The sequence below is a fragment of the Maylandia zebra genome, linkage group LG12 (assembly GCF_041146795.1).
Source record: "Maylandia zebra isolate NMK-2024a linkage group LG12, Mzebra_GT3a, whole genome shotgun sequence".
Taxonomy (NCBI): domain Eukaryota; kingdom Metazoa; phylum Chordata; class Actinopteri; order Cichliformes; family Cichlidae; genus Maylandia; species Maylandia zebra.
In genome coordinates, this window is record NC_135178.1 from 12523623 (window position 1) to 12667801 (window position 144179).

The 144179-nt window shown below is 41.6% G+C and overlaps 3 protein-coding genes and 1 long non-coding RNA gene across 11 annotated transcripts in view; 2 read left to right on the forward strand and 2 right to left on the reverse strand.

Moving 5' to 3' along the window:
• The first annotated feature begins 2684 nt into the window (after positions 1–2684).
• rflna (refilin A) lies at positions 2685–10928 on the forward strand. The gene is made up of 4 exons (XM_004544123.6): positions 2685–2990; positions 3101–3445; positions 7569–7678; positions 7782–10928. The coding sequence occupies exons 2-4, from the start codon at positions 3227–3229 to the stop codon at positions 8113–8115; spliced, it is 663 nt and encodes a 220-aa protein (XP_004544180.1). The 5' UTR covers positions 2685–2990; positions 3101–3226; the 3' UTR covers positions 8116–10928.
• A 2934-nt stretch (positions 10929–13862) lies between these two features.
• ncor2 (nuclear receptor corepressor 2) lies at positions 13863–104737 on the reverse strand. 4 transcript variants are annotated; one of them, XM_012917302.4, is made up of 46 exons: positions 104480–104737; positions 86951–87146; positions 86129–86244; positions 78579–78756; positions 74780–74962; positions 67639–67752; positions 61645–61701; positions 59823–59875; positions 55936–56002; positions 54730–54902; positions 54437–54530; positions 51185–51363; positions 50461–50515; positions 50271–50369; positions 48492–48631; positions 45925–46085; positions 44622–44684; positions 39386–39528; positions 39115–39253; positions 38100–38526; positions 35309–35429; positions 34475–34736; positions 33257–33421; positions 32659–32786; positions 32431–32530; positions 32140–32247; positions 31592–31695; positions 28891–29041; positions 28605–28754; positions 28414–28506; positions 27673–27878; positions 27243–27579; positions 26872–27063; positions 26479–26724; positions 25686–25820; positions 25304–25588; positions 25032–25212; positions 24525–24907; positions 22544–22662; positions 22163–22332; positions 21895–22029; positions 20867–21012; positions 20711–20764; positions 17888–18076; positions 16974–17153; positions 13863–16883 (listed from the first exon to the last, which is right to left on the reverse strand). In XM_012917302.4, the coding sequence occupies exons 2-46, from the start codon at positions 87053–87055 to the stop codon at positions 16681–16683; spliced, it is 7089 nt and encodes a 2362-aa protein (XP_012772756.2). In that variant the 5' UTR covers positions 87056–87146; positions 104480–104737; the 3' UTR covers positions 13863–16680. The 4 variants fall into 4 exon arrangements, with proteins under 4 accessions (XP_012772756.2, XP_023009014.2, XP_023009013.2 ...); XM_023153246.3 differs by having other exon boundaries at positions 26479–26727; XM_023153245.3 differs by having other exon boundaries at positions 32140–32250.
• A 27580-nt stretch (positions 104738–132317) lies between these two features.
• On the forward strand, positions 132318–136685 carry LOC143421459 (uncharacterized). The gene is made up of 2 exons (XR_013101116.1): positions 132318–132372; positions 136161–136685. It is a non-coding gene; the product is annotated as an uncharacterized LOC143421459 (long non-coding RNA).
• The window catches only part of ep400 (E1A binding protein p400), a 27825-nt gene continuing 19092 nt past the window's right edge, over positions 135447–144179 (reverse strand). For 4 of the 5 annotated variants that reach the window (XM_012917296.4, XM_012917297.4, XM_012917295.4 and 1 more), the window contains 24 exons: positions 143513–143709; positions 143259–143370; positions 142831–143130; positions 142636–142710; positions 142406–142540; positions 142264–142308; positions 141949–142102; positions 141581–141816; positions 141304–141477; positions 141153–141200; positions 140925–141061; positions 140750–140806; positions 140579–140657; positions 139997–140161; positions 139860–139905; positions 139649–139755; positions 139334–139523; positions 139143–139234; positions 138697–138870; positions 138301–138478; positions 137996–138129; positions 137707–137868; positions 137533–137610; positions 135447–136559 (listed from right to left, as the gene is read on the reverse strand). In XM_012917296.4, coding sequence (XP_012772750.3) covers positions 136239–136559; positions 137533–137610; positions 137707–137868; positions 137996–138129; positions 138301–138478; positions 138697–138870; positions 139143–139234; positions 139334–139523; positions 139649–139755; positions 139860–139905; positions 139997–140161; positions 140579–140657; positions 140750–140806; positions 140925–141061; positions 141153–141200; positions 141304–141477; positions 141581–141816; positions 141949–142102; positions 142264–142308; positions 142406–142540; positions 142636–142710; positions 142831–143130; positions 143259–143370; positions 143513–143709 — 3396 coding nt within the window. In that variant the 3' untranslated portion in view covers positions 135447–136238. The remainder of the gene's footprint in view (positions 136560–137532; positions 137611–137706; positions 137869–137995; positions 138130–138300; positions 138479–138696; positions 138871–139142; positions 139235–139333; positions 139524–139648; positions 139756–139859; positions 139906–139996; positions 140162–140578; positions 140658–140749; positions 140807–140924; positions 141062–141152; positions 141201–141303; positions 141478–141580; positions 141817–141948; positions 142103–142263; positions 142309–142405; positions 142541–142635; positions 142711–142830; positions 143131–143258; positions 143371–143512; positions 143710–144179) is intronic. The other variant, XM_012917293.4, reaches the window with a different exon arrangement.

A 144179-nucleotide genomic window follows, 5' to 3' on the forward strand; every position in this document is an offset into this window, starting at 1 on the left:
TTTTCTAAAGCTATAAAGGATACTAAACATTATATGCAAGTCTCAAAGGCTAAAAGTCGGCGTTGTGGTTGGTTTAAAAAGTTTATAAAGCTTTAGCATGAAAGTATTTAGAAAGTTTCACAGTGAAAAACAAGATTATGGGGGAAAATATTGTAACAATACCGGCATTGTGTGTTTGAAAAGGGTTGGAGTGGGAAAAAAAGACTTTTGAAGTTATCTAAAATACACTTGGAAAAAATATCTTTTCATGTTGGTGAAATTGCAAGAAAATGTCAGCAATACAAGTTTCAACCTGATGAATCACAGCAGTAACACAAAAAATGGATAACACCCAGTATACTAACATTGCTAACAGCAAACTAAACTACAGTGCTGACTGCTCAGTGCACAGACAGGACTTACACCAGTTACTCTTTATGTATGAATGGCTACTGGGCCCTGCAGAGGCCTGTGACAAAATAAGCTGGTAATGGTGCAGATGATGAAGGAGAATTTCTAAACGCATTTTTATTTAACTTCAGTCATAAATCAATGAGTGATTTATTGATTTGCAAAATATGAGTAGCATGTATTAATTGTAAATGACCAATTCACAAGTACATATTATCCAAATAGGGGAGACCGGGGATAGTTGTAACATTTTTGACATTTCTGTCTGTAAATTGAAGCTCTTTTAAGGTAGTGGATTCAAAATGTAATGCAAAGTATTTACATGTCTCTGCTATTAAATAGTGTAGCTATTTTCTCTGCAGCACAATTACCCATTGCATGGTATGGTCTCAAACACGAAGAGTGAAATGTTACAATTAACCCCATAGTCTGGGTTAGTTGTAACATATCCTGGGGTAAAATGTAACACAATGAAATAAGGGTACTGACAAAATATTAACATGTAATCTTTGTTTATTCAACACATGAATGCACTTAGAGCCATTTATGTAACTATGTGTGTGTGTGACAGAATGCAGAAATCTAGCTTTTGAACATATACCAACCCCCCAAAAAAGACAAATTATGGAATTTTCTGCAACTGAATATTTCATTAATTTTGGTTGGTCTTCCTTGAGTTTGGCCTCATTGGCTCAGTGGGCATTGTAACCTACAACTCTTGCACCAATTTTGAACATAACAATGAAGCTGAAAAAATGTAGTTGTTCACCAGCATCGCAATTCCATTACTTTTTATCATGGCTTACCTTGGTGTGGTTTGCAAAGTGCTTCAGAAAGATGAGGAAATCTGTTTCTTGCACCCATCCTGATTTATTTCCACTACCAGTACTTCCTACTGGTCCATCTCTGACACAGTGGTCTGCATAATGTATGTGTAGGAACACAAACAGTGGAGGAATTGTGTTGCCAATGGCATTAACGGCATATACAAATGCGACCAGTGAACCTCTCTCTGCTGATGTCGTTGCCCCAACTTGTTTAATATAAACAATATAAAGTAAAAGTGTGGTAAGTTGTAACATCTGCATTATTGTTACAACTAACCCAGACTGTTGCTGTTACAACTGACCCAGACTCCTATAGCCATGAACTAGCTAACATTACAGCCAACGGCTAAAACATTAGCGCTAAAGACCTACATAGAATATATCCCCACAGACATACAAATAACATAATTTAAGTTTGATGAGTTTAACTGCAAAGCAGATAATGCTATTAGAAATTGAAATAAAGTAGAAAAACTTACCTTTTGGCATACAAATTACTTTTTTTCATGTTAAATTGTCTGTGTTTGACAAAATGTGCTGATTTTTCACATGTGATAGCAGAACTGAATTGGGCATGCACACATCATTTGAAACTTAGCCCTGATTGGAGAAATTGGAAGTGTTACAACTGACCCACGTTACAACTATCCCCGGTCTCCCCTACAACTTAATCTCCAAAAAATGATCTAAAATAGTGTTGAAATTTTATATATTTATTCGTTTCTAATGACACTTTTGAACTTTTTTCATGACATGAATGCCCAGAGACAGGAAGCGAGGCCTCGTGGGGAAATGAATGGGAAAGAATTTACTGTCAGAAATTCTTCCATTTTATTCTTATGCTTACATTTTTTTTCACTCTCTCTTTGGTTAGGGTGAGGCAACAAAACTATTTGGGTGAGGTCTCCAAAAAATACAAACATGCTTCCAACCGAAACAGTCCTGCTGAATATCCATGCATCCTCATAGACGCACAAAATCGCATTTTGTGACTACTACATGAATTGCCACGAAACGGTGCTAATAATTAATAAAAGGGTTGCTTTGCTGAAGTCGTATATCATTAACTTACAATTAATTATTAGTTATAACCAAGTGCAAACGCTGAACAAGTGCCAGAACAATTTGCTTATTATACTTATTTGTTTTTAATTTTTTCTTCTTCGCCAACATTATAAAACGACTCCATCACAGCATCTGTTCTCGTTACTAGCGGATGATTAATTACTTGTCCCTACCTACTAATTATAATATATCTAAGCAGATCGGCGACTGCAGCAGTCAGGAAATTAGATAATTTGCTTAAATGCGCGTCAGCAGGTTCGCAAAACACACCAGCCAAAGTGTACGGGAGGAGCAGGGAGGATGTGCTCGCCCCTGTCGGTTGTACATGGAAGTGATCCAGATCATGAGGGCTGGACTAGATCCAGGTACGAAGGGGGGGCCGAAAAAAGCCTGGCAGGATCATTAAGAGGGAGCTCTCCAGTGAAGAGCGCGCACACACAGGGCGCACACATACTGGAACACACAGTCAGAGCAGAGGAGCTCTCATGCAGCTCGGTGCCAGACGCGCTGTCGACTCTTTGTTTTTTTGCGCGAGTTTTACTACATAGTTTTTTTTTGTTTGTTTATTTGGTTGGTTTTTTTTAATTATAAATCACATAATATTTCACGTTGGAGCTGAGTCCGTGGCTACCGTGTGTTTGTTTCGGACTTCTTCGCGCATATTTGGAATATCTTTCCGGATTAAAGTGGATACTTGACACCGAGCAGGTACAGTAAAGTTTGAAGCTGAGCTGATATCAATCTGAGGGTTTTGTCCAAAGCCTGTGGCCAGTGGTTAAATGTCATTCCCTGATTTTTTTTCTTTTCCTCACTTGCAGAAGTCTTCTTGAGAGAGTTCGCACAGGATTGTTTCTGCTCGACTCAGGAGCGCTTCAAGGAAAGAAAAAAGTATTGTGAGTGCGACTGGGCTTCCTTTTTTTTTAAATAACTGAGCCGTCCCAGAAATGGTGGGGCACCTACATTTACAAGCGATGGATGACAGCCTCAAAGGAAAGAACCGGGAAGGTCTGCTCGACAGTCCAGATTCGGGTTTGCCCCCCAGTCCAAGTCCGCCCTTCTGCTCGCTTTCTCCGGCTCTGATCGAGTCGCGCTCGGGCAGCTGCACGACGCCCGTCGAAAGCCATCATGGATATTATAAGAAGGAAAGCAGAGAAGGGAAACTGGTAAGAAACAAACTGTTGCACTTTATTGTTTTAATACCGCCGTGTGAGCGGAGAGCGGACACTTATTCCTGCTCTTTGTGCCCAATTTTGCACTCAGATGCTTCAGTGACACAATGAATTAAAGGACAAAGGAGTTCATCTTCAGTAATGACGCTGAAGGAAGAGAAACTGAAAACCTGAAAGTCATTTTAGCTTTTGGCCAGGAACAGATTTCACATCAGTCCCCCTCACACAACATCTGGAAGCTCTCTCTTGCTTTCTCTATGAGTGCGTGTGTGTGTTTCTGGAATTCAGTTGCAAACTTATGAATTTGCACTCTTGCTACTGGGCCCTCCACAATACAGTAAAACGTTTTTATTTTTTCAGCCTCGTGCATCAGCTGGGCCCTGAGTCTAACCCTGTTAGGAAATTAGGGCCCAGGGACTCCCAGGGGTCCTTTCCAGAATTCACTCAGAACGATGACACTTATTAACACTGTTACTTCATCAGCATGAATGAAGGTGGCAGGCTGAGCAAATCAGTAAATAGTCAAATGTGATCAAAATAATAATGGTATTTGAGGATTTGCATATGAAAAACCTTGGATCAGGCTTTTACTCAGAGTCTGCTGTTGCTACAGGATCGCGACTGTGAACTTGTAGACAGAAAACCAGACTTTTAATCCTGTAAATTAACCGTCAGCAGCAGGTCAGTGCCCTCTTTTTGAAACCTGCTGGTTCAAATTAGTTGATTTTTAGGGCGGTACTTCAACCTGTTTTGCTTGTTATCCTAAAGCTATGTGCAGTATTAGCCTTCACAGTCTGTCATGTTGCATTCTCATGGGGGGTGGGGGATTTAGAAAAGTCAGTAGCACAAATATGTACAGACAGTCCCCTACAGGTGCAAAACTGTCCATTTCAAACACTCATTTATTTGGCTATTTTACTCTGACTTTGATCTCTTGCTTAATATTAATATTTTTGTCCATATCTTGCTAGTCCTGCTCAATCTCTGAACACTCACAAGCCCAGCTCCTTAAAAAGAATAGAATTAGAAGCATCAAAATGAAGTTGCAGGGTATCCAAGAACCTCAAAAATCACCAAAAAGATCACTGAAGTCTAAAAAAAAACATCTGGACATCTGGAAGCCAGCATCTTTCTGCATTAAATGCTGTTCACAATGAGTTTAAATGTGGAAGTAATAAAAACTCTGTCTTTATATAGCCTTTTTGATCTTTGCTGTTTCTTGTCTTATCTGAAAATCCTAAATAGCTTCCTGCCTATATGATAAACAAATGTGCAAAATGAGTCAGACATTGCAGTTTAAGGCAATACTTTGTTTTTTGTTTTATTTTTTTGCTGGGTAAGCAACATAACATGAGACATTGTCTCTTCTTTCAAGGCAAACGCTTTTCATTGGCACGTCCTGCAGTGAATCACATGACGAGGCTGATTTGATTGAAAATCATTTCCAGGTCACTCCCAGTTCCAAAAGTCTTAAGAACATGTCTGCACAGGCTGAGGTGGCTTTTAAAGTGTTTCAAAAGAGGCCTCAGAAATGCAGCGCTGCATCCTGGGAGGTGCACGAAACTGGTGTGTGCTGGGACGTGAAGCAAAAAAAAACGATCATCTAATCCTCTGGAGGTTTGGATTAGAGTGACTCCTCCGCTTTGTGGTTTTTCCCTCTTCTTTTTCTTTTTTTTTAAAAAAAGGAGCTGCTCCCGCTTCTGTCTGTGGGCCTGTTTGAATTAAAAGAGTCAAATATTTCTATCTAAAAAACAGTTTCCCCAAGTTTACTGAGTATAAATCTGCTGGCAGGATGAAAGGAGGTGTAACTATGCGCCGAATTTTGTTTGTTTGTTGTCTTTTTACTCCTTCCAAATCTATTTCTGTGTTGTTTTTGTATGCTACCTAAGAATAATCCTCTGGTTCTATTTCGAAGGTGCAGGGGGGGCTCGCTAAAGCGACCTCAGGCCATTGCACAAGTGTTTGATGACCTCTCACTTCTCAAATTAAACACAGATAAATGCTCAGCCAGCTTCGTCCGTTTTCAAACGTGGTTCAAATTCATGCAGATGCAGGATAATTATTCCTATATCTGCATCTTTTTATGTGTGAAGAGATTTACAGGAGCGACAGGATGCATGAAAAGCACATGCGTGGTCGTGTAATCGCGTGTATTTCAGAGGCTGTGGACGTGTCCAGCTCAAGGAGGTGGCTCCAGCTGCTGGTGGATTAGACAGGAAGGACAGGAAGGAGACAGATGACTTTTTCTTACATTTGGCTTGCTGTGGGACACTGATGAGCCTGGCTCTGCCTCTAATGCCTCTACTGCTGTGCAATTCAGCAAATTTTGGTATCGATCAGATAGCAAGTGAATACAGGGTCAGTGTCGATACTAATACCAATACTTCAAATCTATAAAGGTAGCTTATGTAAAGGAGAGCAGCGTGTCATGATTTTAGGACAATGCAGTTATTTACGTTTCATAATAATTAGTTTAGACAACATGCATTTTGAAACTGGATGTTTTTGGAGACTACTCGGCTGTCAGCTCTCCAGCTGTCCGTGTCTGTGTCTGCAGCCAAGTAGAATCTGGGCTTCAGAAAGTAGAAACAAAGTATCGATCCTACCGGGCTAGTATCAGTCCGATACCAATACCAGCACTGGTATCAATACTATTGATATTTGGATAACATCCACACAAACACAGACTTTGCTGCAACAAACAGCCTACAGTTGGAAGTCTGTGTTTGGGTTGGCGTTTCTCTCCATAGCTCGGCATTGTGTGGGTTACTCAGTTGCACACTATTTCTTCTTACGTGGATATGTGCTTCCAGTGGGGTGGTGGTGGTGGGGGGTGCTGTGCTGTGTGTACATGCTCGGGGATACGGCGCCTGGAGGAGGCCTCCCCTCCATTCACAACTGTTTGCTTTGCAGACCTTGCCAGAGCGCACCGTCTGCGGCGAAATACCTGGAATGCTCTCCACGCTGGAGCAGCGGTGGAAAGACAATCAGACCCTCGCGCGCTGTTTCCAAGTCACAGAGCAGAAAAACGAACCAGGCTGAGGTTCGGCTTTTTGTTCGCTGCTGCGTGGCAGCTGTTGAAGCGCGGCGCCGTCGTACAGACAGCCCCGCGCGGCAATGATGGTAGGCTGTAGGTAAGACGAGCTTCTCGCTGTGATCTGCAGCGCCCTTGGCCTTCTCTTGCTCGTCCCCTGTAGCGGCATGTGCAGTCCAAACCGCAGCATGTGACAGCTTCTCCTGTGTAATGTGAGAGGGAGCAGAGCTGCGGTTGTGGAGTGGTTTGATTCAGACGGGGTTAGAGTTTTAATCGCACGTGTACAGAAAAGGGTTCGTTGCATTGTTGCTGTACCAGCTTTTGTGTCCACTGAAGGCTCCAGAGGGGGCCAGTCTTGTAGGTCAGAGGTCAAGTCACAATCAGAGCTTCAACAGACAAATTATACAACAAAACCAAACAATGGGGGTGTGCTTAAAACAATACTTCAAATTTGTATTGCGTGATATTTGGAAGAGAAGTGTTGTAATCCACATGTCATAACAACGTGAACAACCCTGTGTAGTAACATATAGCCAATAAACTGTACAGGTATTGATTGGAGCGTTTTTGACTTCAGTAAGAAGTCAGCTTTAGCTTCAGGAGGATATGGGGACAAATTTGTTAATGGATTAAAAGAAAATGTCTTCAATCAACATAATTAATGCATGTGAGGTAGTGCAGCTAACCTTTTGTAATCTAAACTCATTTTTTAAAAAGCACATTGAGTAACACGCTGCATCTCTACCAGCAGTGGTGTGGGTGTGTTAACCTCCTTAGAGCTGGGATGTTGGAACATAAGGGCAGGAAAAGGAGGGCTACGTTTTTGAACTTTTAAATGTATTTTAACACGTTTTATAGCTTTTCCTGTTGATAAAGACAGGCTGGAGAGTGAAAGTGTTGTTGTCGTCTTTCTGGTCTAATTGTTGTAGTACTGGCCTGTACCTTTTAAAAGGAGAGTTGTTGCGAGGTTGAGAAGAAACAGGGTGGGGACTCCAGTGATTTGAACTGGCTCTTTTGGGATTTCTTATCTGGGATGATTGTTTGCTTATATGTGAGATTGTAACCTGTGTTTTCTCTGCACAGCTGCCCTACCTGCTGCTGAACTCCACGGGAACCGACCCCAAGACTCGCATGCACCCCGTGTTCTTTGGAGAAAGCATCGAGGTCAACCCCAAACCAGAGAAGGAAATCAAGTAAGGGCGCATGTAAAGATGTGGCACTGTTTTTGCATCCTCTTTCATCTCTTTATTGATCCACTTCACGTGAGTTTCTTAACAGCCACTTTGTCGTTTTCAGGTGTAACTCTGAGGTCAAGTACGACTCCGACAAGCACTACCGCGACCGGGTGTTTTGCACCCCCGTTCCCACGGCTACGTCCTTCAGCGAGACGGTGGTGGCGGTGCGGAACTGCACCTGGAGGAGCTACAAAACCCAGGTGTACCTGGAGCCCCGGCAGAGGCCCGTCAGCTACCAGAGCACCACCATAATCTACCCAAAACATGCCAAGAACACTTACCGCACCACGCTCAACTACAACGCCACAGGCTCCCGCCGTTGGTATGTCTCCACAGTGAAACTGGAGTCAAGTGAGGATACTAGTCCCTGCATCATCTACACAGAGGACCTGTAGGGTCTGGACTGCATCAGCCTGCACAGGAACAAAAGCTATTTGGTGATTGTCCTGGTTCTTTTCTCTTTTTTTCTTCTTTTTTTATTTCAAGGACAAAAAAACTCACAAAGGCCCACACTGAGAGGGAAATACTTCAAGCAATATCTGGACTCCATGAAAACCCTGCTCTGTTCACCTTTACTGGCCATGGAAGAAACTGCAGTGGCATTTAATAACCTGATTATATTTAGATTTTCTACTGTTGCAGTCTCTAAAAGGAAGGGCGCTGGGTTTCTGGCAGCTCAAAGCTGCGCTTCGGTGGTTAATGTCTTATTTAATTACAACGCTGACAAGTGGCCTTCGCACTACTTCGGGTTCCTTTGCAACCTCAGTGATGGCAATGATCAGAATGTAGATATCTGTGTATATAGAGAAAAATCAAGAATGACTCGTGTTTTGGATTTCAGCCGAGCCTTTGAAAAATCAGTCACACACAATGTAAAGCTTTCTAAATAATGGCTTTATTGCACTTGTTTTCTATATATCACAGTTCTCTCCAAGGGCTTTTGGCACAGCACGGGGGAATTTCAGGACTGCGTATGAAAATTTGGACCAAAGAGCATTTTGAGTGAGACTGCACACTGAGGCAGCGCACTCGCTTATCATTGGACACTTTCAATTCAAGCTTGTGCAGTTTGATCGAGAGAGCTAAGGCTTTTATCAAAACAACACAGTTAGAGAGGATATATGAGGAGACATGGGATCTCCGTAAAAACTCTCTGTAGCCTTATATTTAACTGTGTCGGACCACGACAGCTGTTCATATAAAACAAACGCGCTGGTGAGTGCAGTCAACGATGCAGTTTTGGTGACTGGTCCTTGTTTGCTCTCTAGGAGGTGCTGAAGGGCTGCAAAACAAAAATGAATAAATAAATTAGCAATAAATTAAGAGTTTAATGCTTAAAAAGTGAATTAAAGTGTGGGTAAAGGACCACATCATCTGTAGTTCCAGTATAACTGAGATCAGGACCTTCAACAGTAATTCCCTTTTTTCCCCTGTCTTTTTCAAACAGTTCACTTTTAACAATCAGATTGAAGTATGTAACACTCCCTCGTCATAATTCTCAGTACAGAACAAACTGTACAGTGGCGCTCACTCATCTGCTTCTGTTAGGCCTACAAAACAAGAAGCTTTTCCAAATTCACTCTGTGCAGTGATCTTACATCTGTTTTAACTGTTCCTCGTGTTATTGCCAACACTGCTCCACATTCAGTGGCAGCGGACACTATGAAAGACAACTCGTTAAGTGATTTCATTTAAAGATTGAGGAATACCTTAGCGAGTAAAACCGTCCATACTTTTAAGTGATAATAAGAATAATAATCGATTTAATCTCTGATGTCGAATCACAACTTGTAGCATACCTTCCAAAAAGCCAGTCTTACACAACAAGCTAAACTAGAGTCCTGCCAATACTGTCAGCTGATATTAGCAGACTTATCTGTGATAAACACATTTGAAAAGCAAGGAAGAAACGGGAGAAACGCTCTTAAGTTGAACTCATGTTGTGGTTGTTGTTGCACAGTTTGTCCACCAGAGGGCAAACTATGTCTGCAGCTTTCCTCCAGGCAGGGCACTGGATCAAACTCCACAACCAGCTGATGTGAGCAGTCAGCAGACAAGTAAATAAATAACTACACAGGAAAAATGTGAAAATTTGGGGGGGGGGGGGGGAAGGAAATCTGCGAATTTTGAGAAAGTTCTGTGTCTGAGAAGAAAAAAAATATTGGCCGATAAATCGGGATATCTGATATTTAAATCACCCGATACTGGTATCAGTCTAAAAAATCCGGTATCAGTCGGGCTCTAAGCTAAAGTAACATTTAATTAAGAAAACAGAGCACTGTTTCTGTTTATCAGATATTTAGTAAAAACTAGCCTGTGAAATCAAACCTCTGTCACCGATGTGCAGACTTTATTTAATAAAATCTAATTAACTAGGCGAGTCTAGAATAAACTGAGCATTTCCTTTTTTAGATCCATGGTAGCACAAAAACTCACAAAAGTGAAGCAGTGAACCCACGCCACATTTCTCCATTGAGGGTTTCATTTATTTCTTTATGTGTGTCTAATATAAATATATGTACATGTTTTAATTATTGAACATGGCAAATATTGAAACTTCAGACTTTACCTCAAATTTTCTTAGGTATCAATTTTAAGTCATTGCCAGTGTGTGTTGTTGATTGTCAGTTTAGGTTTTCTTGTATTTTCACAGTTTGAAATAGCCTCCGGGTTAAGTGTCAAACGGAAAAGTAAGGCGTGCACGAAGCCGAGGCAGTGCATCAGTACTGTAAGATGGGGGTATTTTTAGAGAGGAAGAAACAAATATAAAGGGCGAGAAGAGACGAGACAAGCAGATCTGCTCTTTTCAAAGTAAAAAAATAGAGAGCGGCTGAGGAAATTGTTCAGGAGACGGTTTTTTTTCTACAAAACAAAGCTCCTCGGGAAGATGTTACGAGTTTTGCAACGTGCAGATGGTGCGAGAAATGTCAGAGACAGCCTGTGAAATGTCAGAGGATAATGAGAGACAGTCGACCAGTGTCGAGTGTAATACTTTGGTGGCTTTATGTGAGATCCTTTGTGTGTTTTCTAACACTTGATTTTTGTTACTGTAAAATATTTTCCTGTTGTATATGTGGTATCGAGGCACTTCGCAATTCTCTTTCTATTTTTGTACGCCAATCATTGTTGTTATTCTGATCGAAGAAAGTAATTTAAAACAAAAGATGATTATCCTGATGGAATAAAAGACAAGCAGTTCCCAAACCTACCTTCTGTTGTTTTTGTTGCTCATCTGTGATCACGGGAAACAGAAACAGGTGTTTCTATTTGACAGACTGTACCCCATTAAAATAGAGTCGAGGCCTGTCCATCAGGCAGAGTGTAATGTTAATGTTTTTAAAGCGTTGTCCAAGAGCAGAGGCTGTAAATCAAGGTGGCGATCGTTCCGCATGTTCATCCTCGGCTGGTTTTAAATATCAGACTGCAGCAAAAATAACATAAGCTGCTGCTGCCAGTGTTGGTGCGGGTTTTTGGATGGGAGTCTGCTGCAGCCCACATCATCATTCGGCGCCTCATCCGTCTCTCCCGTGGCGAGGCAGCAAACGGGGCCTGACCGCACTTTCACATTTAGGACCTCATCTATAAAAAGCTTTTTCTTTTAGTGTGTTAATCCAAACTGTACATTTATTATTTTTAAACAAACCACCAAAAGGGAAGGCTCACCCCAAAATTAATGTTAGAATACAGTTTTTCCTCTATTTGTTTCTAGCAGGGTTTTAATAGTTTTGCAATTTTCATTAGTTTTTATTTTTATTTAGTTTTGACTTCAGATTTTCAATTTTATATCAGTTTTAATTAGTTTTTACCAATTGTTTGCTAGTTTAGTTTTTATTTTTTTGAAAATCCTTAGTTTCAGTTTAGTTTTGATTAGTTTCAGTTATAGTTTTAGTTGTGTTTGCAATAATTAAGTGCAACAAAATCCCAGTTTCGTCATATCAGTCATGCTCTTCTGCTTATCCTTGGGTATGTTGCTATTCCAGCTACCATACCCTGCACCCTGGACAGGTCGCCTGTCTGTCGCAGGGCTAACACGCAGAGACAGACAACTCACATTCCCACCTATGGGTTCTTTAAATAAATAAATAAATAAATAAATAAATAAATAAATAAAGGCAGATGAACAACCATTGATACCAGGCAACTATAAAATGTATATCTTGGCCCCAATGAGACTATTAACTCTTGCAGCACCGGGTGTTCGTAATTTTGGTTCAAGTGAATTGATAAACTTTTTGAAGGCAATTGACTCACACGGTTATGTAGATATCCCAGTCCTGTTGTCTCGGGATGCATCACGCTGCCTTGCCTGGGGTTAGCTTCTGTTTTCTGGGGATGAGGGTTGAGTGTGCTCCCTTACCTTCTCAAGGTAAGCTAGGTTAGCCTTCTTGTGTGAGCTTTTCAAGAGCACTTTAAGGTTTGTGGGATTTTTTTCCCCTTTAGAAATGTCCCTCATAATTTGTCTCTTTCCACTACAAGACACTTGCTTTATCCAAAACACAGTCATATTCAAAGTAATCCCAAATTGGACTCTGGCGCTTTCTCTCGACTTTTCCTGACATGATTCTGCGCGTGGACGGAGCAGCAACACAGACGACTCGACTAACGTACTGCCACCTGCTGGCATAATGAGACACAGCAAGAAATAAATCTGGAAACTAAACTTCATTTTCTCCCTTGACTATTGTATGACACGCACACATCAATGAAAACTAGACACATTTTTGCTATAAATTCAGTTAATTTTAGTTTTGTGAACACTCATTACAGTTTTCCTTTTTTATTTTTATTTCCGTTAACGAAAATGTTTTTTCACTTCTAGTTTTCGTTATTTCGTTAGTTTTCGTTAACGATAATAACCTTGGTTTCTAGTGTGTGTTCTACTTTTGTAGACATCAATAGTTGTGGAAATGTCTGCTTCCTCTTGAATACAATGTAATTATTATCAGCTGGCTTCATGGTGCTTACAACCTTTTAGTGTCAGCTTCCTGTAGGAACTACTTTATAGCTGCATCTCAGTAAAAGAAAAACTATCATTGTGACTAGAGGCTTGTTGTAGTGAGAGCATGCCCCACCATATCTGAGCCATTTTGGACGGCTGACAAAATAGGAAAACCACAAGCAGGTAAATATACTCTCACTTTATTGTGAAACTTCAAACTTCACCTCAAATTTGATTTGTTATCAATTTTAAGTCCCCCAATGAGGTGCTGGAAACATTCCTCAGAGATTTAGTTCATTTTGACGTGACGGCATCACACAGTTGGAGATTTGTCGGCTGCACATCCACGATGAGAATCCCCTGCCCCACCCACATCCCAAAGGTGGGTTGAAATCTAATTGGAGAGGCCATTTCAGTAAAGTGAGCTTGTTCTCACATTCAAGAAACCAGTTTGAGATGATGCGAGCTTTGACAAAAGAAGATGTGCACACTGTGGTCATAAAGGGATGGGAACGGCCAGCAATGCTCAGGATGGCTGTGCTGTGTGGTGTAAAAGAAGTGATTTATCGCATCTTAACACCACCAGCAGCAGCACCAGCCTGAGCTGCAGATGCAAGGCAGAACGGATCCAGCCTTCAGAGATGCTCTTCTGCATACATTCTGGGTCTAACAGTGGTTATCGGAGTTACCGGTGCCTTCCTATCAGCTCAAAGCAGTCTGCCAGTTCTAACCTCAGACACCAACGATGCATTTGTGACCACAGTCTCTTCTGTCAGTCCTAATAATTATATAGCAGATTGAACTGGAACTGTGCTGCTGATGCTTACCGACTCTCAAATCTTATATATCATATGATTACAAAGTGAAATTGCATTCTACTGGTCGGTTGATTTTAGGTTTTATCAGGGGTTTGTTGAATTCGGCAAAATCTCCGCAGAGCACATGAAGCAGCTTTACTTTGTAGCTGCAAACTTAAATTTAAAATGCAGCTCGACCCATTTTCTTCAATTCTTCTGTTTAAGAAAGAAGAAAAAAAAACAAACCTCACAACAAGACATTCAACATGCAACTGAAATATTTGCTTGTACCGCCCCCTGCTGTAAATCAACCGCCATTACTTTAGGCTCCAGTAATAAGTACAAATGGAAAATGGCAGCCCCTCAATCAAAGCCCCTGCCAATAAATAACAAGACTGAGACCATGAATGGCAATAAGCTTTTTATTTAAACATTAAGGCAGTGTCTCTTTTGTTTTTCATTTTTACACTGCTATCCACAAAGCTTGCTGGTGGGCATGTAGAATTTAACCATGTGAATATGTCTTCTTTCTTTTCTTGTAATACCAACCTTGAAGCAAGCCACATAAATATTTACATCTCTTCAGTTGTATATACAATCCTTGCTATTATACAGTGGGTTATAATAAAAAAAAAAATGCACAAAATGGTTGAACAATGTGTTGTTTGTCAATCCCCCACCCCTCCCTATCCCACCCCCCCCCACTGGACAGTCCAGGGAACACCATCAGCAATCACCTTTGTCCTTTTAGGTTTGAATGATTAATCTGGTTTCCAAATGAAACAGGCGTGCACTGAACAAACAGTGAGAACAAAAAACAAACTGGATACATGTTAAAATTCATTTTTAGTATACTTAAAAAAAACAAAAAAACATATTAGTCAGGGAACAGCTGGATATGGCTTAGTCTGTTTAGCGTCACATTCTTAAATTTCATCAGTGGATAAGTGATATACACGCAGAAACTGTTTCTGCCGTGCCTGATCAAATAAACCATCCATCAGTCTTGACAGAAAAAAAAACTTTAAAATAAAAACTAAAAGAAAGAAAAGAAAGAGACCTCAAACACAGCTGAGATGAGCTTTTTGCAGGTAAGGCCAGCTAGATGCTTCACCGTCAACAAGGTAGGATGAAGGAGGGAGAGGAGGTAGTCCTATAACAGTCATGTTTGTGTTGCGAGTATCACGAGCTTACTGCCGCTGCTTCCCAGTCCCAGGCAGGGAAGGAAAAACAGAAGCTTTTCACATCAATTTACAGAGTTAGGGTGACCTTTAAAACGCTGCACGAAAATGTGCTAAAATTGTGAGAAATCGTCGTGTAAAAACTACCAGGATGCTTCTGAACGCCTCGCCCCTCCACCTCCTCTGACTCGTACAAACTCAGGAGCTGCAATGAAGTACACTTGAATTAATTTGTCATAGGTCTGTTGTTTAAGAAAGCGTCTGATGCAGGCCCAGGTAAGCAGTCGTTTGACACAGTTTTGTCTTGTTTAGTGTACAAATCGAATGAGTGAAACATTTAAAAGCTAAGGCAGTGATGGATTGGGAAGGGAGGAAAAAAAGATGTTTCATTTGTTTATTTTTTTGTTTGTTTCTTGTTTTACATTTCCCTGTGTGGACAGTATAAATCCCGGCATGTGGGGGCTAAAAAGAAAAATTGTGCGTCACTTGAGTACTGTATATTGTAAAATAAATGGCACTTAACACTAAGAATATCTCATAACTGTACAAAATCTGCCTGGATGAGGAGTCGAGTCTCAGTGCCTCTTCTGGGCAGCAAAAGGTCAGAGGTCAGATCGGGATTCTAGCAGGCCAGAGGAACCCGACACTGCCATGGACAAAGAGTCATAGAAGGATGGCTTCTTTTTTAATTCTTTAAAGTCACCTTTTTTAATGCAAGGAAACTCGAGTGATGCTGTGGAATTCGCCTTTAAGCAGCTTTAAGTTTGGTCTGCAAACTGGCTCGAAGCGGCTTAAGTCATCGATCACCGAAATGTGATTGTCGCTTTGAGTGCGGGGGAGCTACACAATAGAGGTGGCAAGACCAAAGAACAAAATGAGCAGATGTTGAAGGAGACCTCCACAGTGGGATTTTCTACGCAGTTCTTGTGTCCATTATTTTTTCCCACCTGACACAGGAAACAATTTCTTAAATGCCATTGTGAACAGATTGACAACTAAGTGCTTAATATCCAAAAAACCGTTTCAACAAACACAGACATGGTTAATATATATAAAAAAAATAAAATAAAAAAAAAACAGTGAGAGTGTCACTTGTCTCAGTGCCATCCATCTGGCAAATCATCTCTCCGCACATGGATTCCTGAAGTCAAACTAGGGCTTTGCCTTTTCTCCAGGGCCCTCCCCACTATGTGACGACATCAGCAACGAACAGCATGTTTACCCTGTAAACCAATGATATGACCCACCCACATAACAATCTCTGCCTGCGCCCCCCCCCCCGCAAAAAAGATACATCCTTACAACAAAATGACACCATCAAAAGTTCACCATCAAAATGTACTAAAGGTCTCAGCTCACCAAACACAGGACTGGACTGACAGAATTTAAAGTAAAAAAAAAAAAACAAAACCAACAAAAAAGAAAAAAACCCAAGGAAAAAACAAACACGTCGATTCCCCTCCTGTCCACCCTCGCATGTGTTCTTGTAGTGGTAGCAGTGCTCAAGCCACGTACACCTGGAGTTCACCATGAAGAAATACGAGAGGGTCATCCGTGTGCATGCCGCTGCTCTCAGGTCAAATCATCTGTCACTAGAGCAGCAGTCATCGGCCTCCTGACCGGACCAACGACACAATCTCAGTCCCCTCCACACAAGTGTAAAAACATTAGACCAGGATACCCGCAAAGGGTGGAGGTCCATGTGTGTATATCGATAAGGCCAGTGAGGAAAAGTAGTAAATTAAGAAGAAAAAAGAAAAAAAAAGAAAAAGTGATTTGTCCTTTGGAGCAGTCCTGGAGTGAATGCATAACATGTAAGCGCAAACATACATACACGTGCGTGCACACATGCATGCACGGGGGGTGCAGCAGTGCTCCACTTCGTCGCTGTTTGGCATATCAGGTGCATGAGAGGAGGACGCGATCCATTCTCGATGACTGATGGAGGAAATACGTGTTGGAATGGTGTGGGAAGGTCTGCGGATGCCGTGTTTGTGGAGGTGAGTGACCGTACGCAGGTCCTGTTTAATCTGCCGTTTCCAGTCACTCGCTGTCGGACAGGGTCTCGTATTGAGACACAAGCAGAGGTTTGTGCTCCTCCTCCCCCCAGGAGGGGCGACCCTGTCCGGGTCCGGACCCTGGTCCCTGGCTCCCTTGTTGGCCAGAGGAGGGTGAATGAGCAGGCATCGGTCCGCTGGGGTAACGCATGATCAGCGGGTTGCATGGAAACGGAGTTGGTGTTGAACCTGCAGAGAGCAAAACCAAAGAGTTGTTAGCAAGTGTTCACACTGCACCTACAGGATCTCATATGAAATCAGTGTCACAAAGGTTTATACCTGCAGACAAAGGCCGGTCCTCCCAGACACGGTTGGTGAGCGGGGTTCGCCTGTTGCAGTCTCCCTCTGAGTGGACCGAGGACACTGAGGAAGGTCTCTCACCTCCTGAAAGCCCTGGTCCTGGAGACTTTGCCTTGCGCCCATTAGAGCGTCCACTACCCTTCGAGGACTTTGTGCCTCCTGCAAACAAAGGAGATCAAGCGCCGATCTGAGTCTACAGTATACTCCGTTTAAAGATGCTTATTCTGAGCCACCTTTGGCCACATAAACTATAGCTTCCAACATTAATGTTTACGTGTATGGTTCTGTTTGTCACAGCAACACATCAGTAACGCCTAACGTACTCAGGAGCAGGTTTAATCAATGTAAACAAGATTACAGACAGAGCTAAACCGTGTCATTTCAGGAAAATTACCAAGCACCGCTGCTCTATTCTTGGGTTGCAATCAGTGTATTGATAATGACAAGAGCATCGACATGTGTGATGTGTATGCTGAATCAGCCAGTTGATTTCGTAACTTTTAGGCAACAAACAGAGAACTCCATAGTGCTTCCTTTATGACTTAAAACTTGCTTTAACCCAAAAATACACTTCGGTACGGTTGCACAACAGATCATATAATTCAGCTAACTGATAATATTTATTACTATAGATGAGAAGCATGTTAGACCAATTGTTAAAATGGAGACATCTGTTTAAGTAGAAACACCACTCCATAAATAGAAATGCTGGCCACAGAGATTTCCATATATATGCCAAACATTAGGTAACATGATACAAGGACAGTGCAAGGTGCCATTGATCAGATGGCACGGATGCAAATTCTATAAAAATATAGTGTAGGTGTAAAATTTGAACCTTTGGATTCAAATCCAAACCAGATAACGTATGAAGGTTTCTTAAGTGTTGGCACCTTGTGACAAAGAGTCTTCAACTCGCCCCTCTGCAGACAAACCGGAGCTCAGCGGGGTAGCAGCGTTGGATGGAGAGCGCTCCTCAGATTGATCATAATTGCCCATCAAAGCCTTTCTTATAATGGCCTCCAGGCCTATTGAGTTTCCAGGCGTTTCTGGGGCTGGGTTTTGGCGGATGTTTACAGGTACTGTGAAAGAAGAGATCATTATAAAGGTTAATAGTTGGCCGAAAATCACAACAGTGAGATGCAAAATGGTCAGAAAAGTAAAAAAATATGTAAAAACGCTGTTAGGGAGGACGAAGAGCATCAGCAGTGAATAGAGTAAGATATCAAAAAATACAGGATTTCTACTTGTTGGTATACACCAGCCTGAGTGTTTCACACTTGTACTTAAATTCAGTTACAGATGAAGCGTTGAGTGAATAAATAAAAATTAAAAAAAATGGTTGAGCTGCAGCCTCTTCTCCGCGCACACACACACACGCACGCACGCATGCACACGCACACACACACACACACAAAGAGACAGCACATCAGCAGAGGCAGTGAAACCAGGTTAAGTTAAAAATAAATGTTCTGGCAACAAGAACCTTCGTTACTGAAAGAGCAATCAAAGCCTTGGTGTAGGCCACTATGCAAAACACCTGTTAAATTTAAAACCACTGAGCAGCTTCAGTTCACACTTGTTAGCACCTGTATTAGAGCGCAGAGGACTGTGGAGAAACCAGAAAACTCCACTCAGCGTTTACTAAAGCCAATTTCCAACTCTGTCCTGGTTTTAGATTTCTAATGGACTTACTAAAACTTGTTCTTTATCTTCAAGATTAAAAGACAAAAAAAAACCCTTAAAAATGTATTTAGGAAATGGCAGGAGATGCACTGTTTGGAACCAAACTGACTCAGAGAACAAAATTAGTGCAAAAAATTACTCCAGAATCAAAGCATCCTTTTAAATTCGTGATAGATTTGCAAAATCTAGAAGACTGGCTGAGAGAGCAAGGAATGCACACAGAGTATAAGCGCAGATTTCAAGCATGTGTTCCTCTTCAGTAACAGCACGGCAATTTAGATCAGAGATCGACAGCCGAAGAAATATTTGCCCTGATATAAAAGCGTGCTCTTCTGTCACAACCTGACAGGTAATGTTTGGAGTTCAGCAAAATCTGAATATCCTATGACTGATTACTAGAGAGGAGTATATATACATGAAGGTGTGCTGACTAAAGGTTTTCTTTATGCACTGAATTCTGTAGAAATATGACAAAACCTGAACTCTGTTACTGCTAAAAGTACCTTTGCTGCCTGTAATACATCTCTGTCATGTATACTTCTTGTATCAGGTAATGTTTTCCTCCTAACAGCTCACTTCAAGCTTGGCTCAGTTACATTAAGATACCAGCCTTTTTACACAGCAGAAATGTGTGAGGATCAGGTCTAAACGTTCTGCAGGACCGAGCCAAAGCAAAGGCAACACACTCTTGAACAATCCACCTGTGCCTACAATACTGCCAACATCTCCCACTTGCATTCCAAATAAATTAGCACTCCTAGTGTCATATATCACAGCTATGTCAGGCACAAACTAAGACATGCTTTCCTCCCCTGGCATTAAAGATTGATGCAGTAAAGTGTTTTCTGTGGTTAGTTTAAATCATCTCCTTCCTAAATATTGTGCTCTGAAAGGGAAACTACGGCAAATACATATTCATTCAGTCCACTACTGTTTCAGTTGCAAACTGCAGCTATGGCAAAAACAAGCAAACAAAAAAAAACCTCAGGATTTTTTTTGTTTGTTTTGTTAAACACTTTCAGAAACAGTAAACAGAGTCATAATTGTCAGCCCAGTTATATGAAAACTATGTGTTTAAATTCAAGTTAAGCAACAGAGGAATTCACAGGCTAGCATAAAACTGCAGAAGATGATCGTCTCACAGAGATATGGAGCCCACCACCACCCACAATGCTCTCAGACATGTGCCCATTCCAACCACACCCATCTTTGACTGATTCTAGCGGTGCATTAAACTGCACGTCTTCAAACTTTCGTGGCTGCCTCTTGCACGGTTGTGATGTGCCAAAGTACACAAAACTGACTTTGCGTAACAGTACAAGTCTCCAAGAGCACAGTTTGCTGATACAGTCTTAAGTACTGTGGTTGGTAATTAGCCAAAGCTAGCATTCAAATCAGAGCTTTGTGTCTCTCACCGATGGTGAGACTGTAGGAGGAATTTAAACTGTAAAGGTAACATGTATAGATGCTCTCATACATTTTCTCATATCTAACAAGTAGGAGACCAAGTCAAGCCTACACTGCACCTGCAGCACACTTGAGCAGAACTTGAAAACATGCAGCTAGCACTGTTCCCCAGTGAGCAGCTGATAGCTGTGATCCATGACAGATTAAAGTCTGCCAAGGTGGTGGACATCAATCTTCTTAAACCTAAATCAAATGTGGTGTAGTTGTGTAAGTACAAAGACCGGTTTTTCAAACAAAACAGAGCTAAAATGAAATTTCTGCACTTGGTCAACAATATCAACATGACTGATTTCTTTCTACATTTATTTTACTTCACACTCATGTAGCATCTGCCTCTTGCAGACCCTGTATTAACCACACAAAGGAAGATCAAGCGCAAGTTGCATTTTGAATGTTTGACTTTATGAAAATGCAAAGTTATTTTTGTTTGTTGATGATGCCAGTTATGCAATTCTTAGGTAAAGCTGCCGATCCATTATTATCAAGAAGGCACGGGTATCTCGGCCTAAACGTTCGCTCATTGTTCTGCTGTTTATTAATAGCAATGTGGCTTAAATGATTACCTGCAGTTGTAGATGCTGGCATATTGAAGATTTCTGTTCCAGGCTGACCAGCATCTGAAAGTGTAAACAGGGTTTCTTATTTACGCTCCATTTAAATTAGAATAACATTGTTTACTACTGAGCACTCGGTAAGACCAGTCCTGATGTCAGACTTACTGAAATCAGTTTCACTTCCCACTACTGAAATCATCTTCTTGATGATTTCCTGTTTTTTTGATTTCACAATAGCCGAGTTGCTCTCAGTCAGTTTGCTGAAGAAGGCAGGAGGCTGGGAGGCATTTGGAGGAGAGTGGGAACCCATCCTGTAGAAGAGAAAGTACTATGATGTCAACATGCACACAGACACAAACTAACCCGACTCCTGTGACAAGACAATTTAATAAGCACACATGTAAATATAAGGGCTTCATCATTTTAAAATTGCAAAAAACTTCCAAAACAACAACAACAACAACAACAACAACAAAAAAACACTCATTTATCCAACCATCTACTGGTGTGCACTGCTGTGACGACAAGCCCACATTTTTTGTACTCAGCTGTGGTACCTGCCTTCTATACTGAGAATTTCCTAAACAGTTAAGGTGCTACATTCAAGGCATCAGGTCATGCCACCTTATCAAGGAGCAGATGCTCTTTATTGACGTTAAAGCTCCTCCTTTCTCCTACCTCAGAGATGAAACACAGCACAATCAGTTGTTAATAAATGCTGAAACCTGGCAATCACAATTTATGGCCCAGAGGATTACGTGACAATCATGCCACCCACTTCGGTTGTAAAAACTTTTTCAGTGCAACAAGGCTGCCAAACAGATACGCAATCATTAAAGTTTCCTATTTCTCTGACTGAAGAAAATAAAAAGTAGGTTTATTAACCCAGAAGCAACTCTGTTATCTGGAGCAGAAACTCCGGAAACCACAATCCAATGTCAGAGTCTGTCACTGTCCTTTAAACATGACTAAACTACACATACACATGTGACAGGTACAGTATATATGCAAGCACAAAACAGTGGGTTACTATTTCATGACCAGGACCTAAATTTTGACATTGTGTTACAGAATTTGCTCAGTGAAATAATCTAATTAGTGGTGCTAAATGTAAATAAACTGTGCTCATAATGGACTTTTTGGAGCGGACTCTTGATTTTCATGCTGCTGCTCCAACCCAAATCCAAACTTACCCTTGCTCTCCCTGCTCGCTGGGGTAGGAGGCTCCTCTCTGGACTTCAGGTTCAGAGTTGGCTCCAGCAGGAGACACCGGTTCGATGCCGTCAATAGAAACACTGACAGGTGATGTTTTAGGCTGAGGTGGAGATCTGGAAAACAGCATGAATATCATAACTTTGATTATCCATTACATATATTCTATGACATAAAAATCTTTTTATCACTTATTTAAGATAAGACAAAAGGTTAGATGCACTAATTGCACCCAACAAAGATTCCTACCGGTCTCTGTTGCGTTCTCCACCAGGTCCCTCGGCATAGCGGGTCCCCTGAGCAGACTCCTGTGAAGTGGGAGGGGGCTGGGAGGCACTGGGTGGACGGGTCAAGTCCAGGACAGGAGAACCGTGGTAGCTTTGCTGCTGGCTCTGCCTGTAGTCTTTAGTTATCACCTCCTGTTTGGGTGAAGATTATCAACATCAGACATTACACAACACTGTCTGAGATAAACTCTATCAGGAGACCCGTGTGTAAGGATTTTATTTTACTCTAAAGAAAACTAAACACATTCGACATGCATGCATTTGCTTTAATACAAACGCCAACTTCTTTTATAAATCACTTCTAATTATTAGATTATTTTATGCAGTAGTTGAGAGGGCTTACGCTGATGTGCTGTGCCAGAGTGACCACCCTTTGGCTGCCTTTGACACAAGGGGACTGGGGCTGCTGGCCTGGAGACAGTCTCTCTTCAGATGGAGAACGGTAAAGACCGTGTGTCATAGCTAAGAGTCGAATCCAGAAAACACACACACACTTTAAAAATTAGTTTGGATTTTCAGGTTAAGGTGACATAATTCCAAACCTTTGGAATGTCCTAAAGAAAACAAGCATTTTTTTTCCTGAGATGTCTCTACACTCATCCAGACTTTTGTAGGCTCAAGGTGCAAGCTTTGGAAAAAATAAAAGAAGAAGAAGAAAAAGAAAATATATCTAAATATGAGTAAGTGTGAAGAGGTCTCAAGATATTTTCAGTGCACACTTTGCATACAGCCTTGGCAAACTCATCTTTGACCAGAAATGGTGCTAAAATTGACAGGTTTTGCATCAGTAACTGAAATGAAGAAGTTCAAAAAGACACTTTTACATCCTCCTTTATATCACTTGAGGGACTTAAAAAGTGTGTACTGCATGTTATGAACAGAAATAGGCTATTACTATCATACTAGAGTACAAAACCTAACTCCAGAAACGCCATTCAGTCGAGGGTCTAAAACATTCTCCCTGTAAGCTCTCGAGAGCACTACAGCACATGGATTTCAAGACTTTGTGTCCTTTGTGTGTCATATCTCGCTACGTGTTTTTCTTACACAACTCTTACACTACATTATTCATTTCAGAGGATGATGTAAGTTGAAAGAGGGGACCAGGATTGACTCTGTGAATCCCAGAGAGGGAATGAGTGATCCTGTGGGGACAGCAAGCTCTGCCTTTTGTTGTTAGCTAGAAAACACATGAGAGACTGGGTTCATTTCAGCAGCAGCTTTATAAGCACCTGTATTTCTCTCTGTGGATCCATCTACTGTTTTGTGAACAACATCATCCTGGTGTTGTCATCTAGCTCAACCATCTCATCAGCTTTGACAAGCATGCTTCTCGAGTACATTAGCTCGCAACATCCAAAAAAAAGAAAACCTAAATAAATCAGCATAGATTACAGTGAGCAGTAAAACAGGAACATGCACAGATTTGGAAGGCCAGAAGCTGTAGTACCCCCTCCCCCTGATTCGCTGAAAGTGTCTCCAGTCTTTGCCGTGTTACTTCCCCTTCCCACCTGCCTTCTCTGCAACACTGGTGCACTCTGGGACCCCAGGGAGTGAGTTTGGTGGATGGTAATGCTTTTCCTGTTTAATGAAACTATCAGACCAATTTTCTATTTCAATGTTCTTTTTCATCTGAGTTACATATGTTTGAATTACAGCAGTCTTACTGAACAGAGGGTATAAAAATACTACTCTGATGATCTAACTGTCTGTGGTGAAATATTTTCTTAATGTAAGCAGCCGAATGACAGGGAGGAGGGTGCCACATGTTAAATTCAAGTCACATCCTCTTAGGAAATAAAATGAACATAAGCAGCAAAGGATGCTCAACCTAAATGTCCCACCAGCTTTAGCTACCTTAAAGGACACCTAGGATCTTCTTGGAAAAATCAAGTTTTCACAAAAACACTATCAAAACTCATTCAAGCTCGCCAAATTCTTTTAAAAATTTAATCTAATCAAGTATTGTCCAATTTGGGAAAGCTAGAAGTAAGGCTTTCCAGAGGGCACCCTTGGTGGACTTTAAGTCTATAAAAGGGAGAAACTGGGAAAAAAGGCAAAAAAAAAAAAACTACAGCATTGAAACAAAAATGTAAATGAATTCTGCTGATCTGATAATGCCAACCACCACAGCGTGCAATAGGCCACACACTGACGGGGGAGTGGGTCTGGGTGATGAGGGGGGACCCCTGGGATCCAGAGCGTCTTACCATTAGTGGCGCTGCTGGCAACAAGCGAGCCCATCTCTGGCATCCCCGTTTCACAAGAAATTTGACGCATAATAATTGCGTTTATGAAGTTGGCCGCAGTCATGGTGGTCTTACCGAGTGATCGGAGCTCTTGTTCCTGAATGGACATCTGTTTGTTTTGAGTCTTTTCCCTACTAGGTGTACCGCTTTCTCCACGGCCAGGAGGGTTGTCTGACTGCAGAGGCAGTAGGTGCTGGGGACGGCCTGAAGCAGAGGTATAAGATCCGGGGTATAGTCCACCTGGGCTGGGGCTGGACAGCTTGGGGTCAGATTTACTGGATGGGCCATGCTGGTCCTGAAAATGTTTGGGTAGACCTCCCCTGTTTTTGCCTGCATCGCGACTCTGCTCTTTGGGTGCATTTAAATCCATGGCAGTTGGGTAGGCCTCAGAAAGCACACCTGTCCTTTGGAGATGGCTAGGGTAAGCTTGGTAGTGGGATGACCCTGAGGGCATGGACCTAACAAAGCAAACACATTTAAAAAAGCGAATTGTATTTATAAAAACAAACAAACAAACAAACAAAAAGCGCGTACAACTTTTTATCTGTTTATTCAAATTTTCTGTGTTAAAGTTCAGTTTACCGTAACACAGATGAGCCGGAGTGTTCGTTGACAGAAAGACTTTTCCCCCCAGTGTGCAGGACACTTGGCCTCTGCTGGACGTTTTCCTGGGTACGAGGCGACACTGGGGAGTGCTGGTGGCTGTGCGGCTGGGACGCAGGTCTTACGCTGCTGCTGCTGCTTGACAAGCTGTGCTCTGTACCTAAGTAGCAGAAACAGACTCGTATAACTTTGCAAATTCCAAACTAGATTCGTAACTTAAATAAAAATGAAGAACACCATATTCTCCACACCTGGTCGCCAGATGGGGGCATGCTCCACATTTCCAATAGAGCCGCCCTTGTCTCTCTCACGCTCTCGATCCCTCTCTCTCTCCCGGTCCCTTTGCCTTTCGCGGTCCCTCTCGCGCTCCCTTTCCTTTTCCCGATCTCTCTGACGGTCCCGTTCGCGCTCCCTCTCCTTTTCCCGTTCCCGCTCCCTCTCACTTTCACGCTCCCGCTCCCTGTCACGTTCACGGTCTCTTTCACGCTCTAAAGATGAGGCCGTGCCTTGCATTTTGCTCATGTGTGAGGAGCCAACTGCACATGCAAAAAAAGGGAGAGAAAGAGAACTTTAGAAATAAAAAGAGTGCAACATATTTATTGTGTGAGTCTGCTTGAGTGAAATTAACTGTACCGGGTGAGATGGGAGAGGTGGTGTAAGGTCTGCCAGGGAAGCCGGTGCTCGTCCCAGGGATGTAAGGGATGCGATCCACTGTCCCTGGAGAGGGAGGGACCAGTATGTGTGATACCTGAGAAAGATCGATGATCCCTAGAGGACAGAGAAGGGTCAGCTGATTACAGGGCATAAAAATAATGAGAGGCTGTCAACAGTCATGCAAATGTTTTATGAGGGAATGTGATATTTATATTTATTAAATCTGAAATGATGGACTGACTATGTGAAATTCTATATTTCTGACAGATAAATGGGAAAGCAGAAGCAAATTACTAAAACATAAACCCTTAATAGATTCTGCTCTAGTGTTGTAAGACAAAGTAATAAATGAGTCAAGATGTGTTCCTTCAATGCGTTATATTGGAAAATAGTCTGACTGGCAGCTCCCTCAATCATCCTACATGACAAATTTTCAGCAACCACTAATGCAGTTCAGTTTTTTTCTATTATATTTATTTGTTTTTGTAGGAAAATCGTGGAAAATGCCATAATAAAGGACAATAAGACTCTCCCACAGAGTGTGATGACAAAATCAAATGCTGCTTTATTACTGTACATCAGCTGACTATAAATAAACTGTCCACCAAATTGATTTAAATAACTCCGAGCATGAACAGCACTAACATTAAATTTTGGCTTGCAGGTGCTTCTATTAATAACAACCACCCTGCTGTTGTTTCATACTCCTATTTGTATTCGTAGTGCAGGTGCAGCACACTTGACTGCACTTTCAGTTAGTGACTGCCCTTACCCCGAGGAGGGTAGGGCAGGGGGACAGCCTGGTCACGTGATGGAATGCCCCTCATGATGTCAGATGAGCGCTGTGCAGCCATGGCAGCAGCTGCGGGCCACTGATGCATCTGCTGAGAAGTGATATAGTCGTTGAGCAGCGTCTGCCGGTTCTCCAGGGCGGCGGTGTCAGGAAAGCCACGGATGATGTAGGGGTAGTGGGGAGAGTATGGAGCGCCGGAAGCAAGGGGCCTATGCAAGTAGTATGCTGCTGTGTATAAACAAGAAGATGATCTATCAGGAAGTCACTCAACTTGGAGTAAAACTCTCATCACATTATCACACAAATGCCTTGCAGATGATTAAACTGTTCTCTAATGAGGATGGGGGCAACACACTATAATGGACACAGTACCTGAGTCGATTGGGATACTACGACCCATTGCAGCAGGATCAAAAGCTAAGGAAATGTGACGGTACATTTCATGTCCCAGACTCGGAAACAGGGTCTGCTGATCTGGAAGAGTGGAAAGTGGTGATTTGGTGGTAGTCATCTCTCTGGGGGTTGGTGTGGCTTTACGCTCCTGAGTCAGATTCTTACTGGAAACTGGTGGGGGAAATAAAAAACAAAAAAAATTAATAGGAAACAGAATAATTTTTAGTACAGAACAACTCTTTTACATGCCTGTCACACATATACACGATTTATGCATTTTCATATACTTCTTGATTCTTTTTTCGTTTAAATTACAAACTCTCAATCATTTTAGCATGTGATATACTTACCCTCATGCTGCCTTTGACCTGCCTCCCTGGACAGTGGGGAGCTACGATGTGAGGATCCAGGGTAAGGTGTCCTTAAGGCTCCTTTATCATCGTAGCCCACTGGGCTGTGATGGGCTTTGCCACCCTGCTCTGACCCCAGCGTCAGTGGAGAAGAGCGCGATATGGGACTAGCTGTACTGACCACTGCACTGGGGCGCCCTTTAGGTGCGTCTTCATATCGGCTTCTCTCAGTACGCATCTCCAGGTGTGACTGTGTACCGTGGTAGGGACTGCCCATGATGGAGCGGACATCATGACGTTTCCCTGAACTAGCCACCTCCTGCTTCATGGACGATCCCTTCAGAGACCACAATGGGAATTAACTCAGTTAGCAAGCATGAAGTGTTTGATTGTCTCTACACGTGTCATTAGCATTATCTTTAGTGTGTACCTGTACAATGATGCCCTCCTTTCCAGGCTGTCGGAGCTCTTCCCTGGGAATGAGGTGGATAGAGCGCCCAGCCTCCTTCACTATGGTCTCTCGGCCTTTCATAGAATCAGACAAAGAGCCAGGCCCACGAGGTGGGGGGCTCTCTCTTTTCATCTGTTTAGGTTCCCTCCTCATGTAGGTATCCTGATCTAGATGACGAGGTATACCTGAAATTTTAATATATGACTATTATTGATCTTCAAACAAGAGCAGGAAGCCTAGTGTTCTCATTTCTTTTCATAATTTAGCCATACGTGAGCCAAAGGATAAAGAAACATGAGCGACAGACACAAAGGTTTTATAAGCTTAGCTGAATAATCTGGGGTTCGAGATCTGCTTAATTTGCTGCTCTTTAGGCAAATAACTTCAGGTCAGCTAGCACTATCCATTTCTTTGTAAAGGAAGAAACAACAGAAAAATGTAGCTTTCAGTTCACTGGAGGGAGCTCTGGGAGTGGAGTCAGATGAAATGAGAACACGGACTACATCAATCAATAACCTGTTACGCCTTTAACCATGCACCATCACAAAACCAATGGTGACTGGTAAAGCAGCATCAGTCTTTTCTGGGGTCGCCAAAAACACAGGCTACATTAACATTCTCCTTTAATGTATGTTCTGCTTGAGGACATTTTTTAAGTACTTCACCAGGATGAAATGAGAATTCAAAATAAAATCTCGTTGGAAGTAAACCGCTTGCTACCTTGTGAGATGGAACCACGGATGTGATGAGAGTCCTTGTAAGAGGCATGGTGGGGACTGTCACTATCATGAGGCATGGCTCGTCCAATCAGTCCTGAGGTGGAGGGACCAAGGAGGGAATGGTAAGGTGTAAGACTATGGTGAGTTATTTCATAAACAATCAAAGTCAAACCTCTATATGTCATCTGTTACCTTCACAGTTGGCAGCAGACAACGATTCCCTCATAGGCAGTCCCCTCGAGATGCCTCCTTCCATTACATCATAAGGACGCTTGAGGCCCAGGATTTCCCCAGACTGCCCTCCACCTCGGCCCTCATCTTTAGGAGTCTGGGATGCTGAGCCTATAAATGACAAAGATCTCAGTAAATATACTGACAGTATTTCTTAAGGTATGTGCAATTTGAATCAATATTATTTCTAAGATTAACTAAAAGCAACACAGCAAAAAGTAGGACAATACGGCCAAGTGCTACTTACGATCATATGTAAGAATGTGCCCACTAATGCCCTCATAGAGCACATGTCCTTTAGACAGGGCCTCATCGCGCTCCCTCTCAACTCGGCTGGCACTGTCCTCAGTCATTAGTCGCGCTATGGTTCCCTTATAAAGCGAATCAGCCGGCGTCCCCTGTGGAAAACAAAAAGAAGAAATGAGACCTGTACTTTGTACCATCAGTGTGTTGTAACAGAGAATCAAAAAAAAAAAAAGAAGTCTGATTAGGATTTTGATATACAAATGACAGTGAAGCCTGACAGCAGACAACCTTGACTACAAGCAGACTTGGTTAACAATCCTCATTTCGGTAAAACTAAACAGTGCCAACGTCATAACAAAAAATGTTACGGAAATGACAAACTTTATATCACGAGTGTTAAACTGTTATTTACAATTACTCCACTAATTAAAAACAACAAGAAAAACAAGTGAACAAACATCTATGGAAATTTAAGCTGACTGTTCTTGAGTCTAATCAGACTCAACTATGTCAAAGAAGGAAAACACTAAGTTAAAAATAAGTACAGCTTGAGGTTAAACATTTCAGAGGAATCATCAAGTGAACCCACTCACACAACTTGAGTCACGTCACTAAAGTGGACATGAAAAGTAGTAGCTTAGGGAACATTGTTACTGTGTTGCTTGCAGCTTTTCCAAGAAGACACTGAGGAAGGACGAGGCCAGACTAGCATGGTTTCTTATTATAGGATCAGATGGCGCTGACTTAAGTTACCCGCACCTACCCTTTAAGAAGAGGCATCAATGCTATATGGATTCGTGCACTGAACAGTAGCCTGCACACTAAAAAGGTATCCCTCTAACAATGGAGATGTTACACTTTCAGCCATCTCTCCTTTTACTAATCCACAACAGCAGATAGAAGCCAGTATGGCAGCTGGATATGATATTACAGTGGGCATATCAATGACTGGTTTTGCCCGCGCCTAGAGTAAATAGATAAAGTAAAGAGGGAACAGATGCGGTACATTGTGTACCTGTTGCTAAGGTGACGGGGCCACCCAGAGCTGCAGTTATGTCACAGCACCACGGAAATCCACCAGCCTTATGACCTCTAACCAGCTCTGCTGCTCTCGTTTCCATCAAAAGGACAAAGCTCAGACGCATGAAGGCTGCTAAAATTGACTGTGGCAGGTATAAAGACATAAAGCCTTCAACTTTATGAGCAGAAACCAGTGATGGCATCAAAATGAACCAATGAAGTACTGCTAACAATGCGTGGCCCGTCAGTGTATGAGCTGTACATGCTGCTGTCACTATGAACCTTGACTTAATTTAACAGTGTTAGTTTCAGTTCAGTATTACAAGGGGAAATGGTGAGCTAGGGCTGGGCAATAAAACAATAAAGATAATTATTGCAAAAAAATTCTCCCCTACAGAAATATGAGACATGGTCAATATTAACCTCCTAAGACCCGAACTCTTCCACTACATGCTTTTTTAATTTTTCATTGATATTTGGACATATTGGGGCCCGATGAATGTAAAAACAAAGAATGTTTTTAAGAAAAATGAGAGCCACATATGAGCATATTCGTTTAAAATCTTGATAGAACAGTAGCAGTATAATGTCCTCATAAGTGGATAATCAGGCCCTTGTAGAGCAAAATTCAGTATTTTGGTCTAAATAACCCAAAATGTGATGGCCACATATGTGGACACCAGATCCTAGGAGGTTAAAGTCAATAAAAGCCAATTCATGTTTTGAGATATAACACGAAAGGGTCAATGACATCAATCATGTGGTTGGAATTGAGTTGGAGCCAGCATGCACCTTGCTAGGTGGAGGCAGTGTCAAAAATGTGTGACATAACAAGACCGTGGGCTGTTGTTGGCCCATCAGTCAGAAGGAAGAGCAAAGTTTTAACATACAAAGACTCCTGCAGAAGCCGTCTTTGCTTTTCATGTTGTATTTTTTTCCCCCTATCTTTGATTTTCTCGAGATCTCTGCTGTCACTCCTTTCCCTTTCCCAGCCTGTTTATTAACAAATCGGCATTCAACCAATGCACAGTGTCATCTATGTCGAGCAATGTGCAATTGAGATTTTGGAGGACTGCACAGGAGTAGCGCCGCTTGAAAAGCACTCTCCTTATATCTTCACTTAGGAACAAAAATGAACTTTTAAGCTTGACTTAAGAAACTGATTTGATTTAGATCCTAGCCGTACGTGCTAGTTATGATGTCAAACAAAAGCAGGTCACTTCTAAACCTGCATACTGGGGAATTATTTATAAGCGTGTTCAGTGAATTTGAAAGGTTGCTCGGAGGTTCCTCGAAAAGGGGAAGAGAACAGTTTTCCAGTTGTGTTGTAATGCACAACTCAAACTAGAACAGAGTCAGCAGAATATTATTAACAAACACGAGGATTGCCCCACCCAACAAACTGTACATATGGGAGACTGTTGCAACGAGAGTTGTAACAGTGGTCAGGGATTATCTGTAGGTTACATCATCAAACCAACAGCCTATGAGTATTTTCAGTGGAAACAACAAGAACCTTTACATGAGTAAAATTCTTTGGAAAATACAAATAAGCCTGTTGTTATTTTCTGAATAGAGTTTGTCTCTCCACTTTTGTACCAATTTTGAACTTTATACTGGAGCATTTTTAACTCCAGTATAGCAGCTATATTACAAGGACTACTTCAGCGGTCAGCACTCACCTGAGTAATGGAGCCGCCTCGATAGGGAATTGGGGAATCAGGATGCAGTCTGGTCCCTGGGATGCCTTTAGTGATACTACCCCCCTGAACAGCTGAAATAGACGCTTTAAGGACAGTAAGAGAGAGACAGCTGTCACTATAATCCAACATGTAAAGTCACATTAAGAGTAAAAAAGAGGAATGCATTTAACTGGAAATAAATATTTGAAACTGTTTTGCAAGACCACCCGAAAAGAAAAAGTTGAAGCATCACCGAGTACAATCACTTCTGCACATACAGATTTGGGCAGTTTCTCTCAATCTTCACATTTTCCCAACATCAGTGAACTCAACTACCCACTGACTTTATAATAAACAGATAGATGAATGACCAGACAGAGAGAGATTGAAAGTCTAGCCTAGGTTACATTCAGTACATTTAGAAAAGTCACTCCAATTTGGTGTGTTGGAATAAAAAGCAAGTCATGATTTGACTTTGTTCAGAATCTGTGGCTTATTGCTTGTAATCAGTATGGCAGTAAAACAGTGGGAAAAGACAGAGCACCCACCACGTCCAGCAGCACTATCATGAGATGGCCCTTGGGCTGACAGGTTATCAGCTTGGGAGGACGAGCTGTGAGGGGACAGCTGTTCCTGCTTTACTATTGGAAAACCACCTGCTATATATTAGATTACAGAGAGAAAAGAGAACAAAATGAATAGGGACAATTTTATTATCCTTTATTTATCCAGGTAAAAGTCTCATTGAAAGTAAAATCTCATTTTGAAGACAGACCTTGCTGAGAGGGGCAGGGCACAATAATGAGAGAGTATCAATCCCCTCAGCCAGATTTACTCACCCCCTTTCCTCTGATCCATCCAAGGCACCCCCATCGGTGCGGAGGGCATCTTCCCATGGTCCAACCCATGAGCTGGGCTGTGCAGCTGTACTGGTGTGCCCTGTTTATTTAATTAAAAAAAAAATGTACATGGTCATAAGAACAATATGTAGGATCACTGATCAAAACAATTACATGATTTCTACTCTCAAACTATGTCTACTTAATGTTATTGGTGTGGTGCTGTACCTGTGTGATAGAGCCTCCTGGCTTGGAGGAGGAAATGAGAGGTGGAGGCTCTGGCATTGTGAGCGGTCTCACTGCTGCTAGCCTTCCGCTGTCCTGCGGCAGTGAGGGGTGGCCTGATGGCTGGAACGCTGGCAGATGGATGAGATTGTGAGAATGAGATTTGAGCAAGTGATCTTTAGACAAAGGCTTAAAAAAGCAAGTTAAGTAGACATGGATTTGCTAAATGTTCTCACAGTACAGATAAAAGATTATGTAAAGCAGCGGTCCCCAACCTTTTTTGCGCCACGGACCGGTTTATGCCCGACAATATTTTCACGGACCGGCCTTTAAGGTGTCGCGGATAAATACAACAAAAAAAAACTTAGTACCGGTACCGAAAAAAAGAAGATTTATTCATAACACACGTGAAAAGACCCAGGAAAACTGAGTTAACGATAAAAACAATAACAAAATAATGCTGAAAACCGATAAAAACCCTGAAAACCATACATTTCAGACCTGAGCCTCAACTCTCGCGGCCCGGTACCAAACGATTCACGAACCGGTACCGGTCCGAGGCCCGGGGATTGGCGACCGCTGATGTAAAGAGAATGCTCACAGTTGAAGTGGATCAGGTGCTGGTCATGAGTGCTCTTGGACATGTCTCGTGGGGACACAGGGTAAGGGGATAGAACTGAGCGCCCCAAGTTAGAGGTCCTCGGGTCATCAGGGCCGAGCGCCTGCTTCTTAGCTTCACTGTGTGGAGAGAATGCTGGGGGCTTTTCTGCAACAGTGACACACAAGGAGAGTCAGGACCAGGTAACAACACACAAATGGTTATCCACTAATCCAAGAAGTTGTCCTTTGGCCATTACCAACACACTACTGTCCACACCTTCATCAATGTCATCATAAGAATTACAAAGAATATCTCATGCTACCTCCCAGACAGAGTGACACGCCACTGAATTAGTACCCTTACTTAATACAATCACACCATCCCAGTGCTAATATTTAAAGTGAAATCCAGCTGAGGAGAAGTTAAAAGGCAATGGATGAACCTACTTAATCCCTGCAGGAGGAGCAGCAACTGCTTCTCATTGCTCTGAATGGACATAAGCACACCACAGATCATTAAATCCTCACAGCATTTTTACAATCATCAAATCCTCAATTTTTTAAATCCCCACAAGCGCTTACTTGTAACTATTACTTCCCCCACACGGTGATTAAATGCTGAAAAATATCAACAGATATCAGCTGGAATACATGTTTATATCTGTCCTTATGTTAGCATAAATGAATGAAAAAGGACTTTGGAGTTCACAGCTGCCGTGCACATGCTGGTTATAAAAGACCTCTCTTTGTGTGGACCTTTAAAAGTCCATTCAACAAGCTTACAGTAACTGCACTGAACCAGACTGTATTCCCTTTTGGGTCAATAGCAATACCAGATCATTTATCAGTTCCCTCTCCCTGAGTGTCCCAGAAACACTTCAATGCCCTAAACACTAGAGTACACAGACTCAAGGTTACAGGATGTAGCAAGGACCAACAAAGTAAAACTAGATCAAATGCAACTAGAACAGCATGTTGTACTGCATTTTCATTAACCTCATTTTAAAAAAATAATTTCATTAATCCTCTAATCTTGTTTTCATAAAACACCAAGCTGTACACCCTGCAGTGGAGTGACACTAAGGTCATACAGAACAGTGATAAAAAGGATCCAAGCTGAAAACCTAAAACTGTGAAGAACTTGTGTTTGCAACTTCAGCAGGTAAATATAGTTTCTAGGCAATAAGAGAAGTTTCTGTTGTGATGGAGGTGTGCATACCATCCTTTTCGCCGGCAGAGGGGCTGCGCGGGCGAACACGTGGGCTGTTGCTGTGCAGAGCCTCCCTGTCTCTGTCTGCCTGTGGGGTATAAGGCTGCTGTTTGCCTGGCTGGCCTGGAAACTGCTGCTGCTGTTGCAGCTTGACCTCCTGGGAGGACTCCCCATGAGCCATGGTGATCTGTTGCTGGTACAGTGCCAAAGCGTGGGGAGGCAGTAATGCCTTCCCACTCTGCTGACCCCCGTGCACCGAGGCTTCTTGCATCTGCACACAGGGCGACAAGAAAATAACAGAGTTACATATGTGCCACACATATAACACAAGCCCACTCGTATCCAGGAGCTGACATATGGTTAGCCACATAAAATATCTGATAAGCATGTCAGCTAAGACGCATCTCTTATTTCTTGACAAGCTAAAGTTTCCCTAATGGTCATTATCTCATTTCTCGTTATCCTCCATCTGGTTGGCTTATCTTATACAGTTATGACTTAACAATTTCACCTACTATGGTGTTAGCCTTGTAAGCAGAGAGACTTTGATAGGATTCACAACTGCAATGAAAGATTGTGAGTGCGTGAGTTCATCAGTTTTATGTGGCGAAGACACTTTCAAAGGCTGGGAAAGCCACGATGCTCTTCACTTAAAAAGGGACATAAAGGTTTATAGGGACACAATAACAATGCTCATTATCAAGTCCATATGTGTATTCTTGGATTCTAGCAAAGTAGTTCTGCATGAGTCATATTAAATAAAAAATAAATAAATACATAAAAAAGATCTGTAACTGTTTGAAACAAGAACTAAAGCTAGCAACTTTAAAATTAGCAACTTACAATAGGTGGTATAGCAGCTGCTCTCTGTTTCAGCTGTTTCAGATCCATGGGCTTCTGTAGTGGGGATGATATGACCCCATCATGAGTGTAGTTCAGTAGGCTTGGCCGTGGAGACATCATTCTACACAGACGGACAGAAATAAGTTAGTGGGAGTAAAGAAGAGGTTGAAAAGAAGAGCATACAAAATCACTTGTTTAGTTTTTCCACCCACTAATGTAGTAGGATGTGTGCTGACATAGCCTGAGACCATGGGAAAAAAGTAAAGATTCATATTGATGTATTACACATCTGTCAAAAAACACAACAGACTCTGAATTACAGTTAAACACACAAATCGATGCACAGAACCACGCATGCACGCCCCCCCCCCAACCCTCCCCCTTTTGTTTGCCTTGGCAGAGGGCAGCATTTCCCTGAGCTCTGCCAGTACATGCAGTCTGCTGTCATGGAAAAAACTGAACAAGTACCGTGCAAACACGACTAATCAGTTCTCCTACGCACTCTGACACCAATTTCTAGCGGCCTCATTCACAGACACATACGACATGTTTTATTAATATTATTATTTAAAAAAAAAAAATATATATATATATATATATATATATATATATATATATATATATATATATATATATATATACATACATACATACATACACACACACACACACTTTCATACTGATGTGCAAATAAAATCCTTGGCTAATAGAAAAGTGCAACCTGTGGTACATGAACACACAAACACAGCTTGCCAAATATGGCTTCAATGCTGTACAGTGTAGCTAGGCAACTACTACCACTTCAAAGCCCTCACTGCTTTGTGTTCTTATGTCTGCTGTGTCAGAACAGAGATGTAAGATACCCAAGAAAACTCAAAAACCAGAAGATTTTTTACAACAAAGCTCTCAAACTGGTATAACGATGTAAACAGGGGAAATAAAGCAGGGAAGGGATACACTGATCAGCACTCAATCTGCCTAATACTGTGTAGGTCCCTATTATGCCAGAACAGCTCTGAGGCCTTTGGAGCTTGAACATGGCATCATTGTGGGTATCTTATGACTGCATGGCATTGGTGATATTGGAGCGTTTGGGTGCTGCTGTGGTATTAGGCCACTGTGCCTCATACTTTTATATGCAACAGATGTTTGATAGCATCATTGTCTGTAGAGTTTGGAAACAGGCTCACTGTCCAGAGGTATTTCTTATATTCTCGAGATGGTTTTCTGATATGTTTTTTGCTTTCTGTTGGAGGACATTAAGGTACAGCCATTTTTGTTGATCTGCAACAGTGTTAGGTGGGTGGTAAATAGCAGTAAAAGTAATAACCACATAAATACCAGGGAAAAGATGTCCCTGTAAAATTCAGGGTTATGGCTATAAGCCTGGTCCTCTGATTAGTGCTGATGGTTCTCACTATGGGCCTCCTGCATGACCTCATCAGAACCTCAAATGTCCCTATTCTTGAGAACAGCTGCAGCCTGAGGGGCTGGTACTTTGGGAATCCTGAAAATGCAATGCTGGGGGAGACGCTGCCTGTGCTGCAACCAAGAGGCCTTGGCAGATGACAGAGGTGTCAAGGAAATCCTTTTTCCTTTGTCATTAGGGTGGGGAGCCCAAGCCAGCATGCCCGCCCCACAAGAACCATTAGCCCCATGGCTTTCCCAGTAGCCTATATTCCCACTTTCTGGAACTGGAGGACATTGTCGGATGTAACAAATATTTCTTCCCACATAGTGGTATCTGGTTTAGCTATCTTACCCTCTTCTGAAGGGATGTTGATCTTAGCAGCTGTGTGCTTGCACATGTCCTGTATGTTGCGCTATAAGGTAGACAGCGATGGAGGTTTAGTTGGTAGTGAGGGAGTTGGAAATTATAGTTAGAAGACAGGAGTTCTGAATCAGCTGACTCATCTCCATCATTGTTAGCGTCGCTTCCCAGGATAGCTCTAATAGAGAAAAGCCCTCACATCGTCAGTCTGCCACCAGTGATGGGAAAGAATTAGCTACTGGCTCAGAGTGTGCTTCTGCATAAAAGTCCTTAGGTATTAGCACTTTTCCCTGTGGCAAAGCTGCCTCACACACCAAAGGGACACTGCCCTGCAGGTTAGCCTGGTGAGCGAGCCTGCAGTGGCACAATTTGTGTCATAAAGGAATACAATGGATACAGATTTGGGGGGAGGTCAAGGCAGCCTCAGCAGTCTACACATGCCACACAAACTGGGTGTGTATCTCTTGTTGCTGCAGAGAGACAGATTTCCAACTTCACTCAGGTTGTCAGCCATAGACATGCTGGTGGGCCTGACAATCGGCTAAACAGCCACCAAACTAATGTGCAGGGAAGAATACTGCTGTTCTTTGGGTAGCGCAGACTAAAAAGTAGTGCTACTTATTTTATACAGTATTGCTACCTAATAGGGTACGGCTAGAGCCGTTAGCTTAGTACCCAAAGAACAGCTGCCAACAGGCTTCCGTGAGAAGAGAGAAGAGGTTTTTGAATGACATCTCACGCTATGTCACACCCCATTATGTGGGTGTCACTGAGAAAGCCTATAGCAGGTGGCGTAATAGTATTTCAGCTTCTGATGAGGTCAGGGAGGAAGCATTACCCCATAGTCATGAAACAAATGCGATGAAAGAGAATACTGCATTGTAGAGAGAGCATCCATCATATTCACTTCACGGGTCACAGTTTTAATGTTGTGCCTGTATAAAATTGTTGCTTTAATTTAAACAAATGGGAAATTACCATTTACCATTATCCACTATATCCATTGCTACGAACCCTCACCTGTTCTTATCTGTGTTGTCCGTCTCCTCCACCTCATCAGCACTGCAAGTGGCACTAGAGTCACTGTCTCCATGGGAGCAAGTTTTGGCCGCATGGTCCTTCTTGGAGTTCTTGTTGGAGCTCTTGACTTCCTCCGTGCCTGCAGTGGGAGGTTTTGTATCTGTGGCATCACTGGGCGGTGTTGGCTGCAGCTGGTCTCTGTTGGGCTCCCCTGTTTCAGTCTTAATCTCCTGTTTAATGGAATCTGCATCTTCCTTGACTGGAGGTTTCTCATCCCCTGCCTGACTTGTGTCTGCGAGGTCCTCCTTCTTGTCGCCAGTGTTTGAGCTGCCCTTTGCCTTGCTTGAGGCTTCCTCCTTAGCCTTGCTGTCCTCAGACGAGTGCGGCGAGGGCAGGCTCTCCGTGTCAGAGCTGTTATTGGCTCCACCTGGCAGGGACACAGGGTTCGAAAGGAAACAAATTAGAGGTTTGTACTACAAATGTTTTATCTCCTTCACCTTTTTTCTTCCATTTTTCCTCTTATCTCTTTCTGCTAAAGAAGATTTTTCGCAGTGCCAGTCTTCTGCCTAATCAGGTTTCACTGTACAATAAGGGGAAAACAAAACCAATTGGAATGATGGATGAAAGCCCCCAGGACTTCAGTGCTCTATTGAGGAAGTACAGTCTACGCAGTACACTTCTGTCAACAAACTACAGCAACGTTTCATGATCATTTTCCCATTTGTAAACCATGATTCTTTAAGCCAACGTGAGCTGCTCAAACACTTTTTTCTGTCATATGAAACGATGCCACTTTATAAAGTTTGTGTAGAATAAAATGCAATTTAAAAAAAACAACTCTGGCATAAATTCTACATTTACAACCATTAATAACTAAACTGTAAGAGAGTTATTAAGTCTATGTATGCAATCTAGTTTGTAGTTCGGCTGTAGTTGTCCTGAACATTCAATGCAATACAAACAACTTTGTAGACAAAATAGAAGGCTTAAAATCAAGGCATAAGGATTGATATACCTTCTCCATCCTCGGGGGCTTCTTCTTCATTGCAGCTGGCTCCTGAACCCTCCATCTCCTCCTCCTCTGCTGGATATGGGGCATTAGTTTCCTCATTCTGTGAGGCTTTGCCTCTACGACGGGCCTTTCGTTCCTTCTCCTGGGTGAAAATAAGCCAAAAAAAAAAAAAAAAAAAAAAAACTCAACAGAAGCAATCTTACAGTATAACATTACACAAAGTATAAAATTCATTTTATTTTTTTTAAAGGCTTGCGGATGTCATTTTGATTACCGATTTCATTTTATGCTGCTGCAGAATTTCATCCAGTTTCTGCCTCTTCTTGTAGTTGAAGTAGAAGTTCTTGCACTGTGACACGGTCTTTGATCCCACCATCTTGGCGATGGCGGACCAATTCCTACCATACTGGAGAAGGCCTAGAATTAACAGATGGACAGGCAGAGGGATTAGGATAGACATACAGAGACAGACGTGTGGATGTGACCCTTGATGATCTGCTATTCTCTCTGCAGCTGTAAAAGATGTAAGCTGTGCAAAGTGCACTGCTTGTGACGATTGTAAATTTAATGGTTATTTTGGCTTATATACTATCAACGCCATCTCTAATCTCTTCAAGTGTACAGCGTTGCCATTGTAAATCAATAGCCAGGAACATCCGTCTCTATACAGCTGTCTAAACTGCGGCACAGCCTGGGAGTTTTACCCACAGTGTAACATAGACACTGTTCCACTCTGCCAGGAGCACCATGGCTTATTAACATAGATTTCCAAAGTACAGACAGAGAGTGAAAGAAAGAGAGAGACTGATAAAGCAAAAAGGAGAGGGACGTGCTAGTGGTAGGTAAACCGCCAGTCAAACCAATGACATCACTAACTCACTCCACTGGGGTCACTGTGTGTCATATTCTAACTGACTTTGATGTGACCCACTTCCAAGAAACCCAAGTCCTTTACTCAGTCAAGCACATGATTGGGCCTTACACAAGAGTCTACAGGCACCCGCTGGGCCAGGGCTATGATAGATCAACCTGTCATGAAACACACAAGAATGTAGGGACGCACACATAAAGTGTGTATATGTGCTATAGTAAGATATGCAGAGAGCATTCAGTGCATAAAGACAAGTAAATGAGAAATACAGATAGCATAGAATCTGCTCCAGCGCCCCCCTCCCAGAGTCTGCTGTTAGCTAAAAGGCAGCTCATTAACAGTGTGTTGTAAGAGGCTTAGCTTACACCACCCACTTGTTTCCTGTGCCAGCCTGACAGGTCCTGGCAACAGGACAGCTCTCAAAAGGTTGCTGGGGGCTGGTGGGTGGGAGGGGTGTTATTAACAGGCACAGAGCCAACACGTCTTGGGATAACCTTGGCCATGGGTTCAGAGGTCTCTGCATCTCATCGCTTAATGGAGGTAGTAGGACGACACGCAGAGCTGCGAGCCAAAGGAGAGGAAAGGACAGCTGTTTACAGCCCCATCAGTTCAGCTCTCATAATAATCTGAAAGCCTGAATCTGATACCAACACTGGATTGAGTAGTTAGTGATAAGACTATTACTAAGTAATATCTGCAATAAAAACTGATCTATTAGTTGTTTACAAGTCTCATTTCCTGGAAATGTTTCATAAGACTTTGTGTACAGAGATACTTATAACACTGATATTACGACACATAAAATGCCACCTAAATATGAAAAAGTTTTTTTTAAAACTGCACAGTCGTGTTTCACTCGCACAATAGTTGCAATTGTATTAACATTAGCACCTACATAAGTGCTGTGTCACACATACAGTGTGTAAATGTAATTTTAAAAAAAAAATCTCTAGCTAAAAGGGCTAGCAAAGCTATGAATCATGCAGAAAAAGTGGAAAGACCTATAATATTCACTGTTCGGCTGAGAATTTATTAATACTATTATAAAAAGAGCTGCCATAACAAGCTTGGGTGATCTTCATGTCTGAGCTTCTGGAGTCTAAAAGTGGCAGCGCACCTTGAAACTGTTAAAGTGGAAGAGGTTTTTCAGCTGAAATATTCATTGCTGCCACCAAAGGTATTGCTAGAAAAGCTTCTCCCAGGAAGAAAAGACTGGTTGGCCTGACTCGCTCCATGAGGACTGAGACACGTGACTGCTGATACCTAATAACCTTTTAAAGTCTGTGGGTGGGAGGGGGTGGACTGCCCTACAAGTCATACACCCTCGAAACTGATAAGAGTACACACAAAAATATATGCCTTCACACCAACCATGAAACAACGGTGGCATAAGAATAAGCACATTTATAGAAGTTAGATTAACTCTTCGCAGCATGCAGTGAAGCTGAAGTGCTAAAGAGTTCAATTTATTTACTGAAGGTCAAAGGTCACTTTGTGATGACCTCTAGCTATATCCAGTTTGATCCGCCACACGCAAGCACACAAACCACACAAAGCACAATCCCAATAAGTTATAGTTGGCTCAGGGCCTCAGTTGCTCAGAGCAACACACATGTAGCATACATCCAATCAGCTGTAAGAATACTGAAACAGGTGGTAGCCTCACACCCAATCAGGACATCGTATTTTCTTTAGCTCCTCCCAGATAAAGTCCAATCAACACCTGGTGCGGCCAGAAAGTGGTTATTCCTGTCTGTCACATGCCTGTCGCTCTGGTCGTCGTCTCGTGCCCCTGCTCTGGATAACGCTATCAGACGGTCTGATCTCTCGAGGGCCAGCAGGGAAGCTGTTCAGGGCTGGGCCTTCCGGATCCAGAGCAGAGGAGATGAAAACAGCTCAGTCTCAGTGTTCTTCTTGCCAGCTGGCTCGATACATGAGCCGGTGTCAGGTTGACATACTCTAAACCAGCACATGCTCCTGGCCTCTCCCCTCCTTTTCCCTCTCCCTCTGTCCTCCCTGTGCTTCGGTGAGTGCTGCTCTGTTCTTCTCAGTCGCTCCTCTCCCCAATGGCGGTCGCCTGGGAAGACTTCCACAGGAAAGTGGGACTGTGGGGCGGTTCTATGTGCTCAGCCTCTCTCTCCTCATCTGATCTCTCCTCTATCTCTCTTTTTTTCCCTCCCTCCCTCTTTCCGTCAGTCTGTCCCTCCCCCTACCTCACTCTGCCAGCAGGCACCGCGGCATGCACATACACACACATGCACACACAACCGCATGAGTGAGTACAAACTCTCTCTCTCTCTCGTTAATACTCTAGCACACAGACACAAACATACACTCGGGCAGTCCAAGAGTAAACAGAGAGAGAGGGGGGGGGGGGGGGGGGGGGGTGGAGAGAGAGAGAGAGAGAGAGAGACAGAGAGAGAGAGAGAGAGAGAGAAGCCTGGTGAAAGCGAGGAAACACAGAAAGCAGAGCCACTGAGCCAGAGAGACAATGGAGAAAGGGAAAGGATATAGAAGTGGAGAGTAAGCACAGAGAGAAGAGTGGGGGCAGCAGGGGTGAGAGAGGGAGTTGATGTTGATACCATGAGAAAGCATAAAGGCTTTCACATTTTTCCTGACTGACCTGCTTTTCATCTTGAATGTGACCTCTCTAGTTTATAACAACACACAGTGAGAGGAGAGAGAAAGTGAGTGGGGGAAAGAGGCGCTTGCCAAATCTTCCACAGCTCTTGCCAATCTGGGCTGTTGCCATCTTCCCAACCGAGAGACAGAACGAGAGAGAGTTGGAGCAACGGCGGAGGAGAAAGGGAGAAAAGATAATATGGCATTCTCTACCTGCTGCTCCTTTAAATGGGTTCTTCCAGCATGCAGAGCTGGGCCTATTATCCAGCTGCCTGGCTGCCCGCACCCAAGCGAAGCCTGGCAGATTAGCACACTTACATAAATGCTGGCCAAGACTGGTACGCACTCCAGCACACACAGGCATAGCCTTTGCTACACATTACTTGCATGTGCCCACATTCACGTAGGCGTAGGGTGGTGGGTTTAAGACAGAGTTACAAAGCCTGCTCATCTCTTGTTTGAGGTGCCAATCTTTGACTGGGGAAGACAAGGGCGATCCATCTCCAAGTGTGGCCATGCCATCCTCGAAGGCACTGCTGGCTGGCACTGCCACGCAGGAATGGTGAGGCCCAGCCAGACACTATAAATGCCATTATTCAGATCTGGTTAGCTCAAAGGGATAAACACATTAGCATCAGGACACCTAAACCTCTTTAAAACATATACATGTCAAGCACCTGCTGCGGAAAAGCACCTTGACAAGCTTATTCAAAACTAAAGCGCAACTGAGGAAATGGGAGGACGGAGGTTGTGATCTTGGAATGTCTGAATTCTTGGAAAGGGAATCCCTTTTGACAGGTGTGGGGGTTGTTGCTAGAACTGATGATAAAACGACCTCCTCCTCCTCAGCCCTTGGTACTGTAGCTGGGGTTCTGTGGTTACATAAGCCCTTCACAGAAGCACCGCTCCCACAGAGCTGCCAGGCTAATCCTCTTGGATGGAGTGCCCCACTAATCCTACAGCAGGAGAATGGAACTGAAGACATTAACCAGGATTACTACACAGGACCGTGTTCGAGCCAGGCTAGTGCCAGTTATCACAAAATAACCTCTTAACACACAAACCTGCACAAACACCCAAGTAGCAATTTGCAGGAGACGGGACACAAAGCACAAAGCAGGTGCAGACTAAATGGGATTTTAATATCACACTGGAGCTTCTGATAGTTGTTTGCAAGGCACCTCATCTGCTGTTCAAAACATTCAAAAACAGGCCTGCCAGTCGCACAAAGCACAATGACACATCACCTATAAATTACCACAAAGCAGCCGCCTTGTGAAACCCAGTGAATCATGTGCAGAAGACCTAGCACTACAAAGAGGTAGTTGATCAACTTTGCCCACTATTTTAGAAGTTATCGAAAAAGGATACATTTATTGTGAAGAGTAAAGAAAGATCTTTATATGCAATGTCACTGCCAACACACACACACTCACCTTTTCTTGCAATATGTAAACGTGTCTTTAAAGCATAGTAAACATTACTGCAGGTAAAGGGCTCATTGAATCAGCAAATGAGGGTAATGTACTGCATATTAAAAAAACGAAACCAAAAAAAAAAAAAAACCAACAACTTTAAAAGCATACTCAGAGAGTGCAGGTGCAAGGAAAACTGACAGAATGTCAGTGACCTTTATGAATCAGCCAGTAATCTTCAGTGAGAGACAATAAACAGCCGCATTCGTTAATGACTGCCGTATTCGCAGGGGTTGGTTGATAAGGGGCAGACTTTACAGCCTCCTTGATAAAATACAGGCTTGCCTTGACCCAGAGACACAGGGAAACGGCTCCAAAAAGCAGCAGACTCCGTTCAGGCAGACTGACATACACATGCATAGACATAACCTAGCAGCACGTGGTGGTTGCTACCACACCAACAGGAAGTCACAGCCACATCACTTGTCTATGCTTTCGAACAGTGCTTGAAGCTGATAAGTATTCTTTGCGTTGACGAGTTTATTATAATACATAAAACATGCAATAAAGCTACTTCACATGAGAAAAGAAAGGTGTCTTACCTTTTTTGGCAGTTTCCATCTCTTCTTCAGTCCAGCGAGAGCTCTCATTCATTTCAAGATTGGCTGTTAAAATTTTTTTTTTAAAAAGACAAAAAAAAAAAAAAAGACAAAAAAGGAGAACCACCAAGTTAGAGAAGGCGGGAGGAGGTGGAGGGGGGAGTGGGGAGTTGTCACTATGTCTGTTAGGGAGTGACTGACGAGAAGAAAGACAGAGAGAAATTAAAGAAGAAAAAAAGAATAAGAGGGGGAGGGAGGCTTGAGTTGCTTGCTAGTGAAGCACTGCAGCATGGGTCGCTAGGGACTGTTTGTTTTAGATGGTGGAAGCAGGAAATCCAAGGAGAGAAGTCAGTTAATGATTATAGACATAACAACTGGCTTCTTTCGCTGCACAGGCCATAAGCCAGGCTGTCCCTGGCCTTCCATGACAGGACAGCGCAGCAGGAGTCTGTGCTCACGTGTCCTCTATATGGACCTGTGAAGGGCACATTGGGCCAGCTAGCACTTCTGCTAGCAAGGGAGCAAACAGTGGCAGGGGTGTGGCCGCTGACTGAGAGCCCCTACAGTCCGAGTCACCAGGGGATTCTTTGTGACTACACCTGCAGCATGTATGCACAAATGCTGAAACATCAAAAATGCCATCCTAGCCTGAAGCTAGTTTGTCTGTGTGTGCACAGCTTACACACCATCTGTTAGAACATGAAACAGAGCTAAGCAGGGGGACAGTGCTGACACACAGTCCTTTATTAATAGTTCATCTTTTGCCAATAGGATTTTGTGTGCGTACCTAATGCTGCCACATTTTACACCCATTACGATTTATTTTTTTTATGGTGTTTGAGTGACAGTCAGGCAAAAGTAATGAGTTTAAGACTGAATAAGACAACACGAATAACAGACAAAGGATCAACAGTGCACTCTTGTGGTACGGGACCAAAGACCACAACTAGATCAAAGGTGACCAAACTCAGTGCTGAGTGATGATGGCAAATATTTATCTGTAAAGATTCTCTCTTGTTCAATTGCTGTTAACAAATACACACAATTTATTCCTGCATGCCATCTTAATCTTTTACATCCAGTTAAAAATTATAGGGTTAATTTAGAATGATTTTGTAATAAAGTATGTCTTTACATCTGTATATAAGTCCAATAGCAATTTTATCATGCTGTTTACCTACATTGTTTTCTAAGGCTACAGAGTTCAGCGTGGCTTAAGTCATATGATAATTTGTTTTTTTTTTAACACTGAAAGAAGAGAGAGGAGAAATCTGCACCAATTTGCTGCAATGCAAGAGATACTGACCGAGCTCATTGTTGAGTGGCGGTGCTGAGGTCTCCTCTGCTTCGCTGGTCATAGAGCGGGTTATACGGCCCTTGCGGCGTCCCTGGCTATTGGCTGTTCGTCGACCCTTGATAGCCACGGGAGGCTCTTTGTCCTCTGCATCTTCTCCAGAGGTGTCGTCCCTGTATTTGGAAAATGTCAACAGAGTCAGCAAGAGAATGCACCGGGTTGCTGAATGGTCGGGTCTATTAAACGGGACATTAATTTCTGGGCAGCACTGTGAGGCACTGATAATAGTCTTTTAAAGAAAAAAACAAAACAAAGGTAGGGTGGGGGGTATGATTCAACAGCATAATGGCTTCAGTCTGAAACTGAAATCAAGTGTTTTATTGCAGAAGAACAGACTACAAGCATGATCTGTGGTGAGTTTTGTGCAGGCAAAGTTCATCACAAAATGATGACTCAAGATTAAAAAAAAAATGGTTCCAAATATTCATCAGGGATATAAATTGTATTTAATATTTATTGGGACTATAATAATTTCTGAAAAAAAAAAAAAAATGCAAATGATAGGATGCAAATATTGAACAAACAGGAGCTGTGACACATTTCAATACTACAACGCTAAAAAACAGCAGGACCAAGAAAAAGCATCTCACTGAAGTAACACTGGGAAATTGTGGTACATTATTCAATATGTGGACAGAGAAGCAGGTAAATGAAACTAATGGACTGTTTTCTGATATGCAAAAATAATGACCTTATATGCCTGATGCAATTACTTGCGTGGGTATACTGTCCCAATCCTGGACACGGACATGTTTGTCCAAATGAGGATGGGCTAGGGCTGTTCGATATAACGATACATATCGGATGACGATATAAAAACGTCTATCGTTTCATTTTACGCTATCGTTTGTTTCGTGGGTCGCAAAATAAACTGTTTACAACAATATTTTTTCATCGTTTTGATGGTCACTGCAGTGGCTATATTCATTTCTTAAAGTTCTCTCTTTCTCTTATATTTTATATAACCACACTACGGACGGACAAGCGCCTGTTTTTATGCGTTGTCGTTAGCAACAACGACGGTAACACCATCGCGTGTCCGCTTGTTTATGTTCCACATAAACCTTTCACAATAAAGCCAAAGATCCTGTTGAGAATCACGTGAAAGAGCAGATTATTTCCGGATGAGAAATAAAAAAAAGAGTCGCCAGGTGCTAAAAAAATAAACCTTAGACTCAAACGTTAGAACAGGCTTTGCCCCGCACCACGCTGTGTAATAAATACTCAAAGTAAATAACAAAGAAAATGGCGGCCATTACAACTTATGTCTAAAAATGTATAGTTTCACGCATCTGTTAGAACACTTGACTACAGTTACATGACGCGCAGCTGGAAACACTTCCCGCAAGTCGAGCTGCCCGAGATTCACAGAATTTACAGAAAATATTACATTTTTGTGATTTATGTCGTTATCGGACGATAGATGTCTTATATCGGGATATGAGATTTTGGTCATATCACACAGCCCTAGGATGGGCAAAAATACCTCAGAATGAAACAAACTTCAAATCAAAAATTTGAACGTGTATGCAGACGCTGCTTTTTCCATTCTTTTTATTTCCAGGATAATTTATTGAGTGTCTGCACAATGGCATGCCAGGAGACAGCCACTGAATTTGAACCTTCTGCTCCTCCATTCATCTTCCCCCAGCTCCATTAATCTTGCTGAGGGGAGCTGGTGGCACACTAAATATAGGCAAGCCAGCTGTGCCAGGGGTGACAGGCAGGCAGCGGGGTGTGCTGGGAGTCACGGAGTCCCCTGGCCTCGCCTCAGAGCAGGCGGGCACCCGGCAACGCTTCATCATCATCATCCTCCTGCAGTCTGACACATCTGCAAATATGACCTACCATTGCTTGAAACTGCTAGAGTGTACACTCTCAGCTGACAACATAATATAGTGCCTAAATACACACGCAGAGGGATGGATTTATCTAATAATTTTCAGGCAACAGAATGCAATGAAATTCCTACCGTTTCTGCCTCATTCAGTGGCACCGTGCCTAAAAACACCCCCTCCTTCAACACTGCACCCAGCTAGGTTAATTACACGGCTTATTTTCCTCACCAAAAACAACTCAGACTAACAAAATAAGCACAGAGTTTTAAAAATGAGACTTTGTGCTATTTGCAAAGGGATGAACGTAAACAGGAAAACAGCTGCTCTACTAGGGAGAGCAAATGGAAGCTCAAAATTGCTGTAGGTGGAAAGTCTGGCTGGAGGTGAGGGAGAAAGAGCTCAAGGGTTACAGAATGATTGCATTTCCAGATCAACTCCCAATAGCCAAAAATTACCCCAACTCCATTTCCTGCATCCTGACATGGAACAATTCGAAAAATTGCGACTTGGAGAAAAAGATCAAGTAAGAAAAATTACTCCAGCTGTATGGGTTCACCCACTCAACTCCATCTTTTCTTTGAGCTGTCAGTGTGCTCTCAAATTTAAAGCTCCCAGTGCTAAAAGCTTGCTTGGATAGTTTTGACTTCTTTTTTTTTTTTTTTTTAATTAATGGCAACTCACTTCATTCCATCTTCCTTGTCTTCAGTGTCATTTTTCTCTTCATCCCGCTCTGCCTCCTTCTCTTTCTCCTCCTTCTCCTTGTCTTCCTGGCTGTTCCGGTTCACTTGTTGTTGCTGCTGCTGCTGCTGCTGCTGACCGTGCTGTGAGGAAAAAACACAACAATGAGGTGCCGTATTACAAAGATAATCCCAAGTAGTTTGGCAAAAACAAACAACCCAAAAATCTCCTGCAATTTGCACATCTTTGACGCACACGCTTCAGTGTGCAAACGCAGAGGCATTCAGATTTTGTCAAAATCCTGTGCATCCTGCCCATCAGATTAATATAAAAAGAAGCAGTCGGTGGTTAACAGCTTTACTTGAGTAGGTTACTCCAGTATCTTTCTAGCATTACTAACCACAATTTATCTTCTCCGATTTCATGCATGTTCTGCTTGCTTCCAAACAGCGAATGACTTAGCAATTTTGGTGGCAGAACCCAAGTCTGAGACTTCCTAGCCGACGGTGTCAGGCTGGCCTTTGTGGTGGTGTTTTTTTCTTGTTTTTTTAAACATAGAATATGAAACCAAAAAAAAAAAAAAAGAAATTCCACTCTTCCTCATTTCTAAAACCTTGCTTTCTTTTATTGTTTTTTAAATGCATCTCACTTTACCTAAATGAAGATTTACGCAGCTTCAATTTTAGCATAGGCAAAACCAAAGAGGATGCGAAAGTTCCGAAATTACAGTAGCACATTTCTTGCTCCTGAAGCACCCAGAACCACTTCCTCAGCAGTTTCCTGCCTGTCTGGGCTTTTATGGTTAGAGTTCACAGCACTGACACGCAGCTCGACCTAAAACCATAAATACTGCTTAACAATGATCAGTCGGCTCTTCATCAAGAATTAAGATCTCATATTCTCTTTTTGAGGTATTTGCAGTATCATTCTGAGCAAATGCTCACCCAAACCATGTAAACAATGTGTATCTCTGTAATAGACATATTTTCAGTAGCTCCTGACAACCAAACAACAATTGGCAAAATCTTACTTAGCATTTGTTGTTAGGGAGGGAGAAGAGTAAATTTAAAAATGCACCTTTCACACAGAGAAGCTAATTCTTTTTTCTCCATTTGCACAGCATCCCTAATGTCCTCTCCCGCTCTGTGAAATTAATAATGATCTCAACACAACACTACAATACTTAGAAAAAGATTGGACTCTGTGAAGCTGGAAAGACATTAACATTTATATTAAGTCATTTCCTATTATATTTTCTCCTCTCCCCAAAAATAATCTGTTACCATTTGGAGCAATCCTGATGTATAGCAATGCACTTTCTGTTCCTCCTCTGCAGATACCTCCCTCTGTGACAGTGAGCTGTAAATGCTAGCTGCTAATCAAGAGATATGGTCGCAAAGTGCCTGGTAATGAGCAGTTTCTTCAGGAAAGATGACATAGTTTGCTCATAAACATACGAAAAGGTCGCCCTACATGTGCCATTTCATTAGTGCCACCATGAAGTTAGCACCTGCGGTTAGATACATTATAACAGAGTTCATTTGGAGCAGGAATAACGTCACCCTACTACAGAAAAATGGTTTAACATGGTGAGATGATGATTGTGTTTACAACAGACATTATCAGCCTCATTCTGAGTTGATTTTAAAGGGACTTAAGTCTTTCAGTGTGCCATATTTACACATAAAGTACCCCATGTGCTCTACACAAAAACAATCTTATCTCAACTCAATCACAATGCAGAGAATCTATCAGAAGTGTAAGCCTCAAAGATGAAAATACCTGGCTTCTTCCTCTGCGTCGGTAGTTCCTTCGCACAATGTTCTTGTAGTTCTCATTCTTTTTGGTCAGGTAGTAAAAGAGCACACACTCTGCCACCGTCTGAAACATGAAACAAATGTCATTTCTTATGCCTTGAAAAAAGGGAATGACACAAAAACAAAGGAGTGAAGAGGGAGAAAAAAAAGTATACCTTTCTCTCTAGAAAAGACGCAATCAGACTGAAGTTTTTGGGGTGCTGGATGAACCTGTGGAAGCACAACAAAGGCAACAGAATGAATCCAAAATAATGGTAATTTCTGGAAAGTCACAAAATACCACGAAGAGAGTGCCTGGGGGTGGGATGACATCAGCGATCACACAGAAAGAAAATGAGAATTTATGACTCAGCTTACCTAAAAAAAATAAAACAAAAAGAACAGAAAAAAGGAGAAAAACAAAAACCCTGCTTTAAATCTAAAATCTATTACATAAATAAATATTTCAATAAATAAATAAAACCGGTTACTTAGTATTTCTTTTAGATCAGAATTGTTAGAAGAAGAAGCTGAAGTTTATGTGGGGCCAAACTTTAAAGTTGACGATTTTACAGCACGGGTTTGATTTGGCTGCCTGAACCGCCTCTTCTCAATTCTCACGAAAGAGGAAGAGTCACTTCCTTACTAACAACTCCCTGACCCTTTCTCAGTCACACATGTTTCAAAGGGAGTAAAAGACGCAGTTCGCCATGTTATATAAAAAGCAAATCTCAGGAAATTTTATGAACGTAAGAGCTGAACTGAAAGTTAATACAGCATCTGAAAACAGAATAAACCTGTAAAGATGAAGGAAAACCAACAGTCTGGTCATATGCTGTGCTGTGGGTGTCCAACAGCTTCTGTTTCTAGCAGTGTCATTATCAAAGGAAAGGAGCTTACTTCTCTCTGAACGTGTCCTTCTCTTGATCGCTCCACATATTCATAACCTGCCGGTCCTTGTACACCTTCATGGGGTCACCCATCAACCCATTCATGTTGATGAACTTGATGCGTTGCTGCTCAGCGTCAAACAGCATAGGAGGGATGACTGCCAGCTGTCGCATTTGCTTCTCTGTGTTCTAGTGTCCACGCGTGCCACAAACCCACACAAGACAGAGAAATCAACATCCTGGAGTGAGGGGGCTGGTCTCCAGAGAGACATACAGCCTAGTGCTAATACAGACATGCACTCTCTTAAAAAGTTGTGTGGTAGCACATGATGTTTGAAGCATTTGGAAAACAAGCACAGAATTTCAGTGTGATTTGGTGACTCAACAGGCTCTGTTATGCTAGGTCTAATAGCAGCTCTCCTTCACAGACTTATTTCCCATCACTCAATTATTTGCAACGTAACAAAGAACCAAAACCTCAGGACTGGTTTGTAAATGAAAAGCACTGTCTTGTTGTCAGCTTTCCAAAGACTGAAGGTTTGCAGTCTAATCGACTGACAATAAGTAATCATGACACTGTCAGGAATAAGTACGAGCTTTTGTGCATATTTTTGTGTGTTAGAGTCCAGACTTCAGTTTAGTAGATGAAGCTTGTGATGAGGAGGAGGATGACGTTTTATCTATATGCCAGTCACGTTGTGTCTTTCCTTTGTGTTTTCACTTCTTTGGTGAGGGGGACCCTGTCTCAGATGATAAAACATAGGTGTGATCCTTCATATCGTGAGTCTGAAGGTGCAGACATTAATTAAAATTTGCATTCTTGGCACTTTTCTCCTCTACCTTTGGTGTACTTTGCATGTGACTGGTCTGTGATATTTTCAGTGACTATATTTTCAATTTGAAAACACACTTTGAGAACTGAATTTCATTTCAACTGGAGTAATTATTAGCTTTTGTACTTTAAATGCCCCACAACACTTGAATGTCAAAATATTTTTAATACTAAAACTCTTCCCAAAACCTGTAAATCTCCAGGCAGTTACTTAGCTGTGATTTTGAAGTCCATGCTAAAGTTCCCCATTCTCTGCCTGAAGGTTTAGATTCATCGCAGAACAATTACACAGAGTGTAACGGGCAAGAACTATGATTACTGGAGCTAAGGCTATGGGTCAACCGTACAGATTACACAGCACATAAAGCAAAGAGAAAGGAGGTAAGACTACCAGTGAGAGAGCCAGTAGCAACTGCCAGAAACTCCTAAAGCCTTTGAGAGCATTCCAGCTGAAAGCAGCTGTGCTAGCTTCTGGGTTGTGGTGGCCTCAAAAGTATAGTTGGTCATTTTTTTAACCACTTAAGCCCCACGCCCCCGGTGCCGGGGCAAAAAGGAGGAGATCACATTTAATTGGTTATAACACAGGTGAGAAATGTAAGTCCAGACATGTGTGGTATCCACAGAAAGCTCTGAATCTCAGCAAAAATGTCATATAAACCATTTCTATAACCGCCAAACACACCGAAAACAAGCCATGATTAAACGAGCAGTTACGTAAATGCGCAGAAGTCTGCTAAACAAACAAAACCAAACAAGAATTTCTTCAGACTTCATGTATCAGGCTAAAGAAAGGCTGGTTATCTTCTAGATTGGTTGAAGTGATGTCAACGTGACATTGTTACTGTGATCCTGTTGGCTCAAACGGTTAAAAAGAGGGGCCAATCATGCAAATTGACCAAAGGAAACCAAAGTTACAGCCCCAGAGGCCAATCAAACGCTCTATGCGCACTGCTGAAAAGGGCCATTACCATGTAAATGTGTGGTTAATTCTTCAAAAATATTTTTTAAAAAAAGCATTTTTAGGCCTGTTAATAAAATTAATTAATTTCTGCTCTTTAATACATAAAAAAAAATTCCAATGGTATGGTGTCCAATTGTGTGCCGAAAGTGGACATTTTTGTACAGCGTCTGGATATTCATGTATTGACAGTGCTGTAATTTTTCCACTGTTTCACTTTAGAAACATAAATTTTTGCACAGAGGATGTTTAAATGTTGGTTACTGAATTACTGGAATGAAATGTGAACTGAGGCATATTTTTGAAAGGGTTATATGCTAAGAAATGTAAAAAAATTAAAAAAAAATAAAAATAAAAATAGGCGAGGATTAAATCTACATTGTCATTCTGCTTAACTGCATTTATCCATGTGGCTAGAGACTGGTCACATACAAAGTACACCAAAGGTAGAGGAGAAAAGTGCCATGAAGGCAAATTTTTATTCATGCCTGCCAAAAAAGTGAAAATACAAAGAAAGACAGCGCGCCTGGCATCTGGATAAAGCGTCATCCTCTTCCTCACTACAAGCTTCATCTCCTGAACCGAAGTCAGGACTCTAAAGATGTATTTATTCCTGACAATGTTGCGATTATTTATTGTCAGTCGATTAGACATGCAACCCTCCAGTCACTGGAAAGCTGATGACAAGACTATCATAGCCGAAGCAAACCAAACATTTCCCACTGTAGTATTTTCACATTTAAATTCACCTAACAAAACACAAGTTGACTTATATTGAAGTCAGAGCAAATGCATTGTTTATGTCAGCAGCTCTGGCACTGCTCTGTCAGTGAATCGGTTTGAATTATGACAGAGAGTAAGGAAACAAGGAGGAACTGCTAGTGATCTGTTCAGATGAAGTGCTGCAGGCAACAGCACACCTCTGACTTCTTAGCAAGGTAACCAGCTTTCACTTTTACAGCAAGTTTTTGTTCAAAGACTCACGTTGTGTCTTTCAAAAAACAAACAAAACCAAAAAAAAGATGATTGTTCAGCATGATGATGGGAAAGGCCAATTACTGACAGATTTTCTGGTCCTTTTTTCTCTTTGTACACCTATAACTGTGTGAGGTGCAGCATTAAACTGGTATCAATACTGCCACCAGTAACTGCAGGCGTCACCAAAAAAAAAAAAAAAAAAAAAAAAAAAGAGCAATAAAAAACATCCAAAGTGCAGTGAAGCTAAAATGCTACACATCAATATTTGGCCTGAGCTGCACTTACCTTTAAACCAGCAGCAATTAACATATAGACAATTTTTAAGCTCACAAACTTCACATATTTAATACGAAATAGGTGAACGCTCACATATACAGATTTACATATTAAGGCATAATCACATTTCTCCCAACTTGACTGGGAAGAACTTACAAATACAAGATGCACATGAAGACCAAGTCTAGGGGCTAAGCCACTTTAAGAGAAGAGCTTACCTCATGCTCTGATATTCCATCAATGATTTCAGAGACTTCATGTTCACTGCGAGCTGCAGATGAGGTCAGCCCACCCCCTCGCTGCCCAACACGGCTACAAAAAGAAAAAAAGAAGACCCGTTCATTCAAATCTACCCACACACTGCTGGCAGTGAGCTACCTACATCACATGATGAAACAAATCCACGTTAACGCTTTACAAGAGCAGCAGTAATAAGGCAACAAATCAAACTGATTGAGTCTGTTACATTAACAGTGTCTGTTGTGCCGGTAGGGAAAACAAATCATCCCACCTCTGCATTCGCTCCTGCAGCTCTCTTTGCTTGCGGATCTCTGGGAACTGTTTCTCGTAGTACTCCCGCACCTTGCTTTCCTTGGCTCTGCGCCGTGGGTTGTTTTCAATGCGCTCCACCTTCTTCTCCCAAGCCTCCATTAGCTGGTCATAGCGCTGGCAAAACTTCTGTTCCTGAAGGATCACAGAAACAAAACGAGCTCAGTCTAATGTGGATCTATTTAAATATGATCCTTACGCCATATTGGATTTGAACTAGGAGGAGTATTACGTTTGAGAAGATGCATTTCCTGAAGATTTGACAGGAAACCTTAAAACACACGGCAACCCTCAAAGAACAAAATGATTTTTCATATTACGTCTCCTGGGTGTATCCTACCATGCACCCCTGTGTGTTCAGAGGGGGCAAAGTGACGTGTTGGTATTCTACGAGGAGTCTAGCCTCGAGTCAAATCTCCGGCAGACGGCAGCCAACTGTTTTCCCAGCATCCTCACAGGCAGGCTGTAAAGCAGGCCATTAACCCTGGTGGAGACACGACCCTCGACGGGCTCATAAATTACAATGTAACGTCCCCCTTCACTTTGCCCACAAGGAGCTCCTCACTTTGAGAAGAGTGGACACCGTGACACTGATGAGGTGCTGCATTTGAACCATTTTTTTTTTTCTTTCTTACATCAACTTACAATACAGAATATGCTGTGACAGAGTTCCTCTGGCACCAACTGAGAGATTAGATGCTACTTTCTCATCATAGATTTTTTACTTTTGGATACACGCAAATGTCAGTAAAAAATAATGATTTCCTGTCAAGTCAGTTGATTTTACAATGGCTGCCTGGCTCTAGCATCAGAACTCACCCCATTGATCTCAGCTTTATTTATAGTCGTGCTCTTTAGCTCAGTCTTACTCAGGCCCTGGCAGGCTGGAGCATTGGGTAACCCTGTACACTGCTCATTACAGTGTACAGTGAATTCAAAATTATACTTTCAGATGACAACATGGGTTATTTTTTTGGTTGGTTTTGAGAGCAATTGTTTCCCAGGAGCACAGTGCAAGTACCAACAGCAGATCATACCCACAACCTTTTTTTTTTTGTATGCCTAAAATGGCCACGCACTTCAAGGAGCAGCTGGCCCACTTTCATACTAGTCATCTGTCACGGGCTAAGGCCAGCAGAGAGTCAAAAATGTGAAGTTCTATACTTACCCACTGCTTACGAGCATGATTTCTCCTTTTGAAGTATAAGATGAGCTTCTTCCTCATCGCCTGGTTTCTAAGAGGAGAAAACAGAGGGCAGAAGGATGGGAATAAAAGAATAAGGTGAGAACATGTGAGGGGGATCCAATCATTGTCAGACACTGCTCTGGCTTTCATCATATTTCTCTCACATAATGGAGCCAAGCCTATGATGTCCTCAAGATCCTCAGGTACATTTTCTATTATTTCAGGAGCTTCTGTGCGGCACTTCTTTTCTCAATACAAAAATAACCACATAAACACACACTCTCTCTCAGACTCTCACACACTCACATAAACACAAACAATGCCTGTCCTTGTATGCCACCGCTCGATAAACTCAAACTTGCTTCTGGGTGGAAAGGACAGCGAGGGGAGCCAAACTTATAAAACTTGTCTGTGCTGGGAACAGCCAGCCACAGAGCTTCAAATAAAGGTCAGGGCCAGTAATCTCCTTAGGCAGCCACTCAGTTTGTCTCTTTCTTTGCTGCAAGACAGAGTTTTATTCCTGACACTTAATCTGTCACTTGTAAGGTCACGTTCCCCACTGATTAATGTAATCTTATTCTACATTAGTCACTTCAGCTGAGCCGCAGGGTCCTTCAGGTCATGGACAAGGACGGAAAACTAGGAAGTGGGCTAACAGGGGTGTATGACTCTTGTGAAAATTTAAAGATAGCACGATAGCATTCAGTAAGCAGAGATATACATGCTGACGATGGCCCTGCTCGCATTCCCAACTTTTTATCTGTAGTACCAAAACCAAGTCAGATCTACAGAGCCTCAACCCCCAACCTACAAAAACACTCCCACGCACACACACATACAAACACAGACACATGTTGAGCTGTGGCATTGCAGCAGGGTTGAGGAAAGATAAAAGCTGCCAAATCCAGCTAGATAGTGTAGATGTCCACACAGTGTGGCCTATAATGGATGAGAACTAACTCACTATGGCAAAAACAGGACTGATAGATTAAGCTCTTTAAGGACAGAGATGGCTTTGTCCTCTAGACACCAGATGGCAAAGGGAAAGATTAGCAGCCCTGAACACTTACAAAAGGTTTCCTTTGTCCTGCTGTAAGCCGATGCCATTTCTGAGATATTGGAGAACACTGTAATTTGGCATTATACCTCTAAAACATGACGGCTGAAAGACGCATTATATGCAAAATTGTGACAGATGTTCTACAGTGGTGCCACCACACTAAGAAAAAAAAAACAAAAAACTTTTCAAACCTCATAATTAGAATTTGCCGTTACAGTAAACTGCATACAAAAAGGATATCTGTAAATGTCCTTTGTGACACTACTACTACTGTGTGATGATACACTGAGATGATGAACTAGGATGGAGACAGAGCTCCACAGAGATACTACTAGTCGCCTATCCCAACATGAATACCAAGGTTATCAAACCAGTTAACAAAACAAAGGAGTCAATTGTGCAGGCTCAAAGCGACACACTGGTATTTAATAACATAAACACGAAGAGAGTGAAGACAGTTTTCAGTTAATTGCTTTGAGGCAATAATACTGATCAAACGATGAAGGGATCAAAAGGGGTGAAGACAGCAGTGTGCGGGTAAGAGGTCAGACACATCTTGTGGTGCGCCACTGCCCAAACTACAGTGCCAACGGTGCAGGCGAGCCACTACACCCTCCCAGAGTCGTTTGATGTGTCTCACTGTGAATTACAGTCCTTAAAAGATTACAGATAGACATAAGCTATATTGACAGACATGGCAGTGCCACACAGGATTGTATACTTTCTGCTCCTCTCTTATTCCAGTAGGCATTTTTTTGTGTTTGCTTGTCTTTTTAACCCCTTAGCCTCCCTATTGTTACACACATTAATTCCATCAAGTCTCACTACTTAGCTTATCTCACATCCCCCTCTGAAATGTCATTGTTTGTAGTCTGCCAGTGGGTAAAGGATAGTTGAAATATGGGATGTGGTGGAAAGCAGCTAGTTTCTCACACTGAGGCAATATAAAACCAATGCAGGGATTAATGGCTGCTAAGGTTACCAAGTTTCAATCGTTGGAATTATAATAAAAACAAAAACAAAGGCTAAGTTAACAGAATATAACAGGAATTGCCTTGTGTGGACCTCATTTACATTATGTAGGTGTTGTTGCTCTTAACGTTTTACTATCATGGTTTCAAATTCCTTGTATACACTGATTACACATCAATCAGTCGCAACATTAAAACTAGCTCCTGAGTCTTCTGCACCTCTTCCTTGTGCTGCTGAAGCAGTTCTGACCTGCCAAGGAGGATGACTCCCCAGGACTTTAGCAGCAGATCCTTAATATCCGATAAGTTGCAAAGGAGACCCTTTGCAGTGAGATCAGCAGGGTGAAATATTAACCAGTTAGCAGCTGGTAAGGCAACAACTACAACAACAAGACAGAGAACACTATGATTTAAGTTGTGTGTTATGTTTCATAATAATATATCTGGAAAGGAGAAGTATGAATTGACACTACATCCATGGTTTAAAGCACTCAATTTGAACATAATTTGAACAAAAAAAACTAACTATTTTCTTTATATGTTACCAAGTATAAAGGGAGTCATTAACCCTTAACAGATGTCTCTACCAGCAAACTGCAGGTCCTGGTGCCACTGATGATGGTTTCCAAAAGCTTGAATAACAAATCCTTTGTGCCTACATTACCAGTATATGCCAGTCGACACCAAAAGACAGGAACCAGTCAACCATAGCAACTTATATTCCTCCGCTTTGGTCTCTGTGGCCTTTTGACTTTCTTGTAATCCGGATTCAGCTTCATAATATTTCTCATTGTGTCGCTGTGTGTGGTTATGACAGGCTGCAAGCTGACAGGAAATGCAAGCAAATGTTTTTACATCTCTCTTGACAAGTGAATTTGCACTGCATTTCCTCCCTACCATAAAACTGACTTTTGTTCTTTGTTTTTTTTTTTTTTTAAACACAGGTTTCTGCCAGAGGGCTGTGTATGGTTAGTTTTGATTCAAGAAGATCAACTTCTTGAATCAAAACCAACCATACACTTAGGTAGGTCAAAGGTTTGTGCTGTGCTAGAAGCAAGACTATCGGTCCCTGTTTCTTAAAGTGCAGACACACAGAGACACAAAAAAGGGATATTAGGTAATTAGAACAATGTATATATTTTTCTGGTCTGAAAGCATCTAATGTTTTGGTAGGTTAAAGCAAAATCCAGTTTTCCCAGATGAACACTGTTTTCACCAGATCTTCTTCAAATCTCTTCGCTAATTTGGGAAAAAGTGGCCCTAAACATCCACATGATGTAAAAGAAATCATTATTTAGAAGAGAACACCCTGCACTGTTGAAGGATCCAGTTCTGACACCGATGTTCACCATTTAGGACAGAGGTCAACAGCAGCAGTTCTTCAATCCCATGTGCATCAACACACACTGACTACCAATGACCTTATCGCTAATTCACCAGTTTTTGAACCACTTTCAGTGGTCGGTCTTTGCCAAAATCACTTGGATCTTTAAAGCTGCCTTTTTCTCCTCCATCTTCGTGTTCACTCGCAGCTTAATTTATTCTATTGCTTGACAGGTGCGATTGTAAAAAAAGACACAAAAACCACAACACTGACACAAAAAACTTAATCTGTCAGTGGGTTTAGCGCTTTGGCTAAATCGGTGTACATCTTTAAATACATCCGTTTGTAATTAATTTATATAAAAACATGTCCATCAAGAGCTCTAAAGTGATATTTATCCCACAGGAGGTCCCATGTCAGTTAACATATTCAATACGTTACACCTGTATTTTAGTGTTTGTGTATAAAAGACTTAGTGATAAGAGTGTGTAGGCATATATAATGACAAACTCACATTTTGATGTTTTCATGGTACTGCTTGGTATCAGATGGCTGGTTGTACAGAGGCTGGATTGGAGGGAAAAAAAGCTGATGAACAGAAAGCCATTTTTTTCCAACTGTATAACAGATAAAACAAAGGTCATATGTCACTTTTCCTTCCAACATGTCATGAATATGACTCTCATCTTACAGCAAAAAAATAAATAAAATAAAATAAAATATGACCTTAAACCACAGGGTTTTTCCTGAGGTTACTGCTCAAAAATAAAATGTCCAAAATAAATATAGTATTTCTCTGCATACACTCTGGATAAACAATCTTAGTATCAAAACAAAGCTAAAATTTGTGAGACCTTATCAGAGGTGTAAATACAGGTGTCAAAGTAACTGAGGATGGAAGAAAAAAATCTATATATATATTTTTAAGAAAATATGAAAAAAAAGACCTTTGAAAATATGCTGCAGTATACAAAACTCCAGAAAATCATGAATCACCATATGGATATTATGTGTGCATAATATCCATATGGTGAAAGTTGCAATAGCTGCAATGCTGCGGCGTGAAACTGAGAAAAGTTGCAGAGGTTTTAGTGAAGACATAGCCAGGCGTATTGCAATTTGGCACAGTGAGTGAAAATTGAAATTTCTTAGGTATTAACAGCATTAACTTTCTTTACATGCCTAAAGATTTCTTGTATTTGAATATTTTCTGACGAATTGCCCACATACATGTGCATAATGGGCCTTCCATGAATGTAATGGATAATCTGTGGGCCTGAAAATTCTGAGGGGCAGTAACTTTGGCTTCTATTGGCCGATTTGCATGACTGACCCCTCCTTTTAATCATTTGAGCCAGTAGGATCACAGTAACTTTCACAACGTTTACATCAACCCCACCAACCAGAAATTGCAGGGCGAGAAATACAAGTGAATGCAAAAAGCACAACACTTACCATTGTTAAATTCAATCGCTGTAACTGTCGGAAAATGGCAACGTTTTGGCAGGAAAGGGTCTGAGGCATTGTGGGAGATTTTCAAGAAATGAGAGATAGCCACGACTTTTAAAGTTTTGGTATAAAAAAAAAAAGCAAAGGTAAGGCTGAATTCATGTTACAGTTTTTAAAAGTGAAATATAATTTCGGTCTTCTTTTGTTGCTGGTTCAGTGAATTTTGCTCAGCGCGTGATGAAAGTTGCAGTTTTGGGATCTATGCAATATCAGCTTTTAGAAATTTATTATTTAAGGGTTTCAAGAGGTTAGCAAGACTGATACAAAGCTGTGACTGCCAGAAGACCGATAACACGATATAATTCAATCCAGCGAACTCACTCATAAAACAAATAAACTAGGGATAGTATTTTGCGTGGGCTCTTGAATAGGCTCATTAAAAAATAAAAAAAATTTTTTAAAAAAAACTTAAAAAGCCAAGTGGACACACTCAGTGTGCTACTATGCATGTGGGAGTAAGATGTATGGACAGCCAGATGGCCACACATAGTATATCAGGATGTAGATGAAGAAAAACACAGTAGTCTGGAAATGTATAAAGGAGCAGAAGTACTCATTTCAGTACGACTGCTAGAACAAGCAACATGCGAGTCATTTTATTTAAAATTAAATATTTAACATACCACCTAATGGAGCTTTAAGATAGCACACAAATGTTTTCACTTCATTATTTTTAACCTAAGCACTTGGTCATGATGTGATCAGGCTTGTTCCTCTCCCCTAAGCATCCTTTGTCCCTCTAATGTGACCTTGTGAAAAAACACGGGGGGTGGAGGAAAGGGAAATGCTAAAACTGACTTGTGAGATAAAGTAAAGTCTCTACTCACCAGCTCTACCCTGGGTCCCAGTCCCTCCAGTATCCTGTGAGCTTCTTCTGCCTTTTTCTAGTGAGCAAAGATAAACACAAGTAGAACATTAGCCGGCCGCCTGCACCTCTGCCATCACCACGGCAACGCAATGAACATGCTAACTTGATCACTAAGGCTACACCACTTCTTGCCGGCTGGATGGAGAGATGGATGCGTTGACTATTATTAGAGCTTTTAACTGAAGCTGGGCCGCAGCTCCTTGCCTCAGCACCCTCTCCCCTTTCTCTCTCTCTCTCTCACTCAGATAAAAAATAAAAGATTACTCACCACCCCTGAGCAGAGAGGTAAGAGAGGAAGAGCAGGCGGGCAGGAAAGCAAGTGGGAGTGGAACAAAAAATGAGTGGGAGAGAAAGAGCAGAAAAAAAGAAGAGAAAAAAAACACAAGGAACAAGGAGGGGTGGGGGCTACAAGGCTTTGGTACTTATCTAATAAGAGACATCTGATGAAAGACAGAGAACGCTCCGAGCTACCTACAGCCATCAACCCCTTAAAAAACAAAATTCCTGGTCCAGGTACCATAAAACAAGAGGAGGGGTTTTGGGGCATGAAGCTGGGCAGTTAAAAAAAGAAGGGAAAAAAAGGAGGGGGGGGGGGGGGAGACGACAAAAAACAAACAAACAAACAAACAAACAAAAAAAACCCACACACCCCCATCTCGGGGTGACCTCTCTGCTGCTCTGCTCCTCCATACATTTATATTTAGCTCCCTCCACTAGACAAATGTTGAAAGCAGTGGCCCAGACTGCTCCTCTCAGTGCTTTTTCATGCTTTTCTTTATTCCACTATGTAAGCCTAATCAAACAGCCCCTCCTTGGTGGCACGCTGCACACTCCGTTTCACATCTCAGTTCATTTTCCTCAATGATCAATCTAAACTGCCTGGGCTTCAGCTCTTTTTCCACTAGTACTACCTCAACGCGACTTGAAGTGGTACAACCCGTCTCGACTTGTTTTCCATTACAATCGAGTACCGCCTAAGGTGGCGCGGGGTCTTTATAGCAACGCGTCCGAACGTCTCGTGACGTCATTTGTATGCGACAAGAACACGACAACTAGGGCGGCCTGCGGCATTTTTCAGACTCGTGTCCACCGTGTTGTTTCCGTGTAGCCATTTCCCTTGTCGCCTGGTTTTAAAACCGGCGGTTTCAATTTTCGTGAAGCAGAAGCTCTAATGACTCATCGTGTGATGCCTCTGACTAGCCAATTGGTGGCACACAGTTTTTCGATGTCATATTTTCCAGTCGCCCTGGATCGCTTGGAACCGCGGTCAAGTAGGTACCCAAAAAAAGCATATATGGTATCAGGTGTTATCACGTAATGGAAAACCCTAAGTAGGTACTAATGGGAAAGGGCTATTACAGACAGGATTGGCAGTATAAAACAAAGAAGGGTGGTGGATGGAGAGGAGCATGTGGGAGAAATGGGTGGGTGTGTGATGGAGCCTACACGCTTCACCTCCCATCATGTTTCTTCACTGTAGAAGTAGCAAAGGAGGTGTTTGGGGACCTTCTAAGTTTATACAAGACTCATGCAAACAGACTTGAAAGTGAGACCCCAGAGAAGCTCAGCACAGCTCAGCTTCAGTCAACACAGGCTGACAAGTAGGTCACCTGAGAGGGAATCCAAATGACACAGGTCCTACCTTTAAAACTACCGTGCATTTCCCCTTACTATGAATGCAAGCAGAAGCACTGATGCTTTACATATGCACAGCATACATATCTTTCAAATGCAAATACTGTATCGAGATGTTATTATTCTTCCTTCAGTCTGATTAGAGTTTTTCCTCATTCCTGTTGCTCGTCACCAGTGAGTAGGTGTAACAGGCTGCAGAGTGTTGCCTCAGAGAGCTTGCTCACTACAGAAGCAGTTAATGAGCAGCAATTATTAAAAGCAGCCTTTCATCCTCAAGGGAATTGGGAGACTCAAGGATTTATATTCATTTCCTGGCTGTGACACTTTAAGCGAATTTGAGAACAAGACTGCATGATTTCTGACCTCAAACCGCTTGAAACACACATTCAGATGAAAATACTTGAAATGGCATGTTCAGAGATAAAGAGTGAGGAGGGGGAGCAGACAAGACTATTCTGCTTATTTCATGAGGGAGGGACAATGCTTTTAATAACTGCTCTCTCGATCCATGTCTACCACAGATAGCCCATCACACAACCGAAGCGGAGAAGCTGGTTCCATTATTTCAATCACACTCCCCTGTGGTAGCACACTGGACTTAAGGGCTGCGCAGTTGTAAATCAACTATTTTCTCCAGCAGGTCATTGCTTAGGCTGCTGCCCCCGCGACCCGGCCCCGGACAAAGCGGATGAAGATGGATGGATGGATGGAGGTCATAAGCTCAAACTAAAACTACAATAGTGTGGTTTTTTGTTTGTTTTTTGGGGGGGGGTTTTTTTGTTTTTTGGGGGGGGTGGGGGGGGGGGGGGGTGTAATGTGACTACAATCACAAAACCTGTGAAACTCCCATAAGGGGGGGGGGGGATAAATAAAAAAAAAAATAAAAAAAACAGGTACGAAAAGATAAAGCCTAGAGGGCAAACTTAACACAGAATAATGAAAGAATTTAGCATAGCTCAATGCAAGCTTCACAAGCCAGTGTAACACAGGATCTTTTTTCCTGTTGTGTTTTGTGTCCGTGTTCTAAATATGAGAAGAGTGAAACCGAGCTGAGCCTTCCCCAGAGTTGGGGGGCTGTCAGCAGAAATGAGGCTGTAACCCTGAATGAGAAAGCTGAGCAGAGTGTAGCAGGAACAAATGACAACACAAAGACATGAGCTCAAAAGGGTACACGGAGGCTGAAGTAATAATAGACAGATGCTTAAATACACACCTGTGTGTGGCGACATGTTAAAATACATACTCAAGGTGGTGTTCAGCACACACCTACCAGTGATTATTTTTGTTTGAAATTGGGTATAGCACCAAAGCTGAGGGACATAAAGGATGCAAGTTATTTTGCAACCTCTAAAAAAAAAAAAAGCAAACATTTGAGGATATATCATTTGCTTTTAAAAAAAAAAATAATTTCGAGTGCGCAAGCTCTAACCTCCACAGCTCTGTGTGCTTTGAGTTTGAGTGCATTAATACACACACACACACACACACACACGCACACACACGCACGCACGCACGCACGCACGCTCCAGGAGCCGTTGAGTCAGATGTTGCCAGGCGTAAATGATTTCTATCTAGAACAGGCCATTTACTGTTAATTGTTGTCTGCAAAAAAAGATGGGGCTGTACAAGTTATTCTAAGATTTCCTGGCGTTTCTAGAAGCAACCGTACACCTTCAAGTGTATTATCACCTCTGGGCTGAGTAGAGTTTACACTCATTCACATGTAGTATTTAAAACCAAGCCAGAAAAAACTGTTTTCTCTCAGCATGATATCTTTACTGCCTCAGATCACAATACCTGGATTCATTTAATATCTTACTGTATTATGTTAAATTTCACTTTTCTAAGATCATCATATTTATATTTTAATTATTATCTTGAATAAAAGTGAAATTCTCTTTTGAGAAAAAAGTTGAAATGTGGAGATTCCAGTTTCAAGACCCTCTAAACAATGCCTTGTGTAGTTGAGTTCATGAAATCTTACATCATTTTCCGTTTTAGTTACAAGGAAATTTCTCTTTTAGCACATAAACACAGTATAAAGACACTGAAAAGATAGTGCAGAAAGCTGCACCTGGCCAGAAGGGAAATAAGCCAGAAATAAAAATTTGGCTTGATTTGTAAAATATGAAATAGCAAGAATATCAATGGTTACACCCTTGTGCAATAAAAAGGATGCGTGTTGTATCACAAGATAAGACAGCTGTCCAATCTGTTTTACTAAATCATCAACACCAGGCATTTTGTAGAGGGTATAGAAGCTGTCTGGAATCTCTACATTTTAGCTAAAATAGTATTTTGACTTCAATCGCAAAATTTTGACTTTATTCTCAAAACATAGAATAATTTCTTAATATGGCCCTAAGACTCCTTCATAGAGAAGGAGAACAAATAGAAATAAATTTAAAAAGAAAAAAAAAAAGCTCTTTTTTTTTTATAGAAAGGGAGGGTGAAGCAAAAGCAAGTTGGAGGGTCGGCAGTAGGCCAAAGTACACCAAGTCAGTGAGAGGGAAGTGGGAAGTGTTACAGAGGTAACGCTACAAGTCAGCGATTTGTACACATCCAGATAACTCTTAAGCAATGTCCTGCTATTTCGCAGAAATGCTTTGAGTCGGCTGTGCCTGATGACAGTAATAGTTGTGAAGGACAACCCCAGCTCTCCTAAAAGGGCTTTTAATGCCATTTGTGGCCATGAACTAGCAGAAAATGATTGTTCTCTAAAAACCAAGCTTCTGCACAAAAACAAAACCTGAAGGCAAACAAATGACGCAAAAATGTTCTGCTCTGCAGCCAGATCCAGGACACACAATACCAAGATTTGTCGGTTTGTTTTTTGTGTAACGGTCCGACATACCGCCTTTAGCCAAAGGCAAGGACATAAAACGTAGCTGTAAAAGACATGGGCTACGACCAACACGTCACTTTGTGCTACTGGAGCCTCCATACACGGACTCTGAATAACACAGAGAATGGATGACCCTACACTGACATGCCCATGATGATTCAAAACAAGCAAAGATTTTGGGGGGGGGGGGAGTGTCCCTGAACTGGGTTTTTTGTTTTGTTTTGAATGACATTTAATCAGGGTTAAAATTTACACCTTTACGATCAATTCTTCATTTTTGGTGCCTTGAATGTGCCAGAAATGTTGACAATATTGAAATTTGCTTTGTTAGCAAACAATTAGTTGTTTACCTGTTCCTAAATCCAGCTTCTTTTCCTGAATCTGGGGGCACAGTGAAATGAAAGGAGGACTTCCCTTCTTAAAATGCCACTTTATTAAAAAATAAATAAATAATAATAATAAAAAATGGAGGTGCAAACCTCCTTCCAACCACTAGAGGGACCGAGAGCACAGAGAATCACTTCAAATATAGACTTCTGTACACAACATTCTCTGCAGCACATAATTATTGCCTTGATTTGGACTTTTTAAATAAATAAATAAGACTGGCCACATTTTCTAATGAATTTTTTTATTTTTGCTTCATTTTTCTTTTTGGAAAGAATTGAGAATTTGCATAAACAGACCTGCATAAAAGACACAAGTGCATTTGTATCATTCCCTGATATGTGTATGTTTTTTGTTTGTTTGGGTTTTTTTGCATGCATACACCTGTAAATTCATCATACTTGCTATGCTGACCTTTAGGAAGTCGTTCTGCCTTGCCTGACATTAAAGACTAGAGAACAGGTATGAGACGCATCTGTGACACTCACCGTCTCTGTTACACAATTTAGGGTTGGGCTTTTTTTCAAGAATTTAATCAAATAAGGTATTTAAAAACGACAGATCACAATGAAAAGAAAAAGAAACATTCTTGCAGACTGTATAAACCCACCATGAGCAACACACACTTTGATTATGGTGTAAGTGTATTAATGAAAATCACAAAAGTACTATAGACTACTTGTATGTTATGCGGTTTCTTTAAAGCTACACCTGCTGTGCAATTTAGATTAGCTTACAGAAACTATTTTCAAACTCTGAGCAGCTTCTCATCTCAAAATTAGCATACATCACACATCAGAGAATGTTCAGAGGACAGCACAACTTAATTTAGGGGCTTATCGTGCACCAGCCAAAAACCACCCAAACATGAGGAAACGGTTGCCCTCCTCCACTATTATTTACTTGTGCTGATAAATATAGTCAAAATGAAGTGAAACTATTTCAAATGCAAGGTGCGCGCGCGCGTGTGTGTGTGTGTGTGTGTGTGTGTGTGTGTGTGTGTGTGTGTGTGTGTGTGTGTGTGTGTGTGTGTGTGTGTGTGTGTGTGTGTGTGTGTGTGTGTGTGCGCGCGCGTATTCCACTGACCCTGTTCTCATCGTAGATGATCTGCACCAGGCTGCGGTGCTTGGCCTCACTTGGTGGTGGCGAGATGGGTCGCTCTGGCTCATGGGGCTTTGCGGCCTCCTCCTCCAGCTGTTGCTGTAACGTGCGTGTAAACAAAGATGACAGTTAATGCTTAAAATAGGGCCCTGGACTTCAAGGAAGACCTGCGGCTCACAGGTTTCTGCTGTGAGGTTAGACAGTGTGCATTAGATCAGCTGTCCTTCTCTAGCTCTCCAACAGGGACAGCATTAACTGTCCTATTTACTGTAATAGCTATTAGCACCCCAGGGTCTAGTTAATCAAAGAGTTACCAAAACAGCTTGTAAACAGAGCCAATGCCTGGTGTGTAGCTTGAACATCCATTGACTAAAAAAAGAGAGAGACAGAGACAGACAGAAAAGAGAGAAATAATGACATGAACATGTGGAAAAACAACACCAGACAAATACTGGAACAGAGGAAGTTCTTTAACCTACTAGTCATCTTGGCAGGTGACCAAGCTTTACTTGTGATTACACTACAGAACCAGAGGACTTAAGGAAACTACTGTGGAGCATTTTGGCATTCAGAAAGAAGCTAACCAGTTTATAGAAAGAAAAGCAGAAATCATAAATGGAAAAGCAAAGTGTAAATGCAACCAAAGGGGGACTGCTATTCAAACTGTGCATTCTACCCATATGTGGAAGAGGCTAAATGTACCAGTCAGGATAATTAATCCGCCCACACTTTATGACACCAATATGCAGCATGTGGACACAGCCACTTCCTTCTGACTTTGAAAATGGAAGGCAGCGAAGAGCTTAAAGCTATTAAAACACTTTTAGACACTTAAAACACGACACAGAAAGCTGGAGCTTAACAAATTCACTTTTAAATAGGACATGCTGCATATGTAGAAATGACCTATGAACAACCGTTTTCCTTCTTATTATTCAGCAGTGCCAGTCATCCAAGTCTGTGTCTAACAGTGATTTGCTAGTTAGCAAGAAATTAACCGTTAGCCTGTTCTTAAACTCCAAATACTTAAAATTACCTGATTAAATTATCCAATCACAATTTAGTTTTCTGTCCTCCTTCTGAGATATGTTAGGTAGTGCTTAAACTCTGAACTATTAAACCATAAGAACAAGTGTCCAAATTAAACTTGTATCAACAGATGAGATGCAAGGTGGAGAAAAATCTGATTACAAGGACTGTTGCATTTAATTTACTGCTTCTTTTCAATCGCTACATTGAAAGAGTCAGACCCAAGGATAGACTTTCAGTAAAAGCTTGACAAAAATCTAATACAGCAGCAAGTATAGTCTGATACTTATAAGAAACTCAACTTAAAAAGCATCATAAGTCTTAATCAGGTAAACTACGTGAATGTACTATTGCTGTGATTTATTACTATTACTGAAGGTCCACGGCTCCAAACCATATTAAAGGGACCTCTGGCTAATATGTCGGGCTCCGAGTTGGGCTCGTAGCCGAAAAATAGCTTTACTTCGTTGTCTGGGTCAACTTTGCTAGCGAGAGACAGAGAGAGGCGTTGAAAGGCTGCTCCAACGGAACTTACCGTAATTGTCGGGCTATAAGCCGCTACTTTTTGCACAAGCTTTGAACCCTGCGGCTTTTAGTCAGGTGCGGCTTTTCTATGGATTGTCCATGATTTTTGTCATATCGTAAGACGATTTGTTTTGTTTGTTCCGCTGTTGTACGGCACTACGTTGCCTGGCGGAAGGATCGGGGTTCAAGAGTGGTATGTTAGTCACATGTCCGTCCGCCAGGCAACGTAGTGCCGTACGAATTAGCGAGAAAAACAAACTTCAAAGTAGCGCTACGCATTCAGCGGGAGGCGTGGATGATGAGCGGCGATAAACTTGCGAAAAGCAAGTTATGCCCAACTCCACCGGTGGATTCTGACAGCGTGGAAAAGTGTGAAAACATCCACGATCAGCAACGGATTTTGAAGGGCTGGACTGCTGCATGATGGAGAGGAGGACTCCGACATTGACAATGAGGATTTCTTTGGTTTTGAAAGTGACAACGAAGGAGAGAAGCGGAGAGTGGATGACGAAGCCATCCTGAGCCTGTTTGTATCCGACACTGGAGGAGAGGACTTTGGTGGTTTTAGTGCGCAGGAAGAAGAGAAAGATGGTGGTGAATGACTGACTTTTCTTCTTGTTAAAGCTGTGTCACTGCACCTGAGCCTAAAAGGTAGTCCGAATCTATTTTTCTGGTGTGCTGTAGGTTACTGTTATGTACTACATGTGCAAATATGTACCCATAACTTGTTTTTCAAAATATTAATAAAAGGGGTGTGTCTCCAAACAGCCATCTCTTTCCTGACAATTCCCTTTGTGCATATTCTCTTACATATGATAAGTCAACATTGAAACACCTGCGGCTTTTGGTCAGGTGCGGCTAATGTATGTACAAAACAGGATTTTCCCCTGATTTTAGCTTGTGCGGCTAATATTCAGGTGCGCTTTGTAGTCCGGGAAATACGGTATTGTTTCGGAGGAAAACACAAACACAGCGTACAGTTGAGTCTTAATAGCTTACTTACAGCTGGGCTCGTCAGGCACTCTTCTTGGCTGCAGTGGTTATTATTATATTTACATGCTTCCAGCTCCTGTTTCTGCTCGATGATAACTCGTAGTTTTCCACTCGCCTTTTTCTCCCTCCTCGCGCTCACAGACACATAACGGGTATGGCAGTGCATTCTCCCTGCAGCACGGACTACACTGCCCATGAGGCTACATTCTTTAGAGCATGTAGCATTCTGCCTATTAGCTTAGCACAACAACAACAAAAGGCCACTCTCTCACCCAGGAAACACGCAGAGAAAGAGCGTCACCCTGTAACCATGGCAACCGTAACGCTGCCACCTGAAACAACAGAACGTAGCTGTCAAACCCAAACAGTCCTGACCCGCCACAATATGAAACAGGAAAGTACCGCCGTGTAATCCATTTATTTCAACAAAGTAACTGTATTGTAAATACCACCTTTTTAAACGGTAACTGTAACGGAATACAGTTACTCATATTTTGTATTTTAAATACGTAACGGCGGTACATGTATTCCGTTACTCCCCAACACTGCATTTCTGACACCCTCCCAAAGTCTATAAAAGACACAAAAGAGAGCTGAGATCTTACTTCCTGTTTACCTTATTTCAATAAGATTCAGTCTATGGGTCTGAAAGATGGAGACAGAAACTGGAGAAGTGTACTCAGCTATAAGTTATCTGGAAGAATAGACCAAGTGCTGCTGACCATACAACGTATCTACCAGTTAAGTCAGCCACGTTCCCCTCCCCACTCCCCCTTCTGATCTCCTGACAGGGGCTTCAGAAAGGGGAGAAAGGAAGCCTCCAGAGGATCTACTTGAGAGGAGTATAAGACGGATCATCTTTTGCCATTATAGCCCTGGATAAGAATCTGGTGAGGCAAACAGACATCCCCACAGAGAGCCCCCTTCCCTGTTCAAACCCACCATGAAGTAAAATAAAATAAAACAGCCATCCTGAGCTTGGCTGACATGAATCATGCTGGCTGTAACCTAAACCTTAACCGCCACCCATTCACCAACTCTGCCAAAACCTTTTAATAAAGTTTTAGCATGCCACCTAATTAGTCCAGATGTTTTAATGCTCGAAGAGAGCCGGACTGTAAAAATATCCATAAAAAATACTGTGTGTATTAAGCGACGATGATGAGGGGAGGGATCTTGATTTATGCTGGTGAGCAGCTGAGTTCAGATTCTCCATCATTTAAAAAGGTTCGACACCAAGGTTGAAATCCAATAGCTGGCTTCATTTTGGTTCTTGTGGTAATTTGGAAAAAAAAGAGAAAGGAGGCAGTTCTCAGTTTCAGCAGTCGTGTTGTTCATGCCAGCAAATTTTACAGCAATAGTTGATTTATGTTAGTGTGGCAAAAACAGGACAAACAGGACATGTTGTGATGAGATTACATCAGCGGTGACACCAATGAGGTCTCAGACCACCCTCATCTCTGATGTCAGGGCCATCATTTTACTGTCAGCTTGACTGCGTTACTTAGAGCGCTGTGCAAAAGTTTTGAGCCACTCTCATTTTTGTATTTTTTCCTTCCAACCCAGACTTTCTTGTATTTCTTTTTATTAAAGTACTGTTGAGCAATAGCTCTCATGACTTTCTGAGGGTCTTTCAATTTGCTGCTTTTTCACTCCCGCTACTTAGCACAGACCTATGAATCACTCAAGCATAAACCAGGAACTTAACTCAATGGATGAACCAGTATTGTGTCATACCTACAACTTAGCGAAGAACCAATTTTAAGAACATATTTAGTCAGTTTGTTACCAGCATCCAGTTTGTCAAACATAAAATTAAGTTTTTTGCACAAAAAACTTAAGTAAAAGTTCGGCATATCCCAGCAGTGTGCCTTTTAAAAATTGGAGGAAACCGGAGAGCAATGCAAAATCATTTTAACACAACAGAAGAGCTTTTACTGTCCCTTCAAGAAGCCTGGAGAACTATTGCTGAAGACTACTTAAAGTAGAAAGCCTGCCTAAAAGAGTTCAGGCTATGTTGAAGAATAAATGTGGTCATACCACTTGTACCTCAAGCTTGTTCGAGTTGTACAAACTCTCTTTGCGTCATATACTTTCCACGCATATTTTCATGTTTCAATAAATCCTACACATCTTTCCTATTTTCATAACAAAATATGAAAAAGTGAGCGGTGAATAAAGGCTTTTACACGCTACTATAAACAGAAACCACAGACACGTAAACATATAAACATCTGGCAAAGTACTCAACCCTATTTTGTGGTAGCTCTCGTTACAGCAGGTGTCTCCTGGAGTACATGTGACACACTTTCACAGGGTTAAAACCGTACCCCACACAAACTATCACATGTATGTTGACAGAACAATTTCAGTAAAAAGAACAAGCTTGACCATACGATTTCATCACTGATCATGGAAGGAAGCCAAAGGGGAAGTGGTGTGGTCAGCATACAAGTGGTGCAGACAAACACAAAACCTCACCATAGTCTCACTCCTCCCCCAGAGAAGCTGTCATATATATAGCTCCATATACATTTTCAACTTACTTTTGTCCCAAATTAAATAGTGAAGAGAACTAAGCCTGGTGTAGTTTGTGTATATAATCACTGCACACCAAGCAAAAAACAGCTACAAGCTCAAATGTGGTGATTACAACACAGCAAAGACTATTTAAGACTTTATTGCTTTGATGCCAACTGAAGCCTGGCAGGGAAAGTCACACTGGAAAACCAATTATTTCAAACAAACACGACAGTACACTAAGAAAACTCAACACAGGCGCATGCAAGTGCTGGCAACGTCTTCTACAAGCACGACAAACAGTTCAGTACTTTTTTTCTTTAACCCAATTTCAGTGTGATTTATTAGCATGAATGCAGGATGACTGCACATGAATGACATCACAGCAGTTTCTACTGAACTTCTACGCACAAAATATCTCACCCGCACGACTGATTATATGTGGAATGTTTAACTTAACTCACATGGATACTGAAAAAATTTAAAGACTCAATGAGTTTTCCCAAAATCTTTAAATGGTTATAGAATTTTCTTTAAATGAAAGCAGAAATGTCTCCCCCATGTGATTATCATGTACCATAATGTGCTTAAAATATTTCCAGGGTTGCTGTGGCAGCAGAAGTAGCAAAAGAAAGAGATAGCTAATGAAGAAAGAAGTAGGTTATGAGGAGGAGGAAAAGGAAGAGGGCAGCAGCCAATATGCTGTTTTGGGAGCTAGAAGAGCAGGTAAAAGCGACATGCACACGGCAACCCACCACGCAGTTACCATCACAAACAGAATCCACTTTTGTGGGAAACCCTGCATAATTATTTACAGTCTAATTTTAAGTTTAATGAAACTATATTTTGTAATCTAGGAAGGTAACAATGATTGCAATATCGAGAGCATCCTGAGCGGCTGCATCACTGTCTGGTTTGGGAACTGTGCCATATCGGACCGCAAGACCCTACAGCGGATAGTGGGAACAGCAGAGAAGATCATTGGGGTCTCTCTCCCCTCTATTGAGGACATCTAGACCAGACGCTGCATTCGCAAAGCCACCAGCATTGTGGCTGATCGGACACACCCCTCTCACACACTCTTCACACTCCTGCCATCTGGAAAAAGGTACCGAAGCATTCGGGCACACACATCCAGACTGTGCAACAGCTTTTTTCCACAAGCCATCCGTCTCCTCAGCAAAATGGGACTGGACTGATAAACACACACACACACACAAAATCACTCAGCTTAACTCAACTACCTCAAAACATTGAGACTGGACTGACTAATCAACACAAGCGCAAACACACTGACCTACACCACCAATATCGTACACACCAACCTGTAAATGCTCTTTTGCACAATATTATTACTGGACTTTTTGCACTAACTTCTTTACTTCCTAATTTTTGCTGCTACACTAAGGAATGTTTACTGTTCCTCCACTACCTCAACTCACCATCACAAAACCTTATTATTATGTTACGTTGTGTTTTTTTTTTTGTCACACTGTCACTTTGTTGCTCTTGTTTGCACATTTGCACGTGCACTTTGTTGTCTGCTGTCTGTTTAAAAAAAAAAAAAAAAAAAAAAAAAGGCTTCCCTAGATAGTTAGTTTTTGTTAATTTATGTTGTAATTTATGTTAGGTCAGTCTGTCTTGTCTCTGCTAGCCAGCTAACTAGGCCTCTTAGTTAGCTAGTTTAGTGTTTTCTGTTAATTTATGTTGTAAATTTATGTTGCATGTAGCACCTTGGTCCTGAAGGAACGTTGTTTCGCTTCACTGTGTACTAACTGTATATGGTTGAAGTGACAATAAAGCCAACTTGACTTGACTTGAATATGAGACGTAAATGTGTCATACTGACTGAAAAGGAAAGAATGTGAAGCTTTTTCTTCATTGCTGTACAAGATAAACTATTTTGCAACCTAGCTGGCAAATACATTCTTGGAACACGCGTTCCCACTGATTAAAATCAGCTTACAACACTTTTGTGACGCTAGTACATTAATAAGATGGCAACATTCTGTAACCAGTATATCCTCAAAGTTAAGAGCAGAACTGTACATTTACACACCTGTTTTTTGCGAAGCTTGCAAATCTGCTGCTCCACCATGCTGATCTCCCTGTCTACACGGTCCATGTTCTGAATCAATTCTTCCTTGGAGAACCGAGCTGGAACCAGCTCCAAGTCAGGATCAATATGGACAGGACTTACAGGGGAGATGGGCTCCAGCTTCCCAATGGCGCTTCCGCGATCCTACAGAAGCACAACAGAGAGCACAGTGTCATGATTAGATGTAAAACATATAAAAGATGTAAGAATGAAGCAAATGGGGTTTTTGTAGTGTGACACGTGTATACAATGTTATAGCCAGAAGGTCAGAAAAAAGAGCCCTCACAAACAACAAGCATAAAAGCTGTTGCTAGAAGCTCTTTATAGAGAACGACCTTGTAGGTTTCCTCCCACGCCTTCCATTTCTCAAGGCCACTCTATAAGAAACATCATCCAAACAGTGCGTGTACCCTTTACATCAATAGCACATGCCAGTGAATAAATGACAGCACATTGGCTCCGTGAACACACAGATTCTCTCACCAGATTTAGGCACAATAGAGACTGTTTAAAAATACAAACTCACTCCATTTTAGTTGCTGTGACGACACTTTGGGAGATATCAGATTGGTAGTGGATGTGCGGGAGGTTTAAATTCTGGTGATACTCATTAACCAGCAAAGTAGAAATGATGTGAGTCAGTCCAAAAAAAACAAAAAAAAAAAACAGAGGTATCTCCATTAACTGAGCAGCGTTTGTGGCCCTGCATTGGTATCCATTTCTGTAGCTCTTTGGCTACACAAAGAGAGGGACTGCTATGCAGATTGGCTTTCAAACAGCACAAGCAGCTAATATTAGCACCCCACAGCGCTGAGTGCAGCAAGCTACTGTGAAAGCTCGTCTGAAGTCACTGCACTAGAAAACCACTTGACACTGAACTGACAGAGTTAAGTGTGTTACGTTAATGATATTAGTTTATTGCTATATAGAGAGACAGTATGTCAAGCCTCCGTACTGTTACTCTTCTGGCTTTCTGCCGTAATGGAAATACCAGTCCTTAATGCGTGCCTCATACAAGTATTCACAGCATTTTTTGCAGCCAAAGGAAAAGAGAGAAGCAGGGAGGGAAAAAAAATCTCTACAGTACTTTTATTCTCTGTGCACACAAACACAAAAAAAAAAATTGTGTGATCTCTACACCAAAGTTTTGGCTATGTGGACAAACACCCTTGTACACTCAAACTATTATAACTGCCTGAACAAGAGCAATGCATTTTTTTTATGTCTAAAATACATCAACAATTATTAGAGGAAGGAAAGAAAGAAAAAAAAAACAAAAAAAAAAACAGCTGGCTGTCATTTCTCAATAACAATTGGGCCAAAGATCTGGGTGCTTGTGAATGTTCCTACTTTTTGAATATATGCACACATTTTAGTGTTTATCCAACTTGGGTTTTGTATTGTGTTATTTTTAAACGTTTGAAATGAAGGTTACGTAAGTAGGCTAATCTGGACCAGGCAGGTGGCATTACAGCCCTGCAGATCTGCTGTGATTGAAAATGTCAGTGCCAGAGGATGCTCAGGCGCTGTCCTTAATGATGAAATCCTAGGATAGCCCTAACAAAGCACTCACCATATATAGCAGTAAACTACAGGACATACTCATGTTGTCCAAAAAACATCTCTCAACTATAATAACTTTCAACAGCTGCAAACGAAATAGTTGAGTTAGAAACCTTGTTTATCCAGATGGGATTCGATGATATGACAAAACTACATTTTTCAAATCAACTTCTCCCTCTGATTTTGCTCCCTACGCTATCCTTTCTTTGGTTAAGCGGTACGTCAAGAGTTCCTAGACCTTTGACATTGTGTGAAAAGGTCACAGTTCAATTGCTAAGCCCAGTCCAGTATAGCTTATAGCTTAACCGTTTCACACTCTTCAGCATGATGTGAAGCCTTAGACATCCTGTTCTCGTGCTAAGTTCAGAGTTCACTTTCTCAATTCTAGATTGAGAAAGTGCTAGAGTCAACCTACTGAAACCGATGTGACTGAAACATGACTTTCACATATGTCAAAGGTGAATGTCATTATAATACTTTGCACCTAATATAACACCAATGCCAAACAGCACTTGGTTTAATTGGATGCCCTAACAACTAACCACTCTATTTATTCACAGATGCTAGCAAGGCTTAGAGTATGGTAGAGCCCACAAACACAATCCTACTAATGCCACCACGTGTGCAAAAGCCAAATCATATCATTCCCTCCTCCTTCAAAGCAATCCCGGTTATCAAAGGTGCGTCAAGCTAACCAACATATTACTGCTTTCTGTGATAAACCTCAGAATAAAAGGATTGCACACACGCAACAGAAGCAGAAACCTTATAAGAAAATACTCAAACAAATTTTTCCAATACCCAGTATGCCTTTGAAAAATATCATGTGGAGCAATGACACTGTTTTTCCTTCCCATGTACTGTCGAGACCTCAAGTAAAGTCACTGAATGCTCTCAATGGGAAAACCACAGCACACGCAGTGCACTTCTGTATTATACACAACTTTGGCACCAACGGGAGACCGGCATTAATGTGCCAGGAGAGAATGGCTGTCATTCAGATTTTTTTAAAGACGGGAGAGAGAGAGAGAGAGAGCGAGAGAGGGGAAAGTGCATTAGTCAGCTTTGTCACATGTGAATTCCTTCAGTGCCATAAATATTTCATAACATCAACAGCAATGCTCATTTTTAAGCCATATAAGGCCAGTGAACTCTGAGATCATCCCTGTAAAGATGATTTCTCCTAATGTCTCACTCTTATGCTCCCTTATATTTCATTTTCTTTCCAAAAACCACAAATTCAGGATGATTGAACAATGGTTTACTGTAACATGCTGCCTTTGTCCCTCTGATTCTCAGTCCATGTGAGTCATGCTGTAACCATCAGCTTTGTCTGATACTACTGGCCTACTCCCTTTTTACTGTTAGCCTTTTACTCTTATTTTCCTCTATTACCCTTTATCTGCATCTCCCTACATCTGCCCTTTGCCTCATTTCAGCCGCATCTCCCTTTCTAACTCAGTATCATTAGGTGCACTTGTTCCACACAGTGACTGCATCTGACATCACTTACATAATGGGTTTCCAGCCCTTGCCGCTCTAAGGGGGAATTGCTGGCATTCCTGAATGTTTCCCTGCTAGCCTAAGAGTCTGTCTTTTTTCCCCTGTGCCGTCTGTTATTGTTGTATCTATTTACCATTCCTTGGCTGGCTGCCTCCCCTGGCAGTTCGAAGCACTCTGTGTAAAATCAGGAACACCTCCTCATCAGCAGCTCTACACACAAGCAAGTCGTTTTGATCTGTAGTTCACACAGTTTCGTGCTCAGTCTTTTGAAATCTAGGTCAGCTCTATTATTTATTAATTGCTGTTTCACAACTACCTTAGTCTTCCTACTGCTGCTCACAGAGAGCCAGCTTAGCTACAATGCTGAATCTCTCTCTACAACCTCGGCTGTGTGTCTAATAACATCCTCTGGGGCTCTGAAGGAGTCAAATAAAAAACAGATTTCTAGGATGATTTTTTTGTGTGTGTGTTATTTTTCAAGGAAAATCATAATTGTTGAATATCATTTTGGTAATACAGCAAACTCCCAAAATACTGATTGTGTTAATTGAAAAACTTTGTTTTACATCTAGCCCTGTATTTTGCATTTAGCATGGCTTTCTTCTATTGTTATTAGCAGCAAAGTCAAGGACGAATGTTTTTTGTTTTCATTCGCTTGCTGGCACTTTTACTGTACTTCATACCAACTACTGACCTTTGTCATGTCCTCAGGCCCTCCCAGAGGCAATGGCGGGCGGTGGGATGAAGGCCTCATCACAGACTCTGGTCCCATCTCTAAACGAGGCCTTTTGATATCTGCATACTCCACCTCTGATTGGCCAGTGGGCTCTGCTAGGTAGATGTGCTCATAGCGGATATGCTGATCCTGTCCTCTGCAAAAGACAAAAAAAAAAAAAAAAACAAATGCAGCAGATAAGAAAAAGTACAAAATGTTATAGAAGGAAAAAACAGATACTGATGAAAAGCAACATTTTCCTTGATATCTTGTTCTTGCACAGACATAGTGACTCCATCTTGAAACGCACAGGACCAATGATAGTGTTAAAGTCCAGGTGCCACATACGAAAGGGCACTTAAAGATGTCTTGGTGACTTAGTGCCTTGTTGGTTTTGTGTTAAGTGAGTACAGCTTATTTATAAAGGTAATTTGCACAGACATGAAGTCAAAGTGCTCTACAACAGAACAGTATAAAAATAAATACAACTACTGGAGAGACACACAATAAAACCTGCTCTATACCAGATAATTAAAATATAGTAGCAAGTAGGGCTACACGATTAATCGTTAGAAAATCGCGATCTCGATTCATACTTATGTGCGATCTCATTTCCAAATGACAACGATTTAAAAAAAAAAAAAAAAAAAAAAAAAAAAAAAAAAAAAAAGACGACGACGATTGTGCCGCATTTTGATCCGGGACGTACTCTGCATGAAAACAAGCGCTCACTCTTCCTGTTCAACAAATGACAAGGGCGGAGCCTTATACCACGTGATCCAGAAGCTGTGCCGTGTGATGCTAAAATTAGCAGGGGAAAAAACAACGGAGAGCACGTCAGGGATGACGAGAAAGTGACAGGAGAAAATCCGTCCCGGTCAACCACCCAAACATCAATAACGGGAACCTTATACAGCGCTTCCCTATACCCGTCGAACTCCCGCTAGCACAAAGAAATTAGAGGCTATTGTTGCACTACCTGCTCTATACACGCAGTGTCGAGCAACGGTGGAGACGGAATTTCAAGCAGTACAACATTTAGCGGCAACAACAAAACGTGAGACATTTGTTTTTTTTATGTTTAGTCTCAACTGTTACGAAGTTGATGTGCAGTTAATAAGTGCAATAAATATTTATACTGGAAAAGAAAATCGTGAGAGAATCGTGATCTCAATTCTAAGCCAAAAAATCGTGATTCTCATTTTATGCAAAATCGTGCTGCCCTAGTAGCAAGGCAAAACCACGGAATGAAATAGAACTACAGTAAACAATTAAAGGCAGTTAATATCAAACAGAATCTCTTGCTCTCCTTTAAAAAAAAAAAAAAACTTACAAAGTTGGCAGTCATAAAACCAGAGCAAAAGACTACTCCATAACTGCCACTGAGTGAAGGCTCTGTCCCGCTACTCTTCAGTTTTAAAACCTCATAATTCCCACATCCACTTGGGTTCAACTGATGTATATTTTATAAATAGACTGTGAGGGTAGATGTTGAACAATCCAAAAGCTTGCCCATGTTTTGTGATCATGCAGACTCCGCAGAGAATTTACATTAAATGCCACCAACTACACATTGGCCCAAAGCTGGAGCTAGACCATTTAGTGGTCTGTATACAAGCGTTTTGAAATAAATTCTAAAATCCACTGAGACCAGTGTAAAGTATGTATAAAATAAGGGTAATATGAGCTTGCTCCCTAGAACATGCTAGTCTGCCTGCACCATTTTCTCTTGAATATGAGAAAGATGGGTCATCTAACCCAGTAAACAATGTCCACAATCTGTGCAACAATACTCATGATACCCACTAAAGAAGAAAATAAAGAAAATTCAGTTTAATTTTTAAGACACCAAATCCTAACAACTGTTGCCTTAAGGCACTTCATATTGCAATGTAAAGCGCCCACAATAACACAGAACACAAGAAAACAGAAAACAAAACGAAATAACAGACCCAGCACTGAACCCCGCATGTTAGTAAGCCATGGAAGAAGAGAACTTCAAGCTTCAGTTACAGTCCAAACTGGACTGACTGAAACTCTGAGTGTAACTGCAAAGGTATGAAAATAATTGCCATCTAATTTATAAATGCAGAATGCAAACATGTTACCATCAGTCTGAATGAGTCTTTATCAATAAGCACAACTTATTCTCCACTGGCTGCCAGCTGGTTGTGTTCTGTATTCAAGTTCTTATATAAAAGGAAGGTTGCTAACCGCAAATGTAATAGAAGTAAATTCACATTTTAACTATGTAAACAGCAACACATGTGATTTTCACTGATTTGTCACAGTTAATTGCTGTATAATCAGAAATAGATTGCACGGAAATGCCAGTTTGACCCCATATAATTGCAGAATGAAAGCAGACCATCTTATGGCAACATTATAGGCAGGTTTTAGAGCCTCATTTTGCATTGTTACAACTGTTGTCTTTGTTTTAGTTTCCGAACAACGCGCTGCATTATGGAAACTGTTAACGTTGCAGATGTATGGCAATTCGACTGTGCAGGTGCTCATCTGTGATTGGTGTGCTGATGTACAGCTCCTGGGTGACCGGTTCCAGCCTGTAAACCCACCCTATACGCAGAGCCCACAGAACCAATGGCGAGAGAGGCTCACTTGCTTCCCTGAATGCCTAAGTATGAGTATTGAGAATGAAGTGCTGTTTTCTCTTCTTTTTCTGTGAGTTAATGTACATGGGCATCGGAGCTTAGCTTAGTTTTTGTTTATTATTTTAGCCTCAGCTCACCCTGAAGCGTTGACACTCCTGTTTTGTCGTTTTCTCCTTCACGTTTTTGGAAATAAAAATGACATTTAAGAGAGATGTGGTCCGTGGTCAAAAATTACGCCATCAGTTAACGAATTTGAGAGGACAACACTAATCCTGTGGGCTAGAGACAAGACTCAGAGCAGGCTTGTTTTATCACGATGACCTAATTAAATCCCATTTATACAGACCACAACAAAAAAGTCACGTGTAAACAAGTTGACAGTTACAGCCTGAGATCAGGCTGTCCTAAATCCTTGTGTTCAAGGCTGACACAAGCGTCAGCGGGCTTGGCTTGGTTCAAACCGAATCATCATCAAATAATCACTGACTGCCTTTTTTGTTGTTGTAATATGGCAGCATGCAATTGGTTACCCAGGACTGGAAAGTGGAAAAAATAAGGAAGGAAGAAAATTGGAAATGGTGACTCACTGTAACACTAACATTTACAGCAGCATATACCGAAGGTCTTTGTGGGGTTTGTGTGTGGCCACTGCATACAAAAGTCATAAAAGGCTTTGTTTCAAGCTTCGAGGAAACTATGACACTCCCTATACTGCACACCAACAGTACAATGGCTCTGGATGTTTGAGCCTTACTTACACTAAGAGACAATGTGGCGCGATCTAATCATGATATGCTGCATGTGCAGTGGCAGTATAAATCACACTTTTCGCATTCATTAAATTCATTAATACACTGGGGAAACCAGTAAAAAGGGGGCCTTGGTGTGCAGTCAAATGACAGTTTCCACATGTTAACTGCACTCGCTACTTAGATGTGGGAAGTTTTATTAGCCCGGTTGTAAATGGATCTCTGTTCTTACTAGGGGAGCAGTTTTCTCAAATCTGCCCTGAAGGCAGATGCCAGAATGTCAGTGACTTTGCTGCCAGTGTCAAAATGGAAGTAGCTTCTGAAGAGAAGAGGGAAAACACAACCATAATTGCTGGTCCAATACCCACAATGGCCTAGTGTGAGGTTTCTTTATGTGCCAAAGAACATGTAGCCCATCACTGTCTGGAGGTGTGGTGTAACAATCAAGACATTAACATAATCCAAAAATGTGGACATGCATGTTGGACTGAAATGTGTTATGCTTTTTTTTTTTTTAAATTATATAATTTAAAGACAAGTCGCAAACATTATGGACTGCAAACGGCAAAAGATAGAGATACATATATAACAAAAGCAACCGGAGGGAAAAAATATTACCCAGATGGTGTGCGATTTCTCCCCCGGACACAATTTTCTCACTCATTCAGTCGAATACTTCCTCATCTCCATAGAGGACTGGCACTTACATAATCACATCAAACTCTCCAGCCCACCCCCTTCTCTCTCCGTCTCTCCCCCTGTCCTTTTCTTCTCTTCTCTTTCTTTCTCCCTCTCTCCCATGTGAGCGTGCAGAATAATCTGTTCACTAGGGAGGATTTGTCTGGAGGATAGGAGAAAGATGTGCATGGAGGTGAGAGCTGAGAGTGTATGGCAGAGACAGGGAAGGGGCAACACAACACCCCACTACTTTCTTACTGGCTTGGGCCCCATTATGCCAAGAACAGAGATCGTGTATGCTGATTGCTGCCTGTTGTTGTGAAAGCACTACAGCGTTTGTGTGGCTGCCAATCTCTTCGTTGCTCCCCAGAGGAGCAGCTACGCAGCTGTGCACGGTGCAGGAAAGGCTAACAGAGAGACACACACACACACACACACACACACACACACACACACACACACACACAGAGAGAGAGACACACACACAGAGAGAGACACACACACAGAGACACACACACAGAGACACACAGAGAGAGAGAGAGAGAGAGAGAGAGAGAGAGAGAGAGAGACACACACACACACAGAGAGAGAGACACACACACAGAGAGAGACACACACACAGAGAGAGACACACACACAGAGACACACAGAGAGAGAGAGAGAGAGAGAGAGAGAGAGAGAGAGAGAGAGAGAGAGAGAGAGAGAGAGAGAGAGAGAGAGAGAGAGAGAGAGAAAGAGAGAGAGAGAGAGAGAGAAAGAGAGACAGAGACAGACTGACTCCTGGCTAAATGCACCACAGCTGGGATGAATGAAAGTGAGATAATGCACAGTAGAGTGGGGACGGCGGGTGGAGCTCAAAAACTTCATGCAAAATGTGCAAGCCATCTACTTTTCTGTTCACATTACGGAATAAAGTTGCCCAGTGGCCAAAAATACTGGAGAATATTTACAAAATATCGTAGCAACCACATTTATTCAAATACTTAAAAGATCTGTTTCTAGGAAATCAATGTGTGAAATGCAGGTAGAGGCAGAACAATCAAATGAAATAATGTATGTAAAGTAATTCAGCACATTAGAGGCCTTAATCAAAAAAGGCTGCATTGCAATTACAAATGCAACACATTTGAATGAAAGAAAGACTGGGATGTCTAGGCATTCAAAGACCAGCAATACAAAGGATTCATTTAAAAAGACTACGAACACTGCCAAACTGCACCTACCCATATGCCCAAAGGACTCCGATTACTTTCACAGAATAATTCAACAATAATGCAGGCTATGGTGCAAACTCATTTTCCATTCTTGCACCAGACACGTTTAGACACTCTGTTCTGTCCAGAAAATAAAGTGTTAAGTGGCTTCAGTATCTTGTTATGCTTGCTAGAAAATGTATTCGCTCCCTTTCTCAAGAAGCTGGGATGATCTCACACAGACGGGAAGAGGGGGAGTGAGTGAGATACTGCAAGGAGTAAAAAAGGAAGGTGAAACAAACAACTGCCATAGTGGTTCACAAGTGATTACACACTGCAACGGTTTTCTGACCTGTAATTAGGTTAAAATAGCACATTTCCTCCTGCCTTCAGTCCAGATTATTAAAGAGAAAACATTAATCTGTCAAACCGTTTCTCAGTATGACAGATCTCTGGAGAATGGCACAGTTTCTAAAGGCCATATTAGTGCTCACATTTTCTCCCCGAGTTTGCTACAAATGGAAACATGGTGTGCAGAATTACCGAGACTTGTGAAAAGACAAGCACACAGAAGAGAATAGACTGAAGGATTCCAAAGGCCAGAATTACACTATTCACACTCTGAATGAGCTTCAGTCTGAATTCTGAGATCTCTAAAGGAATGCTGAAGCCCTGAAATATTCAGCTGAAAGCTTCCCCACCCCCAGACGCCTGCCAGCAAGACCACCGGTTTATTTCAGCTTCTACAAAGAAATGTGGGCTACCTGTCTGTAATCTCTCCTTCTCATATGAAGGTTATTTTTATGTGCTTAAAAACATAATTCATTGCCACTGTAAAAGCTGCAGAAGGCACAAGTGAGTCAACTCAGAGAGACTGCCAAGTGATTGAATGAAGAGTCAGAAAATCAGAAGCTAGTGGGAAGCATTCAAACTGTGCAGTGTTTATCTGTTTATCAAACCATGACCCAATGTTCCCGCACTGCGGGCTAAGCTAATAACTGTTAAATGGGGCCAGTGCACAGCTCTCTGTTATACAGTGAAGACCATAATGCTAGCAGACTGACATTTAAATAAGCCAAAAATAAAAATAAAAAATATGCCACAGCCCCACAGTGCTACAGAATCATTTTGCCATCTGCTGTCTGCCATGTCAGACACACAAGATGATTTATATACTGAAAGACAGACCCCAGCCTACTCCTGACTGATGTAATATCTGTCAGCTGATTTCTAGTAAAGTCTGCCTACATTTTGTATTCCATGCATGTTTTAATACATGCAAGAAAATCTGCCAAACAACTGAAGGAGGAAAAAAATTCTTGTGACTTCCTCTGTGCGTCATGCAAAATTCATATCATGCACATCAATTATTTATAAGTACTCATCAAGTTTCATCCTCAAAAAGAGATTATATTATATAAATAAAGACCATTAGCAGGTACAAGACCTGCATCTGCATTGACAAGGTACTACTCATACAATTCTTTGGCCAATTTACTGTTTGGTCGATTAGAAAAGCTTTTTTTTTTAAAAATAAAAATAAAAATTTTTTTTAAAAAAAACCACCTCTGCAAGCTTCATTGCCCAGCACAGCAGTTTAACACAACATTACAGAAGAACGGCTGCAGATGCCAATTACATAAGGATTAAACTGGGGGAGGGTTAACAGGCACAGGCTTTAACAGAATAATACTGCATAACAAATGCTGTCTGCAAGAAGCCTCTATGTGGCTGTGGCTAGCAATCAACAAGAACAAATTCATCAAATTTGGCAATGCCACATAAGCATCCATCCATCCAATATCCAGAGCTGGCGGCCCAAAAGGCCGCTCCCTTGATGTGTGACATCTTCCCCATTCACCACAAAGTCTCTGACTTTCATCTACTACTACAGCTCAGTCCCACATTTCTAAAATTACACTATTAAGGATGAATTACTTTTCTTTCTTTCTTTTTTAATTGAAATGTGCATCTAGTATAAAAATATGGTGTCACCAATAAAACTAAAGCAGTGGCAGATGCTGAAATGATCTGTAACAATACATCAATAGCATTTTTTTGTTCAGCAAAAGCTATAATTATGTTAACCTAAAATATTTTTTGTAGTAGACATTGTTGGGCATTCACCGACACCAATTTTATATCTACACATACATTCAATTGCAATCAGTGACCTCACGCAGTTTTAAAAAAAAAAAAAAAAAGACCAAGAGAAATCTTCTCTGGTAGGTTTCAAAATTAGAGAAATGTGTTCCTCGTGAGGGGATAGACCATATTCATGAAGAAGGCATCCTTACCTTTCACTTCCAGGCTGGAACTCTGAAAGCAAAGAAGGTCGACGACGATGGGGCTGGGTGAGGTGGGGACTGTATTCCCTGCTATGATGAGAGGGGTAGTCAACCAGTCCGACATCCTACAACAGAGACAACAAATCTTATAGAAACTCCATCCTCATTAGAACACCACGTAATGTTAGTGTTAGAAAACCACAAATACCTCCCCCCAAAAAAAGTCTCCTGCCTTGGTTCTCCTGTAATTTCTTATCTTTTATCTTAAGCTCTCTGTCAGTTGGCGATATGTCACACATTCCATCAACTTTCATCGTCCAATGAATATGATGACATAAAGGAGCAGCAGGGTTAAACTAATGGTGGCCTAAAGTCTTGGAACTTCCTGTCATTCAAGTGAAAAAAAAAGCCTTGCAAACACTAAAGGTCAGTGAATGAACTTTTACGTCAGCCAGAGGCCTCTTCTTTCAAGCACAGACAGCTTTGTCGACGATGCGTGGAAGAACATAATCTTGATAATTAGGAGATGTGGGTGGAAATCATGCGGAAGGCCTTGATGCCGACTCCATAACAAAAACATGAACTTTCAACTCAAACATCTAATGAGGGGACCATTTTCAGGTTACGGCAGTGTAATCTGGAAAAACACCTATGGGGGTCTTTGGGGTTAAGCCCTTCCCAGTAGATCTGACTAAAATCCTGTTTACCAAATATCCAAGTAGGAACAGCCAAGCCACAACTACAGTTTTCATCTTTCAAATGTTTTTCCCTACAAAACAAAAAGGCAACACAAGTGATTCCATTAAAATCATTGTGTGTAAGGCCCCTTACCGTGTGTGCCCGTTGCAGCTGCAGTGGTAGAGTGGCGGGGTTTGGCAGGTGCCGTGTGTCCACAGTCCTCCGGCCCGGCGGCACAGTCTGGGGATGAGAGGACATGCTGGCACAGCCGCTTCCTCTACAGGCAGGAAGTGGGTGTTGCTGTAGAGCAGATGCTGCACATTATCGGCCGTTTCTTTTAGCCTGCAACCTATGAGAAAAGAAAAAAAAGATTAGATGTTTTGAAAGTTAGGCCAGTGGAATTGCTCTCAACAACAGAATAATCACAAAACTGGCTGTAAGCACAGCTCTTTGATGCTTTCTGGATAGTACATCCAAAAAAAACTAGAGATCTTAGAATGTCATCACATCCCTACCACAGCTGCTCCACCCTTAGTAAAGAAGTGAGAATCCTTGCACCTGCTAGACCCAACCTCTCATTCACAGCCTACTGAATGGCCCACTGTCCACACACGGAGGACTTGCAGACAACACCGGCCAAGACAAGCAACCAGCCAGTAAAAATACTCCAAGCGCGATGGGGTTTTAGGACCAACATAAATAACTCATTTCCAGATAGAGATGTAGGTCTCAGGAGTCAGGCCACTAGATTTTAACTGCAGATGACATTATGTAAACCAGAGTGGTCACATCCACAAGGAGTATGGCATATATGGACCCAAAAATAAATAAATAAATAAATAAAAAAAAAAAAATGGACATACAAGTAAAAACAGCCCTGAGTGCTACCTACAGAATGAGGTATAGGTAGGTCTGTCATATAGGCCTGAGACAACTTTAATTATTAATATATTATATATGTTATCATTATGAACATATATGTGGACCTCGGGCACCTCCTGCAACAAGGAAGGAAGTGAAGAGAATTTGTTACTTAAAGGTAACAGGTGTTAATCACAAGGACAGACATACAGAAGAATAAGTTAAAATTACTTTGCAAGGTAAAGGAAAAAAAGAATCATCTAATGACATGCTAACTGCAATGCAAATGCTCAGAAATGGTGGCAGCATGCAGTACTTGCAATGCACTGGCCGCAACCCTGTAATTGGGTTTAAAACCCCATAAAAAAGAGGGAATAACTGCCCTGTCCTCATTACAGCGACAATGCAAATTATAGCAGATGTTGGAAAACATATTTGCAATATAAAAATTAAAGAAAGAAAAAAAAAATATATATGAAATTTGTTTCTCAATGGGATGGATGGATGGATACACTTATAGTCTTATTTGTGAGATTTCACTCTCCACATGATGTTCACCATCATTCTCAGGCACACTTACAAGCCTGCTTTGCTAGTAGTAGTGGATGGACTAGTGCCTGCGACATGTGTCCCTGTGACTTCTGCCAGCAGAGAAATTAGGCCTCCTGCCATTTCTGCAGGGCTTTGGCTAATGACGCCTCCCTCTCATAGCTCATGTTTCAGTGCTGTGTGTGGCGCACAACAAGAGGCATGGTGAAATATGGGCACTCAACAGGGGCACTGATCGAAATCTTGACAAGATAGCAAAGTGCTTTAAGTGCACTGCAATTTTGTAAACTGAATGGGAAAGCCACTGTCACTGAGCCAAACGCTCAAAACAAGTCCAAATGCATTTCACTGCTCGACGACAAGATAGGACACAGAGTAGTTTCTTACTAAAGTCTAAAAAACGCTATGCAAAAACACTTAACAACAAACATAAGTAGTTATTAAACATATGAAATAAGCAACACCAACTATGTATTCATACTTTAATATGCAACAATGTTTAGTGATTTGATAAATTAATGACTATTAGAACAGAAACTACAAACACATTATCTTGTTTCATTTGGTTACTTCCCAATTTTATTGATGACACACATATGAAAGACATGCCCTATATCCTATGTGGAACCCTCCATTTCCAATACTGCATTAACAGATCGAGCCTTAACTACTGCTACTGGCTGTTAACTGAGCAGCAGTACTTAATTTCTTTAGTGCTGGAATATTAATTTGAGTAATAGAAAGAAGCACTTTGCCTACACTGAGATTAGTCTAATTTTAGATTTAAATTATTAAAGAATAGATAATAAGGAAAACTAATATGCTGTTTGGCTCTACAACGAAAAATTAACGTTCACTATTTTACGGAAAGTGGCAACGATATTGTGCTGGGCTGCTCCAGAAAAGCTGGCAGGTTAGCAAGTAATGGCAGACAAACATTAAAAACTACAGTCAATCACTGCAATCTGCAAGCAACCAAATGAATCACTTGGTGCAGCAATAGATTTAATCCAGCAACAGCCAGAAGCCTTCAGTAACCGCTGCCAGCCAGTCGGGGAATACATGTTGTTCCCTAGCAGCCAGTGGTTGTATCACATTCAATATGGCGAACAACTCTTGAGTATTGTGGCCATGACGTCACATGACAAACCGCAACTACTGGCTATAGTTCCTCATAGTGAGCTCCTTTCAAGTCTCTCAGCTGGGACAGGCTGAGTAATAATCTTTGCAACTGGTAATAAAGTAGAACTTTTTATAGCACAATGAACCAGAGACCAAATCACAGCACTACTTTGGGCAGAGTACTATTGTGCCAGTCTCCATTGTCTGACTATGATTTTGAGTCTTTTTTCCCCAGCACAAAGAGGGGCACTATCTACCCTTCCTTCCTGTTCAACTGTCACAAACACAAAGTGTCACTTGATTTCAGTTACGCAAAGGGCTCTATTACGAAAGGCTGAACATGGCTCTGACTGTAAGAAACAGAGGAGCTCTGTAAACATAGGCTCATAGAGGCCACAAGATGGGAAAACACTGCTCAGAGTCTCACACCAACTAGAGACTGTGCCTTTGTGTCTCGCAGTCTAAACTGTGGCTTCAAATATTTTCACAAAACTAGTGCACACTCATTGTTTGGTCAGACAGACTTGAGTAAACAGACCACAGAGGGAAAGTCCTTTAGCAGAAACCCTTAAATAATTTAAGACACTATTACTGTATTGACATAATGTGTACTATTCAAAATAAAAGGTCAAAAAAAAGAGGCCAGAAAGACTTAAACGGGGTGAGATGAGCCTACCCACGCAGAAACCTCTCTTTGATGACTGTCGTGTTCAGAGAGATTCCCCTGAGAAGTGAGAAAACAAGTCTGCAGGCCGTCACAAGATCGGCTAGGGCTGCTCGATTATGGCAAAAATGATAATCACGATTATTTTCACTGAAATTGAGATCACGATTATTTGACGATATTCATTTAACCCTTTAAGACCTACCATAGAACCAAGTCCACCAGAGCTTATATTATTATTTTTTTTACATGTTGTAGTGCCATTTGTGGGAGCATTTCAAGTTGCTATACATCAATACAACTGTTATAGCCCATATTTTAATAATATGTATGCATTAAGTGCATAGTAATTACATAAATTGCAAAAAAGTGCAATAAACTACAAAAAAAATTGAAAATCGCTTTTGTTTTGTTTACATATATTTCTACTTGGAGAAATTTAAGAGGTTTATCCCTCAAAACTTTAAATACAATAAAGTTGCAAAAAAATAGTTTCCCACCACAGGAAATTTATTTTGAGTGTCTTCATAGTTTTATTTTGGAGATACAGCAATTTTTATATACTGCAGGAAAAACAAAAAACAATCCTATGATGCAAATTTGCAAAGAAAACAGCATGTGCATCATTTTACTGTGGGAAGTGTTACGAACAGCTGATAGGAACGGCAAAGCATGTTTCTGGAATATTATGTTTTTGTTCCTGCAAGCGCTTTTTATGCAATTTTTGCAAAGCTATATGTGGAACGAAACCGTGACCTAGGACAAGCTGATGGCATCAGATGTAAGTACAACTCCTCCGGTTTCATATGCAAAACAAATTATTGCGCTAGCTTACACGGTTCAGGTTCTACAGGGATTTAACAATAGTTACGCAAAACGGAGCGTGCTGCTCTGACCGGCTTTAAAGGGTTAACAATAACTTTAAAAAAATAATATAAAATAGTGTGCAACACCACTGAAGTTTTTTTTTTTTTTTTTTAAACTCTCTTTTCAACCAACGGCAGTCACTCTCCAAATAACTTCTGCTTAGCTTTCCAAGCTTCCCTCGGGTCCTCTTAATCAGCGGTCTCCACCCTTTTTTGCGCCACGGACTGGTTTATGCCCGACAATATTTTCACAGACGGCCTTTAAGGTGTCGCGGATAAATGAGGGAGGGGCTAATAATCGGCTCAGTCATTTTTAATGATCGTTGAAAGCCCAGATCGTAATCGTGATTAAAATTCGATTAATTGAGCAGCCCTAAGATCGGCAGAGAACAAAAAACCTCAATCAAGATGAGAGAACCAACACAATGAGTGATCTTTGACATCCACTCTGAAGCGAAAGGGGCCTTCCAGGCGACAGGCTAAACACATGCACTGGCACTGCTACAGACACCCACAGGCAAGTCGTTGGCTTGCTTCCAATGCTGCAAATGAACTCAGTCACCTCACTCTCTCGCTCTAGCGTGCCTTCCTTCCCCACTCTCTTTTTACTCTCTTCTTTTCCACATAGTAGAGTGGGCCTCAACCTTCAGCAGTGCAAGCCAATATTTCATCCTCTTACCCCCACACACCCCACCCTCCCTCTCCATTTTAGGAATGGCTTTGGAAATACTAGCACAGAGCACACAGACGGCTTGCAGTCTTCAAGTGGAGCAGAAGGCAGACTTCAAACAACAGTTTCATTCTACTGATATAAACAGTTATTCAAATCTCGGTGTGCTCAGACTTTGTAGCTTGAGCACAATTGATTGTCCTCATTCCTGAGAAAATTAAAGGATTTTTTTATATACATGATTGTGAATACTAAAATAGAAGCAAACAACTATTTGCCATGTAAAGATACAGCGCTGTAATTGTATCCTTAGCAGAGACCTAGTAAGCTCACTACCAGCTCCATATGTTTATTCTGAACTGAAGTAGCTTTGCATGATTTACAGTTCAAGGTAATCTGTGTTTATCCTAAACTGGGTCTTAGTGTATCCCCTCAGTTCATCCACCATCTCAAACAGGCCATTTTAGCTCCCTTACCCCTTCCTTTATGCCAACTTTCTTGTCATTGGCTGCCACTTGTAAACAACAAGTAGGTGAGGCTGTTATACTCACTACCCGGCTCAGACACCCAGAGAGTGACAGGAAAAATGTGGCCACTAGGGCTGTGCGATATGACCAAAATCTCATATCCCGATAGATGTCTTCTATCGTTCCGATAACTAAATAAATCACAAAAATGTTACATCTTCTGAAAATTCTGTGAATCCAAATTAGATGCTGTACTGTCATTTTTGTTAATTTTAAACCAATTCGATTACCATTACACAGTAGATTCTCTTACACATTAACCTAAAAAAACAAAAAAACAAAAACAACCTTGTGCTTCCCTGACGTCCTTATTAGACGCTTCAAAACCATTTTATCTACATGGCAGAAGATTTCTTACAGGTACTGAAAGCACACTCTCCTACAGTCTTGGTAAACTCCTGTATTAACATTTACAAGTGGTGTAAGCTTGTGTTTCAACGGGACTTTAACCTGAGTGTGTCCATGTATTTTTTCGGTCTTTACCAGTCTGCAGCTGATCCAGTGAGAGGAGAAAAACCAGTCTGTTCACACATCTTTGCACTTCCTGTGTCTTTATATAGCACCAAATGGTTATTGGCAAAATACATTTCAGATGTACGAACTGCCCAGACATATCAGGTGATCTGAGACAGGTCTGGTTAATGTCACTGGACACCCTTAACATCTTGTGGTAGTCATAACATGATTTCATATTTTTCAACTCTGGTGCTCTTATTTTTTATTTTTATTTTTTTTGGCAGGGGGGACCTGCAGTCTTATAGCTAAATCTGGAGAAACTTTAGCATAGTCTTGCACATTCATGCAGCTCTACTCCAACATTTTTCCTCATTCCCCATCCACAGAAATTTAACACAGAAACAGAGCCCTTGCAATTAATCCACTGAAGCCTAACAATTAGGCCCAAATAGATCTTTTAAGGTCAAAAGACATAAAGAAGGTCAATGCCCATCCTAAGATGATACAGTGGAAATCATTACACTATTTCCAAGTGAGCTCACCAACTTCGTTTTATATTTAAAGACAAAAAAAGGTTTCTCTTGACACTGATGTTTCCCAGACATGACTTTGCCTTGTTTCACTGTTTAAATAATTCATTCTGATCGGCCCGTGTCATGAACAGAAACGCCAAGAAGAAGACGTACTACAAAAAGTAAAATGAAAAGAAAAAGAGAGAAGGTGATTGTAAATACCTTTCAGTTAATCTCAGAACAAAAACACTTAAAAGATCCAAACCAAAGTGCACCAGCATTTCTAGTGCCAGGCTGAAATATCAAAACAATGACGACAAGGTAGACTGCTGCCATTAAAAAGTAGGATGACGACATAAAAATCAATGCTGTAAAGAGGTCATGATGCAAGAAATACCTTATTGTAAGTACATGTTTAATCTAAGACAGCCATAAAAAAAAATTTTTTAAAAAGAACACAGGCACGATTTGTGCCAACAGACAACCCGTGTGATATGCGATGATCAGCGGCATCTGGCCAATGAAGAGGGTATTTGCCTGGTGTGCTAATGCATTAATTAAATATGAGAGCTGGAGACTCAGGCTGGTGCGGTTCTCATTAGTTAGACAATCACTGGTGTTGCTTTCATAAGGTGACAAGTACTACATCAGTAGGCTTTCAATTATTCTTAGGCAGCACGAGGAACAGCGCGCCTGTGAAAAATATTCCCTCTTTTCCGCAACAGTGGACTCACCCAAACTTATTAATAACTGCTAGGTTTTTATTAGGAATTTTACATTTACTTAACTACTGCTCCAAACTATTAGACACCACGTCAAAGCAGTCACCAGTGTGGCTTAAATTGTCAAAAACAGATTTCTTGTGTGTTCAGCATTTAGGCTTTGAAATGTGCATCAGAATTGGCATATCTCAATATGTTTGGACTAGTAATGAATATGGGGATATGAAGATATATCCATCTATCACTAACACCCAGACCACCACGTATGTGAAGCCCTCCTATGTCATCAAAACAGAAAGACTGCTCAGAGTTTTCAGCTTGAAATAAGGTTAAACTTACACTAATGTTGGCTTTCTGTGTCTATTTTAAAAAGCGCTGTGAACAAAAAGGCTAAGAGGTGAAGTATACTTCGCACACTGTGGCAAATTTGGTTAATCTAGAGATAACATACAAAGATGTCAACATTCAAATGTCTGAAAATCAGGCCGGAATCTGCATTTTATTTTTGAATGTACTCAATCTTAATCTGGCAATAGGTGCAAGGATGCTAGAAGCTTTCCTAATGATAACACTGCTAGCTGCCACATAGGAAAGCAGTTACCCTAGTTACCCAAACACTGCAGCCTACCCCTGCTTGACTTTCACAAAGGAAATCTGCGGTCACAACACACAGTCAGCAACTGAAGACATTGTGCAAAAAGTGTGAACACCCACAGTCAACTTTGACACAGCTGTAATTTGCCTGATAGAAAGAGGTACAATGACCCTTAACCACAGCCTGTCAGACCTTTCATTTTAAATCTGACGGAACAGCACTGCCTATCACACTAACAGCAGCATGATTAGAAACAAAGACACCTGCAGCCATGAGACATGAGTAAAAAAATAAAAAAAAAAATAACAACAAAGCTATTTCAGATGCCGTGACTGAAAATGAAAGTGGAAGTATTCAAGTATAAACAGCACAGGAAGCTTCACTGATATGACTCTTATTAGGTAAAATAACCAATGTAATGCTACCCAAATAAGGTCCTTTAAAACACAAACCTACTGTGCCATTTAGTTTGACAAGAAAAGTAGAAAAATAATGCTTGCCATACAATGCAATACGATTCTTAAAAGCCTTGATATTCTGTGCACTGAAAAGAAATGTGTCAAACGTAGGTCACCTAATTTGTTGCATATGCATCACATATATTTTACACTTATTAACATTAATGCTGCTTAGATGTCTATTTCAGGCTGTAGTGCCAGTACTGTGTTCTCATAAGAAAAGCCAATTACAGAACTCTCATAAATCTTAAAACATTTAGATTTGGTGGGTATTAGGGTTCAGTATTGCTGCCAATTTAGGGTTGGACCCTAGCCCAAAAGCTAAGTGAAGCACTAGATTTGCTAGGTTTGCTACAGAGAACCATCAGGGAAGTCATCCCTGAGAGCTGTTTGAAAGTACGTACCCCTTTTCCAAAGGTAAAACTTAGGTTTGAAACCATGTTAGTAGTTTAGCTTTGGGAGATGCTCTGCTACACACCTTTAAGGGAAACCTCTATGAGACTGGTATGCTGAAGCTATTAGTATAAAGGTGTAGTTTAAAAAAAAACAACAAAAAAACCCCACTATGATTCACCTACTGTTATACCCACAGTAAACAACCAAAAGAAAAATATATAACTACTCAGAATAATCCACTAGGATAGCTGTATCAGACATAAGGTAAAAAGAATGTGAAGAAGAAGAAAAAATGCATTTGTATTTTGCAATAGACTACACGCATCATTGTCACCATTTCAACACAGACTTTAAAATGGACTAATCTGACAGGAAAGGACTAGCCAGGAGGTGGTGAGAGACTAACAGAACCAGCGATTGGCTGTCCTGAACCTCCAGATGTGGTCATCCAGCTGTGTCTATGGTGTACAGTAGAGCCATTATTGGATTTCCTGCCTGTTCCCTCGCTACTGGCCGCTTCAGCGACATTGTGTGAAATTACATAAGGCTCGCCCTGCCCCCTCCCTGCTGCCCAGTGTAGAACACAGGCCTTCACACACTGCCAACTATGACTCCCTGTAATCATGCAAGCAAAGCCACTCAACCAAAACACTCTTGAGGATCTAAAAGATACTCCCCTCCTGCTCACGCACACATGCTGACGCCAGGGAAGCAAAATTTACGTAATTTCTCTGGTAACTCCATTATGAAGAATCAACAAAAATCTTAATAAGTGCCTAAGAATGAGTTTACGGGAATACGCCTACATACAAAACAAATGAAAATGAAAGTGTGTGTGTGTGATAGATAGATATATATATATAAAAATAAAAGCAACTTGGATCTCTATGACTATTTCTCCCCTTGTAAAGCAACTAAATACATGGTAGTTGGATATCTGTATGGCTTCTTTGACTGACAGGTGTGCTAGGAAAGGCCACGAAAACCAATGTCTGTCCCTCTCCTCTGACAATTCAAGCTACTGCACTGGACTGCTGCCCTGCATGTGTAGCATTTTAATAGTCTTGTAGCACTAATTAGCAGCTTTTTTGTCTTTAAAAGTGAAGCTCACTAACCAAGCTAAAGTCTAGTTTTGAACCCTCAAGATTGGCATTTCTGCTGTCGCCATCTTGGTTTCAAAATTCAGATGTGACAGGCAGGGGAGGGTTTGATTGTGAAACCACTTGCTGGCTGGTTGACGGCTTGTGAAGCAGAAGTCACGACCCAATAAGTAAACCACAAATAATTCTACTCTTCAAAACAGTGTGACCAAGATTTACAAGATAAACCCAATTTTTAATACGACCCCAAATGAGAGACTGAGACCATAAACTCAGCAGGAAATCGTTTACTAAGTCAAATACGAAAGCTTTTCCTCGTATACTTCCATAGAAACACACGTCTTTTTGCAACCACAGCTATCACCATCTGGTGGCATTCAGATAGAAAATAGGCCAAAGGCACTTCAAATTTGGCTTGATGTTTCCTACCTGGAAGCTATGTAAAGCCATGTTTTAGTTTGTATATTGACAAAGCTAAATGATTACATCTTCTGCTAAGTGTTTGCATTATGTCCGAGATATAAAGGTACTTTCTTTCGCTTCCGACTGTTGTATTATCACATGCATTCTGGATTTTATCAGCCAAAACTGGCCTATCGAGGATATTCAATGGTAAGTAGGTAAGTAAAACCACTGGAAACAACTCAAGTTCTCTATCACAGTGCTAAATTATATTGTTCATTTATTCTTTGAGCATACTTGTAAAATTAACAGTTATGCAAATGCACTACAAGTGAGGCAAATCCAAAAATCTGAACTAAATAATATAAATTCAAGTTGTCTAGATAAACCTTATTCATTCAGGTCAGAAATGTCAAAAAATGCACAACAATACTCCAACTCCGCCTTCATAACTTGTCTGGTAAAGTTCACAAAGTAAAGATAAGGAATTGTTCATGTAACAGTTTACATTTTATGCAGAAATTGTTGTACGGCCATTACTGTTAGAGTACAAAATATAATTTATCTGTTACTGACAAACAAAGTTATTTCCCAGCTGTGTGGGACATGATAACATGAAGCTTTAACTTATGAATCTCCCTTTATTCTCCATTGGCTCTTTAAAGTCCACCTGACATTCAGCTCTCAATTCTAAGCAGCAGGAAATAAAACTGAGGAGTGCACTTGTCTGCTGAGCTGACCTACGTCCCCTGCACTGCTGCTTAATTATTCAAGAACTTTGAAATGTTCTTCAGTATGGCAGCATGCAACCCGAGTGCCTTTTTGCCCCTCATGATAGCAGCTTCATAGAACTTCCAGTTGTGCATGACAAGGTGTCTATGCATGTACACTGACATCGTGCATGTATTGCCAAATACTAAAGTCCATACATGCCTCCAGTATTGACACAGATGGCACAAACAATACACCGCTCCCAAATATGACACACAAGCTTGAATTAATTACAGTCAGGGAACCATTTAAGCAGGGAATAAATCCAAACATTACAAAGCAAAGACCAGATGTCATATCAACAGCTTGATGTACAGGCACATTCAAAAGGACTAATTTGTTCCAAACTGCACTGTCATGGATCCAAGGTACATGTCAAGACAGGAGTTCAGTCCTCTCACACAAGCACACGCAATCAGTAATTACACTTTCATACCTCTCACTTCTACAGTGGAATACAGCTGATATGTGTTCACCAACTCTCAGCTTGGCTAACTAACATCCTTTAATGGGGGAAAAAAAAACAAAAAACAAATAACAACGCTGTAACACACTCTTAGTAGAAAACTTGGGCTAATCAGAGAGGCAAATGCAACACTACCCACACTGGTAGCCTACACACAAACAAGAGTAATGCCCTTTACCATGCTGTCATCTGTGTTGCGTAAGAGAGTCAAGTGAATCACTTACCACAGAGCCATTTCTAATCTTTGCTAATCCGCTGTCTGGCTCTCTTTTATAGCGTTTAAATATGGGTGACTGGTTTTAATAGCAAGAATATTTCATAGCTAGGGAAATCAAAACAGAACACCTTATGAATAATAAATGACTACCTTCTAATAACAGCATCCAAACACAGGTGTATCACAAGAGGTTTTGAGATGGTGTTTTACAACACAATAAGAAGTGCTAACTATCTTTTCTGACCATTTAATTATCTTCATAATTGTATCGATGAAACAAAAAAAGAGTAAATTAAGTAGCTCAACATTAAACATTTGATCATATTCTCTCGTATTTAAAACGCAGTCATGTCTAATCTTCAAAGTCACCGACTAAAAGAGAAACTCATGACATTTAATAAAAAGGAGCAAGCTAACCTAAAAAGGAAAAGATACAACAATTCCTGTAATAGATCATTGTAACAAAAGGAAGTGAAGTTTGGTGCTCAAAAAAAAAAAAAAAAAAAATTCTTGTTACTAACCTAAGATTCAAGTGTTTTACGATAAAGCATGGGCTTATAAAACGTGTTCTTCCACATACCAAAAAACCCCACTAGAAATGCATACTGCCACAACATGAATACAAACAATAGTAGCAGTTTAGACTGCTGTTTATACAGTTTTTGTAATTGACAGGAACAGGTAGTGCATTAACGCAGTGATAGAGCGCCATATCAACTGTCAACATCATCTACAGCCTATATACCACAAAATTATTCTGGAAGTACTTTGTATGTAACACAAACACACAAAAGCCAAACAGCCAAAAAATAAGGTATTGTTTAAAACCCTGATAGACTACTTTACAATAAAGGTCAACATGAACACCCTAAAGAGTGTAAAAAAAAAAAAATAAATGTCTACTATAACAAGATAGGCAATCAGTTTTCAATGTTTATACATATGAGGAATTTTACAGGTTACTTCTCAAGCAACACAAATTCCTGATTGAAGAATAGATCTCCCATTTTTAAACTTTGCAAGGTGATGGACACAGAATCGGTCTGACCTCCATACCCTTTCAATCCCTAGGCCAGCAGACAGAACATGCCCAACCTCCTCCTCTCTATAACTGCCTAAATGTTAAAATTAGATTACTTAGATGATTAGGGCAGAAATCTGAAGCTGCAGGATAACCAATATCAGAGACATTTTCTTTGAACAACACATCACAACAAGTTTTTCCATTTGCAATCACAAAAAATAAAAAAATTTAAAAAAAATAGCACAGCTGCCTAACTTCGGCCCCCCCATGTAGCCACTAGAGCTGGGGTGGTACCATTGTCCAGTTCAATAGCACTTAGATTGTAATCTGAAGCAGAGCAACAGACCAGCTGTGCTTGATCATAATATTCTATCACACTGAGTCATGCATAACATTCTCCACACACAAAACCTACCAGGTGCAGTCCACTAGTGAGCAAGAAATGCTAGACAGCTGCACTTACTCATCCAGTGAGAAGGAAACTGGGTTGGAGGAGGGAAAGAGCCTGTGAGGCAGTTTTACAGAGACTGCCTCATATTTCTCTCTTAGGTTTCCACATGTAAACTTGAGGGTTCATGAAGTGCACCATGTACTAAACTTGTGTCGTTTCCCTATAATCACTCTGTTTGTGCAGCAGTTAGAGTAAATAAACATTTAATTTGCTGTGTCAAGTGCTAAGTGTTGGAAAAGTCACATCTGCTTGGATTTGCTGCATTATGAGGGTAAGAAACCATGTGAACTTGTGATTTAATTCCCCATCCAACTGGCCTGTATAGCCAAGATTCGGGTAGAGATTTGAATCAAGGCTTTAGCTGATATAAAACAGTGGCTTACAGCCCTGACACACCAAGCAGACAGATGAGTTGGATTGCATGTGGACAAATGTCACCAGATCTAGTAAGCTGTTAACATCTGATTAAGAATGTATATGCATGGTTTGACACTGGCCAACAAAAAGCAAGTACAAGGCAAGTGTTGTTCCCATACCACAAATACCATTTCTAAAATCCAAATAAAATCCTTATAGAGCACTAAGGACACTCAACTGAGTCCGAATCAAGAAAAAATTACATTTGCCTACCTACATACATTCATACATGTCCATGAATACATATCTGTACATTTCTTCATTTTTACAAGGATTGGTCAAGTTTGAAGACATACAGCATATAAAGCTAGCAGTTAGGATGTATATAGACAGACGTTGCTTTGCCTAATATGCCTGCTGTGCTAAATCCACTATCAGAATGTGAAGAAACAACCGCTATGACTTCAGTTCAAAACTTGTGTGCACTGTGCTGAAGAAATATCAACTAAAATTGGACTATAACCAGGCCGTACTTTCCTGTAATTCAAATATGTACCATGAGAAGGAACAGTGAGCCAGTGTAGCATATATTTAACCAGCAAGCCATTAAAAACATTCTTATTTATGATGATAGCATAGGAAAAGGCAAAGCCTTGTAATGAAACGTGGTTAGGGCTGTAAATCTTTTAAACACGCGTCATGATTTGAGTTACAAAAAGGTATTTTGCATAGCTTCACTTGGGTTCACCATCTCCACCATGGTGTTGCCTATTTGCCAAAACACCCAGTTGAGGTGTTTTGGCAAATATTTAATATTTATTTCCCCAAATTAAAAACATGCTTAGGCACTACACCCAAGTCTCAAGCATTCATTATATACTTTCTACATCCACAAGTCCACTAGGATCAACTCAGGTTTAGAATTTGATTGCAAAGAGCCATGTGGATGTTCATGTTTTTTGTTTGTTTATTTAGGGGGGGTAACCATGCAAAATCTATAGAAAATTTACAGTACATTGCAATATCTACGCATGAACAAGTTGACTTCAAAGTAGCATAACAGAACATTAGTTTGTTATCAGGTGTCCAGCTGCCCATGTATGTGTCTGGAGTGTATTCAAGACTGATCTGACAGTTCAAATGTAACAAATGCAAAAAAAGAAAAAAAATGTAATCAAATTTGAGGCAGTCTTTTACTATGCATGTACTGCAAATGCTCACATTACTCTGACTATAACACCATTTTTAACTCATCTAGAATATGATTTTAGTTACAAGAGTTAGATGTGTTGCACATGCTCTTCCTGTATATGGTATATTTTGTTGTTTGTGGAAGATTACCTGCTATATCAGAGGCAGCTAATGGTCACATAAATAAAAAATAAAGAACTTGTGACATTTATTATTATGAAAGAAAGACATTTGGAATTTTAATGGAAATCTTTGATTTATGGCGATGCAATGTGCTTTGTCTTCCCACAAGAATTTACTGTAAGGATTCATCTTTCACAATGAAATAAAATGAAATGAGCAAGAACTTCCCCTTTCCGGTTTCATAACTCTGTTGTGTTTCTTAATAAGAGAAGAAATTGAACTAGCGGTGTAACGGTCTCCCTGAGGCTCCATGCAGAGCACGGGATTATCTCCTGCCCCCATTACCCTTCTGGAAAAGGGGGAGATATCGCCTCACTCAAATTTAACTCTTTACAATCCTGACACTATGCAATACAGACTCCAATTTTGAGGATTCACATCAGAATTAGATTTTTGATTTTGAGTGCATTATGGATTATTAGGAGGTTTAAAAGCTTTTCAGCCTGCCTGATCACACACCAAGTGTCTACAAGTACTATAACTGCTTGTAATATTGAGTGATTTTACATTAATGTACTAAATAAGCTAAACAACCTGCGCAATCAAACATCACACAGAATTTGTACTAGAGGACATTAAATGTCCAGTCCAACCGATTTTAATATGCAGCTGTCCAGAAAAATTGAGGGCTGAAGCTTAGGAAAATGATATTTGTTTCTAATAATACTTAGCTTGAAGCCCCCGAAATAACATATTACGGTGTCATGACGCAGTACCGGCGCAATATTTCCCCCACCCGACCTGCTGCCACAGCCATTACTGTCATTACTTTAACAACAGCGTGGGCTTCAATCCAATACATGAATGTAAATGCAAACAAACAAGGATGACTACATGAATGAGACAATCACAAGATTACATAAAAGCTATGGCGGAGAAACTGAGGGATTGCTTCATCATTACTGGTAACTGCAGGAACATTATTTGTACATTAGCCAACGTTGGTGGTGAAAATGGCATTAAACGAAACAGCTGATTAGCCATTTTCAGTAACAAAACACCCTCCTTGTTGCTATAAAGAGCATGTGTATAAAAAATAGCTTCAGTAACACACACACATACATCATAATATCCTAACTACCCATGTGCTCATGTTGCTTATGCTAATTAGCAATGTGGAGCAGTAGGTGGTTAATGGGTGGTTAAACCATGCTAGTGTTGGGGGAGGGGTGGGATCTGATGTATAAATATCAGAGTGAAAAAGAAATGAATCAGAGGGTCTTTCCCTTTATTTATCTTCCAACTATCTTTAGATATTATGGAAATTTGTCCCAATTTGACTTGTGCACTGTACCAGATGTTTAACGGGAAAACTTCCTGCTGATAAAGTTAGATGTTTCAGTTGACAGGAAGTAATCTAAAGCAATCAGTTGTTTAGCATAACCTATCACACAAGCGTTATAAGGCACTGGAATAGCTATAACACATGCAAAATAAATACATGGATTGCATTTAATACTGATTGATTTTGAGTGAAACACATTTCATTCATTTGTGATAAGGCATTGCCTGCTTTACACAAACACACTCATCATATTGTTGTCCAACTCCTTTTTTTGTTGTTTTTTTAAGCTCTGCTTCAAACCTGTGGTCTTACCACAGATCACTATTTTTATCATTGGTGACGTGCATAATCTATGTACTAATGGAAACAGGAAAATGCATTGACTCTTTGGTCATCCGTGATACAGTGCATCAAAGTGGCTTACCAACTTGGTCAAACTATATCCAGGGGAAAACCCCGTTTTATAACCAGAGAGGACAGATCAGTAAATACATCATTTAATCCCAGATATCCAGACAGTTACAGTTTAAGGTTTGCAAGTTTTTAAATATACATTACCATACCACTATGTATGTTCGCAATTGTGTGTTCCCACACGTTTCAAACGTAGGCACATAAAAGTAAGATATGAGACAAAATATGAGTTTGTGTTTCTTAGGGAACAATCACAGCAACACAAATTTCACAAGACAAATGCCTATTATTTGATTGCTGATAATCGGCTTTTATCTACAGTACGTGTTACAAGAGTTGAAGATATACACTATAGAACAAATAACTTTAGACAACAAGGACACCATCAAGGTGAACGTCCTCCCTAGCATTCAATATTAGGAAAACGTCTTTTAAACTATTTGTAACTCACTACCTTAGGTATCCAACCAAAGTGTTTTCAGTCTTTACAGAATTAACAGGTGTGTCTCAATAGCGATTAACTACTTAGAACCACCAAAATTAGAATGTTTTTATGACGGACTATCATTACATAGACTGACTGTAGAGACAGGAATGCAGTTTACCGGAGAATACACAGAGGTCCAAAAACCCCAGTCCAACTCCAGCAAGTATACTCACTCAGCAGCAATGTTGAGAAGCCAAACACTAACGCAAACTCCCTACAGTCCCTCTTTACTTTTGTTTTTAGAGACTTGACATCAAGCTGCTTACAAAACTACTGCACGCCAAATATAGCTTATCAGCCATCTGACAACAAACCAATTCGTCCCCGCTAAAGCCGATTCAGCGCATTACGTTCACTTCATGTACAACCAGTGTTTACAAACGCAAACCGGGCGCTATTGTGCATAGCCAAGTTAGCAGGCTAAATGACTTAGCTTGAACCCATTTTCTGGTACCGTATAGTAAAAAGTTGACAATCACTAATATTGTCGGATATTGGTCGTGTTGTGTGTGGAATAGCGTCAGTAACGAGTCACCACCAGTGTATGATTAATTCAGCTGAATAAAACTGGCGCTGGCTACTCGGTCATTCTGACAGCTAGCTTGGGAAGCTACCCTGGTTAGCCATTAGCCAGCCTAGCCTAGCCTAGCCATGTAGCACGTGTTCCGGATTTATAAAATAATTAACTAGCTGGGAATAACCAGCCAACTAGCACTACTGTGGCAAGATGGGTAACCAGCTAGTCGAACACCGCTAAAACATTTAATTTCATACAGGTCTGATAGGTCATGTAACTATAGCACAGCATAGAGACTCGAAAAGGTCAATACTGCTGTTTCTCCTCCAAAGAATAGCCGGACCCCGTCATCCAACAGCAGAACAGACGCCCCCCCCCCCAAAACCAATGGACACAGCGAGCAATGAAAGCTAACTAACCTTAGCGGCGGGGCAAAAGAAATCATTCGGTGGTGTTATCGCACTGTGACTAACGTCCCAATCCTCGTCACTCGGTCCAATTTCGCTTAAAAGTCTTCTCGCTTCAACTAAACGTCTCTCCCCGGAATTAATCCACATGAAAGAGTAGTTTTCGTTTTCATTTAATCCGCTAGCGGTTTTCGGATACGTCGTGCCTGTTCCTGCACAACACAGTGGTCTAGTACTACTCCCTGAGCTGCTGCTGCTGAGACCATAGCAGGGCTGAACCGCCTCTGTCTTTCTCAATAGGTCCATAAGCTCTCTCGCTCCTCCTCTCTACTCAAAGCGCTGCACATTTCCCATGCCCACAGCATATTCAAAATTATAGTAATTTGGCATGACTCATTTTCATTGGTAAATAAAATGTTATGATTAATTTTCCAAATAGATTTGTAGGTGTGCTATTTAGGTGATTAACAAATATATGTATAAAGCATACACGGTACAGCTGCTTAAATTTCCATCATAATCTAACACACTACAAACAGTCCACAAGAATTTCCATCTTATCCTGGACTTATTGGTACACATTAGACTCAAACGCACTGGCCCTCTCCAGTTACACCCCTCCCTGCTCCTTTATGAACCCAGAGCCTCCAAAAAAAAGGGGGGTCAACCCAAGCATTAAAACTCCAGGAAGTCTACATCTGTGCTGCTTGATTCCCATGGAGAAGTACAAGCTGTGAATACACTGACTTAACATTGAAGGATAGTATTCAGGAGATCACAACATGCCATGCTGTGAACTGAGTTGATGACTCTGCTGAAGCCGGTACCTTGCAAATGATCTGAAACTGCTTTCTCTACTTCACACTGGCTTCTAAAAGTCACCACCCATGCTGCATCTACTTGAGTCACAGAGAGGATTTTGTGGAAAATGTCTGGCTGCCTTGTGGGGTTTTTTTTGTTGTTGTTGTTTTTCAATCAGCAGGGCTCATTAAAAAAAAAATCTGCTGAAACGTAATCCTGGTTTTTACAGTCTATGGTAGTAAGTTTCAGTTAATTTTATGATTATTTATTGTGTTATTCCACTTGGACAAGTCCTTGGCAACCTGTATTTGCCATATAACTATCTGGCACACTCCAGCCAGGCTTTATCTCGCCCTAAATTTAAGCAGCAGCCTTTCCTATGATGTCAGTTGGGATTGTTTTTTTTCTTCCTTTCTTCTTTCTTCCCTGTGTTTTTCTTTCTGCTCTGCGGTTTGGGAGACCCCCTCTAACCATCAGTATAACCACCATCTCTTCGTTCAGCCATCACAGAGCAGGAGAGATAACTGTTTATTTCAGCTGGGTTTTTTGGACCCAGCCGTTTGTCTGAACAATCTCTCCCAGATCTGCAATGCCCAATTTATCAGCTTGTTGATAAAGTGCAAATGTTTCTCACTTGCCAGTTTTGATGTCAACAGCTGTGTTTTATCTGCAGCCAGACTCCTCATAATGTTAAACAAAGCTCCAGACAAAGGCCAAATGGACACAACACTCTCTTTGCCTTTCTCTCCAAATTCTCACAACTGATAAATCTGGACAGGGCGCACTTTTTCCTGAATGCAAAGCAAATTCGGCAGCTCACTTTTGGATCCTCTGGGGTATCTTTTCTACAAGTTATTCGTGCAACTAAAGGATTGCTTCAGTAGATCCAGAGCCCACATGAAAGGCACCACCAGGGGTGAGAGCATGAACTAAGCAGACTTTGGAGATTTTAAAGGCAATCAGTTGGCAGATGCACTGCAGACATCCATAATGGCTAGGAAATAAAACATCAACTAAGCACCATCCTGTGATGACATTACAACAGCCACAACTCCATTGAATTCTCAGCCCACATCTTTCTATCACCAGATAAATTTCTGCAAATAAGGAGTGACACATATAACAAATGAATGAACTGTAATGTGCAGTTCTCCTTTCTTTTAGATCAGACCATCAACAGTATGAGCTGACCTGCTTTTTAATCTCAACCGCACACCTGTAAAGTTGTGTATCTTGCACTTGTGTGACATTGTCACGGTGACATCATTTGTACACAGATTGCTTCAGTTGGTGTATCCAGAAGCACATTTTGCATCGCAGGCACACAGAGACACGCAAGGTGAAAACAGCAGCAGCATAGAAAGCCTTTTAGAGGTGAGAGGAGGCTGGAGGGAAAATCCTCATCAAAACAGCACTTCTTAAAAGATGGGCCGCCACCCGGAGTCTGCCAGATTAATGGAGCTCCCCTTTCTGAATGATCAGCTTTGATTACAAATTCAAATACTCTCATGCCGCATGGTCCCATCCTTCAAAAACCCGTGGCCGATTAGAAACACATTATTAGACTCTGGCATTTTTATTTTTTTAGTGCATTCATGGGTAGTATTTAAGGAATGTTCACTTAGGCTTAAACTAATTGGATTCAAATACAGTTAATCCGGGAAATGTGTCTGTTCTAATAAATAGAAATAAAAAAAAAAATACAAAAAAACATCTCTAATTGAAATCGAGTGTACCATTTCTAATGTGATTTCTAGATGAAGGTGATGGATACTTTGAGGCATGCGTCGCTATTTATATCTCCGGTGTAATTACATGCCAGCTTCTTCCTATTGCTGTGATGTACATTTTTAGCTGAGGCATAATTCATCCTGTCACTGCCGGCATTTATTATTGTCACGACTGGGCTCGAGTCAAACAGCCTGGGAAAATTATCTTTCCCCCCTGGACGCAGGCGCGAGAGAAGAGCCTGATTTTGATGCCACTGTTTGCTTTGTATCATTCACACGTCACTCGTGGTTTTTGCAATTCAGAGCGAGGGCTGAAATGCATTCACAGCCACAGCATTTCACCTAACTGCCTCCTCGCCGCCACAACAAAGACAGCACTGAGAGCAGAAATGGCAGCACCTTCGCTGAAGACTCTAACGACTGCCTGCATTGTTGGAATTCCGGCTTAACTTCCTGAGTCTGTCCACACCTGGCCGACAGCCAGCAAACGCTTTTTTCTCTCTCTCTTTTTTTTTCTTTTCCTGCCTTTTATCAAGATCATGTGTAGACTAAATCTCACTGCTGAGACATAATATGAATCTTTCCAGCCTCGCTCACATGTAATACAAAGTCGGATAGTGCTCTGTGTCTTTGTTACATCATGCATCCATGTAATTTAGCAGCTTTAAAAAAACAAAATCACAGATATTGGTTTGGAGTACAAGTTTAAATCTGTGCAAGGCAGAAATGTGATTTCAACCCCTGACTGAAATAACCAGCTCTCTCTCTCTCTCTATATATATATATATATAGAAAGAGAGAGAGAGAGAGAGAGAGAGAGAGAGAGAGAGAGACAGAGAGTGCTGGATAGATAGATAGATAGATAGATAGATAGATAGATAGATAGATAGATAGATAGATAGATAGATAGATAGATAGATAGATAGATAGATAGATAGATAGATAGATAGATAGATAGATAGATAGATAGATAGATAGATATGTATAAACACATCTATATGATGCACACTCTGCTTTCATGTGACAAATCATGCTTGAATTTCCTCTGGCTGGTGTGGGCGTGACAGGCATATTCACACTTGTCCAATGTCCAAGTCAACCGATGGAACTGGGCTCGAGTCAAAAATTGCAGGAGCTTAGCTCAGTCAACCATCTGTCAGGTTGCATGGATTCATGTGGAGTACACTAAAGTGGACCTTGTATGGACATGTTCCAGCAGGACTGTCATGAGATCAGTGTTCACCATGAAAGGAAGTTAAAAAAAAAAAAAATTTTTCAATGGAAAACTGATGTGAGGAGGATGTGTGATGATTCACTGCATTTACCACTTTCAGTACATAGGTAGATAGACACATGGTTTAGCATATAATATACATTTGCATATGGATGGAGGTTTGGCATTTGTAAAGCTCGTCAGAAAAATCAGTCAGCATAGATAGCTGCCCTCTGATTGGATGCATTACAATCAACAGATAGGACGTACAACGATAACACTGATGCTTTGTACAGATGCAATCGGCTCCTGATGCTGTGGACTTTCCTAAGCGTGCTATCAAAGTTGTGATATAAATCTTGGCAGTTAAGAAGCAATAGTGATGAAAAAGCTACAAAGAATCAGTGTCATATTCTGCTGGCATGGGCGTAGAAGTGAGCTTGTTCAGCTCGAGCAGTGAATTGTGCCTGCTTTCCAATTTTGGACACATTTTCTGAAAGAAAAAAAAACATAATATTACATTTGATCTGTGATGATGATATGAGTTCAACTAGTCCTTTCCAGCAAGGTCCAAAAACGAATTTCTTTTCTTACTCAAGTGGCTGCTTTTTGTTGTTGTTGTTGTTGTTACATGGAGAGCTGTAAGCCCAAAGGTGAATTGCTGCTGATCAGCCAACTCAAATACAGCTCTGCAGGAAATGCTGAGCTCTATAGACTTGGATCTAATGTAAAAAGCCCAGGATGTCCTTCACTTTCCATTCCAGCCCTTTGTCCACTGTGAGATAACAGGCTGTAGGCTGACTTTTACATAAACTAGACTGAGGCTAGCACTAGTTCCAGGAAAAATGCGTGGGAGGTCGAATACTACCATTTCGATGGAAAAAAAAAAAGAAGAAGAGGAAGAATGGGGTGGGGGTGTATATAGGTTGCCATAGCACTAAAGGACGAAGAGAAATAGCAGCATTTTCAGTGGGAGGACAGAGAGGGGAGGGCTTCAGAAGAGTGCAAAACCCCCATAAATAAAGCTAATGAAATGGCAGTTCAGTGTGGAGATAGGTGGAATGGCTGGTTGGGTCTTACCCACTGTCTGATTTATCTTCAGTGGCCCTGTGAGCACAGCAGGGGGATCCATTACCTTACCTCATCAATAACATCCCATGGACAGGGAAAAAGGTCTGCTTTCCACACTGACACCCACCCCAGGGACCTGCTCAGAAAAGCTCACTTAGTGGGGGGATGGGACGTTGCTGTAATGTAGTCACATAAATGTCTCAGCTGGGGGATGGGTTACTTCAGTGAGCTGTGCGGGTGGTAGTGGTGGTGCTCAATATACAGCACAGAATACTATTCAGCACATTGCTCCAACTCATGATTGTATGCATGCTGGAAATGGAGTCTTTTGTCATTTCCCACATGGTCACACGGAGCAGCTTGGATCTTTTCTTGCATGTCGACGGTGAGGTGCAAACGTACACTCTTTGAGCGAGACGACGCTGGGAGCTATGATCTAAGAAAATGACAGCACAGAGAGGCTCGTAAATGATTGATAAGGTTCACCTAATTCATAAGCAATGCCGGTGATAAACTGGAAGAGTACAGGTTCATTCATGCCCGAGATCGTGCTGTACCATAAACAGTGCTGGGATTTTGAAAGTGATCCCAAAAGGTTGGACTGAAAATGTGAAGCCACAGCAAACAGTTCTTTAGTCTAACAGAGGGTTTTTGGAATTAAAACACGCTGCGTGACAACGATAATAAGGCTTGGAAGTGTTTTACACTAGAAATGAGGTGAAATGTTAACAGTGCTTACGGTCTAGAGGGAGTTGATAACAGCGGAGAGATAAGAATAGAGTGCAATAGTAGATACTGTGACTGAAGTAATCTCTGACACACATCCCTCACTCTGTGCATGTGAGTGTGTGTGTCTGTGTGCGTGTCTGTATATCTTTCATGTGCTTTTTGTAGGGAGATCACAAGATAGTGGCAGTGTCTGTGCAGGCTGAATAAGTCGTCCTGAGGGAGTAGCTTTTTAGCAGTGTGGCTGAAAAGGAGGAAGCTCGACACTCAAACCACAGAGACACAGAATGAAATCCTTGTGAAGTCCCCCTTTTTTCCCCTCTCTCTCTCTCTCTCTCTCTCTCTCTCTCTCTCTTTCGCTCTCTCTCAGCTGCTCCAGTGTCAGCTAAGTAAACGTTGGACTTTGATCACAAAATTGAGGACTTCACTCCTTGTGTCAAGTCAAGAATTCACAATTGCCCTAAGAGAACTTCTCCAGGGTCGCGTCCCGTCGGCATGAGGTATTTGCAGTGGGAAAGCAACTCTAACTTTTCAGAGAATGAAGCTGACTGAATTTCACCCCTGAACACTTTTATCTGTCGTATTACTCTACGACCTCTGTGTTGTAATATACAGTGAGCCTTAGGGGGCATTTCTTTTAACACACACACACACACCGTCTCCAGACATGCAGATGTAGCTCCTCTGGGAAATGCAGCAGGACTCAGGCCCTGACAGGCCAGTGGAAGACTGAGTTAGCTGCTCCACACAGCTACACAGATTTAACACTTCCACTCCCATCTGTAGGTGCCTATAACGTGCCTCCCTGCATCTTTGTTTCTTTTCTTCTTTTAATTTTTAATTTTTTACTTTTGGCTTGTCTGCAAACAAAGCAAAAGAGATAAAGACATATTCGCCTCTAATTCCTCAACCCTCAGATCTTACCGGACTGTCAGACATGCTGAAAACTGAATGTTTTTTTTTGCTTTCAAACTGATTGAAAATCAAGCATCTGTGAGGTGTTCTCAGAAGCTAGCTGTGCAAGCAAACAGTAAACACAGCTTTGATGCAGAGTATGTTAACCTCAGTCTGTAACTTAATATCGCTGTTAATGTCTCAGCAAACAGTCTACTATTTACACCAGTAATATTAGCAACAGTAGCATTCACAGAGCTAATGTAGAAAAAAGGTAATACTCAGTACTTACTCTTTTTGTTTCCCCTCAGGTTTTAGTACCTGCCAGCCTTTAGCCCTTCTGTTACATTAGCTTGTTTGTCATTCAGGGTAGGTAGTGTACAATGTTTTAGCGAAGTTTTATTTTGTAGCTTCACCAGCTCTAAGAGGAACTTTGAGTGGTGAAATTGGAAAGAAAACAACAACACTGCGTTAACTAATGCTCAACATATGAAAATATATAAAAACTGTTCTGTATTTAGCAGTGAGGAACTGCATGGTTAGGTGGCAGTTCACTTTTTTAATAGTACAGTGGAAACAAATGCATGCAACACTATTATCAGTCTATAACCACACTAGTGTCTCTGAGAGGTTATGCTAATGCACAATGCTGCTTTAAACTAAATGTTAATACTGGCAAACAAAACTCCTGTTAATGTTATGGAGTCATGTTTGCCATCTTGTGTGTTAGTATGCTAATATGTGCTAATTAGCAAAAACCCCAAAGCATACATATTACATATATATGGTCATAAACTAAAGTGGAAATGGAAAGCTTAACCTGATGGTGGCACTATGGATTTAAAGAACCATAAAAGTTTGTAATATTTCTCTTCAGTGAGATTTATGACATTTTGGTAAAAAAAAAAAAAAATCGGTTTGGGTCAGAAAAGCTAAAGCAAAAAAGCTTAACTGCTGCATATTAATGTAATGCTCTATAACGCTTTTGAGCATTCACATGTCTCATTAACTCACAGAAGCGCTTTCTGTCTGACATTCACAACTTGAAGTTCAGTATCGATATGCATATCCAAACACATGCATCTGTATCCGTGTGTAAACAGATGTGTATATAAGCCGGCACATATGTATGTATGTAAATCTATTATATATATCGGTATGTTTGCAGCTTTGCATTTTTATATTTGTGGGTATATATGTGTAGATAAACATATATATCAGGATAATGATTATTGTTGTTCTTGATACTGCATTCTTATGTCATTTGATTTCACTTAAATCTTACTACCCCCCACCACCACCACCATTTATCCCCCTTCCAACGTGACATGTCCATGTCCTGTGCTGTTGTATGTATTTAAAAAAAGACAAACATGCTCACATATGATATAAGAATAAAACCAAACCAAACATCTGAGCAGTACTTTGCAAAGAACAATGTGCACAGAATAGATGAATACACACACACACAAAGGAGGATGTTGCTATATGCGTCCTTGAGGAAGAGGGTGATATCCTATTCAGCAGCTTCTGTTTGGTTGTGCTGACATCAAGGTCAAAATGTACACAGCCCTGCTTAGGAAGGAGGGAAAATAGTCCATCAAACGAGCATTGAACCAAGCCTTGCATCGTGGAAAGCGTTGATGCAGGAATACCGGGTCCTCTGAGAATAGCTGCTGCTCTGTAAGCATCTACGTCGCTCCCCGAGCATCCACTTCGAGTATTCCTTTTTCCCCATGATCTGAATTTTTGTCCTTTAGCAAAGACCCTCAAGTGTCTTTCTGCCGAAACGCCTTTTGTCATCTTCTGGTGAATGAAAAGGGATTTAATAGATTTAGGGATTTGATGATGTAGGTCTCGCTTTGGCTGTGTGTAAATTCCTGTAAAACTATGCGAAAGTCTGCTGTGGGTGACTACAAGAGGAAAAAAAATAAAATAAAGGCAGTGGAAAGAGCTGAGTGGACATTATAGGAGAGAGTAACAGAAGAAGAATTTAGTCTTACACTGCCAGAGCTAGTGAGTCACATCCGATCTGAGAGATTCGTGTCAGATGTGGGAGAGTGGGAGGTGTGCGTGTGTGTGTGGGCTGCAGAAATATGATATAGAAGAGCCAATCCAGCCTGCTGGCGTTCTCTCTTGAACACCCAGAAATTAATCCATCCACCTTGGAAAGTCCTCAAGGCTTTTTCACACTGAGGATGCAACGTGTTAGTAGCAGACTTGAACAGGGTCTTTGTGTGTTTGTGTCCATAGAGACTGTAAAGGAGTGGGGGAAAAAACTGCGCCATATACACCAAAGATTATGTGTAAGATGCACACTGATTCTATTGTTTGGAGAAAAGAAAACCAAAACTCTGTGATAGTGATATCCTAAACTTGAACTCATGCCTCAGTGCAGCTGTGTAACTTCACAACACCAGTTCTACTTGCTGCCTGGGAGCAGCATTGCACTCTGTGACCTTTGCTCTACATAAAGGATTGACTCAACCACTGCAAGTGCAACATTTCAACCATAATCTCACACTTGCAGATTTGTATCTCTTCTGTCATTATTGGGCAAAGGGCCTAATAATGACAAAGCCTTTCTTTTGCACCTCTGCATCCCATCCATTCACATTCACTGTCTGTGTCTGCCCAGAGCAACGGCCCCCATTTTGATCCCGGTAATGATTGGTGCCCAGCCAGGTGGCAATAATGTGCCCATTCTACTGTGTTTCCTTCCAGGGGTCAGGGGTGCTGGCTGATTAACATACAGGATGTGACCTTTAATCCACTAGCAGCTCCTTTCAGCATTAATCTCCCCCAGCCAGCATTCAGCTCTGATAATGGCATGTTAATTAATGACGCTTTTGAGGTAGTGTCAGCCGCCGCTGGATGATCCAAGAACTGGTTAACACCTTGCACATGTTCAAGTCATCCCAAGAATATCACGCACAAGACTCCGTCGTGCAACGGGCAAATTAGATAATTTCCCGAGCGCAAACACTAAATGTTGACTGACGTTTTATACTCAGTCTCAAAGGCTGTAAAATGTAAATATGCTATCTCGCGCATATCGCCCCATCAGTGTTTGCTCTAGCAGGAGAAATGTCAATCCGTTCTCTCTCCTTTCTCCTCATATCGCTCCTGATCAAGCTGCTCGCTTGAATGCATTCACAGATGCACAGGATCTACCCAAAGGACTGTCATCGCCCCAGCTTATACATATTTAATCAAATATTTACATTCTCTTGCACACGTTCCCCACTGACATTAGGAGAAGACAGAGCTGCCGAAGTCCGGGCTCCCCAGTTTTGTGTACACTGGATGAGTCAGAGTGACAGAGAAGACAAGCAAAGGCCAGACTTGTCTGGGAACTGTGACAGGATTTATGGCTCTGTGCGCCTTGGAGGGGAGGCCGCAGAATTGTGTGTGCATCTCTGTGTGTGTGCATCTGTGTGTGTGTGTGCGTTTTTGTTCAGCCCTTCAATAGACTGGCAACCTGTCCAGGGTGTGGCCCTCCTTTCACTCTACAAAAACTGCTATAGGCTTTAGCACACAATAAGCCTGAATTGGATAAATGGTTAAGAAATTTAGTGGATGGATGGAAAGTCAAGAGGGTTACCAAACATATCATATTCAGGTAAAGGCAGAGCAGCGGGTTATTTTCTGCAGTTCCAAATTGCAAAGGTTGGATAATCATGCTTTCCCCAATTAAGAAATGTTGCAAAAGTTTAAATTTTCTTCAAGCAGATGTTTAAAAAAGCCATCCATGCCTTCATCTTGTCACATTTGGACTATTTCCTCAATAATTTGGTCTCAATCAAAAGTCAATCTCTCACCTTCAGCTCTTTCAAAACTCCACATCACTCCCATCCTCGCTATACTATGCCGGCTACCTGATAGAAAACAGATCTAGGTGTCACCAGCAAAACAATGAAAAGATCTAAATTTCTAAAAAATGGACAGCCTGGGCAATATATAAAAAAGAAAACCTAAAAGGGCCCAAAATAGAACCCTGAGGTACGCCACAGGAGAGAGAAGCCACAGAAGAAGAAAACACACCACTTTTAACAGAGAAACTTCTGTCAGTCAGAGAGGATTTAAACCAGTCAAGAGCTACTCTAATGCCCACACACTGTTCAAGACAAGATAAAAGAATAGAATGATTGACAGTATCAAAAGCTACCGTTAGGTCTAAAAGTACTACTAGGAGAGTTTTTTTAGACATTGAGATGAAGAATGTGCTTCAAACAGTCCGAATGGATCGCTATTTACACGCAAGATATTTTTTGTTTAGTTTTTTGATTTTTTACTGCTTTTCAGGAGACACCCAGATGGCAGGTAGAAGCTTTTAGAGACGGATCATGTTTTTCATGGTTTTTGCTCAGTTGCAGTGAAAAACATCCACTTTGGGTCATTTTTTCATCATCCGTCTACGTTTGCATTTCTATTCATTCTCATTTAACCACCAGCTGCAACCAAGAAAATGTGTTTAAACGTTCACTCAAACCAAAACATTCTGACACATGTAGATTGTGTTGATGTGTGCGTCAGATTTTAAGTTAATATACGCCAACTTTGAATAATTCTTCCATTTTGTGTGTTTGGGGTTTTCTTATCCATAGTTTTCTTATGCATGCGATGGTACGTGTTTCAAAGATCCAGACTAATTCTGAATTAATTCCACAATCTATGAAATTATTCCTCATATTGTGAAAGCCCCCCACACATCGCAGGCCTTCATATGTAGCTCCAACTGACCCCCTTCCTGTTTTTGTCAACACTAACGCATACATTTCTTCATAAAATGAAGGCAAATGGTTAAAGTGAAACTTTATTTATGTCCAATTGTCCAACTAAGGTGAATTATTCTTTCTTTTTTTTGTATTTTTCTTCTTGAACTTTCTTTTTCTTGTGCATTTGGTTGTTTTTTTTTGTTCTACTTTGTCATGGACGGCCAGTAACTCTTGATGTCTGCAGTTCATGAAACGTACACTGGAGGTCTTTGTGTTTTTTCTTTTATTGTTGTTTCTCCTCTTCCATTTCAGTGTTTGTGTGCTGTACTTGGTTATACAGTCTTTGCAAAGTCTTTTGCTCACCATTGCTTGGATTTTGTTCTGCATTTTTGTTGATATATTCTTGTTTTTTGTCCTCAATTTCAGTGTTTTTGTCTTTTGCTTTGTTGTAAAATACTGGTAATTCTGTATTTTCTTCTCAAAGTCTTGGAGAACATGTTTCCAGTTGTTGCTTGTCTTTCAGTAGTGATGCATTTCTTTGGCGCACATCATCAAAAATCCCTCGCAGGCCTTCATGTTTCTTCTCCATGTGATGAGCTTGCACTGCATCCCTTGGTGTTTTTCCTTAAGCTTTCACTACAGTTCTGTGTTTGTTGTCTACTGTTGCTTCTTTTCTTTTTGCAGTTGTGTATTTCTTGGGAGCGCTTCATTAAACATAACTTGCAGCCCTTTGTTTTTCTTCTCCATGTTGAGGAGCTTGCACTGCGTCTCTTGATGTATTTCTTCCATGTTTTGGAGTTTGCACTGCATTTCTCTGGGCTTCTCTGTCACTTGAGTTTCCTCTGCTTGCTTTTGTTCAACCATATTCTCCAAATGTTGTTTTTCCTTGATAAAATGCTTAAATGCTCTTTTGAGAGCTTTAAAATAATTGCACTGAGGAGTGCTGGGGTGATCTTTTTGTCTCAGGCGGTGTCTTTTCTCTGACATTTTGGTAACATTTATACAATGCCTCTGTAAAGGAGCAAAATGTTTTAAAATTCTTCTTAGTCCATGCCTAAGGTTTACAGTTTTTTACAGACGCTAGGACACATTTCTCAATACTTAGGTCACGTTTGCAAAACTCCTCACACAGTGAGCACAACAGAAGTCTATGTGGGCTAAACTGAGGACCAGTTATCATTGTTTTGGCACAAAATGCATTCAATGACTACATCTCTCAAATTTCATGAATTATTTTCTCACTCAGACGCAACAACTGCCAAAAATCTTTGTACGTACAGGACATTTTGCATGTGCTTACATACTGTTTTCAAAACTGTTAAACTTATGGCCAAAACAATAACACAATGCAAAACTTGAAAAGACAGCAAAATTCAACAGCAATATTTTATTGAAACATATTTTAAATCTAAAAATGCAGTTTAACCAGCCACAGCTGATTCTCATTGTAGATGAACATCTGCACAGGTGTTACTCCTTCAATCTTTCAACTCCTTCAATTCTGGCAGCCAAAATATTATTTCCTAGGTGTGTTGCCCTAGATGACATAAGATGTGATGTGGATGAGAACCTGTGGCCAAATGGAGGAGACCGAGTAGATTAGCATTACTATTGTATGTGTATCAGTGGATGGTGTGTATACAAATTCTTGTATTTTGGGATTACTTAGTGCAAAAAAATAAAAATACATAAACAAATATTGACGAATTCTGCATGATGTCTGATTCATTCCACTAACATATATTGAAATTATAAACAGAGATGTGTCCTTGTTTTACACAAGAAAACACTGTGTAATGCTACATGTTGTTAGTGTTTTTTAGGTCATTGTTTTGTGGGTGACAAAGTGTGTTTGTCGGCTGTCAACCTTTGCTAGTGTTCTGGAAGAATGAGTTTATTTGAGACCTGAATGAAGTGTTTTGGTAGTTGTAGTGCATTTTGAATGTGAAATGAACTGCTTTGCCAAGCTGACGGTCAGTTAGGAGGATTGTGTGAAGAGTTTTGCAAAAGTGACCTAAGTATTGGGAAATGTGTCCTAGCGTCTGTAAAAAACTGTAAAGGCTGCAAACAAACTGAGGTGTGGAAAATGGTTGATTTGAAGTTTTTCTTGCCTCCTTGGGAGTTATGAAAACCGATATGAATCCCCATATGAATGGAGATTCATCTGCACGGACTAAGGTTAATTATGGAGTTCCACAGGGTTCCCTGCTAGGACCAGATGTGTTTACATTAGTTTCCTCTAGGTAGCATCATTAGAAGGAAATGCATACATTTTGGCATACTTCTAGGCTGGACTACTGTAAATCACTATTATCAGGATGTCCTAAAAACTCCCCCCAAAACCTTTAGTTAATCCAAAATTCTGCAGCAAGAGTACTGACAGGAACTAGAAAGAGAGAGCAGATTTCCCCTATATTTATTTCCCTCCATTGGCTCCCTGTTAAATCCAGAATTTTTTCAAAATCCTGCTCCTCACATACAAGGTCTAGAATAATCAGGCCACATCTCATCTTACAGTTTTTCTCAAATGTTAAAACACAAAAGCCAATCCTGTAACCCAAATGACCAGTAGTCTAAACACATTTACTAAATGTAGCCACCATATTCCAGTACCATAAACACATGTCACATGAAGACATAAGTCACAAAACACAACCCTCTGTACTCATAAATCTAAACACATTTTTCCTTGCTAAAACACATGTTGCAAAACAACTCTGCTCATATCCTCAAATGAAAGCCCATGTGATGCAAAATGCTTGCCACAGTCACCAATCTTTGAACACAGGGAACACACCTGGCGTCATTCACTACACACAATGACTCAAAATTGAAGACACTTGTTGCTAATGCTGTACCCACATGTAAAAGCAAGTTCAGAGTGCACAGTATGCTGAAGATTCCAAAAAAACACAATGGATGAAGGCAGAGTCAGGGGAAGAGGAATTTGATGCAGAGGAGGGAGAAGAGCTGGCCCTGGAAGAAGAGGAGCAGGCCAATGAGGAAGAGGAGTTCAAATGAGAGGAGGAAGAGGAGCGACCAACGAGGAAGAGGAGAAGGCCAACATGGGAGAGGAGAAGGTCCAGGAGGGAGAGCAAGACAACCTCGCACCATCATTACGGACGAGATGCGAGCAACAGCTCAGCGACATGATGCCGCACAGTGATTGTGGTGTGTGTGTGATGTGAATAACGTAAATAAAAAAACTTCACACCCTGTTCATGTTTTCAAGATTACTGTTGTGTGCAATAGATTCTGTTTTTGCATTGAGTTGTGTTACAGTAGTGTACGTACATGCAGGATTTTCTATAGATTTATACTACTCATATGAAACTCACAAATCTAAATGCCTAATCCTCTGCAGAGATCTACGACGATCCGTTACTGTATAGTTTCTAAAATATGCATTGGCAGTTATGAAACAAAGAACCTTCTCACAAATTGAGCATTGTGTTTTCAATTGTTTTGCTGTAGTGTGTAATGCTGTGTATAGTGTTTACAGTTTTGACAGCTTCGAGCTGCTCTCTTGGTGTGGGAGTTTGAGTTTTGCAGTGGGAAGGTGTGGTTGTGTTTATGTAGCTTTAGAGAAGGGTGTTGTGTTTGGACATTGGGGGACCTGGTGGTAACGTTTGTGAAATGTGTTTTAGCATTTGAGAAAAACTGTAATGACCTTCTAGTACCATATTACCCCATTAGAGCAGTTTTCTCTCACACTGCGGGCTTACTTGTTGTTCCTAGAATATTTAAAAGTAGAATGGGAGGCAGAGCCTTCAGTTTTGAGGCCCCTCTTCTATGGAGCCAGCTTCTAGTTTGGATTTAGGAGACAGATTAGGCTTAAAACTTTCCTTTTTGCTAAAGCAGCGGTCCCCAACCCCCGGGCCTCGAACCGGTCCGTGAGTCGTTTGGTACCGCGAGAGTTGAGGCTCAGGTGTGAAATGTGTGGTTTTCAGGGTTTTTATCTGTTTTCAGCTTTATTTTGTTATCGTTTTTAGCGTTAACTCGGTTTTCCTCGGTCTTTTCACGTTTGTTATGAATAACTCTTCTTTTTTTCATTACCGGTACTAGTTTTATTTTGTTGTATTTTTCCGCGACACCTTAAAGGCCGGTCCGTGAAAATATTGTCGGGCATAAACCGGTCCGTGGCGCAAAAAACCGCTGTGCTAAAGCATATAATTAAGGCTGGATCAGGTGACCCTGAATCCTCCCTTAGTTATGCTGCAATAGGTGTAGGCTGCAGGGGGATTCCCATGATGAGTGTTTCTTCTTTAGTCACCTTTCTCACTCACTATGTGTTAATAGACCTCTCTGCACTGAATCATATTGTTTTTAATCTCTGTCTCTCTTTCACAGCTTGTCTTTTATCCTGTCTTCCTTCTCTCACCCCAACCGGTTGCGGCAGATGGCCGCCCCTCCCTGAGCCTGGTTCTGTTGGAGGTTTCTTCCGGTTAAAAGGCAGTTTTTCCTTCCCACTGTCGCCCAAGTGCCTGCTCATAGGGATTATATGATTGTTGGGTTTTTTCTCTGTATGTATTATTTTAGGGCCTACCTTAGTTTAGCTCAGTGGTTGAGCATCTGCTTATATGCCTTATAACAGCAGCCTGGGTTCAAGTCTGACCTGTGGCTCCCTGTTGCATGTCTCCTTCCTCTTCATCCTTCACGCTGCTCCCCACTGTTCTAATAAAAGCAAGAATACTTTTAAAAACATAATAGTTTTAAAGTCTTACATGGACTCCCACATTATGCATTTGGTCAGACCTTATGAACTGAGCCATTGCTTCCATTCCCCTGTTCGGACCCTTTTAGAAAATCTAGTATCTAGTATTTTTGTTTGTAAAACTTGAAGTTTGCTGTCAACTGATTATTGTTGTATTAATCCATCCAACAGTTGTTGAAAGAAAGAGAAAAAACATTCAAAAGAGTAAATTCACCGGCAGGATTCCTCCTCTGGACACCACTGATCCCTGTGCCACATATGGCAAAGCTCTACACAGTATCAGTTTAAGTTTAAATGCTGAAACGAGCTGAAGTATTTGCTCAGCACAGCGCTGAAAGGAGCTAACGATTCTGCTGAGGCTCCGGCACTGTGAGCAAACAACAATTAACAATTGTGTAAGTGTGATAAACCGGGCTGGAAGTGAGCAGATGAATGTTTTGGTTACGCAGTTACAAATGAGTCCACTGGTGTGCAAACACTGAACGGCAATTGATGAAATCATTTGGGTTGTGTTTACTTCACCCCGTGAAGTTATTTCATGTGATATTTAATCCAGTAAACCGAATAATGGAATAACTAACATCCTGTTTCGGCAACTGCAGAGTGATATTAGTAATAAATGTGAAGGGTGGACTGCTATGAAAATACTAGAGGCAGGAAGAAACCAGCCCAATCAGAATAAATCCCCTGTTCACCGAGAGTAAATCTGAATAAGTTATAAAAAAAAAAGACTGAATAAACAGATCAAAGCTTAACATATAAACACCAGTGATTTATATCCGTCTAGAATCAGCTACTGCAGCTAAGACCAAATATGCTCTTTCTCCTCCTCACTTCACCTCCCCCACAATAGTCGCTTCACTTTTCCCCTCCAGTGTTTCTTCGCAGCGGTTTCAGAGGACTGCTCTGTTGGCTTGTGGCTGATGCTTCATTTATGGTACTGTGATTGTGTGTGTTTGCAGAGGTGTCTGCCTACGGACAGCTTACAGAAAGCGTTTTTCAGCCAACTGCCATCCTCCAAAGTCCCAACTGCACATTGCTCGATGTGGATGACGCCGTGCGTTGGTTGAATGCTGATTGGTTGACAAGTGGGCCAGTCTTGTGCCAAAAAGCTATCAACTGCCAAAGAGGGATTTCTGATGTTTCTATGTGTTTTTATTAGTGCAATATTTTTCCTTATAATAAGAACTAGGCTATAGTCAACAGAATTTATGAAGTGATTAGATATAAAATGAAAAATGACTTGTTTTGCAGCATCTTTATGACTCTGTGTCATTGTAACTACTTTAGAATCAAATCAGTCTTTTCTGGCCCATTAAAAAATATCTTTATAGAACACTGATGTTACTATTGTTGCAATTTCTGCTGCCATCTTGGCCGCATCGCTCTTGAAAATTCATTTTTAATGTCAGTGACACTTTTTACCCAGATAAATAAAGGAAATATAATAGTCACTTTTGCCAAAAAATGACTCAAAAAGGGATTGACTCAATGCGATCAATTTTTGAAAAATACAGCATGAAAAGCACTTTTCCGCAGCTGTGATTGGATTACCAGCATCAAATAAATATTTACCACATGTGGTTTCTTTTTCTCATCTGAATAGGTGCGAGTCTCTTGAGGTGGCATCTTCCAGGATTGAAATGTAGTGTCTGTATTAAAAAAAAAAGAAAGAAGAAATTAGTTTTCTCTGATATTAAACCAATCCATTACACCAGTGTGATGGTCAAGGTCTCTTTCCCACACGTGGGGGAAGCGCAAGAAAAGTTCAATATTAGGCCAAATCACTAACTCTGAGCAGCCACATCTATTATAACATGGAGCTCAAGGATGCATAAAGGATTCCCTTGGGCTACGCAGTGAGCATGCAAGGAAGATCAAACCTGTGGGCAAAGGGAAAGCGAAGAGGAGGATAATTCAAACTATATAGGCGAGTGACTGAATGTCTCCAAGACCCCCCTCGTCACAGATGTTAAGAGTCTGGTTACATTTTTTGCTCCACTAAAGAAAAGTGAAAGTAAAAGGAACTCCTCCAGCGATGAGCGCCCTATTATGAAAAGTAGGACTGTGGGTGTGCCGTGTTAACTGAGAACGAGCAGCTTTTTCCACAGTGTGCCAAACCGATAAAACATCATGAGGCCCAGTTAAGATTTAAATATGAATATCTGAGCAGATACTAGATTGTTTAAACAACGAGGAGAGGCCAAGTTGGCCCCTATTGCCTTCTAGACGTTTGGAAAAACGGCTTACCTCAAACTTGTTCTCGGTATCACACTGGAATTAGATATCACCCTCAAATATCCTTTAAAAAAAAAAATGGACCTGCACGCTTGTGTGGCCTTGAGGTATTTAACTACTGTTGTGTACTTCAAGAGGCATATTATTTACTCCATCACCGTTTGTCCTTTTTAAGCTTTTTAAGATTTGGAGGCTTGGACACAGGTCCTCACTTCTAGTCCTTTCAATAAAAAATGTAGCTGTGCCTCTATAAAGGGAACAAAGTTCAATTTAGTGTTATTCCTAATGCAGTGCATGCAAGCCACGCCAGATTACACAGCGGTCATCCACAGTAGCAGGATTTTTAAGATATAAACTTAGTTCACCCCTTAAATAGTTTAAGGAGCAGTAGCGCTTCTTTTTTTTAATGAAGCCTTCGAGCATTACACAGACAGAATAATTTATTATAGCCACAGTTCATGTCATGCTATGATTTGGCAGCTCAGAACCAGACTACAGGAGCATTTCTCTCCTGTTATAGCCACCACAGCATAATAAGCCTCCCTAACACTGCCAAACAAAGCTGGCGTCGAGACATATATTACTAAATAAGCACAATTATCACCCTTACTAACATAACGTCCTGAACAGACACATTACAAACACTAATGACAGGTGTCTGCGTGTGCATTTTTCCTGTCTGGCCCGCAGTCCTGTGCTAGCTCCCCGGCACTTAAATCATTGAAACTTTGGGATACCCTGCTTGTAATAATCAGTATTTCTCAGCAAAGTGATGCTGAAACGCCCGCACGGTGGTTGTGTAGGTGCACTTAGTAATGCAAGGCTGACAGTTATGACAGAGTGTCGAGACAAGAGGGGCGCTGCGCAGCGCAGAAATGGCTGTGGGAGGGAAATAGGTGGTGTGTGTAAATAGCTTCTGTGTCTGCTGGAGAAGAAGCTCAACTATCTCGCTGAAGGGTAAACACTCTAAAAGCATTTGTTAGGTTAGAATCAGAGCTAATACAGTCAGTTCTATACCTGATTTAGGTTATGGATTTAGTGCTGCATGCATATAATTCTATAGGACCAAAACATGACCCTCTTATTCTCAGATAGGTGTAATGAAGACGCTTCATCACTCATTTACAGCAATTTGTATTTTTGTCTGACGAGGTCTTTGCACGTTTGGAAATACATTTGCACATTTAGAAACTCTTAAATATTTATTGCTTATTTGCTGTAAAGTTTAACAAATTGTGTGATTCTGTCTCTGCTTAGTGCATGGTGAGCAGATGCTGTAATACAACCAGACAGTATTAATCACAACTATAACTGATTATCACGTAGTTTGGAAAAATGAGGGCAATTTATTTGTGCAATGATTGCAAAAATGGGTGCTGATTTACTGCAAGTGGGTTTGTAGTGTCGCAACCGCTCACCTGTTTTCTCCTTTGTCTTCTCCAGGGTGTTCAGGCAAATGTGTCCCTGCGGGTCTGAACACTATTTAAAGGCTCTGGGAGAGACTGAGGAGGAGGCAGGGTGGGAAACATGATTGGGGTTTTTAGGTATCCTTTGAGATTTGTAGCGTTACATGTTTTTAATGTAAATACAGGGTATATAGACACTTTTGGGTAATAGTTTTAATTCTGAAGAATAATACCATGCTTACATGCTCTATTGTCTTTTTGTAAAGTGTGGGAACAACTCTGGCAGGTTATGAGCAAAGTGTGGCTCATCGGCAGCAGGGCATAAAAGGATGCCAATTACCCGATTAGTGTTGGTTTTGCTTTGCTGCTGGTATAGGTCACGGGTCCTCCACAGAGCTGCTGGCTTCAGCTTTGTAAATTGAAGCTTTGATAAATTAAAACAACAAAACTTGGACTGTACTAAATGAACATCTGAGATTCCTGACTAAAATCTACAGGCAGGGAATCAAAGCAGGGTGGATGTTGGGAAACAGCTAACTGTATAAAAGTCACGAGAAAACCAAGTTAAAGTTGAGCTTTAAAAAAACAGAAGAAGAAGAAAAGGAGCGACCAAAATATACCCCCGTCTCTGCATGATTGAGATAAATACATAAGCATAGTAATCACCGTGTCCTTGTAATTATACACACAGGAAAAACTGTAACCCAGTCCTGGAAACCACAACACCCAGTAACAGCACTCAGAAGATGACAAGATGTCTTGCTCTTCTCTCCATTCCCTCTTCTTCTTCTTCTTCTTCTTCTTCCTTTTTTTGCTTTCCGCCCCTTTCCAACATTTCAGGCAAGGAACGAGGCCCCTGACCAAGATACTGGACTCCATCTCCTCATGAAGCAGCATGACTCGTGCACGTACGTGTGTCTGTGCGTGTGTGATTTATGTCTTCTCCAGACTCAGCTCAGTAAGAGCTGGAAGTACACTGCCCCCCTCCCCCACCCACCAACACCACCTCCATTCTCCCTCCTCCAATTGCCCAACAAAGCTCTTTAAAATTGTGTGTCAGAGGTTTGGGGGGAGGTTCCCCTGAGAGGCAAATAGAATTAGGGAGCTGAAACTATGCTATAGCTCCTCAGCTGACAGTAGGAGTACACGCCCTGGACGGACAGCATTCCCCCTCCCTGTTTCTATTTCTTTCTCATACCTGCACACTTTTTTGTTTTACATAACAGCCATCCGTATATGTGGAGAGAGGAACTGCGCACAGCATTTGGCCCGCGTGGTGCACTGAATACCCCTGAAATATGATACACTTGCTAAATATTATCTTTGTACACTTACATGCTGACACAAGCAAAGAAAAAGGCAAACACACACACACAGCCATGCACAGCAACCGCATCAGTGCTTCCTCTGGCATTAATCTCACACATTTATTCTGGTCAGTCTACTTGCAGGGAGGAATTCACCAGGAGATCTCATGTTGCATATCAACACTTCCATTTGTGCAGCGAGAGGCTTTAAGTAGGTTAGAGGCAGGCATGCACACTCCACTTTCGTCTCCAACCCCTCTGGGCAGTAAACGATTCTGTCAGCGAGGCACGCCGCTCGTTATCGACGTGCTCGCAGGCTGGAAGTTGCGGGCGCCGCAGCAGTTCCTGCTGAAGCAGTGCAGCCTCTGCCTCACAACAACGGCAATGAGTGATGATCGAGTGCATTATGGATCAGCTATAATACTGGAACACAGCAGCACGTTTAAACTCAAAAAGGACCTCTGCAGTGAGGTGATGTGCAATGATTCAAGCAGAGTGCGTGCAGCTGGAGAAGTGAAGATGTGATGGCCATTATTGCTTTTTATGAATTCTCATCAGTGATTATTAGCTCCGAAATCACCAGGATGCACCATCTGATAACCATGAATGCGTTTAGAACACATCCATCTGGTACTTTGAGATATTTCATTGATCTTGAGCTGGATCTGCTAATGGTGTCCCAGAAAAAAAATATCCAGGGATCACCAGGGAATTTATCCTCAGCGGAAGAGAAATGATATAAATAGAAACAGGGAAGGAAAAAAATGTGGTACTCTATGCGAGACTCGCTGAGATATTTCAGTCTGGACCAAAGCTGACTGGAATTGCCATCACTAGAGTCCCTGCATCTGTGTGGCTTAAAAAAAATGCTGCTGGTTGTTAATCTGTTGCAGCTTAAAGCCAACCCGCCCCCCTCCCCCCCTAGCCTGAAGCACTTTGGCTGCATGTGCAAGGCTTACAGCTATTTTGAAACAGGAATGTTATAAGGTATAGTTTTTCTGAATTCCCAAATCCTCAGTATGGTAGCTGTCCAGGAGGTTGATGGTGGGGGCAGTGGAAGATTAGATTGTGGATCCTGCCAGACCAGAATAATAATCCTCGGATTAATGGCTCCTGTTCCTTTGCATTGCTCAAACTTGCTGTGTTACGTTTCACAAGTGTTTGCGGCTGGAATGTGTGTTTTTGGATCATGCATCCGTAATCCACTGTACTGTACGCTCCACGTGACTGTGAACCCCATTATCTCATTATCTCCCAACAACCAAAATCAGCCAACTGCTTCATCTAACACACATGTTTCCTATCATGCTGGGGGCATTCCAATCATTCCACGAAAAGAATTCCACTGAAAGAAAAGATCTGTCATGTACCGAGCACAGGAACTGGAAAGGAATGGCTAATTTTATTTGTTCAGTTTAATTAATGTAGAAATGTATACAGGTAGTGCAGGTTATATGAAAGAGCAGCCTATGAAGAAACCAGTAGTGATGCCCAGGCTGTTACCTGGCTGAAATAGCAACCCTAATAAATAAAACGGGTAATTTTGATCAAATATCTAGAATATTTGGAGGAAATGTGCCATAAATATGATGCTTTGTTTTAGGACACCCCAAAGTCCTACAGTGGGTTACTGGTCACATTCACACCAGCACACTGACGCTGTGTGCTGTGGTTTTCAGTTTGTGGCGTGGCTTTTTTCAGTGGGTGTATTGATCAGTTGGTCTGTTGCTCTGTTGAGTGCAGATTGATTACCACATTTTTGCGCAGACACTCATTGTGATTTCCTGATTTTTATCCTGCACCATCAGTCGGTCTACAGGTTTTCCCTCATACGTCTGATGGTGCAAGAGTTTGTGCAGATGCAGAAAATGTGCTGCAGGATTGTAGCGGAAAACATCAGCAAAAGTAACGCAGTGACCACCTGCCCATCCCTAATACTACCTCCATCCAACACAGAGAGACAGACAAGCACAGACTCTTTATCCACACGTAAAGTCAATTTAGAATCACCGGTTGACCTGGAGAGCGTGTCTTTGGATTGTGGGAGGAAGCCAGAGCAGCTGGAGGAAACCCACACAGGCTGAAAGCAGAACACGCAGACTCCACACAGTAAGGAGAAAGCTGACCAGGAGGTTTGAACCTTCTGTGCTGTGAAGCGACTGCGCTAACAGTCACCTCCCGCGATGAAGAGCCACAGGAGGCAAACAAATTGTGTGGGATCGTTTCTGCCAAATTGCAGTTTCCTGTGCCAGCATCTTGGGCACGTCTGTGTGGGAGAAGATTATTTTTGTAGCTTCTGGGATCCCTCTAATATACATTCACTGCCTCCAACAGAGAGGCAGAAAGAAAAGCTAAAGCACAGTTAGGGTTATTTTTTCTAAAACAAAAGCTGCCATGTCTGATCTCTTGTTTGTGACTTGTGGTATTTTGCACTTTGGTTGTTCAGATAACAGGTCAAATATACAAATGGGTGTATATAGGGGCGTTTTATGCATTTAACAGAGAGGCTGGTTCATGATCAGAGCCCTAACCTCTGCAGAGCACCTCATATTTATAAGTTTTAGCTGATAACTTAATTTTACTGGGTTTTTAACATGGGAACAAAACACAGAAATAAGAAGTTCTTGATGATTATTTCCTTTCACGTGGTCTCGTATTTTCCTCAAAGTACAGATCAAATGGAGGGGTCATACAAGGTGCGTAAACACAGCTGGAGTTCATAGCACTTTGCCCAGTCACTCTGGAGAATTGGAGAGCAGGAAAAAGATTTTTAAACTTGAAAAAAAATCTTCAGGGAAAAATGGAACAAATAAATTATACAAACACAAACCGAGCCATCGGCGGTAGAATGAAACGCATAAGGTTTCCCAAAAAGTAAAGGAATAGATTAAATTACTGAATCTTGTTTTTTTGTCCTTTATATTCAAAAAGTCCCTGTGACTCACATTTGTAGATAGATCACACATTCACAGTTGTGAATCTATTGCTTCCTCCACAGAAAAAGAATATGTAAATAAATAAACGGTTTGTGCTACGACAGTGTCGCAATCTTTCCGGGAATGCAGGTCCCAGCAAACTGACCCCGAGGTCAGACCGTGCAATGCTCGCAGAAAATGCAAAAAACCCCCCAAAAAACCCCAAGAGCTACATCACAGACTCCACTGGCCTTGGTTAGCATGTTAAATGTTAAAGTTCATGACAGTGCAATTAGAAAGAGGCTGAATAAGTGTGGCTTCTTTGGAAGGGTTGCCGGGAGGAAGCTTCTTCTTTCTAAGAGGAACATTGCAGCTCAGCTACGAACAAACAACAAAGCAGCGCAAACACCTCATACCAGCTGTCAGCACGGCGGTGGACGGGTGAGGATTTGGGCTTGTTTTGCCGGAGCACCGTGCAGTCATTGAGTCGACTCCTCTGTACACCAAAATAATGTAGGGTCAAATGTGAGGACAGCTGTCTCACAGATAAAGCTTGGCCCAAATTGGGTCATGCAACAGGACAATGATCCCAAGCACAGCAGCAAGTCTATAGCGTCAAGATATTTCACTGACGTCAGCCGGACTGAAATGCTGTAGCGGGATCTTAAGAGAGCTGTGCATAAACAAATGCCTGCAAACGTCAATGAACTGAAGCAACAAGCCACTGAATCATGGGAGGTACTTAGTTCTCCACAGCAGTGCATATTACTCTGTCTTTGGAGTTATGACAAACCTTAAAGTGTTTTTTTCCTGGGAGTAATTTCCCCGTAGGTCTGAGCTTAAGGCGGATGCATTGTGTTCTACATTTCTCTGTGGTTTTGACGGTTTATTTCAAAATGCCATCTTTAATGGCATTTCTCCGGATGATAGGTTTCTGTCAGTTGCTGAAAAGTATCTAAACTTTCACCTGAGGATATTACACAGTAAGAGGTGATGCTCTTTATACATCCATCTTCATCGCTGGTGGCTGGTACTCGATCTCAGCTGCCGTGGAGGTGGAATTATGTTCACATAAGGTAGATAACTCTTGATTCCTTGCTATTTAGCAGAAGACTTTTGAACAATATACTTCATGTGGGGAAGAGGTAGAGAACGTTGGGGGGGGGGGACAAGATCAGTGGGTGTGACAGAGACTGCAGGCGGCAGCAGGGGATTCAAAGTAAGCCAATAAATAACATCCTAGTGAGACAGCGACTGCCCCCACCTCAGCAGCAGTCACCCCGTTCCACCCATAACCCCCTTGGCCCCGCCGACTGGGCCCCCTTGATTACTGGCCTCTCAGACGGGAGGGGGGCTGCACAATACGCCTCTCATACGGCCCTCACTCACCTCTTGCCTCCATTTGTTGGACATTCATCTTTCAGCATGTGTGTGAGTTTGTTTAGGGGGTTCATGCAGAGAGGATGAGAGGGGGTGCAGACGCAGGGATGGTGTGTGTGTGTGTGTGTGGTAGATGTTCTTCACATCATCTCCCTTTCCAATGCACCCATCCCCCTCCCAAACACTGCTCTATCTCTCTCCCTATCCCAGACCACCACGAGGCTCTGCGCTGTGGTTCCACTAAGACAGTTGGGTGGTTTAAACACTAGCCGCTTTGGGCTGCGCTTCACAGAGGCCGGGAAGAAGAGAAGGAGCTCGTCGTCTCCCCTCAGACTGGATACGGTCCTCCCCGTTCCCCTCGAAGCCAGTTACATTTCTGGCTTCGCAGCCGTCATACGAGCATTCGCCAGTTTCACTCATGTTAGCGGAAATAGTCTTTTAAACATTATTTTAAGCACGCCAAGGCTAAAACTAAAAATACTCAGCCTGTCTTTCTTCTAAATATAAATTCTTAATAGCTGGGGTATAATCTGTTACAATCTGTGATCAAAAATGTGCCAATATGACACGCTGTATTTCTCAGTATGAGAGGCTGTAGGCTAAATCCTCCACATTGCTCGTGAAATTCAGAAAATATATCACGATATGGAAGAACTGACAGCCTACGGTTCTGCACATGAATACTGACAGGGGACATTATGTTTTGTGCTCTGATCGAGGAGGTGGATATTGCCAGCGTGCCTGGAAATGAGAAACTCCAAAGTAAAAGTGCAAATGACACTAGAAGACTTTCCTCTTATTTTTAGAAGCTCAAATGCAGTTGTACAGTCAGAAATTAGGTGTTTTATTTCAAACTTGGTCAGGACATCAGCAGAGAATGGGTTTCCACTTTTCAGATCGTGGGCCTTTCTGCATTTAGTTTTGCCTTAATCAGCTGGACTGAGATCAGCTGATTGACTCGTAAGCTTTTACTAAGTGTGGATATCTATAAACTGCAGAATTGATCCAGCTGCTGCTGTCTTCTGTCACATCATCTATAAACACCAGTGACCAGGTGTCACTCCACATGCTAATGCATCATATCTCCTCTAATGTTTTTTTTTTACACGTCTTTTACTTTTCCTACAATTTTTTTTGTTTTCCATCATTCTGGTACATCTTAAATTTTAGTGTTATCTGTCCAAAGAGTCCTGCTCCTGAGCAAATTTCTAAAAGAAAAAGAGCCTCACTCCAGGAAAAAACTTTTCAGTAAATTGCTCAATTACATTCGAGCTCTTGAAAAAGACAGGGCCACATATTAAAGAGTTGTAATTCCAAAACCCTTCCTGCAATTTGGATGCGAATAACCTCAAATTAAAGCCGAGAGTCTGTACTTTAACTGTCACTTGCAAATGCTATGTGTCTCGGGTCTACTTGAAAAATAAAACAACAATAATCGTATCAGCAGCGTTCGTAGTGTACGGACCTAGGTGTGGCACGCAAGCCGCATGTACGCTCACGCACACGCGCGCAGGAACGGCAGGCAGACGACAGGCATTTCGCGCATTAAAGGCCGGAGCTGGAAAGGAAGGGCAGGGGCCACACTTCAGCCAAGGTTATCGCCGAGGCTCGGAGAGAGAGAGAGACAGAGATCATCTTTGTGGTTCACAGCCACTCGCTTACATGACTGTCATGCCACAAGACATTTGCGTGCAAGATGAGAGCAGCCGAGCGTAGTGGGCTGACAGGAGCAGACAGAGAGAAAGAGGCGAGAGGCACGGAGGTAAGAAAGAGAAGCCCAGGGAGACAGAGAGGGAGAGATTCAGAGGAAATGAGTGGGAGGTGGGAGCAGAGAGTGGCAGACTTATATTGTGGATCTACGTGGTATGTTTTCAAAGTGCTGAATGACACTTCCTATCACTGTGGTGAGGGAAGTGGAGCGTGTCAGCTCCGGTGAGCTCTCTCTCTCGCTGCATCTTACATGCAGAGCAATTACCACCGGCACATACCCCCCCCCCCACCACCACCACCACCTCCAACACCACCACCGCCTCACTGCAATTCAGTGAAATCAGCCAGCAGACCTGTGACTCATCAGTTAGAGTAATAGGCCTGTCCTGCTTTGGCCTCAGGAGTCTCACGGGTTGCAGGAGGCTTAAGGAGCACGGGGAGATGACTAAACTGAGTGAAGCTGTCTCGTTACAGAGGGGAGGACTTCACAGAAATCACCTCTGATATCAGCTTTAATGTTTATTAGTATGGATCAATGCTATTCATGAGACGCTAAAAGGCTTTCTTTTTTTAAACCTGCGAAGTGTCGAAGTTCCACCGTTTGCCGAAAAGCTCCACAGCAGCAGCGACAAAAGGTCAAATACCATGCTCAAGGGCACATGAGCAGCATTTGGACAGCACGGTCTGACAGGTTCCTAATGTGATGCATCTATTTAAAGGAAAAGCATAAATAAAATAAAAGGCCGAAGCGAGACGTGTCTGAGGAGCTTAGAGGGCTGCGTTGCCAGTGTGTGCTACATAAACCATTGTTCCACCAGCCCTGTGATTTGCACTAAAGGGGGTCACAGTTGGTTGCCATGGCAACCTTTCAGTATAGATGGCCTGCTTCTTTTCCAGCGGCGGTGATCATCAGCATCATTGAAGGAGCATCATTAGCGCCGAGCCCCCGGGGCTGTGTGATCAGCGGCTGGCCAGAACATTAGAGAGAGAGAGAGAGAGAGAGAGAGAGAGAGAGAGAGAGAGAGAGAGAGAGAGAGAGAGAGAGAGAGAGAGAGAGGATTTGGACTTTTATCATCTGCAGGGTGAGGCAGAGCTCGCTCCTAAGGACTCCCTAATACCTGATCTCTTTCTTTTTTATCCCCACACTCATTCACAGATGACAGAAACTGCCATACTCTCTCTATTTATCCGTCTTCATTTTCTTGTATATTTATTTATTGGCTTTTGCGAAAATTCCCCCATTCGCTTACATTTCCGTTCCACTGTACTGATTGACGGCGTTATTTTCAGTTGGGCTGTTTAACCTCGCTTCTTTAGCAACTTCCCGCAATGAGGCAACCGCTTGTGTTGTGATCCTGTTTTGATCAACCAACAGGTGCAAAGCTGAACCCATGACCCAGTTTGACTGACAGTTCTCAGTTGCGTACCGGAAGAACTGTAAAAAGAATACGAGTGTGTGTCTGTGTATGTGTGTGCGGATGTGTGTGAGAGAGAGAGGGGAAGGGAAACTAGTATATAAATAAATACACCAACTCATCAAACCAATAACATCGGAAAGTAAATGTGAAAGTATCTCAATCGTAGGCAAAAGCAAACAAGAATATCATTTGAAGATGGTTTGTTTCACGCTCACGCAGCTTTGTAATGTCTCCTTTTATTTAAGCGTTTGGCCATTTATTTAGGCAGCCTTGGCCCTCCGTACAGGCCTGCTAAGCTTGCTTGTGCACGCGTTGCCTTCAGCTCTGCTTGTTTCTTAGGCAACAACAAAGCCGTTTGCCATGTTGATCTCTTCACTGGAGCTGTGTCAACACATGTAATCGTTGTATCATCCCGGTTTTCCAGAGGCTGTCACTCAAATGGGCTCCTGTGCTTTTCCACATGCTTCAGGGGCATTTGTTCACGGCTCTATGCAAATGCGGGGGGGAGAGCCACACACAATAGTGCAAGAGCAGCCCTCATTTCTCCCTCGCGTATTTGACACTCTTCAGAGGCTTTAAAGACCCGTCTGAGGTAAACACTCACTTGGTGGGCGGCTAGTGTCTGAGCAGGAAGATAAAAGCGACTGACACCACTCAGCAGCCTTTACGCCACACTGCTTATACCGCACCCTCCTCCTCCTAAATGCATGACTTTCTCATTGGGAATGAAAATATCAAAACAACAACCTGCTGCTGTGAGGGCTCTCTGGAAGCACAGCCTGCTACTGGAAATGTGTCACTCTCAGTGCCCGCATCACAAAGCGCCTGCTGTTTCTTTGGTTTAAAATCACAGTAGAAATGCTCTCCTTTTTTTTTTTTTTGAGTATGAAGTTTCACTTCATGCTGCCTCTGTCTGCTGTAAACTGCCATTTAAATAACAGGTGAGCAGATCTTTTTCTACGAGAAAAAGGACGCATTTTACTAGTATCAATGACAGAGGTTGGGCTCAGGGATGGAATGACGTCCTGGCCAAAAGAAACCAGCTCTGCCCATCTGTTCATCTCTGAGTCCTTTCTTCCACCTCACCTCTCTTGTCTCACTCGTTTAGCGGTGAATGCGGGCCGGCCACCGAGTGCCAGTGAAAGAGGCAGGGCGTGCACTGAGGAGCAGATGGGAAATATCACTGAGCTTGAAAATCTGGAGTAGTAGTGGGGCCTCCTTCGGAAAGCAGACAAGGCGATTCTGATACACCAGCGACCCCTTCTGGGCAATCACAAATCTGCATTTGCACCATTTTTGGAAGCAAATTTGCAGCAACCCTCCAATTTTCTTAATTCAGAAAGTCAGCGTGCAAACAGGCAGGAAGTCCAACACTGATTGCTCACAAATTCATGCCAAGAAGCAAAACTTTTATCCATCTCTTTGTACTCAGGGAGGTTTAGTATTACATATTTTTTTTGTTAATAGATGCGTGACAAAATAGTTTGTTACAGTAACCAAAGTTCAGCCCAGTTCAGTCAGTGCACGTACACAAGGTTAAGACCACCTGCTGAAGTTTAAACTGAGCATCAGGAAGGGGGAGAATGCTCTGAGTATTTCACACACTGCTCATCTGCTGGGAGCTCTCCACAGTGCGCAGCAGTTCTCTGGGTGAAAATGATTTGTTGATCTCAGAGTTCACGGCCAGACCGCTTCAAGCTAAGAGGAAGGCAACAGGAAGTCACACACGTTACAACTGAGGTGTGCAGAAGTGCACATCAAACCTTGAAGCAGCAGAGCTGGACCAGCAGAAGACCACACCCAGTGCCACACCTGTCAGCTAAGAACAAGAAACTGAAGCTACCATTCAAAATCGTACAAAAGAAGATTGGAAAAGTGTTGCCTGGTCTGATAAAATTTGGATGGCAGAGTCAGAATTTGGCATGAACAGCATGGATCAACAGTTCACGCTACTGGTGGTGTAATGGTGTGGAGTATATTTTGTTTTGCGCAGTAAAATGTAACAGCCTACCCGAGTATTGTTGCTGGCCATGTCCATCCCTTTAAGACCAGTGTCCTCATCGTCTGTTGACTGGTTCCAGCAGGATAATGCGCCTGGTCACAAAGCTCATCTCAAACTGGTTTCTTGAACATGACATTACTTCTTTGTACTTGAATGGCTTCCACAGTCACTTTATCTCAGTTCAATAGAGCACATTGGGATGTGGTGAAACAGGTGATTCACATTATGGATGTGCAGCTGGGAAATTTGCAGCAACTGTGTCATGCCATAATGTAATATGGACCAAAATGAGGCGGTGTAACGGTGGTTTAACTTGAAGCTGATGCACACATCAGAGGGGGTCAGCTGTGGTTTCAGTGACTTGATGTCTGACTCCTCTGCATCCTAAAGCGTTCTTGGGTTTGCTGCTCCAACGCCGTGTGTGTGTAAACGAATGAAACTGAACAACATTAAGGGCTCTGTAGGTTTAAAGGTGCTGAGTAAGTGCAGACCAGATTATGTGCCTCTGCAGCTAGAGCTCAATTTAGGCTTAGGGTGAAGGGTCTTTCAAGTTTTTTTATTTCCTGGCCTTCAACTGAAGAAATCTTAACAAGTGTAATAATCTTACAGGTCTTGCAGACAAACTGATTTCTTTTCTAGTCTTAACTCTTCAAATCAAGTGTTTATTTCCACAGTGTACAAGGCTGTAAAAGCAAAAGAGGATGTGTGCTGAAATAAGATGTAAGAAGTCACAAGATTTCAAAGTACTTACAACGATTTAATGAAAGGAAAAGATGAATTTGTGTATAAAAACAAAACACTTTATTACAATTGGGCTGAAAAATCCAATGAAAACACAACTACTTTACAAGTACAAATGTCCGCTGTTGATATTTACATGTTTTTTTTCCTTTCACATCAATAAAAAAAGGAGAATTTATGAGGAAACAAAATACTAAAGTACATGTTTACAGTGTATTTGCTGAAATAATAAAAAAAAAAAAAAAAAAAAAAAAAGACTAAAGGAACGTGCATTATTCTCCATTCAGTATCTATAGACAACAAGAGAATTGGACATAAAACAAGACTATTTATGAATACACTTATTCTAATAGAGAGCTCATTTCCCAATGCAAAAAAAAAAACAACCAACCAAACAAACAAAAATCACCCATAATCCTCAGCCTCATACATCTGTTGAGTCATATAACCACTGTGCAGAAGGCGTGACTGCTGTCATACGGTGAGATTATGTGGTAGGTGTGGGGGAAATTTCGAGAAACGCTCTACAACAAACAAATGAAGAGCAGAATGTTATTGATCAAGTGAGAGATAGTTATGGATCCCAGCAGAATTATTGGCAGAAGCATCATGATTGATCTCCCAGAATGATTTAGATACAAGCACTGAAATCATGTTGAACACAAGATTAGAGAGGTTGGAGTAAAGTAAAGGTTTGTTGTTGTTGCAGGATCCACAAGAAAGCACGACCTCGTCATTGTACTGCGGGAAAACGCTCGGTACATACAGTCTCATTAGTGTGTATCTCCTAACTGCTTCCCCCACTGGGCTTGGCAGGGGTTTTGGCTCTGATGCCCCCCTGGCGAGCCTGACCCTTGGAGGCCTGCTGTGGCTGAGCAGACTGCTGCACCGGGGACTCGGCAGTAGTGGTTGCAGCGGGCTGCTGGGCTGGGCTGTGTGGAGGTGGTGTCTGGATCTGGGGTGAGGCGGCTGCGGTCACCACCTGTTGCTGGATGATCTTCTGCTGGACCACCTGGGCTGTCGCCGTACCAGCGGGAATCATCTGCACCTGAGCGGGAGCTGATGTGGCAGCCTGGGTCAGAGTCACAGTCTGAGGCTGAGCCTGGATCTAAAGAGAAACAACACAGACTAAACATTTCCATCCTGTCTCAAAGATCTGATACGAACCTTTCTCCTGCATATCAAAGCTAAGAAAATCGGTGATGAATCAAATAAAATCAGAAATGAAAATGAACTGTCAAAAGGTTCAGTGTGACAAAGACAACAAAACAAAGTGACCCCACAGAAATCTCATCTGATATTTTACCCTACACACTCTGGTCAGCTTCACCAAATTGTGCATAACTTCACATCAATGATGAATTAAAACAGCACAGTGCTGTAAGCGTGACGGATGATAGCATGACCCCTTTCACAAAGACAAGAGCACATCTATTTGTTGCTAAACGTGAATCCTCGTTCACACGATCCAAACAGTCACCCTTGGTTTCAGCTGAAAGCTGTAGTCTACAATTGGTTCTAAATACAAGCCTCAAAGGACAAAACATGCCCATCTTTCAAACTTTTAATGCTCCCTCCTCCTTTAATCTCTTAACTGTGTGCAACAAATGAACAGCCTATTTATTGCTGTAAATATAGGAAACTAGATTCCTGCTTGAGTGACCGTGTGAAAAAACAAAACAGAACAAAAAAACCCTTTCAAACAATATTAACTATTTATTAACGTCAACCTGGCCTCGAGCTGGAATTCTGTGCTGGAGAATTTTAAGCCTTTTAATTAGTGTCCAAATCCTTGAGTTATGGCCAAAGAGTTTTGCAAGGTCCCACCTTGACCTCATACTTTATCAGTTCATTCACATGTAAGACAACAATTGTGCCAGATGTAATAAAATAGATTATTTATATTTGTGAGAGGGTGAATGGGATGGACAACTTGAAAACACAAAACATTCAGTTGCAGCTGTCACCAGTGAGGACATCAAATATAAGCATTTTGTCAATGGCAGCACACGTGAAAGCCTGCAGTGATGGTTATTCCAATGTCTGTAGAATCAATCTAGTAAAAAGCCTTAAACTCTTACCTGCTGAGGAGAAGACACAAGTTGTTGAATATTGGCCACAGTTGGTTGCTGCTGCACTATTTGCGGGATCTTAGGCAGCTGATATGAGCAGTAAACAACAAAATTTTAACATACACACAATCTCGATATTTCACTGAAAGTACTCTGTTGTATGGGTTGCCACTGATGATGCACCTGGATTTGCTGGGGTCCAGCTGGTTTCTGGCCCTGGGGGAGCGATGTAGCGAAGAACTGGGTCTTGATTCCCGATTGGAGTTGGGTGGTGGTATAGGTCACCTTTTGCTGTGGCTGCTGACCTTGCTGGGCGGTCTGGACTGTCACTTGCTGTGTGCCAATCTAAGGGAAATGAAAATGCATTAAATACTGTGACTGGCTCTATTGAATACAGTAATATTACTAGTGAACTATTACTTCCTGATACTCTCAATAAACACAAATCTCTATATGTAAACAAAGACATTACCTTTTGCTGTACAGTGGCCTGTCCTGGCTGTGGCTGCCCTGCCTTCTGCTGGGGTGCAGCTGCCACCTGAACTGTCTGCTGCTGTTTCTTCATCTGAATCAGCTGCTGGACCTGCATCTGTTGGAAGGGGACACCTGACAGAACGGAGAAAGTGCGTCAGATTAAAAGACATATTAGAAGATCGTGATGATGAGAACATACATTTTGCTACTATAAAAGGGTTTCCAATCCAAATGATGCAGGTATAGTCAGCAGCAAATACTGTTGCATCTTGTGATGTATGCAATTCAAGAATTTCAACACACCTGTTTTCTGGGCCTGACCGATAGCCACACTAATGCCTGCTACAGTCACTGGCAATGTAGTGACTCCGGCTGATGAGACCACAGCTGGCACAGAAACTACAGGAGGCTTGGTCAGAGTCACCTGAGCTGTCTGTCCTGCCTGGGCCTGAATCTGGCTCTGATTGGGTACTCGAGCAGTCTGCAGGGTGAAAAGAACAAGAGTAAGAAAGGTGGCACAAGCTCAATCACTAACATAAGCGGAGGGCAGTGTTTCTGGGGATCCACCAGTGAATTGTAATAGTCTCTCTTAATGTTATATCTTTTAGATCTCTGTTGATAATATATGCTGAAAGTAGCATTTATGTTGTTGTATTGCACAACTGCATCAATATCTAATCACTATTTCTCTAATCTTACCAATCTGCCCATCTGCAGGTTGGTGGCCAGCACAGGTCGTTGTGTTGTCACAGCTGCTAGCTGAGGATTAGCTTGTACAGTCTGTGCAGCTGGCACCTGTGCGGCCTGCTGGGCCCCTGCAGCCTGTTGGCCCTGAGTTGCTGTTGCCTGTTGCTGCAACTTTTGCTTGTGCACCTAAAAAATAAGAAAAAAAAGAAGAAAAAAGTCACACAGATATTTCCATGCAAGTTAACTTAGAGGTCATACTTACACACATTGAGAAAATAGTGCACTGCATTGTTTAGTGGGTAAAACGGAAATATTGTCATCTGTCAATTATTATTATTAACATCTGTCTAATCATAACCACAGGTCCACCTTATGCAAGAGATGAAATGACTTTTTCTATAAGCGACTGTTACTGTTGCATTTGGTGTAGTTATTCTACAAAGGTGGTAGTGACGTACCTGGGCTTTGCTAACGGCTTTCATCTGAGGGGATGTAGCCTGTGGCAGATGCTGTCTGAGCACATGGAGCTGGGCTGCGCTGATTGGCTTTCCTTGAGACAGCACAGTCGATGCATGAAAAAGGACAGAGAAAAGGTCAGGGCTGTAAAACAAAATGTGCACCTGAGAAAAGCCAGTGATAAGCTCGTTACCTGGTGTGACCTGAGTGACCAGTGAGCGCACTGGGCTCATAGTGGTAGAAACTACTGCAGATGCTGTCACTGGGGTAACCGCTCTAACAGCCTGACCTGTAGCTATGGCAACCACCTCAGCCGGGGCAGCAGTAGCTGTCACAGTCCTCTGTTGTGCATGGACCACCTGTGCTCCAGCTGTACCTGCAGGCTACATTAATCAAAATAACAGCGATAGTATGAATAAAGGTTTCGATGACTGAGTTTGCTGCTTTATTCCAATCCAAATACTATTTATATCACTGTATGTTAATAGTGCCAGGTCACCAGACTCACAGACAGCGTTCCTGGCATGACCGAAGACGCCAGGCGTTTGTTGGGCTGGAAAGGGCTTTGAGGAACTCCAGCTATTGTGTTGACAATCACATTCCCCCCAACAGTGGCTAGAAGAAACAAAGTGAAAGGAATTAAGTACTGGGACACAAGCTGCACTGTAATCTAAACCATGTGTGTGTGTGTGTGTGTGTGTGTGTGTGTGTGTACATACCAGCCTGAATGGTAGTGCCCACAGTGGCATTTTTTATGCCCCCAGCCTGTGAAACATGATAAGCATGTTTAAAGTTTCCATTAGCTCGTTTTGGATCTGACTATGTAAAAACATATAGCTCAACTACTGAGTCTCACCAGTACGGCGTTAGGCACAGCAGGAGCTCCGGCGACTGCTGCAGCCTGAGGGACCTGGGCCTGGCCAGAAGCAGGAGCCTGGGCTTGGCCAGGTGCGGCCTGAGCCTGGGGGGCTCCAGTCTGCTGCTGGGCCAACTGCTGAGCCTTCTGTTGCTCTGCAAGAGCCTGCAAACACACACATCCACAAACAATGCATGGAGGCAACACAAAAGCAAATATATTTGTAAAGATGGATGAAAACCAGACTGAAGATGATGCATGGTAGTCTGTTTTTAGTAGTTCACTCTTGTTTTTTTTCTCCAATTTTTATACTATTAAAACATTTGGAGTGATCACTGATTTATATCTAGATAATAGCATAATTGCTTTTAAATCCAACAGCTACAGTGTGTAGACTACTACCTTTGTGCACCGCATGCATGAAAACTGTCCTGACAGGTGGAAACTAATATTAACCAGATTTCTCTCAACACCTAAAGAATTATTCACAGACATTTGCTGTAATAAGTCTTACATTCTCCTAGCATGGCATAGCACCTGGATAAATAAAAACACAAGTGGAGGCACACTGCTGATAAGCACCTTTTTCTCTTTGGCAATCCTTTCAGCCCGCTGAGATGCCACCTGGATGGGAGGTAGCGGCTTATCGTAGCTGATCCCACTGAAAATGAGAAAAAAATAAAACCTTACACTTCTTTGTTTGCTTAATGATTTCAGGTTTTGATTCCCAGTGATTACAAACTTAAGTCGCACCTTTCTGCCAAGACAGACGCATGCTTGGGGTTCTTCTGAAATGGATTCATGCCGAGTCTGTAAGCAGTATAGATGAATGCATTTAAACGGCAATATCTTATCTCAACATAATTGCACTACATTTTTTTTTATTTTGTTAATGTAGGTTTTTTTTTTTCAAATTCTCGGTACTTACAGTGGTTTGATTGGTGGGCTTCTCTTGCTGGCAATGATCTTCATGAGTTCAAAGCGGCTGTTGTAGAGCTGGATGTGAGTGGCATTGTCATCCTGTGTGTAGATCTGACAGGTCCTCAGAGGACGGCTGTTCTTAGACTAAACGTGGACACACAAAAAGAATAAAAATGATCCCCAGAATTCAAGAAGAAATAACGGCTGAACGCAAAGACCAAGCAAGACAGAGTACCTTGTATATACTCTTGGTTTTCTTCTTGGGGTTTGCCTCATACACCAACTTAAAAAAAGAAAAGAAAAGGAAAAAAACCCAAGAGTGATTGTTGAGACAAACAAGCAAAATGTGTGCAAGACAGTAAAGTACATGACCCTGTTTTCATTACCTTGCCCTCTTCCCTGGGAATGATGACGTTCTCGTAGCGATTGCGACACTGTTTGGGTGAGCGGTAGATGCGACTGCAGGAGTTCACCACATCACTCACCAGATCCCAGTTAGGAGTGTGCGCAGGAGACACGATTGTCAGGTTGAGCGGCAACTCCAACAGCTGCTTCACAGCCTAACGGACACACAGCAAAGATAACATGTTAACTGAAATGCAACACAGGATGGATTAACGATGCTTAGAGCATCATGGAGGCAGGAGTAAATAAAGCCAGTACCTGAAGCAGGGCCCAGTCTTCACTGATGAGCCACTCTGGATTGTCCTGCCCTGCCTCCGTGGCAGGTTTAGCCAGCGAGGGGAGGGGCTTGGCAAAGGGTGCCTGCTGCTTGAGGGAGAAATTCTTTTTCTGGTCTTTAACCTCACGGCGAACTTTGAGCATACTGGCTTTTTCAAAAAGGGAACGGGGAGGAATGACCGTCTCCCCGTGGCCCTTTTTCTTCTTTCTGGCTGCTGCTGAAGAAACACACTCAAGTTAGGGGAGAAAACCAAACAAACTTGCAATGATACTTTTGCATTTTGTCCATTCTTCTAATCTTTAACCCAAGATTTACAACAACTTCTCTAAAAGGAGAGATATTTTCTTACCTGAGGGATCCATCTTCAGTCTCTTATGCTCCTTGCGAATGTAGACAGGAGGCAACTTGGACTCTGGCATGGGTGTGGTGTCATACATCAGCATCATTACAGAATCAATGTAGATATCGTTGTCATCCTGTGGTGGTGTGGGTGGAGTCCAAAGCTATGGTGGAAAACCACATGTCAAAAACCGTCCAAAGGCAAAAATAGGATTTCACGTTGTGGCTCAATGTAAGTACATTGAATGAGGAAGAGATACAGGTGTCTGCATCATTCAAGAATCTGTGTAAACATTTACAGATAAGGTCACATGTGGCATCTTACCGGCATAATTTCTGTGTGGCCATCCTCCGCATCAAACACATACTCCTGTTGAAGTACAGAGAAAAGGTTCAGGTCAACTACAGCACAATAATCCACGCACCACTTCTTGCTTGATTAGCAGAGATCAAACCGTCCCACCCACCATGTTGTAGGCATCCTCTCTGGTGTAGGTGAAGAGATCTTCATCTCCCTCCATCATGTGCTGCTGTTGCTCCTCCTCCTTCAACCTTTGCAACTGCTGCAGCTCCCAGCTTCTCTTTGAACACTCCAACTTCTCCTGAGGAACAAAACAACAAAAATAAAAACCTGTTCATGAACAAATTTCCACATTTTCACTGCAATTAATCTGTAAAGATGTGCCTTAACTCTCACCCTTAGAGCTTTTTCATCATCGCTGACGTGGAGGTACTCCAAATAATGCAGGGCATATCTTTCGATAGGTGTAAGCTGTTTCAATGATGAGTGAATGAAAAAACAAAACAAACCAGCGTTTAATGTTATGGTAATTTAGTTTTGCTTAACCAGTTTTCAAGCTGCATATATTAATTAAAAAATAAGCAAACCCACCTGTTCCATGACTGCATTAAGCTCTTCTATCTGAGCAGGCTCTTCTTTGGCGTGGATTTCTGACTCCTGGTCCCGCTCTGTTGACTCCTGGTCTGGCAACTCATCCTCCTGCTTTTGCCGATGCGGCTCTTCATCTTCTGACAGGGCATCCAAGTTTATGCTTTGGAGAGCCTGGATGTATGGTCTAGCTACTCTGGGAGAGATGGCCTCAGAGGCTGAAGGCTCCTGGTGAAGGACGACAAACTCCTCCACCTTCTCTCCCGAGCCTGCCTCCACTTCAAACAAATCCTGGATTGTCCGCTACAAACACACAATATCAGGACAGTTATTTCATGTCTTGGGTAGAACTAAATAATGCAGGATCTAAACCTTTTTTCCATATATTTATAGTCTGAATATCGGTAGAAGCTTCAGTGAGTTTATCTTACTTGAGTGAGGAAAGCCAAGGTGTAGTCAGTACCCTGAGCAGCCACCTCTCTTATCAGGTCCTTGGTACCATTCTTCAGGAGCTTCTCCTCAATAGAATTCCCACTCTCCAACCTTGGGACATGCAAAAGTAAATAAAACCGCAAGTCGAGTCCTTCAGTAACACTGTTATAAGGTAAAACTGTTTTATCTGGTGGCGGAATAAGGAGCACAAAAATAGAAACAAAATCAGAATGCCTTGTTTTTATAATATCACCTGTATATGTGAATATCCTTGGAACGCCCTATTTTGTCGCACCACTCCTGGGTGCGTGCGTCCATGCTGGGATTGAGGTCTGTGTCGTAGAAGATGATGGTGTCTGCGTCAAACACAGTCCCAACTGCAGAACAGCAGCGGTTGGTGAGGATGCTGCAGAACACCTGCCTGTTCCTGTTGAACTTCTTCATATTTTCCTGCAGGCACGCAACGAATGAACAGAGTTGAAGAAGTAGTTGACAGCGCAGTTTATTTTTAAAACACGATGTACTCATGCATTTACTTTGCCATGTAAATATACAAACTATCCTTTCTAATATGAAACAGATGCTTTAGACATTTTTATCTTCATTGTTTATTTTTGAGACTGCTGTTGTCAGTAAGGCTATGTTCACACTGCAGGTGTTAATGCTCAATTCCGATTTTTTGATCAAATCAGATTTTTTTTGTCTGCTCGTTCACACTACAAATAAAATGCAACCAGCAAACGCTCTGTAGTGTGAACCCTCAAAGCGGCCCGCATGCGCAAAAGAAGATGTCACACACAACGCGCTCTGTTTAGACCCAGAGCAAACAATATTGTTTGACTGATGGCCCTTAATATAAAGACTTCGGACTTTAGGTTTCCCAATTTTTGCTTCAAGTTATTTTGTTATTTACATAATAA

What these genes read in the sequence shown, in the direction of transcription:
- rflna (XM_004544123.6), top strand. Translation starts at nt 3,227, where the DNA reads ATGGTGGGGCACCTACATTTACAAGCGATGGATGACAGCCTCAAAGGA. An exon ending in AAAGCAGAGAAGGGAAACTG is followed by an intron (nt 3,446 to 7,568) that starts GTAAGAAACAAA and finishes TTCTCTGCACAG; the next exon opens with CTGCCCTACCTGCTGCTGAA. An exon ending in AAACCAGAGAAGGAAATCAA is followed by an intron (nt 7,679 to 7,781) that starts GTAAGGGCGCAT and finishes TGTCGTTTTCAG; the next exon opens with GTGTAACTCTGAGGTCAAGT.
- ncor2 (XM_012917301.4), bottom strand. Translation starts at nt 87,055, where the DNA reads ATGTCCTCTCATCCCCAGACTGTGCCGCCGGGCCGGAGGACTGTGGAC. An exon ending in TACCATGAAAACATCAAAAT is followed by an intron (nt 56,003 to 59,822) that starts GTGAGTTTGTCA and finishes TTCTCCTCTTAG; the next exon opens with AAACCAGGCGATGAGGAAGA. An exon ending in CTGCAGGAGCGAATGCAGAG is followed by an intron (nt 54,531 to 54,729) that starts GTGGGATGATTT and finishes TTCTTTTTGTAG; the next exon opens with CCGTGTTGGGCAGCGAGGGG.